Source organism: Pholcus phalangioides, unplaced genomic scaffold (genome assembly GCF_987345545.1).
Source record: "Pholcus phalangioides strain wild (caught in Gottingen) unplaced genomic scaffold, Ppha-v1.0 ptg000016l_1, whole genome shotgun sequence".
Lineage (NCBI taxonomy): Eukaryota > Metazoa > Arthropoda > Arachnida > Araneae > Pholcidae > Pholcus > Pholcus phalangioides.
Window position 1 is genome coordinate 7270123 of NW_028301609.1, and position 115342 is coordinate 7385464.

General features: G+C 42.0%; 3 protein-coding genes across 7 annotated transcripts; 2 read left to right on the forward strand and 1 right to left on the reverse strand.

The window, feature by feature from the left end:
- The first annotated feature begins 10609 nt into the window (after positions 1-10609).
- LOC149074966 (ras-related protein Rab-19-like) lies at positions 10610-20789 on the forward strand. The gene is made up of 4 exons (XM_089245923.1): positions 10610-10823; positions 14045-14207; positions 14370-14489; positions 20263-20789. The coding sequence occupies exons 1-4, from the start codon at positions 10629-10631 to the stop codon at positions 20403-20405; spliced, it is 621 nt and encodes a 206-aa protein (XP_089102049.1). The 5' UTR covers positions 10610-10628; the 3' UTR covers positions 20406-20789.
- A 10645-nt stretch (positions 20790-31434) lies between these two features.
- On the reverse strand, positions 31435-109127 carry LOC149074967 (adenylate cyclase type 2-like). Of its 4 annotated transcripts, XM_089245924.1 has the most exons (25): positions 108911-109127; positions 77776-77951; positions 73248-73391; positions 71018-71404; positions 70049-70204; positions 65018-65163; positions 63289-63400; positions 57949-58076; positions 56110-56268; positions 54127-54271; positions 53943-54023; positions 52678-52736; positions 50461-50544; positions 50192-50359; positions 47999-48095; positions 45906-46022; positions 44044-44151; positions 41764-41930; positions 41580-41658; positions 41297-41458; positions 40269-40418; positions 37599-37712; positions 36313-36436; positions 35085-35209; positions 31435-31996 (listed from the first exon to the last, which is right to left on the reverse strand). In XM_089245924.1, the coding sequence occupies exons 2-25, from the start codon at positions 77926-77928 to the stop codon at positions 31862-31864; spliced, it is 3300 nt and encodes a 1099-aa protein (XP_089102050.1). In that variant the 5' UTR covers positions 77929-77951; positions 108911-109127; the 3' UTR covers positions 31435-31861. The 4 variants fall into 4 exon arrangements, 3 of the variants coding, with proteins under 3 accessions (XP_089102050.1, XP_089102051.1, XP_089102052.1); XM_089245925.1 differs by lacking the exon at positions 40269-40418 and having other exon boundaries at positions 31734-31996; positions 108911-109045; XR_016194314.1 differs by lacking the exons at positions 31435-31996; positions 35085-35209; positions 36313-36436 and having other exon boundaries at positions 40269-40414; positions 108911-109045.
- Positions 60773-86461, forward strand: LOC149074968 (uncharacterized). Of its 2 annotated transcripts, none has more exons than XM_089245927.1 (2): positions 60773-60918; positions 85273-86461. In XM_089245927.1, exon 2 carries the CDS (start codon positions 85279-85281, stop codon positions 86302-86304), a length of 1026 nt encoding a protein of 341 aa, XP_089102053.1. In that variant the 5' UTR covers positions 60773-60918; positions 85273-85278; the 3' UTR covers positions 86305-86461. The 2 variants fall into 2 exon arrangements, with proteins under 2 accessions (XP_089102053.1, XP_089102055.1); XM_089245929.1 differs by lacking the exon at positions 60773-60918 and adding an exon at positions 79744-79863.
- Positions 109128-115342: the final 6215 nt, after the last annotated feature.

Sequence of the window (115342 nt, forward strand, 5' to 3'; positions counted from 1 at the left end):
TCTAAGCCATATAATGATAAATCGCATAAAGGCCATCGGCCCGCTGACCAAATATGGCCCTGGGGGTTATCTGATGCGGCCTGCCTTCCTCGAGCCTAATTTTGTAAAAATGAACTAAGCGGCACATATACAGATCGCTTAAATGTCCCGTGGTACAATTCCAGAGCATTTAAGCGACCCGTGGCACATTTTCAAATCACTTAAATGATCCAGAACACTTGAGCGATCCGTGACACATTTAGAAATAGATCCCTTGAGTGGCATGACGTAGTTTTAGAGCACTTAAGTGGCCCCCCAGTGCGGTTCTACATCACTCGAGCTATATCCGTGGCACATTCTAAGATTATTTACGTGCTCTGTGGCATATAATTACGGATCATTTGAGTGATTCGTGGCACAGTTCCAGAGCACTTAAGCGGCCCGGAAACATTTCCAGAGCACTTGAAGGATACGTGAAACATTTAAAGATCACTAAAGTGATTCTGTAGGGCGCTTATCAATAGGGGGGGGGGGGGTGTTGCTTCAAGTGCCCACAAACTATCGAAAGGTTTTTCTCGTTTTTGGCGCACCGAGTAAGATGCCATTAAAAAATATTTCATATTTTCATAAATCGTGGTTGATTACGTAAGCATTATCCAAACCCCCTTGTCATGAAAAGTTAGCAAATCGGAAACCCCCTTCCCCCCAATCGATGCTTACGTAATACTTGAATGGCCCCTTACAGTAGAATCCCGATGATCCGAACTAATTTGGATTATCGCGGTTCTTTATTTAATGGTTTTCTTTAAACATTTAATGACATTAAAGCATAGTTGCTAATGCTTCTGATTCTTCAAATTCTTGGTACCTTTGTAGAAAAAATCCCCAGTCTTTTTGCAATCTCAGTGACTGTTTTCTCGAGAAAAATACAAAAAAATCGCAAAATGTGTGTTGCCAAATATACTGAAACCGAGTAAGGTTTCCGATTATTGTAAGCATCTACAGAAAAAATCATCTCCGATGCCGGGAAATGAAGTGCTACCATCGAGCTTATATTACTGGCGGTAGTATGACGTCATCGGTCTTCGCCACTGGTGTCACCAACATCATTCGTCTGGAGATCACGTGCTCGTTGAAAAAATATCTCGGCACAATCTCCGTTATTTTCTAATAGCTTAAGTAAAAGTTTAAAACAATAAACGAGAAAGAAATAATTTCAGCATCGATGAGATAATACCAAAATTAATGAAAGTGATAATTCCAGAATTAATGAAAGATAATTTCAGCATTGATGAACGCATTTACTATAAGTATTACAGGAAAAAATAGAAAAATCCAAAACTCATCATTGAATCCAAATCCAATCATTGCTTGGGTATTTGTACATGATCGAACACGAGAATTCCATAATCAATGAGAGATAATTTCAACATTATACTGTGAAAGATAATTCCAGAACTAATGAAAGATCATTTCAGCATTGATGATATAGATAATTTCAATATTGATGAAAGCGATAATTCAAAAATTAATGGAAGATAATTCCAAAATTGATGAAAGAAAAAAATTCTAGAATGAAAGATAATTCCAAAATTAATGAGATTTGTAGAATCGACGAAAGAAATAATTTTTGCCAGCATTAATGAAAGAAACAAATCCAGTATTAATGAAATGATTAATTTAATTTTTTTTTTTCCCCCATCTTTGGGGCCATTCAAGTATTGCTTCAGCATCGATGGGGGGGTTTCCCGATTTGCTGACTTTTGATGACAGGAAGGGGGGGGGGGTGGAAGATGCTTACGTCATCAACCACCCTTTATTGAAAATATGAGATAGTTTTAATGGCATCTTACTCGGTGCGCCAAAAACGAGAAAAACCTTTCGATAGTTTGTGGTCACTTGAAGTAACATTTCCCCCTATTGACAAGTGCCCTACAGAGCCACTTTAGTGATCTCTGTTTCGTGGATCCAAGTGCTCTGGAACTGTGCCACGCATCATTCAAGTGATCCGTAATTGTCCCCCCCCCCTCCTCCTCCCATCAAGCAGCTTAGCATTTGTGGTGTTCCTGTGGGCCGCTCGTTCAGACCTGATTTGATGCAATCTGAGAATGATCTTAAATAATCTGAGAATGTGCCGCGGGTAACTTGAGTGATGTAGAACCGCACTGGGGGCCACTTAAGTGCTCTAAAACTACGTCGCTCAAGGGATCTCTAAATGTGTCACGGATCGCTTAAGTGTTGTAAAACTGCGTCGGGTCATTTAAGTGGATTTCTGAAAATTAAGTTATCTGAAAATGTTCCACGGACCGCTTAAATGCTCTGGAATTGTACCACGGGACACTTAATTAATGTTTACAAAATTAAGTTTGAGGAGGGCAGGCCGCATCAGGCCTGCCCTTTATCATTATATGGCTTAGAGGGCGGGTCGTAATGAACTTATTAAAGATAAATTTTTTGAGTTCATGGGAAAATCAAGGGACTTTTAACATGACAAATAATGTGAGATGAATATTCATAGTCATAAAAATCAGCATAATTTCAGTGAAGAATAGGAACTCGAGTAGGCTTTGTTAAAAAAATTCGGGAGGACCAAAATTGTATAACAAACGGGTCATGTTAACTCCTCGAAAAATCCCGTGGGGTCCCGACACCGGGACATATGGTCATCCTATGTGGCGATTGGGGAAATTTTAGGTCAAAAGGTGGGGAGGGGGGTTGCGCTTCAAAAACTTCGGGAGCAACTGTATACGGAATGGGCCACTATATATCATGACATAAGACTTCAGTTTATATTTAAAAGTTTTTTAATTCACAAATTTTCCCCCCTTTTTTGCATATTTCGAAGCTAAAGTTGAACAACCAGACTAATTTCCCCTCCCAAGTTATCGTTATCAATCTGCAAGACTATGTAGGAGGTCAGAAGGCTTCCTTGCTCACAAAAATTTCCGTACTCAGGTTTAAAATGCACTAATCGGGCCGTAATAACCACAATGACCCATGTACATGTTGAAGGCATGTGTGAGGTAAAAATAAGTCCTTTTCTTCAGTACGTTGTCAGTTTCTTCCTACTTGACTACAGTAACAGTTCCTCTGACAGAGGACTAACAAATGATCCTACGGAACTTCCATGAAAAAAGTATCGTAATACACATTTAAACCATACATACTCAACCCTTGGCCAGCGGGCCAAATGTGGCCCCATGGGCGGAGATATCATCAAAGGTGGAGTCGACTGATCTAATGAGTATATATGAATTGACATCATAATCGTGCCTCTCCCAGCAATAATGACCGTGCTTCCCGCCCAAACTTTCAAGTCTATCTCCACCTATGAAGTGGCCCTTGAAATCATCTGATGTGGCCCGTGACCTTAAACCTAATTTTATAAAAAATGAACTAAGCGGCACATTCCCAGATCACTTAAGCGACTCGTACCATATTAACAGGTCACTAAGTGGGACATTCCCTCATAACTTGAGTGACCCGCGACACATTTACCATCACTTAAATTCTCCGGACCTGAGCAAAAACTAACCATTAAAAAAAATTGATTGATTCATGTTTATTGGATGCCAAAATGCCCTTTTAAAAGAAAAATAATAATTAATTAATTACGTAATTTTTTTTATGTCGATATCTACCGCACAAGGCTGGAACTGGAGTGGGCAGGCAACTGCCCCGGGCGGCAAAATTTACAGGGTGGCAATTGTTTTTTTTAGGTGGGAACAAAGAACGGAGTTATGAAATTACCGAATTTTAAAGTTGTGGGGACAGAAAAATAATGTTTGCCCCCCCCCCTCAGGCGGAAAAAACCTTAGTTACGGCCCTGCCTCAAATCTTAACTTGGAAAAAAGAATCATTAAAATCGTAGAAATGAAGGCACACATGGGTACCTCTGGAGGAAAGAGGTTAAGTAACCTGCGGCTGTATTCCAGATCGCTTAATTAGCCTGCGACCAGTTTTGAAATCTACATGAAGTGGCCCGCATCAGACAGTTCCGTTTCTAACTCCCCAAAATTTCTTAATTTAAAAACGATTCTTTAGCTTGTGAGGGGGAATCACATGTATTAGAACAATTGAAAACAAAAATTGTCCCGTTTCCGTACTAGCTGTTCAACCAAGCAGGACATATGGTCATCGTGTTTACAGCTAGGATGTTGTTATCAATGAGTTATTGTTATCGGGAAGAAGTCCCTGTTCTGGTGTGATCGCATTAAGTGGCCTGCTCTGTAAATAAGTAAAACTGGTTTTCTCCGTGTGTGTTCTTCAACCTCTCTACACCTGCGGACCTAATAGCGAAAAACTGTAATTTACGGACCGACAAAAATAATTAAATAGAAGAAATAAGGGGCCATTCAAGTATTACGTCATCATCGATGGAGGGGGAGGGGGGTTCCGATTTGCTGACTTTTGATGACAAGGGGAGGGGGGGGGGTTTGGATGATACTTACGTCATCAACCACCCTTTATGAAAATATGAGATATTTTTAATGGCATCTTACTCGGTGCGCCAAAAACGAGAGAAACCTTTCGATAGTTTGTGGGCACTTGAGTGCCCCCCCCCTATTGATAAGTGCCTTACAAAACCACTTTAGTGATCTCTAAATGTTTCGCAGATCCAAGTGATCTGGAAATGTGCCACGCATCACTCAAGTGATCCGTAATTATATGCCGCGGATCACTTAAATAATCTTCTTCTTCTTACCAGGCAGGGACCTGTCTCTGTCCCGCTAGGGATATTAGCCATTTACTCGTCTGAGTTGATCCGTGCTGGAGAGTGCTGAAGGTGTCCGACCGGGAAGCCCTCGAGATACATTCGAAGGCCACCCGGTCCGGTACATCCAGCCCTCTTTCCTCTTTTTATCCATGACGAGGGCACTATCCAGTCCCCCCCCCTCCTCCCATCAAGCAGCTTAGCATTAGTGGTGTTCCTGTGGGCCGCTCGTTCAGACCTGATTTGATGCAATCTGAGAATGATCTTAAATAATCTGAGAATGTACCCGCGGGTAACTTCAGTGATGTAGAACTGCACTGGGGGCCACTTAAGTGCTCTAAAACTACGTCACTCAAGGGATCTCTAAATGTGTCATCGCTTAAGTGTTCTGGAATTGTAGGGGTTACAATTAGAACTGTTCCTGGTCACTTAAGTGATTTGAAAATTGCCACGGGCCGCTTAAATGTTCTGGAACTGTACCACGGGTCACTTAAGCGATCTGTAAAAATGTGCCGCTTAGTTCATTTTTACAAAATTAGGTTTGAGGAGAGCAGGCCGCATCAGATGACCCCCGGGGCCATATTTGGTCCGCGGGCCAAGGGTCTTTATGCGATTTATCATTGTATGGCTTAGAGGGTGGGTCGCGATGAATTTACTGTATTAAAGATAAGAGTTCATAGCCTTCAAATAACATTGAAATTAACAGAAATTGTGATTATAATAACAATATAAAGGTATTTTCTTCCGAAATTTCAATTAAAAATTTTTTTTTTAATTGATTAAAAAAATCAATTTTTGATCGTCGGGGGGCGCGAACCCCCCCCCCCTCTCCTTCCCATGCCTTCTCCCCCCCACCTGTATACGTCTCTGATCCCACCAATATGCGTTAGGTTTCAGAGGGGCAGAGCTGATGACGAAATTCTGCTGACAAGGGGGGGAGGGGGTGAAAATGGCTAAAATGTCAAATATTATTTGGCCGTAAAAGAGGGGTTGACCGCATCTGTTAGATGTCCGTCAAGAGGGGGTTTTACGTACAACAGTATTGCAAAGCCGTAGGGAGAAGGGTTGGTCCCCTCCACGACATATGGGAAAATGACTGAAAAAAAATGGAAAATATGGCCAAATCTCTATTGCTCTATCGCTTGGGTCCCCCCCCCCCTTCCCGCCCCGAAATACAAGTGGTTCACCCCCCCCCCCCACTCCGAACTAAATTTCTGGCTACGGTCCTGCAGTACTACATATTTTTTGTGTTATCGTATGTATACAGTCGAATCCCGTTATAACGAACGCCAAGAGATCGGAGGAATCACTTCGTTAAAACGAAATTTCGTTATAAAGGAATCCCAGGTTGCCTAGCATTGTTCCCATGTAAACTTATTTGGGGGATTATAGAAAAGTGTTCGTTAAAACGAGATTTCCGCTGTAACGGTATTCGTTAAAACGGGATTCGACCGTAATACTTCTTTTTTCCCTTGTAAAACCAATTCAAACTAGCCAATGCGAAACGCTCTCTTACAGTTAGGTATTGCCGTCTACTGTTCGAGTTGTGAACAAAAACACAAGTTTTCCCTATTTATTGGTTCCTTTTTGGTTCACAACTCGAACGACAGATGGCAACACCATGCGTTAGAAAAAAAATTATGAAATTACGTAAAGAAGTATCCAATGATTTTCATTTTCAAATCAGGAAAACGACAAGGGTTACCAATCTCATTCTTATGTCCTCATTTCGATGTCATTTTAAAGTATTTTTGAAATTTCTTTCTTTTGTCCTCATTTTTTCAGGATTGGGGGCCGTTCAATTATTACGTCAGCAAATTTTTAGCCATTTTCGCTCCCCCCCCCCCTCCGTCAGCAAAATTTCGTCATCCCTGCTCCTTACCTCCTAACACATATTTGTGTGGGATCCAGAGACGTACGAGCCCCCCCCCACCACCAGACGATCAAAAATTTGTTTCGTTGATGCAAAAAATATGTTTTTCTAAATTAGAAAATGTCGTAAGAAAATAACTTTATATCTGCTATTATAATCAGTTTTTGTTATTTTCAATGCTATTTGAAGGCTAAGAACTCAAAATTTCTTCTTAAGAAATTCGTTTCGACCCACCCTCTAAGCCATATATGGTAAACCCTTGTCCCGTCGACCAAGTGTGGCGCTGGAGGTTATCGGATGTGGCCTGCATCCTCAAACCTAATTTTGTAAAAATGAACTAAGCGGCACATTTTTACAGATAGCTTAGGTGACCCGTGGCATTTTAGCGGACCGTGGCAAATTCACAGATCCCTTAAGTGACCCGCGACACAGTTCCAGAACACTCAAGGGATCCCTGGCACATTTACGGCCGTATTCACCAACACAGTTTCAACTGCAATCGCAGGTTAAACGATCAGCGATCGACACGGATTGGTTAAAATCCTTAATTTAACCAATCCGTTTCGATCTTCAATCCTTTCACCTGCGATTGCAGTTGAAACTGTGTTGGTGAACACGGCCGTTAGAGAATCCTTGAGTGACAAGTGGCGCCCCCCAATAGCGCAGCGATGTAGAACGCCGTAGAGATGTCGATACCGTTCGACATCGTTCGACGTAGGAATGGCATACATTTGTCGGCGTAGTTCGACATGTAGAAATTCGGATTATTTTAAAAGACACTAATCATCATGCAAGATATTCTTTTTCGAAACGAAACGCTGTAAAAATGAGAGTAATTCTATTTTAGAGGAAAAAAAGAAGTTATTTTGGCATTTATTGAGTGAATATGCATTTCTACTATATCGTTCGATATCGGACACGCAAAAATTTCCGACCTCTTTTCTGACGTTCGGTATTCATTCGACGATCCGACGTCGGACCGGTATCGGTACGAGATCCCAACGATATTGTTGTGCTACAGTTGTAGATCTCTTAAGCGACCCCTTGTGCAGCTACCGCATCACTCAGGTTACCCGCGGTACATTCCCAGATTACTTTAATTGACCCGCGGCGAAATTATGGATCACTTGAGTGACGCGCGACACAGTTCCAGAGCAATTCAGCGTGGCACATTTAGAGATCCCTTGAGTAACACGTGGCACTGTTTTAGAGCACTTAAGCAGTCACCAGTGCGGTTCTACATCACTCAAGTTTCCCTTGGCACATTCCCAGATTACTTAAGTGATCTGCGACGTATTTACGGATCACTTGAGTGATGCGTGGCACAGTTCCATAAAAAGAAATACTTAAGCGGCCCAGACGCATTCCAGATCATTTGGATCAGCGAAACATTTAGAGATCACTAAAGTGGCTCTATAGAGGACTTATGAATAGGAGGAATGATAGTATAGGTGCCCACAAACTAGCGAAAGGTTTTTTTCGTTCTTGGCGCACCGAGTAAGATGCCATTAAGTATATATTTCATATTTTTAATACTTGAATGACCCCCTTCCAGAGAACAAAAATCTGTTTATCAATGCTTCCCACTCATATTTACCCTTCTTTAAGGGGAGAGAGAAACCCAGGGATGTCTCAACAGCATCATATATAGACCTCTGGGCAAGAAAATGTTTAGAGGCACCATCTACCGGCTGGAAAAACCAAACCCGCCAATTCTTATGTTTTTCCAAAATAATAGATAGCACCAGATTTTGTTATCGTAGAGCCTACCTTTGCAGCGAAGCCCCGGGCTGGGCTTCGTGGGTTACGACGGTCCTGGGGGCTACATGTTCTCGGTGCCGTATTAATGCATCCGCAGTAGCGCACTATATCGTTATATTAATAACTAGGATTAACCCCTCCACTTCTCTTCACAATATATCTTGTTTATTTCGTCCCACTTCATCAGCATGCTATGGAAAGGGACGTGTGAAAGCACCAGCATACTGAAGAAGCGAATTTTGCAATAACAAAGCAACCAAAAACAAATGAGATTCATCAAGTACCCCCAGAAAACTTCCCCATGGGGGTCCCCAGATTCAATTCGCTGAATTTTAGTGGGGGCCCCAGACTGGATATATCTCGGGCTACCGAAGTGTTGCAAATTTTACAATGTTAAACAACAAAAATCAATGAGATAAATCCAGGGGCCCCGAATTAGAACCTGTCAACATTTCCATGGGGCCCTGACCTGGAAGCTTGTCGGACACCCCCCCTGTGAGGGCCACGAAAATTTTTAATTTTTATCAATTTTACAACGAATGAAATCCAGGACCCCAATCCGGTAGTGGGGACAGGGCCACCAACCAATTACCCGGGACACCAATTCGCATACTTTTAGTGGGGCCCCAGACTGACTTTATCTCGGGCTTCCGCTATCGCAAATTTTTCAACGTTAAAGCACCAAGAAAACAATGAGATCCATATCAAGGGCCCCTGGAAATGAAAACTTTTAACTTCCCCATGAAGGTATACGTGCAATCCCCCCCGGGTACCCCGACCCTGTTTGTTGGGAGCCCTGGTGTTATGTGTATATTATACATATACATACCTCTCGGCATGACCCCACACAAGGGCAGGGCTGACAGGGGCCGGAACGATTCTTATCACTTTTTGATTTTTCACACTAAATTAACCACACGGGGGCCCCCTGAAAAAAAGCTGGTTTGTGGGCTTGCCATCTAAATTCCAGCCTAGGGGCCCTGCTGTAGGATGTGGGAGCCTCTCGGTACATGCACATAACATGGTCCCGATGGGTCAAATGGGTCCCGATATATGCTAGAGTTAAATGAATACTTGACCCAAAATCGTAACTGACTTCCGTAACATAAAATCGTCACTAATTTCGGTTGCTTAGAAACGGGCCCTTTTCGAGTTTGTGATTTTATATTATAGAGTGGATATAGTGTGCTATGGACCCACCCAGGTGCGGCCTGAGTTTAAAATTTTCCAGAGTAAACACGATAATTGATTGGTAGCATTGGCGTACGCAAAGGGGGGGGGGCAGTGCCGTCTTAAGGCATGGGCCCACCTGGGCACGGCCTGGGGGACCTTCAGCGAAGTAGGGGCCCTCACAAAAGAGATCTGGTTGAAATTTTCGAGAAGTTGTTTGGTAGGGCCTCAGAAAAATCAATTGGCCCGGGGACACATGATACCCTTAAGACGGCCCTGAAGGGGGGGGGGGAGTTAGAACCACGAACCCCCCCCCCCCTTACCTCCAAGCAGAGATTATAGTGTTATTTTACACGAAAAGACGCAAACATGAATGATTCCTTGAGAAATACCCTCCATTCCAAATTACCGCCCCCCCCCCATAAATACTCAGCATACATATTCAAAAGTCTTACCCTCTGTCATGGTGTGGTACTCTCATAAAGTGGTACCCTCTGTCATGGACACAGATAAATAAGTCGTTACCGGGAAGGTGAGGGGAGCTAAGACCGCCTTCATATATATTCGTATATAAAGGGGTTCTGGGGGAGCCTGAGCATGCGTCCTCGTTTTAGAGTTTCCGAATCGGGTAACCCCCAGGAATGACATCCAAAAAAAAAAAGTGGTATAAAAAACAAAAAACGAAGGGGAGAGGGGAATCACCCAAATTTCCGAAATGCACCGAGTATCCCTGTCAGCGTCGCTTCATGTTCGCAACAGATGACGCCACTATACAGTCAAAAAATTTTGTTAGGGTGTTATATGTTCTGTGACCATATGACCCGAATGGTTTTGGCAATTTTTTTTTTTTTTTTTTTGCTCAGTATTCGGCTAACTTATCGTTCAACAAAAATGCTCATTCTTTTCAAGTGTACTAAAAAATTTTTTTTGAAGTTTTATAATCGGGAATTCGTTATCTAACGCGAGTTGTTCATCAATAAAATGTCCCGTTTTTTAAAAAAATGGTCAAGGGTATTTAGAAATATCAGTCGAGCCTTTGCTGTTTCAGGGCCGTCTGGCTGTTTGCGTTTCAGTTCAGTCAGGCGACAGAGGGAAAAAGTAACGGTTCCGGCCGTCCAGATCTGTCCGGCAATGGCGAGGAGTGTAAACAACCAAGATCGTACCTCAAGTTATTGTTTCAAAGTAATTCTATTAGGCGACTACAATGTCGGGAAAACATCGATATTTCATCGTTTCAGAGACAATTCTTTCCGGGAACACGCTCAAGTCACTATCGGGACGGACAATCACAGCAAGTCAATCACCGTCGACAATAGCACGGTGACGGTAAGCATAAAAAAAAAAAAATCGCATTTTTGGCGATGTATTGGCGATTTATTTTCTTCGCTGACAAAGACGCCCGAAAGCATGGCGAGAAGTCACCAAGAGTGAAAAGGAGCCATGGTTTCGGACGTGTTTCTTGCCAAAAAGAAAAAAAAATCGCCAAATAGCGATAAAGTCACTATGGCTGTTAAAAAATAAAAAAATGACGAACAATAACAAAGTATTATGACGTAAATAAGGACTCGAGATTACAAATAAAACATCCCAGACCCAGTTACAGTATTGAAAATAATTAAACCCCCCCACTGGCGATTGTGATGACCTTTTCATCGCCAAACACGTTGGACAGCTGGACGAAAAGTCGCTAAGGCCGTCTTTTTTTGGTGCCCTGCTTCATACAAATACAAATACAACGCCACAACAGGCAAACTGCCCAACTACCTACTACTGCTACACCACACATGCACCCCCCCCCCCGCGGAACCCCCCAACGAATCGGTACATGCGGGAATGTGCGTGTACGTGTAGTGCAACCTGACGTAAAGTTTGTTTCTGTGTAATGCTTGTTATGTGTGGTGCTGTCATCTGCCCCAAGTTTTACAAACTATGAGTGAAGTGTTATGGTTGAATGATTTACCGTTGTAGGACTGTTGCTCTCTGTGGCGAGACTTTTTAACGGGGAGATCGGCTCGCATTTGCGCCTTGAAGTTGGGAACCACAGAAAACCAACTTCAGCCGACCACACCAACTTCAGCCGACCACACATTTTAAGCAACATATTTCCCCAGCATTGATGTGCCCAGTTTCTCCCCCGGAAAACTCTAACGGTGGGGGCATCCTGGCACAGGTAAGATTGGTGAAAAATAATGTTACTCACTCCCTCGTGACCCAAGGTTGCCCTACCAGTGGAGAATCTTAGATCAAAGTCCTTAGAAATAGCACGTCCTGGCAGTGGCGTAACTGGCCATTCCTGTGCAAAAATTTGCATTAAGGTCTCTTCTGGCCCTAGATTTGCCTATTCTGGACTCCCTTTCAAGTGGGTCCTGTGCAAGTTACAGAACTGCATCCTGGTGTTTCTTATCAACGCTAAAGACAACAAATGATAACGGGATGGGACAACAATGATAATTTATGAAGGGTCATGGACCTTAGATACCCTTCAGAAAGTCGCCAAATGTGGCATCTTGGAAACGTTTGTTTTCAAGTTTATTTTTCTGTGCCTGCCTGCCTGCTGCAACTGGATTATGCTGTCTTCGGCTAAAGATTCCATAAGCTGGGGTTGCACCAAATGTGACGATTACTTTTTGTCACCAATTGATTACCCTCATTACCTTATTGATTATTAAAATTTTTCATTGGGACCCGCCAATAATGTGTTTCAAGCGCTAACATGCTATATTATATATGTATATATATCTATGGTAGCATCATTTTCATTTTTGTTATCACCAGCATCTTAAGTCTCGTTATCCTGTTCATCATTATTGACATTTATTTAGGCCGAAACCCTGTTTGCCATCAGACATTCTTTGTTTGGGAATTTTTTAAGTTTTTTATGGATGAGAGCATTCTTATTCATTGTGACGAAAAAACACTTCAGTTATTGACAGAATTCAACCAAGAAATTAGGTTGGCATTGGGTTTGCCAAAATAAGAATTCAAATCCCAAATCTAATGGGTTGGAGTGAATCTCGTAGCCAATACTTTGGTTCTAGAATTCCTCCTCACAATATTCTAAGTTGCGGGAAAAAAATGCTGAATTTCTTTTTTGTCACGCATCTTGATTTTCAAGATACTGAAGATGTTGAGTAAGCAAAAAACATCTATTTTGTTAAGGATCAAAAACCTTGGCAAAATTAAAAATTGCAAAATTTGGCACAACCCTGTTTACGGAATCTTAGCCCTGTCTTCTTTGTCTACTAGAGCTTTAAACCTGCTCAGTCAATACTATTAATAATGGGAGGGGGGGAGCGTTGTAAAAAAAATTACATTTTCTTTCCGATTTCATCAAATGTGGTTCAGGTACATCAAGTTGATAATACTAATGGCTCGTGAAGCTGCGCCCTGCTATCATTTATTGATTCACTAAAAAATAATCACCATGCAATAAAGCAAAATGACACAAAGTTCAACAATGCAATAGTACAGAAAATGTTTCGTCCAATCACTAACATACCTGCATGCGAATATACGAATGAGACATAAGAGGAAACGAAATAAAAATGCTACAGCTATATCAGTAGATGTGATTTCGCTTTTACTTTGTCATGGATCCCTTTCCCTCGAATATAAATAATATAAAAATGTATAAGATATGCAGCTGCTTACTGGAATATAAATGTATTGACCCACCACAGCGGCTGTGGTATGTACTGTTAACGTTAACTGAGAAACCAGTGCTGTGTCTTAACACATGAGCCCCATTGAAGCAAGGCCTGGGAGGCAATATATCCAAGGGTAATATGGGAGTAACTTTCCTACTTGTGAGCTATAGGCTACTTCAGTGGTTCTCAACTGGTGCTCCGCAGTGACTCAAGGAAAATACAATAAATCAGTAAATTTTATAGATAAATAAGAAAAAGAGGTCTGTAGGGGGCCCGCCATAAAAATTATATACATAAAAAAGGGCTCCTCGAGTCAATCAGGGTTTCGCCACAGAAATTATGTACTGCAAATTTCTTATGCTCTGCGTGTCAAAAAAAGGTTGAAAACCGCTGGGCTACCTCATTCATGATTGATCTTGCGAGGCCGTAAAAGAAAAAAATTATTTCAAGGAGAGTTCTCTCTCTCTCTCTCCAATTTAAATTTGCGTGAGAAACTATCTTGACCATACTTGGTCTGATCAATACAAAGATCTTTCATACATAATTATCATCAATATCATGCCCCCCCCCCCCCACCGCATTAGGGCTGAGCCTCCACGCCAGAGTTTACTGCTTCTTCCATTTATAGTGCGAAAAAACTAAAATGAGATGAAATTCACCCCGGGACTCTGAGCTGAATCCCCTGTCAGTCCTTTCCTTGTAGGGAGACACGGTTAATATATTTTTAGAAATTTCTCAAAAAGACTGTCTTATTTAACTTGGCAGAGAACCTAAAATGGCTAATGTGTGACACAAACAACAAAATACACTGGAATTACAGCTTCTCATCCATTTCTGGAAAGCATTCTCATCTGTGTTCATAAATAAAGTTTGACAATGTCTGTTCAATGTTTTTTTCAGTTAGTCTTGTGGGATACTGTCGGCACAGAAAAATTCCGCACTCTGACGAGGAATTACTTCCGTAACTCTCACGCTTGCCTGTTGGTGTACAGTGTGGATGAACCAGATACTTTAGCGAGTCTAACCAATTGGGTTCAGGACGCTGATGACTTTGCTGATACTGGTGAGTTTGGATTTATGGGCGTTGATAAATCTATGATATTGTGGAGATATCTCTGGTGGATATACTTTTTGTTAATATTTTGTTGGTCATTTAGCCATAAATATCTCATGAAATGAACGCAAATACTAGATCCTAATTTTTTTTTAAATCTTATTCCTGCAGCCTTGAAAGTCTTGGTAGGAAACAAGAATGACAGGAAATGTATCGTTGATCAAGATAAAGTCTCAGCCTTTGCTCAGCATCATGATTGTGATATCGTTTTCAATGCTTCAGCTAAAACAGGTATGATATGTTTCTTCGCTTAGTAGTGTTTGATTTCTATAGTTCTCACTAGTGTTTGATTATTTACGTATCCTTCATTGTCAAGACTATATTGTTGCCCCTTAATATTACAACTTGATAACTCAAAAATTTGTGTTTTGTTAGGTGAGTACAAAAAATGACACATCTTATCATGCACTTTGATATGCTACAACTACTTCACCACACACCACCTTCAGCTATATCGCTGTACTGCAATTTACTGCCATTAATAAGTTGGGTTGGAAATGAAGGTGCCATCACTCAGTGGTCAAATCAAGCTTGTTGGAGAAAATACCTTGTTATCTGTTATTCTTTCTCTGGTTTGAACCTGGGACCAGACTGGGCAAAACTTGTACTGAGTTTCCATATTGTATCCAGTGGCGTCTTAACGCTTGGGTTTCCACCTGGCACGGCCCGGGTGGGGGGGGGGGGAGTTGACTACCAAAAGTGAGATCTGTTTGAAATTTTCTACAATTAGCCAGGTAGGGCCTCAGAAAAACCACTTGGCCCCGGGAACCATGATGCTCTTAAGATGGCCCTGATCGTATGTCACAATAATCTTTTTGCATCTAACACAGTGTGCCATTGTCAGCACATTAGTAAAAAATATTCACTGAGAACGAAAGCAAAAATTTGAGTTCTGAGCTTGAAACCCTCAAAAGAAAAATATCATTCAAAGTATGAAAGCTTGGATGCAGAGTAGAGATGAAGATGAAGTTCCGAAAGAAAATTAATTTGCCTCCACACAGGGAACAGAACCACCAACCTCTCGCAGTTTGGGTGAGTGTTCTACCATTAAGTTACAGAGAACTGATATTTTATTCCCTTAGAGCAGTGATGGGCAAACGTTTTTAGGGGCCTAAACTGCATCCCACCCGTGAAGTGGCTGAATGTGTCACATTCTGTGGTGGCCGCTGTGGTGGTCGAGTGGTTATAGTGACGGACTCACGATGCGAGGATCCGGGTTCGAACCCCACAGTGGTGGTCGGCTGAAGTTGGTTTTCTGTGGTTCCCAACTTCAAGGCGCAAATGCGAGCCGATCTCCCCGTTAAAAAGTCTCGCCACAGAGAGCAGCAGTCCTACAACGATAAATCATTCAATCATAACACTTCACTCATTGTTAGAAAAACTGGTGGCAGATGGCAGCACTACACATAACAAACATTACACAGAAACAAACTTTACGTCAGGTTGCACTACACGTACACGCACATTCCCGCATGTACTGGTTCGTTGGGGGGGTTCGTTTGGGGGTTTCGCGGGGGGGGGTGCATTTGTGGTGTAGCAGTAGTAGGTAGGGCCTCCAAAAAATGGCTCGGGGATCCATAAGTCAGCCACCTCGTTGGGCAATTTGCCTGTTGTGGCGTTGTATTTGTATTTGTATTTTCTGAAGACTTCATTGCAAATGAGAGACAATCCTATATCCTTTACAACTGCGAAAAAAAAAAGAAACCCGCCCCCTTAAATGGGTTTTTTTAAAACACTGAAATTGAACATTTCTGTGCTATTGTTTTAAAATCTGCAGCAGGCTGGATAGAGCTTCTGAGCAGACCCTAGTTTGCCCATCACTACCTTTGAGCATAGGCCTATATGAAGCTAACAGGCAACCTCCTAAGCTCATCTAATAGCTCTTTATAACAATAGTCCATAGAGAGAAATGTGATGTCGCTCTCTCTATATTCATACAAAATAAGAAAGATTATACCAAGTAGAGGAGATACCAAAGACTGGATACCAAGTAGAGATGAAGTTAGAAAAGGAAATCAACATGCTTCCCCGCAGGAAATCACACCACCAACCCCTTCCTTCGCTGTCCGAGTGAGTGCTGACATTAAGCTACAGAATATTGGCATTTTCTTCCTCTTAAAGCATATCTGACGCCAGTGTTGGCCAATATGCGTCTTGATGCGTGATTCACACATCAAAATTCAATTTTACTCCAAATTCTGATGAGGAGTGAAACTACTTCAAATTTTTTGGTTTTTTGTTTTAATTCAGTTATTTCTCACTGATAAAAAAATACCCCTCTGTTTACTACTCCTTAAAATTTTGAAAAGGAATGAAATTACTCTCCAAAGTTATATTTCTGGATAGTACTGTATGAAGCTAAACGGTATGATGTATGGTACGACTCATGAGCAGCCTCCTGACTCAGCTAATAGCTCTTGACTACAATGGTACCCCAGATGTATGACATATAAAGAGTAATGTCTCTCTCCAATATTCATACAAAGTACAAAAATGGGTACCAAACATAGATGAAGTTTGGAAAGAAAGAGAAGTGGAAGCATGCGAATTTTTTTTTTCTCTTTAGTTCATCTTTATCTCTAGTTTCTTACTTTGCATGAATAGTGGAGAGAGACATCATTTCTTTCTAAAAAAGCTCATTTCACTCACCCTAAAAAACTCTTGAGGGAATGCAGTTGGTAAAGTTCAAATACACAGACAGTGATCGTCATTGTGTTCTGAATTTTTTGGGTGAAATTAATTTTGTTCTTTGTGAAATACGCCATGATAATCAAGTTTTGAGAGGTGTGTGCATTGTCGAGCAGAGCCCCTTGCAAATAGGTTTTCGCAATACAGGGTCTGTATAATTAAAGTGCCACTTTGAAATGACCATAAAAGGAAAACTGGACAAAATGTTATCAAACTTGGTAATAGTTTGCAGGAGGTTATGGGATTCAATTTTTCCATGTTCAAAAACTCATCACCTGTGGGAAATGGTGCTGTATGTAATGTTGTTAAACGAAATAAAACATGAAGACATTGGTTTAAAATGGCCACCCCGGTTACCAGACCTCAACCCCAGTGACTTTTGGCTATGGAATTACCTCAAAGCCACTGTTTATGGTGATAACATAAGCAGGGGTGGGAACTCTGCGCCTATTGCGCCGCACTGCGCCAAAACTAATATCTTGCGCCATCCTGCTCCAATAGCGTATTTTCGCAGTTTTCTGCGCCAAATAGCGAATTTTGCTTCAGTATGTCCGGAATTTCGGAAAGGACGCCAAAAAAATTTTGTTCCTGCTAGCCACGAAACGTTTCTTTACGAGAGAGAAAAGCGTGTTTTATTCCACTATACTTAAACTATCGGCCCCTGATCGGGCTTAACCATCGCGAAACCCCGATATTGTCCGTGATCGTGGAACTGGAGATGGCTTGCAATGCCTTTCAGCTTTAAAGTGCAAATTCGAGTGTTTCCGTTTAAGAAAAAAAAGTCGTCACTGGAAGCAGCAGAAATTACTGTAGTCGATTGTCATTGTGTTAAATCCCGATGTTTCGTGAAAAAAAAATTTCATTCCGGGAGTAAAAAGCGCATATCCGCCAAATTACGAATGTTAGTTTAGAAACTTTGCCGAATAACGAGCGTTAAATCGCTAATTTTGCCGAATAACGAGCGTTAAATCGCTAATGTTGCCGAATAACGAGCGTTAAATCGTCAATATCGCCAAATAACGAGCGTTAAATCGTCAATCTCGCCAAATAGCGAGTGTCAGATCGCCAATCTCGCCAGATAATGAGTGCTGAATCGCCAAACATCGAGTTGATTGTTCCGAAATTCTCTCCCATTTTGCAACAATTTCTTTCCAAGTATAAAAAAATTAAAAACTTATAAAATTTTTTTAGCTCATTTGAAGTGCTGCTGTTCAAGGCAGCAAATAGTGCCCACAGTAAGCAAAAATCATCTTAAATAGACGGGTGCAAAAAATTTTATGATAGCCGCTCTTTCAAACAAGGTGTCAAAAGCCTTAAACACCAAAAACAAAAATCAAGCTGACGAAAAGATGTTTGATAACAAAAGACAATGCAGTTTTATTTTGAAAAGGGTTGAGGGTTAACGAAAATATTCTTGTTAATTTCACTGTTCCAATTTATAAATATCTGCTCCAAATCCCATATTTTGCTGCTCCAAATCCCGAATTTGCTGCTCCAAAACTGCTCCGAATCCTGAATTTTGCTGCTCCAAAGCTGCTCCGAAATGGACTTAGTCACTTCCCACCCCTGCATAAGCAATCTGGCAGAATTTAAAAATGTGATACACCGACATGTCTGTAACATTCCTCCTGATATACCAAGAACTACTGTTCGAATGCAGTAATGCGATTTAACTTGCTTTCAGAAAATGGTGGATGGCACATTGAACATGCTTTGTAACACATTTTAGAAATGATTAAAAACATTTTAAACTGATGTCTTCGTGTCTTATTTTGTTTAACAATATTGCATACAGCACCATTTCCCGCTAGTGGTGAGTTTTTGAACTCTTCTTTTTTTTTTTTCTTCAGAAAATTGAATCCCATGACCTCCTGTAAACTATCACCAAGTTTGATAACATTTTGTCGAGTAGTTTTCCTTTTACGGCCATTTCAAAGTGGAATTTTAATTATAAAAAATCCTGTATATTTGTATGGTGTTGTAAACCATGAACAAATCACTCTTGAGTCATTCAAACTGGACCATTGGGAGTCAGTTTTTCGCACAAACACAAAGGAATTCTTTCTCCTAGGTTGGACATCATTGTGATCAGCTTGTGTGTATCTGTATATGTTTTAGAACTGGTCCAGAGAAACATGATAGGCTTGTCAATAAATATGTGCCTTTATATTGGTACAGTCCATGCCGCTTAATGTGATCACATTGAATTTCATGGGTTTCCGTTAACAATAAGTGAATGATAACTATATGTGGGAAAAGGCCTGTTTGTGCAAATGGGTATTTGTAATCACGGGCAACCCTGTTTTTCTTCCCCACATAATTGATTGCGAAATATTCAGAAAAACTCATTCCATTCTTCTTTATTCTATTTCCTTTGAGCTGAAATCCTGCATTTTTGTTATTTAACCATCATAAGGTGTTAGAATGGAATTGTCTAATGTAATCATGAATTAACGAAATTTTTGAAATGTACATTTCATAAATATCTTGAGAAAATCACTCGGAAAAAGGAATTTGAATCTAGTCAACTGAAAAAAAAAAATTGACTGCTGCAAACTAAAACTGACAACTGCCTCTACTATAGGAATGCCATTGCAAAAGCAACTCCACACATACATGGATCACAGCAAATACTATGGACTGATTACAACATTAAGTACAGAAACATTTGTTAACAGGGTGGGAGGGGGAACACCTACCTTCCTACATAGTCTTGCAGCCTGATAACGATAACTTACAGGGAAAAGACAGTTTGGCTAATCCTTAGCCTCCGAATGCACAAAAAAAAACCTTTCGATAGAAAAGAAACGATAGCATAATCCAAATTCTTGATAATTATAAACAGTTTTTTCCCCATGATATGATATTGGCCCATTCCATTCTCTGCAAAAGTGATAACAATACCCAAATGATAACATTTGGGTAATTTCTGTTATTCTAATGAGCATTATCGACTGTATTATTATTGTTTTCAGAGGCTAATTTATAGTGTTGCTGCCTGAGGGCCATAGAAGTTTCTGCCCTTTTCCTATTCTAGTGTAATTCGTTTTAAACAACATAGTACCAAAATTGCTGCCCAAGGATATAACCTGCTTAGGCGCCCCCCCCCATAAATATGTTTCCTGTTGGCATGAAGAACCAACTAAAGAGATGTCCACAATTTTTAGTTTTAGTATACCAGTTTTTCACAATACCACCAAAAACTTTCAGAAAATAATTAAATTCATAAACTAAGGTACCACTATGCTTGTGTTCTTATTTCTTTAGTTTTTAGTGTGTATTTCATCCACTTTAACTGTGCTTTTTCTTTGAGTAGGCGATGGAATGGAAGAAATGTTTCGAATCATTGCCAAAAAGTTGATCTCGGAGGATGTCAAATCTCAATCTCAACACAACCAACATCTCTTCGAAGAGCTGCGAATTTTGGAAAGAACTGAAGTTAAAACCAATTGCTGTTGAAGCATTTTATTTTTTTTATTTTTTATTTTATTTTTTGCTAAGATACGTCGCTGTAGTAGAAAGCATCAGTTTTTAGTGATTTTATTTTATGTTTATGTATATTATATGGCTACTTAATTTTAGAGTTGTATCAGTTACGTTATGCTTCAAATGTGCATGGAGTCGAGAATTTATTTTACTACCTCTTGTTGCAAGAAACCAAGACATCTCCATCATGATTTTAGTAATGTACTTGTCATTTATTCATCGATCAACTGTAATATGGGGAGATATTTAAGTATGATTGATTGTTACTAAATTAATTTTCTTAGCCTTTAACATTAACATCGCAATCTACTGAGAGTGTCAGAAAAGCATAAAATGAATTGTGCAAACTAAAGTTTCAAAAGTGAAAAAAAAACAAACAGACAATGAAATCATAAGTTGTACAACCCTGTACAAATCAGCGAAAGACTCAAAATAAATGCTCAACGTGACGTCCAAGGGTGTCATTACATAGTTCACATCGGTGAATGAAAGATTGGCACACCCTCTTGTAGTCTCCTGGTACAAGTAATGTCAAATTTGTAGGAAAAGAATATCTGTGCATTGCTACCATAGATTCCATCACAAATATTTTTTGTTTTGATGGATGCAATCGCATCAATTTTTGTCTTAACAGTTTATGAATACTGTGTATGTTGGTGGTTTGATAAAGAATGAGACTGATTTTTTTACCACAAGATTAGATATTTAATTCCAAACCTTTACTATGATGGTCTTTCTCAAAGTATCCACCATTGATTGTATTCTTCGCGACATTGTGTGCTATTTTCATTTTGAGGGCATTCAAGCATTAGTGTGATACTAAGACAACAATACTCAGTACTATATCTTGCGTATATTATTTTATGTTTTCAATATTTAGAAAGTTCTATTGCGTATATATATATATATATATATATATATATGAATGTTTGATATATTATAATTTTAGATTTTTTTTATTGTATGTGTTTGTGATAGTTTTTTTTTTTTTTTTTTTTTTGCATTTTAATTTTTTTAATGTTTTCCTTCAATTTGTATATTTGTTGCAATGTAATTTGCAAGCATTATTTTTATATTAATCTCGGTCACAAATGTTATTGTTTGTTAGCGATTTCGCATTTTCGTTGTGTATCTGGTTTGATATCCTTTATATAATAGTGTGTTATATAACAGTGTTTTTTGTGAGTGTAATACATACTGCTCATTTTGAAATATTTGGGAACGAGAGTGAGAAATCAACTGAAAGATTGACTTCAAGCAACTCAAATTTTTTTCAGTGATAGATTCAGTTTTTTTAATATTCTAAAAATTTGATTCACCCAATAATTTGCTTGATCGAATCTCATGATCGAGATCTTCATTTTTGTTCTGTATGACAGGGTTTCTTAACCTATATATGAGTCATATACACAAACTTGGGTCGCACAGGCTTTTGAAATGAGTCATACGAATCCACTTACAGTCCGGTTAAAAATTTATTGTGTCACTAGTTTCATTCATTTTGAAAACAAAGCAGATTTACAGGACTGAAGTTGATCATGTTGTTAATTTCTCTGTCATGGCTTAGAAAGGTAAAAAATCCCTGCTATATGATGTCCCAGATTTATTGAATTTTTGTGATATCCTGGTGCTCATCTCATATTCTTAGTCTTCCTCAGAGTGTTGCTGAATAATACACAGTGTTTTCTTTCTTTCACACCAAGTTACATGGGCAATTTACTAACGAATGAGTTGTGCTGGAAGTGTGCTTGTATACCTAACAGTCTGAGTGTATATATAGCACTGTGAATGAATTTTAAGTGCAGCCATCTATTTCTCAAACTATGAGCGAAGTGTAATGATTAAATATCTGTACCATTATAGGTTTGTTGCTCTCTGCGGCAAGACTTTCTAACTTTATAACATATTACCTTGAGTTGCACGTTTAATTTTGTATCTCAATTTTATTTGTATCTTGAAAGTTTTTCATTTAAATTAAGATTTCTGCAATTAATCTTGCATCTAGTTAGCGGGCATGCATTTGGATCTGTGCCTGGTCTTCTGTTACAGCAATAGATCTTATTTATAAACTTTTTGTTCTTGATTAAATTAAATTCGGTAAGTAGAAATAGACTCACTCCTGCATGAAAGTAGGGGCCCCTAAGTAAGATGAGGGAGGGGCATGAGAAGAAAATAAAGTTTGAAAAAGTGGGGCACGGGCTAAAAAAGGGTTGAGGTTACTGGTTTATAGAACATCTTCAGAATAAAAGAAATGACAAATCTAGCGTTATCTATCGTTTTTGGCTTTGAAGCCTAATCACAGATCCTCCAACTTCATTCATTTCAATGCAGATTGTGATGTTTAAAGGTGTTCATATTTTTTCGATTATGGAACAGCTGTCGCATAGGTGAGTTTATGTTTAATGTTTTTCCTTTCTGTACGGAGTTATGTCAGCTGTTTTCATGTTAGTGAGATAGATGTCTTCGAAGATAACGTCTTTCATTAGATTTTTATACCGAATGAATCATCATTGTCGTCATTGTTTTTACAATTTGTCCTGCTGTCATCATAAAAGATGCTGGAAATTGTGTGTATTCGATCTTACATCGTAAAACAAAAAAAAAACAAGAAATTAAATGCGTTTTCTTTAAATAATTAGTTTTGTTATATATTTCAGACTTCCATGGCTGTTGTGCGACCGAATACAGTACCTGACCAAACAAATTCAAATAATGTATGCAGTTTGTTGGACTCCCTTTTAGCACTGCTACTACTTTTTAACCGTACATGCACCTTGTACACATTCCTCTGCGGAATTTCTAAAGATTCAATACATGTCAGCAGAGCCGCAACTAGATGTTTGGTCATCCGGGATAAGCGCGCATTTTGACGCCCCCTTGTAATGTTGAAGGAGAGGATTCAGAATGAAATTTGCGCCCCCACGGGTCTATCGCCCGGGGCACGCCTGCTCCCCCCCCCCCAGTTGTGGCCCTGCATGTTAGAACGTGTGTGAGTGCATGCGCAAGTACATACATGGCCTTAACGTATTTATCGATGGCTTAGAATGAAAACATTGTGTCAAATATTCCCAACTTTGCAGGATGAACAACAAATGACTTGTTATAGCCATTGAACAACTAACATGCGTAGTTCTTTTTTTTTTTTCTCTCTCTCTCTAGACAGCAAATTGGTGCCGATTATTTTCTCTTAACAGCTGTAATTGGTGAGAGATTCGGAACTTCCACTTCTTTTGAAATTCAAATATCTTAGTAAATATTGCACTTAGAAACGTGGAATGTTTCGTGTTGGTCTCGGGAGAGGTCGGGGCAATAACTTTCTTATTGGAAGCTAAAGGACATGACGGCCGTATAAAAATATACAATTTTTTATTTTATGACACTATTTTCACTCCTGAAACTGGTACAGAGTGATTACTGAACACATTTTGAGTATTTTTTTAAACTGGAACCATACCTCTCTACGATGAGATAAATGCCGAATTACGACATAGGACACCTTGTATAAAAAGGCGATCGCAAGGCCCGAACCTGTGACGAACAAGCCCTGGTTGAGGATGTGATTGCTGGCGATGCATTTCTCCGCCAGTCATTCCCAACCTACCTACATCCTTTTGACACTCTTTGGATTCCTTGGATTCCCGCCCTTCCTCCCAAACGTCGGATAATCGCAAGCAACTTACTGTGAGATCAATTCCTCATCCAGCTCTCAACATCCGAAAAGTTACTTGCGGTGTAGACGGTTTGGTTCGTTTTGGTCGAAACAAACCGACGGTCGATATAATTCGGGAAAAGGATATGTATTCTAATGTACCGCCCATCGCCACCTACAAAAATCGAATGTCATATCTACGAAGAAAAAGTAACACCCTTTTTGCCACAATAGGGGGGGGGGGGGGGGAGAAGAGAACTCGTGCCCCTGGCGATAGACTCGAGAGGGCGCAAATTTCATTCTGAAATCTTCAACATTACAAGGCGTCAAAATGCGCTCTTGCCCCGGGTGGCGAAGCATCTAGTTGCGGCCCTGACCAATACCTTCTAGAGCAGACTACCTTCTACTCTAGAAGGTATTGCCCTGACACCCTACTCCCAGTGCCTGCGCAATACAAGAGATAATTTCTCAACCACTGCCACATACTACATCCTGGTATTGCATCTACTCTAGATGACTCGTTTCAAAAAAAATCAAACCGATAAATGGTAAACCACATAAGACAATGCGTATTTCTGGAAATCCGCGTCGTTTCTGATTGGTTAAAAACACCAATTTCAACTTTTTGTAGTTTCCAGGTTTCGGACGATTAACGAAAAAATTTCTTGGGGTTTCCGATTCTCCGGGGTAATCGGTAGTGTCCGAATTTGGAAACACTCCGTGTGTCGCCACGAGCCGGCTATGAGAAGCAGAAAATTAGCAGGAAAGAAACCGGAAAGAATCTTTTTTGTTAACAGATTCCGTGCGTGTCGAACTAGTATTTGAACTGCAGTCGCCCCCCCCCCGTATTCGCGGGGGTTACGTTCCTGGGGTGACCGCGAATACGGAAATCCACCAATAACCGAAAAAAAAACGGTTTTTTTTCTATCTCGTTTTTTGAATATCATGAGAAGAGCAGGGTGACGCAGAAGGGAATGTAAAATAGGGTGCAGCGGGGTTGTTGGCGATGTTTTCTGAAAGAACATTGTGATTTCTGTTTGGGGCCATTCAAATATAACGTCAGCATCGATGGGGGGGGGGGCGTTTGGATAATGCTTACGTCATCAACCACCCTTTATGAAAATATGAAATTTTTTTCGATAGTTTGTGGGCACTTGAAGTAACACACCCCCCCCCCCTATTGATAAGTGCCCTACAGAACCACTCTAGTGATCTCTAAATGTTTCATGGATCCAATTGATCTGGAACTGTGTCACGCTTCACTCAAGTGATTCGTAATTATATTCCGTGGATCCAGAGCCGTCTTAAGAGCATCATGGGCCCCCGGGCCAAATGGTTTTTCTGAGGCCCTACCTGGTAAGTTCTAGAAAATTTCAACCGACCGGGCCAAATGGTTTTTCTGAGGCCCTACCTGGTAAATTCTAGAAAATTTCAACCGAATCTCATTTTTGTGAGGCCCCTCTTCTCTTGAGGTGCCCGGGTGGGCCCCATGCGTTAAGACGGCACTGTGTGGATCACTTGAATAATCTGAGAATGTGCCACAGATAGCTAGATTGATGTAGAACCGCACTGGGAGCTACTGAAGTGCTCTAAAACTATGCCGCATGTCACTCAAGTCATAGTAAGTGTATCTTACAACCAGGCGCTCGCTTTTCTTCTTGATTGATAAATGTTCTTCCAAAATAGGGCAGTTTCGTCACCTGCTGAGGTGCATAACCCTTGTGGGGAATCGGTCAAAGCCGACCACAGGAGGAATGTCGTCATGGAGACACAGGAGTTGGTTTTCGAACGCGCTGATGAATGGCCTCGCTTGTTGTTGAGAGAGGAAAGTTTCTTATATATTTATTTACTATGTAGTCCTGCCGTATACATTTTAAATAAAATATATTTTTATAAAAAGATGTCGTCACACTCTTCCTGCCATCCACCACCACCTATAAATGGTTACATCGGACGTGATTTAGTCGTGAGTCTCAAATATTTTTTATACTGCGCTACCGATATATGGCTATATTTCCGTAATCGAGTTTCCTGCCAACTTGGCAAAATTTTTTTCTCGCCAATGTGTGATACTTGTTTATATGTGGTAGCTGTGTTAGAACAACACCTTCTAGAGCAAGCACCTTCTGCTTTAGAAGGTATTGGTTAGAATAGCTCCATGTGACGTCACGAAAATGCAGCAAAAGTCGTCGATTTTACAATTAAATGAGAACTAATGAATTGAAATTGATTTATTATAAGTGTCAGATTAATAATAATAATTTATATTTATTAACAAATGTTATTATTAACAATTATAATCAATAATTTATGCTAATAATAAGAAATATACAAATTAATATAATAATACGTATACAAATTTATATAATAATAATTATTATTTTGATGTATATAACCTATGTTATATTTATAGTCAGTAATTATAGTAATTATAAGTTATTATAGTTATTAATTATAATTGTTATGGTAAAAAATAGTAATTATCAAATGATAATTATTTTTATGTATATAACCTATATATGTTATATTTTATTTATAGTCAGTAATTATAGTAAGTATAAGTTATTGTAGTTATTAATTATAATTGTTATAGTAAAAAATTAGTAATTAAATTAGTAATTATTAAATAATTCATTTATTAATTAGCTTATTTATTACATAAATGGAAATGGTTTATTATAATTAATATTTTATTAATTATTATAATAATTATAAAATTGTATTATTCAATGTGTTCGAATTTCACGGCAGACGATATTGAAGCCTTCATGGAGGTTTTTACAAAGCCATATACTTATGTTTTTGGTTTCGTGTGTTGCTCGTTATTTGCATTCGTGTTTCATGTTCGGAGCTGTTTAACGTTGATAATCATGCATCCCTTCCTTATCAATTTCAGCATCTTCACCATGATGAAGATGCTTTCATCGGAAGAAGACGCCATGAAATTCTTGACCGACGTTGGCTTGCTACCTCCACGATCGAAACCGATGAACTGTCCGGAATGTGGTCACAATATGAGAAGTCGTTCGGATGGTACTGAAAAAGCTGGTTGGAGATGTATATGCTCGAGCAGCAATGCTGTGGTACAGTTAACCCTTTGAAAAACACGTTTTCCCCATGGTACGAAGATACCGTTTCGTGACATCCTAGCTATAATGTTCGGTTTCGTCATGCAATGGCCAGTGACATTTCTTCACGATCACATAGACTGTTGGCGTCGGGACAGGAAAGAGAGTACCCTTTCAAGTGAAACTATTACTGGTTATTACAACTATTGTCGGGAAGTATGTGAAGTCATAGCATCTAACAATACCCGTCAACTCGGAGGACCTGGGAAAACAATATCAGTCGATGAAATGTTCGTGGTGAAAAGAAAATATCGGAAAGGACGGATAAGCGAGGCAATGACAGTAACTGTGTTTGGAATGTATTGCAGAGAAGATAAGGAAGGTCTCTTCTTCCGTGTAAATGGGAAGAGCAAAAGAGATCTGTGGCCGTACATCAAAAAATATTGTCACGAGTCAACCAGCATTATTTGCTCCGACTCTGCACGACAATATATGGGAGTAGAGAACCTTTTCTTAAATGCACAGCACAAACGGACGAATCGCCGAAAAGGCGAATTCGTTTCGAAAGACGATAAGACGAACACTATAAATGATTTGGAGAACCAAAACAAACTCCTGAAGAAGAGTCTGAAGCATTCACGCACTGATTTACCCAGGGTTGATGGCTGTCTTTTACTACAGACGAACTCGACTCTGCCATCTGTGGGTGAGAGGATTCAAATATTCCTTGAAGACGTCGTAAAAGTTTTGGAGCAGTTCCTTTGAGTTTGCGGTATATTGACACCCCTACCGCTGAAAGCGAATACATTGAAAAGTTCAAGCCAGTCGCAAAACGTGGAATATCGGATTGTCTTTCAGATGATGAAGACAACATACTAACTGACAATGGGAAGGACTGCTATTGGTGTTCTTTTTGACACTTTGTATATTATTATTTGTGAGTTGTTATTTTATGAATGTATTTCTTATACTGACCTCTTATTTATATGTACTTACATTATGAACGTATTATTCATGTATATTTATTTATCCGCATTTATTATATGGTTATGGTATTTATATATATTTATTTGTAACATCATAAAAAAATTATACCCCTTCCTGTAAATATTGTCAATAACGATAATCCAATGTAATAAATGCAGCGGCTTACCGCAATGGAATTAAGTAATAGTATGTATTATCATTAAGAACCAATGACCAAGAAAGGTGTAAACACATGTATTACTTTTAGCGTGACCTGTAGCCGGCGCTTCATACGGCGCGTGCCTGCCCCGTATCTTTCTATATAAAACTGGAACTTTTTTGGAGCATATCCCGCCGCAGTATATTACTACCCGCAGCCGGTTCTTTGGACTGTCGGTACTTTCCTTTCGTCGGGTTTCATCCTTACTGAATTACAGATCTCTTGGTGCTGTTGGAACAAAGTCAATATTTACCCAGGGCGACCCCCAGGGAGCTGTGCCCCAAGCCCGAAGGGCGGGGGAAAAACCATGAATGACCATCTTGCTTGAACCAATCAAGCAAGAAAATCGACCAACAAGTAACGCGGCGCGCTTCGCTTGCGCCGCGGATATATCCGCTTCCCGCTCGCTCCCTCGCCGCAGCAGGCTGCTGCGACCCGCCCTTCGGGCGTGGGGAGGTCGCGGGGCAAAGCTCCCTCGCTACGTTCGGTCGCCCTGGGTAAATATTGACTTTGTTCCAACAGCACCAAGAGATCTGTAATTCAATAAGGATAAAACCCGACGAAAGAAGAAAATAATCTTTAAAAATTCTTTACGGATCGGTGCGACCCTTTTCGTGGGCCATACGAAGTACAGCCTACAGGTGTCAGAGCATGCAATATTATTTGTACTTAAAGATACAGGTATAGATGCATTTATTAATGACCTTTATACTGTTTTTTTAGGATATTTATTTCAAAATTTTCTAGCTGCCTCTTGGTCGGCAGAGGCTTGTTCGACAGCGACTTTTACATTGCGTAATCCGAATCGTTTCTTAAACCTATGAAATCAACCTTTACTTGCATAAAATTATGATTAAATAGACGTTTCACCAGCCCTTTCCTTAAAGAAGAGTAAAATTTTTCGCCTTTTCCGTTGTAATATTACAGTCAATTGGAATACCTTTTTGTGCCGTTCTTGTATTCACAAAAATCAGCATTTTGTGTACGAGAAACACATAGATCCCGTAGTTGCTGCATAGTTTCGACTGCCACGGGTGCAGGCAGCTACAGATACGGCTGAACAAACATTTTAGATTCCTTTTTCTTGATATATTTCACCGTAGATTCGTTGATTCCGTAATGGCGGACCACAGCAGGCATTAACTTACTTTCGTCAAGCATAGTCAATATATATCCAATTTTTCTTGTAAACCTTTCACTTTTTTTTTGTCTTTCCGAAGAAAAAAACGCGAATACGGGGGTTGGGTGGGGGTGACTGTATATGCAGTCGAATACCGTTATAGCGAAAGTATTTTTTTTATAATGAACACTTTCCTAATCCCCCAGATAAGTTTACGTAGAAACAATGCAGTGCAAAAACCTTTAAATTCGTTATAACGAAGTGATTTCTCTGGTATCTTGGAGTTCGTTATAACGGGATTCGACTATATTCGACGGGATGTATATATATATATATTGTAAGCGATGTGGAAGATACTGATTTATTAACATAAATTTATATTTGCCAATTTTCTTTTGAAAACACAAATTTGGCACTTTGGTAAATTTGAAAACATTGGAAGAATCGTTCAACATCAGTTAGGAGAAAAATTTACGATAAGTTATTTTTATTGGTTAAAAAGAACTTGATCAAAATGTTATAGTTATAAAATAATATTATACTATATTTGTTTTTTTTCCAAAGGCGGTAAAAACCCATCAAAGGTAAATGTCCTACAGCATCCCACCCTACAGCATCCATCTTGTGATCTGAAAGGATTTTCAACCGATTGATTATTAATTATAATTATTATTGATTAACGAATAAAAAGAACTGATTATATATTAACTTTATTATTATTTATTCAACTAAACCTCTTCTCGAGGTGAGTTTACTAGGCCCAGAGAAGATGGGAGAAATAATAAATTCGAGCTCTTTATGTCGGGTGAGGGGGCAACCGCAGGCCCCCGACAAAGTAAAAATGAATTATCAAACTAAAATTACTAATTTACAAGGTTTTAAATCAGATTTGTGATCATTATCCGACCTATTCTCGTTCCCCAACAGCGGAAAACCACTTGCATTCATATCTCTCTCTCTCATTGTGACACATAATTTTACTATGTTACCACCATACCGTCTTTTGAAACACACAAATTGCTCACATGGGGCAACTTTTTCCGCAAAATATTGGCAAATTGCCTATTTTGAGAAATAAAAATTGGAACAAATGTTTCATTTGTGAAATTCAAACTACGAATAGATTTACAGAATAATTTACAGAAGAAACTGAGTTTTGATACATTGCATCTGGCTGGAGAACGCAACCAGATATAAACAATGAATATGTCTATGAAGGATGAAAGGGGAATACAATATGTCCACAGTGTGTAAAAGTTTATCGACTAAATTGCCCGTGTTTTGCCATATTATAAGTACGTATGGCGTGTACAAATGAGCAAACAGTCCCTCATTTTACTGGTGCAGCTGGCCGTTATGTTGGCCCTTGACTTAGGCGGAGAAAAGTCTGGGGGGTCATATATACATTAGATCAGTCGAGTCCACCTTGGACGCTGGGGGAAAGCAATGCTCCCCCCGTATCTCCACCCATGGCCCTTGACCAGAAAGAAGGTGGTCAACCCCCCCCCCCCGCTTTATGGTTACCCATTTTCCACATACTGTATTGGTAACCCTGAGAATCAAAACTGCTTTTTTTTTGGTTTTTTCCTTCCAGCCGGTTTAACGAGCAAAAAAAAAATGTAGTATAAAGTAACTGTGCAGCCGAAACCCTGCTTGCACTATGTGCAGCCTCCCGGCGCGAGTAAACCCCGCCCACGTTCGGAGTCGGAAGTACGCGCGCACTGTGTGTTCGCACCCTTTACACTATACACTGGGATTACACTATAAAAGTTTGATGAAAGTTCTTTAAAATACAACTTGAAAAATGCAGTCAGTACGCGCATCGATTGCGTTTAGCGAATATAACCAACAGACTTATTGGTTGCGTTTTTGAAGTTTTACAAAACTTTTATAGGTCAATCCTGGCTTTATCTAAATTTTCATCGGAAGCAGTAAATGAAAGAGATTCATATTTACCACATTCACGTGAACAACAGGGTCATGGAAAAATCTGAATTTATTGTTTGATACAACTTGTTATACAAATGATGCGAGAATCATGTGAACATCATGCACGTCATCGAAACCAATGACTTCAATGACTAGAGAATAGCAAAGGTCCATTCCGTTCGATATATTACGCACTTGCATCTATAAACTATAAAAATATGGTACAAGACACTATTGAGGCACTACTTTAAATCGTAGTAAAATATTCACACACAAATATTTAGATACGACCGCCGACTGGTTGGCTACAAGCTCAAAGCTATTCGGTGTCCTGGGATGCACCGCAAATTGCCAGTGTCCATCTCGTTTTGGACCGACAAAAAAAAAACTCCTTCATCCTCGTAGCTGAAGATTCGCTTCCAGAGGATCGTACAAATCAATACGACGATATTTATCACGACATATCACGTGATTAAACTACAACCTAGTCGCTTCTGATTGACTCACGAGATATGTCGTCATCCATCCTTTGCCCTTGATAAAGGTCCGCCCTCGACATTTCACGTCGAACTTGCTGCTTTCCTTCAATACGTCGGCCACAGCTTCGGTGACCTGGAGAAAGACAGATTCAATGCATATTAATTTGGCAACCACATGCTCCAGAGCTGTGTTCTTCAACCGATGGGTCCGCAGAAAATTTCGACCAATATATGTAGCCGCTATACCACTACGTTCAAAAAAGTTCCGATACTTATTTAATGAATACTGATAGAACCCGTTTAATTGGTGTTTCCTTCGAATTGACTACCCGATGCAATTATGCATTTTTTCCATTGTTCATACAAAGATGTGAATGTGGATTTGCGAGCTTTTTTTTTTTTGTCACATCCCTCCAGTACCTTCGTCGCTGCTCTTCTTCGGAACCTATAAGAATCGTTGCCCCTTAAGTAAATTCTTTATCCGAGGAAGAGTTACATGGGGCAACATCAGGGGCATAAGCTGGTTGTGAAAGTGTCGGAATGTTACGTTTTGGCAGATGAGCTAATTCCAGAAGGAACCTGTGATTCCCTAAACGCCTGCATGATTCGGTGAGACACCAGCGACCAGATCTTTATAAGGCCAAGTCGTGGGTGCTCCAGCATGACAATGCGCCAGCTCACAGGTCCCTCCTGGTCTCAGATCACCTGTAAAAACATCACATTTCAATAACTCTACAACCAACTATATTGTCCCAATCTTGCCCCATGCGACACTTTTTCCTCAAATAAATAATTTACTTGACCTCTTTACATTGAAGGTTTTGACAAGAAATTTGGATTATCTATATTTAACGAATCGGCGATAAATCTGGTAACCTTGTCATAACCAAACCACAGGTTAGAAAAAAGGAGGAAAGAAAAATAATATTAAAGGAAAAAGTATAATTAGATAATCCAGGTAACAGGAGTTCTTTTCACTCACACCCCTACGTGTTCTCTTACATGTACATAGTAGAACGATACATTATAAAGAAAGGAGGGTAAGGAAGAGCTACTTCCGTAGATAACAGAATTGCTGTAAGTCTTCGCAATGGTGAAGGGAGGGGGAAGGAAAACACAAAGAACTTGTTTGAATTTATTTCACTGGTGTTTGGACGTAATATTACGCACGTGATCGTAAAGAGCTTTAGGGCAACGATTCTCAAGTTCCAAGGAAGCACAGCCAATGCCGTCTTAACGCATGGGTTTGCCCGGGCATTGCCCGGAGGCCTCACAAAAATGAAATATAGTTGAAATTTTCGAGGAGCATACATGTTAGTTTACTTGGTAGGGCCTCAGAAAAATCACTTAGCCCGGGGACCTATGGTGCTGTTAAGACGGCCCCGAGTTCAGCGAAAAAGGCACTCTGGAGGGTGGGACAAAAAAAAACCGCAATCCTCATTTACATGATTGCATGAACAATGGCAAAAAATGCATAATTGCTCAGGGTAGTCACTTGGAAGGAAACACCAAATAAACAGGTTCTACCTGTATTCATTCTTCTGTAATAAAATAAGTTCCTGAACTTTCTGAATATAGTAGTAGAGTTTTAGATTCGATATATTATTCTCTTCTCTATACAGGGTGATTCAGAAAAGGTTTGGAAAAAAAAACTTTAAGAGGTCATAGTACACACCAATGGAAACAATTGTCATCAAAGAATCCATGGTCTAACATTAAATGCAAACGCTCTAGCGTGTTTCGAAACGGCCGATCCGCAAACGCTAAAACGGCATTCCTATTGACATTTATCGGAAGAAAATAAACACTCATGCATGTGCAAATGTAACCTGGGGAAGAATAAACCAATACGCAACTGCGAGTCACAGTGAATAAAAGGCGCGGATACCAGCCCTGTGAAGTTATTCCAGCGTGCAACCGTTCTAACACTTGCAACGTACGGGATAATATGGCGTACTTTAGTAATACTGAAAAACCAGACATGCATTTCATTTACGCAATGCTGCCTCTGTGATATTTCCGTTTGCAGCTCCGCCTCCCTGCTTTTTTCAGTATTGCTAAAGTCATTCTTTGATGACAATTGTTGTCCGCTAAATTAATTATTGGTGTGTACTATCACCTCTTTTTTTCCCATCCCTTCTGAATCACCCTGTATACTGCGTATTTATTTTCATCTTGGCCGTCAGCAGGCAGGTATGCGAATTAGTATTTTTCTCATTTATTTTTTGCCGGTCCGCAAATTATTTCTTCTATTTATTTATTTTTTTTCCTGTGTGTCCTCAAGTCATTTCTTCTATGTATTTACTTTTATGTCCGTCCGCTAAATTAATTTCCCGATTCATTTATTTTTACCGTTCTTCAAATCATATCTTTTATTTTTGTGAATCTTTAAATTATTTTCCTACATTTGTTTATTATTTTTTTTGCCAGTCCGCAAATTATTCCTCCCCTTTGATCATTTTTTTGCCTGTCCTCAAACAATTTCTCCCATTAATTTACTTTTCTGTCAGTCCGCAAATAAATTTTCCTCTCCATTTATTATTATTCTTTTTTTGGCGGCGCCGTTCCTCAAATTATCTCTATTATTGAACTATGTTTTGTCGGTGTTTAAATTATTTTTCCTGTTCATTCATTTTTTGCCGGTCCCACAAATTACATTTTTCCCCTTTATTTATTTTTTACTGGTCCGCAAATGATTTGTTCCTATTTGTTTGTTTTCACTGGTCCGTAAACTGTTCTCCCATTTATGCACCCTTTGTCGGCCCACAAATCCTTTTTCCTATTTACATTTATATTGTATTTATTTATCTTTCGCCAAACCGCAAATAGTTTTTCTATTTGTTTATTTTTTGCTGGTCCGCAAAATCATTCTTCCTACTTTTTTTTTTAATCTCTTTTGCCGGTCCGCAAATTATTTCTTTTATTTATCTTTTGCCAGAAATAGTTTTTTCTATTTATTTATTTTTTACCGGGGGGGGGGGAGGAGTCCACAAATTATTTCCTCTTTTCTGCCGGTCCGCAGGTGTGAAAGAGTTCGAGAACAATGCAATTTATGGAAGGGGAACTAGAAGGAGGCCGGTCGTCCACTGGAAGCTACTACGAACGAAAACAAGCCGCGTGTATGCGCAGGATTGCTATAGCGGTCTTGCGCATACTCACGACTTGTTCCCGCTCCTAGTAGACGACCGCCTACATTCGCAACCAAATCCAATTGAACGTACCTGGATTTGGCCAGTGATGCCCGTACTGTCCATTCTGCTCGCTATATTGACAGTGTCACCCCAGATGTCGTACTGAGGCTTAGATGCACCAACGACACCGGCCAAAACTGGTCCCGCAGCTATACCTGAATGAAAAGAAATCACAACACTGCTTATTTTAGAGATTCCATCTCCTACATGAATGAATGAACGCCAGGGTCTCTGCCACCGGACTTATCCCGTTGCCAAGATCTCTTCCAGCCCAGCTTCGTGGCAGAGTCTGGAACAAAGTGAGTGCACCTAACTGTCTGTGTGTGTAGCTAGTGTTGTGTCTGATATTTCAGTGCTGCCATCTATACTTCAAATTGTGAGTGAAGTGTAATGATTGAATATTTGTAACGTTGTAGGCCTGTTGCTCTCTGTGGCGAGACTTTTTAACGGGGAGATCGGCTCGCATTCGCGCCTTGAAGTTGGGAACCACAGACCCTCCTACAGCAGGGATGCACAACCTCCGGCTCGCGGGCCAAATGCGGCCCGCCAAGAGAGCTCCCATCCAGCTCGCAAAAGGTATTCCGGTAGTAAAGTGTCAATACACTTATCACGATAAATGCCCCTAGGCTGGCCATATTTCCTTCATAAAAATACCGGAAATCCGAATTCATACGGAATATCGCTAATTATCGCAAAAAAAAGACAAAAAAATTGTCAAAAACGAGTAAAATTGTCAGTTACAGCCAACAAAAATTGTTTAAAGCAATTGAAGTTGGCAATTACAGCCGAAAAAATCGTCTAAAGGCAAGTAAATTTGGCATCTATCGCTAAAATTGTTGAAAAATCGCCAATGGCGGGAAATAGGGAGCTACCGCAAATAGCAACGAGCAAAATGTAATTTACCAAAAAAAAAGTTTGACAAAGCTGTGAGATGAATATATTTATTTGACTATAATTAGAGTGATAATTATCATGACATAACTTATAAAGTCATGACAATAATCATGATTCCAAAACGTCAGTTTAGCTTTGTTGTTATGGCCAAAAGTTGGGATGGCCAAAATTCGCTATGAAGTTATGGACATGTCACGTAAAATATGGGTCATATGGTCACCTCATATGCACAAGTTTCTGGCGCACAGGCCGGAAAGGTTGTGCGCCCCTGTCCCACTGTAAAAGAAACCAAAAAAATTCTCAATTCCAATATCAAATCTCCATCGGTTTTTCATCGCCAATTTGGATGAATTGAATGACTTACCTATCCTGAGTTTGAAATGATGGCTGGAACTGCCATTGATCTCGTTGAGGGTCTCGGTCATGGCGACGGCGAACTTTGTGAGAACCATCACGTTCTGCACGAGGTCTTCCTTTGGTTCCGAGCTCTACATGCCATTAAAAAATGAATAATTAATTGAATCAAATATTGTTCAGTCTCACCTGTGAAATGGCCCACGCTTGGTTATTCCGAAATCATAATGTCATTTCAGAATCATTTGAAATTATTCTATAATCATATTATGGTGATTCCAGAACCATCATAAGTAATTCCACAATCATTGTAAGTGATTCCACAATCATTGTAAGTGATTCCACAATCATTGTAAGTGATTCCACAATCATTGTAAGTGATTCCAAAATCATAATCTTTAATTCCAGAATTATTTGAAGTTATTCTAACATCATCATTCGGGATTCCAGAATCAACATAAGTGATTCCAGAATCAACATAAGTGATTCCAGAATCATAATATGTTATTCCAGAATCATAATATGTTATTTCAGAATCATCATAAGTGATTCCGAAATCATAATGTGTGATTCCGAAATCATAATGTGTGATTCCGAAATCATAATGTGTGATTCCGAAATCATAATGTGTGATTCCAGAACCATATGTGCTTCCAGAATCATTATCTGATTCCAGCATCACTTGAAGTTATTTTAGAATCATTATAAGTGATTCCAAAATCATTATATGTGATTCCAGAATCATTTGAAGTTATTCTAATATCATCATTCGGGATTCCAGAATAAACATAAGTGATTCCAAAATCATCATAAATGATTCAAAAATCATAACATATGATTCCAGAATCATTTGAAGTTATTCTAGAATCATATTATGTGACTCAAGAATCATAATATGTGATTCCAGAATCATTTGAAGTTATTCTAGAATCATATCATGTGACTCAAGAATCATATCATGTGACTCAAGAATCATATTATGTGACTCAAGAATCGTATTATGTGACTCAAGAATCGTATTATGTGATTCAAGAATCATAAATATGTGATTCCAGAATCATGTGATTCAAGAATCATAAATATGCGATTCCAGAATCATGTGATTCAAGAATCATAAATATGTGATTCCAGAATCATGTGCTTCCAGAATCATTATCTGATTCCAGCATCACTTGAAGTTATTCCAGAATCATTATAAGTCATTCCAAAATCATTATATGTGATTCCAGAATCATATCAAAGTTATTCTAGAATCATATAATTTTGGGTTCTCCAGAATCAGTTTATATTTCATACCTCGCAGGACGTCCTGCTGGAATTCCTCCCAGGTTGCAGGCCGGACGCTGCCATGTAAGTGCTGCTGATGGTTTTGATCTTTTCCAGCTTGAGGAATTGTGGCTCGTACATCAGCTGTGTGAGAAATGTATGTCAGATTTGAGAAGTACATACTCTTGAAAACTTCTCTCTCACAGGGGTCTTAATCAAACAGATGATCTGCATAAGATGCTACGTATCCAGACCCCGACATAACATCAATCCGAGGACTGAACAAAAATGACTTCATGAAAAATGTGAAATTTATAACGGGTAAGCCAAATTTGCTATTTTATACTACTGTGATTTCTAAAAACACTGACGTTATACGCGTAGTGACGTCATATCGAGGAATGATTGTACTACATCTCATCAATCGTTATAACCTATTCGCTCCTCTCGTTTATAACGGTTTTAAATGGTTTTTAATGATTCTTTTTTCAAGTTAAGGCCTAAGGTAGGCATAGAAAGGTGTGCCGAACTCAAATGGTCCTAGTAAAGAGATATATTGACCCAAATTGATTAATTAATTAGTTGATTAGGTTTTTTTTTTCTTTTCAAAGGACATTTTGACATACAATAGACATACAGTCCGTCTCAAAAGTTTAGATAATGAACGTTTATTAAAATAACTAGTAAAATTTTTAGCTTTTAATGGGTTATACCTGAAGCATTTCTACATTTATGGGGGAAAAGAATTTCGAAGAGAAACAACGTTTAGAATATTTATAGTGTGCAAAATACTAAAAATGGCTGTCTCAAAAGTTCAGAGAAAAAATTCAGATTTACAGAAATTACATGGACATATACAGCTAATGGACTTTCCACTTTTTTCTCTCAAACACAACTATCTTCCGCGGATCAAATTTAATTCTGTAGGGTTTCAACATGGCCCCCCACATCCTATTGAAGTAGGGCCCTAGGCTGGGATCTTTTGCTCCCCCCCCCCTGACCAGACTTTCACGGGCTCCTTCATGGTGGATTTATAGCGTGAAAAAACAAAAAATAATGAAAATCATCCCGGGGCTCAATGCTGGAGCCTTGCCAGCCCACCCCTTGTGAGGGCCATGGGTTCCAACATCGAAACTGTACCTCGATAGAGCTCTTATCAAAGTCATCAGCACTCGAAAAATCACTGTATTTCATTTGCCAAACACGTTTATCGTGAGTATGCCTCGTACATTCCTAAGAGGACTCAAGTCAGGACCCATCGATGGCCAGTCCAAAACCGATACGCGATTAAAGAGATTCTTTTTTTTTTTGTGGCAGCAGATCTTTGAGTGGTCACGTTATGATGTTAAAATGTCAAGTTTGGTCCTCCCGAATCTTGTACAATCAGTAGCAAATTGTTCTCGAGGATCTATCTCCTTGAAAAAGCATCAGAGTTTTGACGACCGATTTCAAAAGTTAAGGAAACCTGATCATTAGAAGCAAATGCTGCGCCCACACCATTATCGAAGCTCCTCCTTACCGTCGGCTGAAAAACATCCGCCTGGAGCGTAGTCTCCCAAACTTTTTGTTCCATAGCCCCCTTCATCAGAAATTTTTTCCCTCTCATCGCCCCCCGAACTCAAGTAAACGCATAAGATCCTATGTTAAATCAATAGGTTCTACCGCCCCCCTTGGACCATTCCATCGCCCACCAGGGGGCGATATTACCCGCTTTGGGAAACACTGGTCTGGAACATGTGTGAGTTCCACTTTGTTTGCACCACTGAATATGATACCTACCAATATGATAGATAACCACTAAATACAATAAATAAATTATTTGCCTGCATAAAACATGTATAATTTCCATGCCCATTTCTCGGTCTTTCTTCTGCACCTCTCTTTAGCGGTTCCTTGTGACAGGCTATTTCCTAAGCACTCTTTTATGAACCAAATAGGTACAAGCTTTCGTGATCGGGTTTTTTTTTTTTGGTTTTTGTACTGCAGGATGGGCAAAAAGTCCGTAGAAACCTTTAAAATTCATAAGAACTGGAAAAATAACCGAAATAAAAAAACGGTTTGCAGGATTAGCATCGCTAGGTCACGGGAATTTTTTTGAGACACGAAAAAAAAAGAAAACCCAAAAAACAGCCAATAGGTGGCACTGACGTACACAAGTCAAAGAAAAGATACGCAAATAACGAACACAGAATGCCTCCAAATCGTTTATTACAGCATTATGTGGTCCACATGACCACCACCATCGCCCCTGTGGTGGTAACACATTGCAGGCGAGTCACAAATCCAGGAACGGCAGAGTGCATCAGGTTCACATACACGGTTTATAAAGATGAACTGGTTGTGGATTAGGAGCGCAAGTTCTTATAACCATCTCATATACATATTTCCACCAAAGTGCCACCAATCGGCTGTTTTTTTCCTGTCTTTCCCGTGACCTAGCGATTCTAACCCAGCAAACTGTTTTTTATTTCGGTTATTTTTCCGGTTTTTAATCATTTTTAAAGTTTCTACGGGCTTTTTGCCCACCCTGTATAGACATTAGATATATGTATTTGACAACTGTATTTTTTGTCATATTTTTTCAGCCACTTCTCGTTAGGCTCTTTGCCTGTTATGGCCTTCGTGATTGTATTCGCATAGTGCAATACGTAGTTTTTGCAGAGATTGGTTGTGAGTGAGTTGAGGGACTTCCTCACTCACCTTGTCGAATCCACAAATGATTTCGTGCAGGACCTGAAGACATTTCCTTCCCTCGTCGTTGAACATGGACTCGCTGTAGAACTCCATGTAGTTCGGTATCGAAGCGAACATCACCGCTACTGAGGTATACTCTTCGTGGTAAAGGTCTAACTAGAACAGAATCACGGCACAAAAAAACGAATTAATTTAAACAGACCACACACAATCGAGTTAATCAAAATCATTATATCAACGGAAAAATTCGTTTTTATTATCACTAATCAGTGTTTCCCAAAGTGGACAACATCGCACCCCCTGGGGACGATAGAAGGCATAGGATCCCACGGGTTGGGGGAGGCGATTGGAGAGGAAAAACAGTTAAATTTCTGAAGATGATTGACTAAAACGTTTGGGAAACTAATGTCGTCGGTTGTGTGTGGATGCGCATCATAGGCGGAGATAGACTTGAAAGTTTGGAGGGGGGGGGCATGATGATGATGATGTCAATTCATATTCCTTTGATCAGTTGGTTCCACGCTGGGGAAGGGAGCAACGCCTCTCCCCCGTATCTCCTCACCCATGATGTGCATAATTGTTTGATTTACATGTGCGCGTAATGCATGCTGTGGAAATGTTGATCGATACTCGTTGCTATAATTATGTTGTATCATCCCTCCCTCCATATGACTCTACTTTACCGCACAACAACTCCTGTCATACATCGCCATTCGGCAATTTCTGTCCAGTGGAGTTGGGTGGGAAGGCTCCATCTATCGGTAATCGCCCTCGGCAAAGAAATTGTTCTTGCCCGGATTCAGACACGTGGGCCTTTTGATGGTAACCTTCATAGTGGAAGACGAGAATCTTACCACTCCGCCACTCGGGCACTGGGTATGCTTCTGGGCCTTGTAGATGCCCTTCGCTATAGAAGAAAGTGGAGTTTTAGTCTATCGTTTTAGGGCTTCGTAAATGTAAGTTGCTTGGTGGGGGGGGGGGGAACACCACTTTTCTTTTGCAAGTATATATTGTTTGGAAAGCAGTTCACTCACATCCAAGTGCATTGACTCTTTGGTCAGGTAATATTTGGCCACGTGTTCAGGAAGGATGTTCCGCAGAAGCGTCTTGTTAACGAGGCCCATGAAGGACGCTTCCTCTTGCTCCAATTTCAGTTTCCTCTTCCATAAATAGTCCAGTCGACCGATGTATTCGACCTGGAAAAAATAGCGTAGAAGTGGCCTAATACATTTAAATCCGCACAAATGGCGGAGATCCTTTTCGGTAACTAAAATTCAACAACATGCAGCCGTTTAAGAAAGAAGAAACAATGATTACCTGCCTATCTAAGAGATGTAGGAGTAGCCACGTGATCCCAAGGCACCAGTAATGCTCTATTTCGCCCGATGGACCATCCCTTGATGGAAATTAATACGTTAAGATCACTTATATTCTTCCATTTACTACGACATACACATATTGGTAAGACATTGTAATTGTATTTTCCGCGTCTCCAACTCACCAGTTTTCTTCTTCCATCTGAGCGGTTCTGAAGAGCCCAGGATTGCTGCTCATGACGGAGCAATAGACGGCCACGACGCCGCAGCTGACCATCGTCTTCAGCAAGAAGTGGACCCTCAGGAAGACCGACACCGTTGTCATGGTGAGAACGGCGCACCACAGGAAGTACTAGGAGAACATACTTTTGAATGTTTTAGTCGCGGAGGGGAGCATGACATAATGCAGGAGCAGCAATTTACGTCTACTAACTACATTGAAACCTCGATTATCCGGGATAATGCTGGGGGAAATGGGAATACGGATAACCGAAAAACTACGCCGGGAGTGAAAGAAATATTTTAAAATAACAAAATTTGCAAAAAAAAGTAGGTACCCGTTTAAAATGACCACCCAGTGTATATGTTACTGCCAAAGCCCGAAGTGTGGCCATTTTGCGACTGGGCTGGCCACTTCGCGAATTGGCCAAGAGTTTTGGCCGAAGTCCGAATTGAAAAAATGACTCAGACTTTGACCGGTTATTTCGGATCCCTGGCCAAAGCCAGTCATGTGTTTTATTATCGGACTTTCGACATGGATCACCGGCCACTTCACGAACTGGCTGGTCAATGTCCGAATTTCGTACATTGGCCTGGTCAATATTTAATGAAATTGGGCAATTCGCGAAGTGGCCAGTTTCGTACTTTGGCAGTAACATACGTATCATATTACAGTATTCCGGATAATATCTCTCACAAGCTCTCGAATGGCAAAGCACGAATCAATTTTAAGAAGAAACACATATTTATTTTACGAAAAGGATATTTATATATATATGTTACTGCCAAAGCCCGAAATTGGCCAATTCGCGACGGGGCCGGCCTCGTCGTGAAGTTGCCGGTGATCCCTGGCCAAAGTCCGAAGCGAAAGACATGATTCGGGATCATCGTCAAGTTGTTGCGCATTTTTTCGTGATAACTAGGTCCACGAATGAATGAACGCTAGGGTCTCTGCCACCGGACTTATCCCGTTGCCGAGATCTCTTCCAGCCCAGCTTCGTGGCAGAGTCTGGAACAAAGTGAGTGTGTATACCTAACAGTCTGAATGTGTAGCTAGTGTTGTGTATGATATTTCAGTGCTGCCATCTATACTTCAAATTGTGAGTGAAGTGTAATGATTGAATATTTGTAACGTTGTAGGCCTGCTGCTCTCTGTGGCGAGACTTTTTAACGGGGAGATCGGCTCGCATTCGCGCCTTGAAGTTGGGAACCACAGAAAACCAACTTCAGCCGACCACCACTGTGGGGTTCGAACCCGGATCCTCGCATCGCGAGTCCGTCACTATAACCACTCGACCACCACAGCAGCAGTAACTAGGTCCACGCAGAGCTGTCTTAACGCATATGCCCACCCCGGAACGGTCCGGGGGCCTCAAGACAAGAGGGGCCTCAGAAAAATGAGAAGCAGTTGAATTTTTCGAGAATTTGCCAGAAAGGGCCTCAGTGAAACCACTTGGCCCGACGCTCTTAAGACGGCCCGGGGTCCACGTTAGTTATGGCTACCGCTATTACGATGCGGTAATCATTTTTTTTCCAAAATTTGGCAGAAAAACGGTTTACGTAACCATTTATGTAGTTTTTCTCTCGTCACATGGATCCAATCCAATAAAGCTGCTATACAGTATATAAAGACATGTATTGAACGTTGCCGATTGAAAAAAAAAATGCATTTGGCTCATATACCGGGCAGTCTTGTATCAACACATCGAGCTTTGGCCAGGGATGTCTGGCCAATTCACGATGTGGCAGGCCCCCGTCACGAATTGGCCGCACTTCGGGCTTCGGCAGTAAAACATATACACGTATTCACAAGCGGCGATTTGACGCCGCTTGTGACGCCGCTGTGACTCTCTGTCCACACGCTGTGTGGACAGAGAGCGGCTTCTCTCACATACAAGAGATCTCGTATTGCAAAAACTCAACAAACTGCTTACAGTTCTGTTTTGGCGGCGCTGTTATATAAGAAAAGAGAAAGGTTCTGAAAATGGGGAGGGGTGTTGCGTAAAAAAAGAAGAAATCTACGACATGTGCAATGTACATGTTTGGACATGTATATACAATACATGTTTGTTTTTATTACCAAAAGCTACCAATGAAAAAAACACCAACACGGATAGGGAAGAGCTTGAAAAAAGGAATTAAAATTTCCGTACATAGTTAATTTCCTGCCCGTTTAATCCCCGCCCGGATAATCGAGGTTCTACTGTAGTACCGAAGTAATCAAGTAACAATCTTTAGTCACTTACTGTAGGGTGTTGGCAAGCGATATGATCTTCCAGCGGGACTGTCGTCGAATTTTCGAAGCGCATGTGGTGTTGGTGCATTTGTCCAAAGGCGATGTTGCCGCAACTTTCCTGTAGGAGAGAATTTGGGGGTACAAGATTTATCGACTTTCTTTCAAACCGAGCACAACTCAGGTCTGTCGCCATCTATGGGCGATTTACCGCCTTGTGAGTTGTGCTGGAAGTATAAGTATGTACCTTAACAGTCTGAGTGCGTGTCTGGTGTCGTGTTTGATTTTTCAGTGCTGCCATCTATGTATATTTCGGAAGCGACGCGAGTGGAGTGTAATGATTGCATATTTGTACCGTTTGTAGGCCTGTTGCTCTCTCTGCGGCGAGACTTTTTAACGGGGAAATCGGCTCGCATTGACGCCTAGAAGTTGGGAACCACAGAGGAAACCAACTTCAGCCGACCGCCACTGTCGCACCAGTGGGGATTCGAACCCGGGACCTCGCGATGCGAGTCCGTTACTACGACCACCGCACCGACAGGGCGTCGAAAGTCTGGTTATTTTTTTATTTTTTTTTTTTTGGAGATGATGATTAAGGAAGAAAAATTCATCTCTGTCTCCACGGGACTCGAACGTTGGTCTCCCGTTTGCCGGACGAGTTCCATTAAGCCATGGAAACAATTGTTGGGGGGGGGGGGGCTAGAGCACTCGTCCGGCAAACGAGAGACCGGGGTTCGAGTCCCCTCATGGTAGCACAGAGATGAATTTTCGAAATCATTCAAAAAGTGAGTGTGAGTGAATGGCCGTATGAATGATCAATAGAGTGACTGAGTGTCCATATGAGTGACCAAGCGAATTACTGTGTGAGTGAGATAATGACTGTATGAGTGATCAAGTTAGTGCCCGTGTGAGTGGCCACACTCTCTTGGTCTCTCATACGGTCACATACTGTCATTCACTCATATGGTCACCCACCCATTCACTCATATGGTCACTCACCCACTCACTCATATGGTCACCCACCCATTCACTTGTTCACTTATACGATCAGTCACCCCTTCAATTGATCACTCATGCGGTCATGCATCCACTCATCTGGTCACTCGTGCGATCATATATCCACTGATCTGGTTACTCATGCGATCATATGCCCATTCATCTGGTCACTCATGCGATCATATACCCACTCATCTGGTCACTCACTTGGTCAGTCTTATGGTCTTTCGCTCATACGGTATTTCAGCCCCTTCAATTGTCCACTCATACGGTCACTCACTCGGTCACTCATATAGTCATTCATACCATCACTAACTTGATCACTCATATGCCCACTCATCTGGTCACTCACTTGGTCAGTCTTATGGTCTTTCGCTCATACGGTAACTCAGCCCCTTCAATTGTCCACTCATACGGTCACTCACTCGGTCACTCATATAGTCATTCATACCATCACTAACTTGATCACTCACACAGTCATTTACTTGGTCACTCATATGGTCACTCCCCACTCACGTGGTCAGTCTAATGGTTATTCACTCATTCTGTCACTCATGCGATCACTCACCCACTCACTTGGTCATTCTTACGGTCATTCATTGACTCATAACTGTCGCTTAGCCACTCCTTTGGGTCAGGGAAGGCGAAATTGTTAGGGACGAAATTTACGAAAGCAAAATTTCACAGGATGCGAAATTTCCGTATATAAACCCTATTTAGCACTTCCTTTTACTCACGTAATCGAGATCTCAACCAATGAGCTTAGCCCCCATGTTAAAATCGTGCGTATAAAATGGCAAGACGCAACCGGCAAGTCAAGTTATTTAACTGATAGAATCAATGAATATATATACAAATATAACAACAACCGTCAATTACCATTCCCATGACTGTGATGAGGCCGAGCAGAGTGCACGTCATCAGGAAGATGCCAATCCGGACGAAGACGTTGCCGGTCACCACGTGGAAAATGTTCGCCAGGTGAGGTTCGGCCAACTTTCAACGTTTGCAAAATAAATAGCAATAATAACGATCACCGTTATATAGTTAGTTATACAGGGTGTTCTGTTAATGGGCCGACAAACTCAGAGAGTTGTTAGTAGGGCATCAAGAGGGACAAAAAATGGTGTCGCAAACCACGTTGAGAGGGTGGAAATCGCGAAAAACGCACGCAGGTCGTCAACGCACGACTTCGCGCTGGAACGACAAAAAAAGTACAATAATAACTGCAAAAAAAAAGATTTACTTGTGATTAGTTATTACAAGAGTTATTCGACGTGGCCGCCGCTGACGTCATTGCGCAGTCTCTACAACGACGTAAAAACGATTCCAGGACGCGCTCGAAGGTACCAGGTACGCTTTTGGTGTCTGCCGCTGCGACGACAATCCGCGCTATGAGATCCTCCGTTGTGTCCTTTGACCTTTGAAGACCGGACACACCCCGCTTCCCGACATCGAAGCGTTCCCGAAGGATGGGTGTATCCGCAAAGTTTTATTATAAACAACAAAACATTGTCGCCTTGGACAATGTCAACAAAGATAAAATATATATAAAAACGATCGTCAATCTGAGATCATATAACAGAAAACTAAAATCGAAACAACAAACGCCGATAGGCAATCAAAATCATAAACCAGATTATACGATGATGGCTTAGTATGATGGAATTCTCATAAACGATCCAGTAATCGTCAGTTAATCGAATGATTGTCAGTAATCTAAATCCAATGATTGTCAGTAATCTAAATCCAATGATTGTCAGTAATCTAAATCCAATGATTGTCAATAATCTAAATCCAATGACTGTCAGTAATCTAAGTCCAATGATTGCCAATAATGAATATAAAATTTCGAATCGCAGTGGATCAGCTAATCACAGTCATCCATGTTTTTAGATTGTCCAGCTTCGGCATCACTTCGATTGTCGGCATCCGACTGCGTTGTGTCCACAGGCGTCACATAAACGAGTGGTTTAAGGTGATCCTATAGGAAAAAGTCACACGGATTGAGTGGTCCGGCGGACGGTGGAGGCCAAGCAACGGGTCCCGCGATCCGCCTTCTTGGGTATGTAACACATCATGCGTTATTTTCGCGATTTTCACCCTCTCAACGTGATTTGCGACACCATGTCCCACTGCGGTTTTTGTTGCTCTTGATGCCTGAGTTTGTCTGTCCATTAACAGCGAACACTCTGTATAATTGGTCAGAACACAATGAATGAAACGCACGTCATTTCGTCATAAGGTAAAAATCGAGAAACAAATTGTCACGATGCAAGGGTGTCTCATAAATTCGTACATAGGTTAAAAATTCATAAAATCGAAGGAATTGGTATATTTGAATGTGGTTTTCGTAAAAAAGTTATTCTCACGAAGGGAGAATTCTTTTTTTTTTTTGGCACATCAAAAAAATAGTTCAAGTTTTAGTCATCAGAGGGTGCTGCATGGAAACAAATCACATTTGTTTGTAAATTCCAGACCTGAACTTTTCTTCAATCTTTTCTCTACCCGAAACGTTCGTAAAGCTTCAGCCGGAAATTCGTGGCTGAAGTGAAACAGCTTCACCAATCAACGTCACAAACATAACTTTATGTGAGCACCAATAACCGGAAAATTCAGAAGCTAGCTGATGTTAATCGTACACCCTGCATTTTATAGGACTGTAATATGCATATTTCCAGTGATTTGCTTTCATGCAGCGCCCCCTGTCGACAAAAATATGAATTTTTTTTTCCCTATACTGAAAAAAAAAATTACACTGCGTGAGATTAACTTTTTTTGCAAACCTCATTAAAATATGCCAATTCTTCTTCGATTTTTATGAATTTCCAAACTATATGCGAATTTATGGGACACCCCTGAAAAGAAGAGCGGAAAGCTTCTTCCTCAGGGATGTCCACCGACCGTCTCTGGAAGAAGATTCGACAGAATTTTTACATGAGTTGATAGAGGCGAAATACGTAAATGCTTACTTTAAGCTTCACCCATATGAACGACACCCAGAAGCAGAGTAGGCTCAAGATACCCACGAGGAATGCTAACACGTGCGTCGCCACGAAATAAGAAGGCCTAAAAGAGAAAACGGAGCGGGGAAAAAAAAAATTCAACATGTGTAAAATGCATCCAGAGTGGAATTAATTAGAAGTGGCATAATGCCATGGGGGGGGGGGGCGTCTTTCCGAAACAGCGACGAATTAAAACGACAGAGGGCCATCCTGGAGTAGGCTGACGTTCAACACAATTCCTTGTACAGGGTGGATACCACCGACTGATATGGAAAAGTGTTTCAAGTTTTTGGTTTGACCAATATTTTTATAGAATTATAACGAATTATAAAAACACTGATGACGTCACTTTCGGATCCTGCCGAATTCACCGAACGTGCACCAAACGTATAACTTGGCGTTTTTAAGCTGATAGCAATGCTATAACCCTGAGAGTAATCACGAAAGCCAAAACTGTGCAAACCGGTTTTTTTTTCCTTTGCCTTTTCCTTCGAAAAATTTTACTTAGCAGTGAAGTAGAAAAAAGAAACACATTTTGGCGAAAAAGTAGTGATTTTGGGAAAACAATTTTTCCAATAGACCTCGTTTGGCCAACGCTTTACAAATCTGGAGATAATTTTGCTAATATATAGTGGGGTGAAGGGAGCGCTTAATAACAAGGTTAACATCACTCTACACGAAGAGGGGTGGGGAGTGCCAATCGTGAAAGAAAATAACTGTGTGAACGTGGCTTCTCTCGGGATTGAATATTTTAGTTCATTTTCAATTACCGCCAACCTGCTCTGCATGGGGAACTTTTTTTTCTTTAGTTGGGTGTTTGGCGCGTAACTGACCGTTAGAAAACTGACACGTCACAAAAATTCGAAACTTTATAATTCCCTTAGTATTCGTTCGATCCTGAAACGGAAAACACTTTTCTTTAGTTTTCACAAGGAATCACGTATGTAATTATTGGAAATTTATCACCTTTGTCTGTGATTATGCATAATACCCTAGTGTAGCGGTTCTCAACCTTTTTTGACTCGCGGAGCCCTATAATTTCTATGGCGGAGCCCTGTTTGACTCGAGGAGCCCTTTTTTGTACATAATTTTTATGGCAGAACTTTGTAGGCCTCTCTTATTTACTTATCTATCAAATTTACTGATTCATTTTATTTTCCCCGAGTCGCTGCGGAGCCGCTGCGAGTTGCGCACGGAGCCCCGGTTGAGAACCGCTGCCCTAGTGTAATTGGTGAGTTTGATAAATATGAAAAAAATTCCAAATAAGTCTGGTATGTTTGATGAATATGGTCGTACCCCGATATAATGGTCTAATACATGTACTGTATGTCATATAGTACGATCTGTCATGTTTTCAACGACGCGATGATTGGGTATTATTCATAATCACCGGTAAAAGTGATAAATTTGGGTAAATCTATCAAACTTACCAAAGACGTGGGTAAGTACGCATAATCACCGGTGAAAGTGATTAATTTATAAAATTTACCAAAATGCTTGGTATTTTATGTATAATAACCTCATTTACCCAGACGGAAGGATATACAGGGTGTCCCATAGATTCGTAAATGATTTAAAAAATTAATAAGAATTGAAGGAATTATCGGTATATTTGAATACGGTGTTTGCGAACAAATTATTCTTACGAGAGGGGTTTTTTTTTTGGAACAGATAAAAAAAAATTAGTTCAAATTTTTGTCGATAGAGGGACGCTGTACGAGAGCAAATTACTAGAAATATGTAAATCAGAGTCCTATTAAATGCAAGGTGCACGATTAACAGCTCATTCCTGAATTTTACTGTTACTGGCGCTTCCATAAGGTTTTCATTGTGTGACATTGGTGGATACTATTGGTGGTTGATTGCACTATAGTGAAGTTTCTTTACCTCAAACTACGAATCACCGGTTGAAGCTTTACGAATGTTTCGGTGACAGAAGAGACCGAAGAAGGGTTCAAAATTCACCGATTTTCTTTCTTGCAGTGCCCTCTATCCACAAAAATTTGAACTAATTTTTTTTCAGCAATCAAAAAAAAAAGACCCTCCTTCCTTCGTGAGGATAATTTCTTTGCAAACCGTGTTTGGTCTGGTCTGGTAATCACGTGAATATTTTAACATTGAAATATACTGTAGTTTTTACGAGACGACGGAGCTGCTTACCTTGGCTTAGAAATAGCGCCGACAGCCGTCAGTACAGAAGTTGTGAATAGCACCCCGATCAGAGAGTACCTGAAGAGTGGGTCCCGCTGAGTCAGGAACGGTTTCTCCAAACTCAAGTCTCGGAACGTCAACAGGAACGGCTGGATTCCCTCCGATCGCAGCCATTGACTTTAAAAAAAAAAAAACCACAAACAAACAGGGAGATCAGTCATTGGAATCGAAGGATACCCACGATAAAGTCACGGTAAAGACGTTCAAAAGTGACTTACTCCTTGTTGCTGAGGGCCATGCTGTCTATAGCAGATTCCATGAATTCGTTGACTTGAGTCAACATCAGCCGGAACTGGAGGAGACTAATAATAATAAATGTTTGATGAATTGATCAAATTTACCATTACAGCGGATAATATCAAGTATGTGTACATACAGGATGATTCAGAACTCATGGGAAAATCTTCAAGGAGTGATAGGTCCAGGGCCGTCTCAAGAGCATCCTGGGACCACTGGGCAAAGTGATTATTCTGGCCCCCGTCGAGGCATGTTTACTTTCAGAAATTTTAACCATATCTCAATCTCATTTCACGATGCCCCCTCTCTGCACTTAAGGCCAGCCCCCTCCCCCCACAAGGCCATGCCCGGGTGGATCCCATGCGTCAAGACGGCACTGGGTAGGACTCATTTATATAATATTGTCGCAGCAGTCTAGTAACTGCGCTGGCATTAAATGCGTATAACGCTGGTTTTACCACTTAATATTTAGTTTCTATTGTGGATTTGTTGAAGAAGGGATGGGCTGGGTTTTCATCGAGAAGTGTGCCAGATTGGAAAATCCTCGAGATATTCGCACCAGTGTCTGCTTGAAACGGGCTTCTTGTGACGTCCTCACACTCCTCACTTGCCCTGTATCCTGAATGCTGATATAAAGGAGTCCGTTCCGCACAGACGCTCGAGAAATTTTCGAGATGTTGCACCAGTTTCCGCGTGGAACGTTACGTCATCACACTCCTGATATGCCCCGTATCCTGCCTTTCGCGACAAAGGAGGCCTTGGCGGCGTTCTCACACTCCTGGCATGCCCTGGCGATCCGGCATGTCGCATACAAAAGAGCCCACTTCGCACAGACACTCGAAAAATCTCATATTGCATCGATGTGTGCGTGTGTGTGTTAAACTGGATTCTTATGGCGTCGTAAACACACTTCTGACATGCCCTGTATCTTGCGTGTCGCAAACAAAGAAGTCCGAGCCGCACAGACACTCGAAAAATCTGAGATATTGCGACGGACGGTGTCTGCGTGAAATTTGCTTCTCGTCCTCATGCTCGTCACATGCCCCCGTATCCTGCACGTCGCTGCATAATAGACACTCGAGAAATCTGAGGTTGCACCTACCGGTGTTTGCGTGAAGCGGGCTTTTTGTGTCGTTCCCCAACACTCCTTATTCGCCCTGTATCCTGAATGTCGCGACAATGGAGCCCGCTTCGCACAGACACGTGAAAAATCTTAGATATCTCACCAGTGACTGCGTGAAACGGGACTTTTTTTTGTGACGTCCTCACACTCCTGGGATGCCCTGTATCCCGCATGTCACTAACGATGGAGCCTGTCTCACACCGACACTGGCATGCAATAGCTTAATTTAATTATTTTTTTTCGATCTGGTGCATTTACTGGTGTCCTCCAACTTTCCTCTGTCTTTAATGACCTCCTGAGCATTCCCGTTCACTGCACCATACTTGAAATGCATGCCCGCCTTTCCACTCTTTCCGCAAGCCACGGTAAAAATGACGATAAGGGGGGGGGGGGGGTCATTAAAGTATTACGTCAGCATCGGGGGGGGAGAGAGGGGTTTCGGATTTGCTGACTTTTGATGACAAAGGGGGGGGGGGTTTGAAGGTTGCTTACGTCATCAACCACCCCTTTTTGAAGATATGAAATATTATAAGCTGCTGACGAAATTTTGCTGACGGGGGGGGGGGAGGGGGAGTCAAAAATGGCTGAAAATCTGCTTACCTAACACTAGAATGGCCCCTAAGTGGCAGAATCAATGACTTACGCTGTCAATGACAGCGCATCCTAGTGGCTGGTCACTGCTTGCGTTATGTTGACCATGCATTCATTATAGTACCAATATATAGATGCCCCTGGTTCTATGGACGGATCTGATGAATTTTGAAAGTAGTAATATTTTTCAACCATGTTTCATTTTTAAAGCTTTTCTCATCACAGCTCTCTATGACTCCCTTCACCACCTGTCGTGGATCACCTTTCTTCTGATTTTCTCCCGTGCTCCCCGCTAGAATATCCCAGTACCACAAGGGGGCCATATGGCCCCAGGTTGAGAACCATTGCATTATACGACGAAAATTACTTGTTTGTTAAGTGCCTTTTAATCACTTCCTCCAAGTCTGACCAACGAGTTCTGAATCACCCTGTACCAGGGAGTTCCAGCCCAACGATGTAACATGAAAATGTAAATTAGCAATACCTGAATCCAAGGACAGTCCGCCTTCTTGAAGTCAGCACTTCGGCAGCTACTGAATGGCGCTTTTGTTTTTCCATTGTAATGAATAAGGGAAAAAAATTAATGATATAAATAGAGTTTGTTCATGTTAAATATCAGATCAATATTACGATATGCAAATAAAAATATGAATGTAAAACCTTGACACGTATAAAGTTGATTGGCGACAGCTAACGTATTTATGTTGTCGAGTTGCGCTAGTTTCGTGTTGATGCTGCCATCTGCCTTACATGTTCTGAAGTAAAGATGGAAATGATTGAATTTTCATGTTGTAGGTCTGCCTGCTCTGTGCGGAGAGACTTTTTTTTTTTTTTTCAAAAGGGGTACCGGCTCGCATTCGCACCTCGAAGCTAGTCGGTAAGTGCTGCCACCTATCTAACAGCATGTCGGGGGATTGGGTTATAAACAAAACTGATACTACTCCGACTTATGTAGCGCCCGTTGTGGTGGACGTATTTCATCGAAACTTGGTATATACGTTATTTGGACCATGCGGGGGGGATATAACTGAGACAAAACAAAGCGCCACTTTTTGACGTGGTCAAAAATTGAACTTATTTTTAGTTGAATCTTTCTTTTCTGCCATATATATTCTATACAAGTTTCATCAAAATACCCCTATCAGAATGGGCGCTACATACGTCTGAGTAGTGCCTCGATTCATTTATAACCCCACCTTGTACTTTACCGTTCATGCACCTCGTACACATTCCTCTACATAATTTCTAACGAATTGGTAGATGCCGGAATGTGTGTTCTGGGTTGTATGTGTGCCCTTCTAACGTATTTATATTCTCCGAGTCGTGTTTGTTTCACGTTTTTGTTGGTGCAGCCATCTGTCTTCCGTATTTTGAAGTAAAGATGGGCAAATGCTTAAATTTTCGTGTTATGTTAGTATTGTGTTGTAGGTACTGGAATTACTGCAAAATCGACCATGAGCGATCATAAACCTCTTAGGGGCCGTTCAAGTATTACGTCATCATCGATGGGGGGGAGGGGGTTTCCGATTTGCTGACTTTTGATGGCAAGGGGGAGGGGGAGGTTTGGATAATGCTTACGTCATCAACCACCCTTTATGAAAATATGAGTTGAATTCAGAGGGGAAGAGCTGATGACGAAATTTTGCTGACAAGGGGGGGGGGGGTCAAAAATGGCTAAAAAATTGCTTACGTAATACTTGAACGGCCCCTAATGAACGCATATCGGAAATAAAATAAACATATATTTACACGTATCGTTCGTCCAGCCGACGGCCGGTGCATGCAGGAGGCCACTTTCTCGACGGAGAGATACATGGAATCCCTCTTCACCTGGAAATTGACACACAGTCAGTTAATTATACCATGGGGGAAGGGGGGGAGACTCATTATTAAATGGGTGGGTAGAAACATCACACTCATTGGCGAAACTCACCGGTAGTTTCCTGGCAGGTTTCACGAAGAACGTCTCCATGTTGCAGCATTTCTCGAGACATTCGTCCCGTATGTTCCCGTTGACAGGTTCGATGTTGTAGCTGCATTTCAACAAGTCCTTCGTGGCTCGACTCACGTGCACGCAGCTGTACATGCAAAGAAAGAGGGAGGGGGGAGGGAAGAGACATGAGATCACGTGATCACGGACATAAATAGCCATTGTCTTATGAGATACATTTTTCCCAAGTCCTTTTGAGAATGGTGTCCTTTCAACTAGTCCTTTTTATGAATTTTTAAGGACCGCAGAGATCAGACACTTTTCTAGGTGACTTCGACTTCGGAAACCGAAGCCTTGTCACAAATTCCCAACCGCAACCAAGTCACTAAAAAAAGTGATATCTGCCGCAGAAGGTTGGGTCAGAACTTTATTTTTCCCCCAAAAAAAATTACTTAGAGCAGTGTTTCTCAAACTGTGGTCCGTGACCATAGGTTGAGATCCCAGTGCTTCTTAACCAGGATGGCATAGGTGGTCCGCAGACTTACTTGTGATTGATATTAGTAAAATATCCACATGGTTTCAAATAACATTATATCTTCACACTTAGGTTCACCATGTATTCATTTAGGAGAATGCAGGAAATTGAGATCTTAAAAATACGGGATATTTAATATATACATTTTGCCAAAAGTTGCAATTTGTTGCTTTGAATGCAATTTGCCAATTACTGCTAAAATTGCTGAAGAGTGTGGAAATAAAGGGCTGCTACAAATCGAAGTTAGCAAAAATGTACAGTATTTCATGAAAAAATTTTCAGATGATCTGATGACCATATTTCATTGAGAAAAATACGGTAAACTGGGATCTTAAACACTGGGTATCGACAATATCGCCATCAAAAAGCATTACCTAAAAATAGACACAATCGCTGATCGTATAGTGAAGTTTATTTGTGTGTAAAGCTTGTTATGTTTAGTACTGCCATCTGCAATCAATTTTTTAAACTATGAGTTTTTTTTCTAACTCATAGTGAGGGAAGTGTAATGAATGAATAATTGTAACGTTGTAGGCATGTTGCTATCGGCGGGGAGATCAGCCCGCATTCGCGTCTCGAAGTCGGGAACCACAGAAAACCAACTCCAGCCGGCCACCACAGCGGCTGTACGAGTGGTCTGCCAAATTGTTTCAAACATTCTACTGGTCCTTGTTTTCAAAAAGGTTGAGAAATACTGACTAAGAGGATAAATCAAAAAATTACGTAGAGGGCACTGCTTTTTAAGCAGGAGGTGGGGTGCCAGAGGTTTTGCGGTGGAGAGGGTGATCCGATAAACTTATTGCTTTTGTACGTGCTGAATACTATTTTGTAAAGGGAGTCTGTGACTTTGATCTCTTTGGGAAAAGTGGGGAGCGGTCCCAAGTTTTCGGGGGTGTCACTAAAATTCTGTGGGGCATAAAAGGTTTAGAACAGTGATTCCCAACGTGGGCATTAACGCCCCCGGGGAGCGATGGAATATTCCAGGAGGCGTTAGAAGCTACAGGTTTAACATTGGATCCTATGGGATAGATTGCGTTGGGAGGGGGGGGGGGAGTTGAGAGAAAAAAATTTCTGAAGAAGGGGGCGATGTGGGACAAAAAGGTTGAGAAACTTATGGTTTAGATTCTAAACCATAAGTTTCCCAAACTTTTTTGTTCCATAGCCCCCTTCTTCAGAAATTTTTTTCTCCCATCGCCCCCTAATGCAATCTAACCCATAGGATCCCATGTTATACTCGTAGCTTCCATCGCCCCCAAGGAGGCGTTAACGCCCACGTTGGGAATCATTGGTTTAGAACGTCTGCCGCAGAGGATTAGATTCCTTGCACCTTTCCCCCCCCCCCCTCCCCAATCCGACATAAAGCAAAAATCTTATATCTATATTCAATGGATAAATACATCCACAAAGAAGACAAAAACTAATATTCATGTTCTTTGCTGACCGCTACTGACCCAGGTTGTCCGGATTGCTCCATGCGACTGGCAATGGTCACATCCCGAGACCAGATGTCGAACTGCCACTTGCGGAGTCCGAGAAGACCGCTCAGGACGTTGCCGCTGTGCACGCCTATCCTCATGTCGACGTTCACGTGACTTTCCTCTCTGAACGCTCTGCAACGCACAAAACAAATATAGCAAAAGTTTCACCAAGAACATCGTGTGTTGGTTTAGAGGTTTCATCAACGAAAATACACTGGCGTACAAAATTTAGAGAATTTTCAATTTTGGTCCATCATCTCCAGAACTTCGGACAAATTTTAATGAAATTCGGTGGCACGTAGGCATAATTCAAACAAACTAGATATGTTTACAGCTACGTCAAGGTTCCACGGGTTCGAATCCAGGCAAAGAACATCAGAAACAAGTTCTTTACCTACCGAGCCTGGGACGACCACCGATAGATGGCGCCCTCACTTCCCATCCAACTCCACTGGTTGGAAATTGCCGTATGGCGATATACCGGAGTTGGTGTGGTTATCAAGTAGTCATAAAGTGTTGCTTTTGCGAGCATCTTGCCCGAGTGGCAAGATGCTCGTTTTCCACTATGAAGGTTACTGTCGAAGTCCACGGATTCGAATCCGGAGAAGAATATCAGAAACAAGTTTTTACCTACCGAGCCCGAGGCGACCACCGATAGATGGAACCTTCATTTCCTATCCAACTCCACTGATTGGAAATCGCCGTATGGCGATATATGGCTGTAGTTGGTGTGCGGTAAAGTAGTTATTGTACTCATGCATTGAGACGGAAGGTCTAACTTAGAACCAATGAATGATGAACAAAGAAAAAAAAGACTTAATAGAAGGTATTGGTCCTCCTCGAACGTTGTCGTCCATTAAAATGAAATCAGCGCCAACTGCGCCCTTGAAAATGCGAAACATATGACTCCAAGATGTCATCCTTATGCCTCACAGCAGTCACAGATCCTCTGATGAAAACATAGAGCTCTGTGCACCCATCCGACATGATGCTTACCCAAAACCATCAAATCTCCGCAGCGATAGTGGTCTGTTTCCCCTAATGTTGGGGGAACAGGTAGGGAGTTCAAGGTGGTTTTTCAAGAGTGCAGTTGGCGCAGATTTCATTTAAATGGACGACAACAAGCGCGTCCAAGATCAAGGAGCCCACAAAGCTGATTATGGCCAATGCATTTCTGGAAAGTGAAGATATTTGTCGGATGGAATGGCCAGATAAATCTCGAGACCTAAACGCCATATAGAGCAGCGATTCTCAAACTTTTTCCTCCCGCGGTGCCCCTTCCACTAATCAACGCTTGCCCGTGGCGCCCCACAGCAGTTTCACAAAGAATATCTTCGATGTACATTTGTCAGGGCCACCGCTGAGAAAGATTCGAGGCGCACAGTTTGGGAACCTCTGCTATAGAGCATGCCTAAGAGGGTAATTGCAGCTGCCTACCCCCCCTTCGCAGAGCCACCCAGGAGCTGAACGCAGCGTTGCTGGAGGAGTGAGATAGACTGCCACTGGGAACTCTTAAACAGCCTGCTTTTACCGTATGTTTATGGCCTGGATAACAGTTTTTTTTTTGTTCCATATTGAAAGTCTGCGTTATATAAGACCATCCGGCGCTTATGCGCGTCACACATGCGTTCAAATGACTGTTGTATGCCTGTTTTGTTTGTATTATATCTGTATATGTACTTACCGAATTTCATTAAAATTTGTCCAAAAGATCTGGAGATGATGGACCAAAAGTGAAAATTCTTTTAATTTTGTACCCGAGTGTGCTTCCACATGAATTTAAAAGAGAAAAATTGTTTGAAATCCCCGTACCTTATGATATCGATCATGTCCAGTCCCATTTGTACGCAGTGGTCGGCATGAAGAGGGTCTCTGTCAGGGACACCAGAAACGCAGTAATAGCAGTCGCCGAGCAATTTTATCCTCAAGCAGCAGTTTCTCTGTAAAAAAAGAAAACAACATGCATATTATTGAAAAAGATATCGGTAGCGTAATTTGTTGACGACCCCTCAATTTTACAAAGCCACGAGAAAAAGAAGAAACAGATCATTCTATTGGTTGGAAACATTCCGGTAAAAGTCTGCCCCCGTCATGAAGCGCCACTACGAGTGATGCTGGAATCTTCTATTTCTCGAACGTTCGACGAGTCCATAAAAAAGTGAGACGATCGCAAGAGAAGAGAGAGTTTTTGGATTTTATGTTCAAGAAGAGAACTCTGATCTGGTTAGCGTATATCTCTGCTTGTAAATACATGTGAAAATTTGTGTTCTGTGAATAAATTTGTAACGTCCTGCAAAGTGTTTCCATCCTCTACTCATTTCAAGGACTTGTGAGAAATTATCCGAAACATTATCAACAGTGCCGTCTTAACGCATGGGCCCACCCGGGCACGGCCCGGGGGCCTCGAGAGTAAAGGGGCCTTACGAAAATGACATCTAGTTACATTTTTCTAGAATTTATCTGGTAGGACCTCAGAAAAACCACTTGGCCCAGGGGCCCCATGATGCTTTTAAGACGGCCCTGAATATCAATGGCTATTTTGTTAACCCTATATGTTCTTGGTTTCGGAACAGGTTTTCGAGACGGTTTTATAAATGGAGAGATGAGAGTGACGTGCCGTTCAAGTATTACGTCATCATCGATGGGGGGGGGGGGGTTCCGATTTGCTGACTTCTGATGAAAGGGGGGGGGGTTTGGATAATGCTTATGTTATCAACCACCCTTTATGAAAATACGAGTTAGGATTCAGAGGGGCAGAGCTGATGACGAAATTTGCTGACAAGGGAGGGGGGGGGGGGTTAAAAAAGGCTAAAAATTTGCTTACGTAATACTTGAACGGTCCCTGATGTATATATGTCGGGTGATTATAATTAGAGTTCTCTGATTATTTTTTCCTCAAAAAACTGTTTATCCGAACGCAACCAAATTTTTAGGATATTTTAATGACACCATGGAAAAGAGATTTATGAAATAAAAAAAAGTTCAACTTTCGACCACCAGGTAAAAAAAGTAGAGCTTTTTTATTCAATTTTCCTTTTTCCCATGGACCATATAGCGTAGCCTATATACCAAGTTTCAATGAAATACGTCCTCCAGATCGGACGCTACATAAGTCGGAGTAGTCAGTAAACCGACAGGTGCTGCATTAGTTCCCATCCTTTCTTTCTATACTCTCCAGTTGATCATTTTCCCCCCTTACATATAATGTATCTTTGTACTATATGCATGTAAGAGCAAAAGAGAACGCGTAGGGTGAGAGTGAAAAGAGGACTTTGAAAAAACTCCCTTGTCTATTTTACCTATTATACATTTCCGTTTTATATCCGCTCACAAGGTTTCGGTGGGAAATTCGGATGATGTGTATTTGGCGAATGGGCGCAAAATATGGTAACCTCGTCCTAACCTAACCGCACGTTAGAAAAAGGTAAAAGAGTTGAAGGAAAAAAACAAAACCAATGGGAGGAGTCTATTTGACTTTATTCCAAAGGCAATATTACGTCCTTGATAAAGACGCAATATTACGTCCTTGATAGTAAAGTGGATATATATACAGTAGAATCTGGACTAAGAAAACCCGTATAGGCCGGAGTTCTATAAATGCTCACTTCCCACACCCACCATAACATCAAAACACCATTTTGATACCGAAAACCGCTCCTCTTCATATTTTGTGACCTCTTGGTACAGGTCAGTACTTTATACATAATGTAAAATATTGTTACAAAAATTATGTAAATAGCTCTTATTTATCATTTATTATGTCATTTTTCTCCTGTTAATAGTCATTATCTCTTATGCAAAAATTAGCACATTCCTCTGTAAATATCGCCAATTTGGCAACAAACTTAGCGAAGTTTGGCGACAGTTTCAATGATTTGACGATGGTAGAGAAGTTGGCGAAAAGTCACGACGAAAAAAAGACTAGGCCGGATAATCGAAGATTCTTCTGCATTTTTTTTCCCCTTTCTTTTCCTAACGTTCTGGTTAGGTTAGAACGAGGTTACCAGTCTTATCGCCGATTCGTCAAATACACATAATCCAAATTTGTGGCGAAAAGCTTATACGTCAAGTAATTAACTTTGGTTTTATCTCAAAAAACTGGAGCCAATCTGAAAAAAAAACCAATGCCAGATTAGGCATCAGCTCCCCAAAATCCCCGAAATATCCTCGGGAACCAAATCAGTGTTGAGGGCGGTGTTTGTATCACGAGGAGGTGGCCATTATATCGTATCGATTGATCGTGATACGGATCACTCCCACTTTACGCGATTTCGACAAGTTGATTTTACAAAATCGCGACCTGTGAAATTCGGCCTAGAGTTTGATTACTAATGATTTTAAATCTAAAAATGAGCTTGCTTGTTAAACGCACACGACACTAGGTAAAATTACAAAATATGTTACATTTGAGGACGCAGGTGAGACGAATGTGGATGGAAAAGCTAAAAATCGAACTCTCCACGAACAAACATCTTCTGGTAACATAGAATAATGCCATGAGAATTGTGATCGGAGAAAATGGTCTTAGTGAGACTAGAATTGTTACGTCTGGCGATGAATAATTAGCATTACCCAACACGGAGTTCTTTGACTTTCCTACAACAATTTTCATAGAGGAAAGAGAGAACGACGCTCTCTCTCTCTCTCTCGCTCTGTGTGTGTGTGTGTGTTTCATTTAAAATAAGTTCTCACCTTGATCATCACCCCTTCACTATATAAGAGATCCACCCGCTCACAAGAAACTAATCAATTCATCACACGATTGAGGGCAGCAGCCGAAAAGTAAGAGTTTTTTCTTCGAATTTAAATTCATTCATCAAGAGTAAATTTGTGTGAAATTAGCTCATTTTGTAATTTTTAATAATTCAATTCACAAAGAAAAATATATTCAGTTGAGTTCAACCAGAGATCCGGAAATTTCGGCCTGCCGGAGTGAGTGGCCATATGAGTGACTAAGTGAGTATACAACTGACTGTATGAGTGAGTGGCCATATGAGTGACTAAGTGAGTATACAACTGACTGTATGAAAGAGTGACCAAGTCAGTGTGCAATTGACTGTATGAAAGAGTGACCAAGTCAGTGTGCAATTGACTGTATGAAAGAGTGACCAAGTCAGTGTGCAATTGACTGTATGAAAGAGTGACCAAGTCAGTGTGCAATTGACTGTATGAAAGAGTGACCGTGTGAATGGCCAAGTACGTAACCGAATAAGTGTCGGAGTAAATGTCAAACTCACTTGATCACTTATAGTCACTCACACGGTTAGGGTGAAATGCTCAACTTATTTTATCACTCCTACGGTCAGGGCAGGGGGAAATGTTAGGTGCAAAGTTTCTGTAAGCTGCTCAACCAATGGCCCGCGGAGCCGGCTCATGTGGCATGAAACCTGATTTTGTGAAAATGCACAGTTCCACTTTTAACAAAATCGTGACATATTTCACACATCACCTGAGCGACCTGCGGTGCATGTACACTTGCTCACATGTGAGTGATCACGTTGAGTGATCCGTTGCACACTGTACATTCGCTGAAGTCAGCAGTTCTCAACCGGTGCTCCGCGGAGCCCTTGGGGATCTGTGTGCATTTCCTAGGGGCTCCGCGGCCACTCGAGGATAATAAAATAAAAAAATCAATAATTTTGATAAACAAACAAAAAACAGGCCTAAAGGGTACAGCCATATAAATAATGTACTAAAAAGGGCTTCGCCAAAGAAATTATACACTGAAAAGGGCTCCGCTAGTCAGAAAAGGTTGAGAACCGCTGGCTTAAGTGATGTAAAATTCCACATCCTTTAAGTGACCCACGACAATTTTAGGGCAGTGCTACCTATATGCAATTGCACAGGGCACCAAATAATAGGGGTTGCCGAAACAAGTTTGGAAAATTACACATACCTGGGAAATAATCTTCAAAAAAATTTTTTTTATTAATTACTGCGCAAAATATATGATAAATTCACGAGCGGAACTCATCATTAACTTAGCGATCCCTGTTCGATTCAGGGCCCTGGGCTCAAACCCTGTTGCCCCATTTGTTAAGAATAAAACTGGTTCCACTGATTTCGAAAACTAAACATTTTGTTAATCAGAAATATTTAACAAACATTTTTCAAATTGCAAATAGATCAATGGATCGTAATGTTGATTTTTTTGGTCGTAGCTGAAAAAAGGTTAAGAACCCCTGTGTTATTATGCTGAGACGATTCGGGCCCATTGGGAAATACTTTTATGATTGATGTCAGGCACCCTAGGGAGCCACGACACATCATATGGGAATCACCAATAAGCTAAAAAGGAGGGCTACAAATTTTATCTTGCACAGGGCGTTACTTCATCTGAGACTGGCCCTGCTAGTGACATATTCACAGATCACTGAAGTGACGTGTGGTACAGTTTGCAAAGTTTTCATTTCTCCCCCATGAAATACATTTTAACAGGCTTGCTGTGACTTTTTTTTTTATTCTCACTAAGGGTTATTTATACTAAACAGTGTTAGTGGTATATAATTTTATCGAGACATTTGGCACATGTTTGGCGAGAATCGGCGATGTTTCGTATTAATTATCCCAACGCCCGTTTTTTTAAAATCCAATATGGTCACCCTCAGTGCCGTAACTAAGCAGGTACAACGGGCCCACTTGGAAGGAGGGTCCGGAATGGACTTGGTCATGGCCCCACATCCTGGAGTAGGGCCCCTAGGCTGGGATCTTTTGCGGGCCCCCCGACCAGACTTTCACGAACCCCTTTATGGTGGGTTTATAGCGAGAAAAAACAAAAAAATAATGAAAATCATCCCGGGCCCCAGGGCTGGAACCTTGCCAGCCCACCCCTTGTTGGGGCCATGGGCTTGGTCGCAAGAAGGGGCCTAAATGCAAATTCTAGTTACGGCACTGATCACCCCTAAAGACAGAAATTACTGGTCACCCTAAGACAGACACACCCTTTTGCAGAAATGAAAACTTCACGCAAAGTGTTTGATCGCCTCTGATAATATTTTTCGCCAGAAAAGGTCTGGAAAACATCAACCTCGGTTACAACGACAACATTTCGTGGAATCTGCGATATCGTTATAACCGAGTTTGAGCGTATATTCAAGAAATTCAAATCGAGTAGATAGACAACACGTTCAGAGTTTAAGAACTGGACCTTACCTCGGCCGAGTCATCGAATCTACCGAAGAGCTCGTTCAGCGTTTCCACGAGCTCGCTGACATTCAGCGATGCTGTGAGGGCCACGGAGTTCACTATATCCGCGTACAAGATGCTGCATGGAAGAGAGAAAAAAAATGAAATAAAATAAATGCCGCGTTCGCATCTAATCCAGTGTTTCCTCAACCTTTTCCAGCCCATGGCCCCCTTTGGACCATATCTTTCTTCTCGTTCCCCCCCCCCCCCAGTCTTATCTTGCCCCCCCCCCCAACCCTCATCCAGGAACGAAACCTTTTCTACTTATTGAATCGAGTTCAACAAACATTTTATAAATACGATCGATCTCTAAAATCCTGGGCTAGGCACGTTTCCAGAATCCGGGGCAGGACATCGTGTCGCCCAATATTCGAATTATATGGGGAAAAATATGTGTGTAAAATACGGAATGTGATCCAACGTACTTACACTATATATATATCAACCCTCCAGATCCCATGTGTCGGGAGGGGCGATGGACAGCCTAGATCCGTGACTACCCTGGGCTAGAGTGCTGTGAGCTTCTTTCATGTTGGGTTCTCTATGCATGGCCGCCTCGACATCGCGGGTACCCGGGCAGAGTGATGTTCTGGGGCCTCATAATAAATATGCAAGCTGTAGCAACAGCTTGCATATTTGCACACTCATCGCGTGTGACTACGAGGACCCGGGTCATGTCCACATGGCCAAGGCCGTCTAATGGGCATCATGAACCCCCGGGAAAAATGATTTTTCTGAGGTTCCCCCCCCCCCCCACAAAATGCCTCTGCGCGGCAATTTGCATGATTAATCTCGAAAAGAGGTCCGGACAACTAGATCTCAATATCATGCGGTTCCCCCCTTATGCACTCGAGGCCCCCGAGCCCATGCGTTTAAGACGGCACTGAACATGAGCTCTTGGTTCTATGAACAGCTCCGAATTCAGAAAGTAGTCACATTTTTTGCCTACCATATTTCAATTCAAAGCTTTATTTCTCCACAGATCTCTATGGGGAGGGGGCCATTCACCACCTGTCGTGGCTCTCCCTTTCATCGGATTTTCACTCGTGGCCCTCCTTAGAATATCCCAAGCAGGCGCGGATCTAGAAAAAAGTGGTGGGAAGGGCAAATTGTTTGAGTTTTGGTCATCCCGTATTTTACGGGACAAAAATATCCCCCCCATATTATTTGTTTCTTGTGGAGGGCGGTCATTCCCATAGTTACACCCCTCCCTCTCTACCCACGCCTGAGTGAAGGCAGACATCTTCAGATCCGAATGGAGTGAAAGTAGACATCTTCAGCAATCTTGAGATTCGAATGGAGTGAAAGTAAATATTTTCAGCTGTGAATGGAGTGGAAGCATGCACATTCAGCTGCGGACGAACCGAGACGGATATCTTCAGCTGCGAATGGAGCGGAGCCAGGGCAATGTGTTGGAGAAGCGACTTATTGTTTAGGTGCATTGGATCGTCCCATATTTTACGGGTCAGACAAATTTTCTCCATACTATTCGGGGGCTCTTGACGACACTACACTAAAGATATTCCTGGCGTGGCATTGCTCTTGGGAGGAGCAATGCCTTCCTCCGGATCCGCGCTTCATCCCAAGACCACAAAAAGCTGCCCATATTGCTCCAGGTTGAGAAACACTGATCCATTCTATGGTTATACTGCATATCCGTGACATGATTCGTCTTAAGCTCTCTCTCAATACTTACCTGACGTTGCGATGTTTCTCAACGAAGAGCTCAGTGAAAGGCCTCTGCGGAACAGGGGCCTGATCGAGCCTGCGTATGACTTCTCTTATCCCCTCTCGAACCTGGACTGAGATGTGCTTCGGCAAGACGCTGAGTAGCAAGCGTTCCTGGAAGAGAAAAATAAAACGACGGACACAACGAACACTTTCATAAGGTCGGCATTTTACTATGAAAGTTTATTTATAAATACTTGAAAAAATGCAACCAATAAGAGCATCGGTTACATTTAACGGGGAGATCGTATAAAAAGTCTCGCCACAGAGAGCAACAAGCCTACAAACGGTACAAATATTCAATCATTATACTTCACTCTTGAAATATAGATGGCAGCACAATATTAGATAGGTAATAACTGTTGGTTACACACACACACATACACTTACACTTCCGGCACAACTCACTGGGTAGTAAATAGCAGATAGAGATAGACTTGTGTTGTGCTCGGTTTAAAAGAAAGAAAGAAAGAATGTAACTATAGTTTGTTTCAGGTTAACTTTGCAGTGGAGAGAAAGGTAGAGAGTGTATTCCTTCGCCGCAAAATATAGTTCCCATGCATCGGAGGTTTCTGATGATCATTTATATAGAATATTTCAAATTTTTTTAAGATTTTGAAAAAGATACTGAAAAAATACCGTTTTGAACCAATGTATATTCGTTTAAAATTTTTAAATTAGAAAAATATTGGTTACCATTATCAAAAATCCATGGCGAGCTCAAGAACATTTTGGCGCGATTTCCAAGAAATTTTCCCCGCCACTATTACTATCGTGCTTTTTCTTTTTTGATTGCTCAGTTATATCTATTCTATAATATAAAATCACAAACAAACTCGAAAAGGGCCTGTTGCTAAGCAACCGAGTGACGGAAGTCTGTTACGGAAGTGGGTTCGATTCATATATCGATATTCACATTCATATATCGATATGATATCATATATCGATATTGGGTCGATATTCACATATCGGGACCCATTTGACCCATCGGGACCATGTTATGTGCATGTACCAAGAGGCTCCTACATCCTACAGCAGAGCCCTTAGGCTGGAATTTAGATTTCGAGCCCCCAAACCAGCTTTTCAGGGGCCCCTCTGTGATTAATTTATAGTGTGAAAAATCAAAAAGTGATAAGAATCGTTGTGGCCCCTGTCAGCCCTTCCTTTGTGGAGGGGGGGGGGGAGGTCCATGCCGAGAGGTATATATATGTATAATATACACACACAACAGCAGTGCTCCCAACACAGGGTCGGGGTACCGTTGGTAAAACGAATACAAATGAAAATTTTTCATGGCACTCGCTCCGGGGGATGACCGACAAGCTTCCAAGTCGGGGGCCCCATGTTTACAGGTTTCATTTTGGGGGCCCTGGATGAATCTCATTCTTTTCTGTTGTAGAATTTGCAACAGCGGAAGCCAGAGATAAAGCCAGTCTGGGGCCCCACCAAAAGTATGCGAATTGGTGTCCCGGGTAATTTTTTGGGGGCCCTGGATTTTATTCGTTTGTAAAACGAATACAAATGAAAATTTTTCATGGCACTCGCACCGGGGGATGACCGACAAGCTTCCAAGTCGGGGCCCATGTTTACAGGTTTCATTTTGGGGGCCCTGGATGAATCTCATTCTTTTCTGTTGTAGAATTTGCAACAGCGGAAGCCCGAGATAAAGCCAGTCTGGGGCCCCACAAAAAGTATGCGAATTGGTGTCCCGGGTAATTTTTTGGGGGCCCTGGATTTTATTCGTTCGTAAAACGAATACAAATGAAAATTTTTCATGGCACTCGCACCGGGGGATGACCGACAAGCTTCCAAGTCGGGGGCCCCATGTTTACAGGTTTCATTTTGGGGCCCTGGATTTTATTCGTTGGTAAAACGAATACAAATGAAAATTTTTCATGGCACTCGCACCGGGGGATGACCGACAAGCTTCCAAGTCGGGGGGCCCCATGTTTACAGGTTTGATTTTGGGGGCCCTGGATGAATCTCATTCTTTTCTGTTGTAGAATTTGCCACAGCCGAAACCCGAGATATAGCCAGTCTGGGGCCCCACTAAAAATCTGCGTATTGTGTCCCCGCTACTGGATGTGGGGCCCTGGATTTTATTCGTTGTAAAATTGATAAAAATGAAAAATTCTCACAGGGGGGTGTCCGACAAGCTTGCAGGTCAGGGCTTCATGGAAATGTTGGCAGGTTGTAATTCGGTGCCCCTGAATGTATCTCATTGATTTTTGTGGTTTAACATTGTAAAATTTGCAACACATCGGTAGCCCAAGATATATCCAGTGTGGGGCCCCACTGAAATTCAGCGAATTGAATCTGGGGACCCCCATGGGGAAGTTTTCTGGGGATACTTGATGAATCTCATTTGTTTTTTGTTGCTTTATTATTATTTTCATTAAAATTCGCTTCTTCAGTAGGCTGGTGCTTTCACACGTCCCTTTCCCCTTTTCCATAGCACGCTGATGAAGTGGGACGAAATAAACAAGATATGTCCGGGAGAGAAGTGGGGGGGGGGGGGTTGGCCGCCAAAGGCGGCAGGGGGGCAGAGCCCCCCTAGTATATATATATATATTATATCGTCATTTTGTTGAATTTTTTCCGATACAATTTTTCATTCAGTTTTGCATGTAGTTATAGGCCTACACACCCAGACAAATATTCAAACGGGTTTTTTTTTCTCGCGAAAATAACCTCCAACGAATTCAGATATTCACTCATAGATTACAGGAAGTGTCCCTCTTTCACGACAGCGCCCATACCGTTGTGAGAGGCTCTCTTTATGGGGGTAGGTTACGGTTCCAGACACCCCCTCCCTCCCTTTTTTTTATATCTATTTCTTGCCGTGTTCGTAGGATATGGGTGGTTTCTGAATTCCAATAGCCGATAGCGGAGGGTGTTGACATAAGTAATGTCTCTTTTCACCCACACCAACTTCCTCCCCCACAGCAGAGGCTGTTCCTCCAGATGACCCTTCAGTGTCTCTCCAGATAAATATAAATAAGCAAGAGAGAGAGGGCCACAATGGTTTAGACTTGTAGTGTATTTTTTCCTTCCGTGACAGTTGTATCTTGCTTTTCACCAGAGATAGACACGCTAAAACGTTCTCCGTTCTTTTTGGCAATAATGCATAAAGCACGTTATTGAAAAAGAAGAGGAATTTTGGATTGCAGGTGGCCTGATGGAACACATGTTGGAGCAACAACAATTAATAAGTAATAGAGAATCAGATAGTTCTACAACGTCAAGTGAGGATTCCATAGAATGGGAATCCGTGAAAAATGACTAAAACTGTAGTGATAATAAGTGGCATCGACGTATATGCGTTCGGGTGGATGAGCGACGGAAATTTCGGCAAGAAAAGTGAGTAAAAGAATTCTAAATTTTGCCTTATCATTTTTATTGTTATTATTTGGGGCTATTCCCAAATTCAAACGTGAAAACCGGGTTAATAGGAGTTACTAAGATACTTTTCAATAAAAAAAAAATGATTTCAAAAACCGCAACTTTGATTTCTGAAAGTATCGACAATGATTTTTTTTTTCCATTAGCTAATTTTTTGTTACTAACTGACTGCAAATTTTTTCTACAAGCATTACGTTACACGTAAAAAATATTTTTTTCTGCGAGAATCAGCCATACCTTACCGAGGCCGCGCATCGATACATAGGTTAAGAGGCTTTCGTTGCCATAACAACGAGTGATGCGGTTCCCTCGTAGCTTCCTCTTCACTGCAAAGTTAACCTGAAACGGACTATAATAGTTTTATATTGGTAGCCTTTTCAAGTTTTATAAAAGGCCTTTTATCAAACATTTATAGCGTAATCCTATCCTAGCGTAAGAGATTTTTTCACTTGGAACCAGAGGTGTATTTATAGCGCAGGGTGATAAGTTTGGGAAGGCGAGGCAAATTTGAGTATTTAAGAAAATTTGTAGAGGGGGGGAGGGGGGCGACACAAAATTTGAATAGCCCACAAGCAGAAAATTCATAAATCCGTTTCTGCCTATGGAACGAGGGACTAAGTCAGTGACTGACCAAACGAGTGACCTGAGGGAGTCTGCAAGCATGTTTGTGACGAAAACACTGGGTAGGTCACCTATGTAGGAGTGGCCACAAGATAGTCCCAGTGAAATCGCAAGCACGTGCGTGACCAAAACAGTGTGCAAGTGCCCTAGACCGGTTTACCGTTGAGAGGTTATGGTTTCCCCCCCCCCTCCCCGTATAACGACTAGATGACTAGAATAGAACGACTAGAATAACGACTAGATGATAGAATCTTTCTTAAGCGATGGATATTAGACTCCATTAAACCTGCAGTTGGGCCCGTATGCCTTTCCGAAGAATAAGTACTAGTCGTCTATTGAGGCACCATTGTCGACTATTGGACACTCTTGACGCCAAAGAGTGTCCAGTTTTTCCCCAACCACTGAGTCAGGGCCGTAGCTAGACATTCCTGTGCCCTGTGGAAGAATTTGAATTTAGGCCCCTTCTGGTCTATTTTTGAGCTCATTTAGGTCATTCTGGGCCCCCTCCTCTAAGTGGGCCCACCTGTTGCACTTGCCTAGTTACGGCCCTGCTGTGAGTGCTTTGAACACAGGACTGCGAGTACTTTATAAGGGGTCCACGCGGTATCATTTTCATTCACTAACATTGCATGAATGACACATTTAGTGCTGTGAAAGGGTGCTCCTAATTAACCTTCGCTGCAGAGGGTCCGCAATGCATTGAATTTCACTAGAAGAAGGTGGTCTACGTCATCAATAAAGTTGGGAAACGCCACGATAAGTGACGCGGCCTACCCCCATCCCAAGGACAGAACTGACAGGACTCTAGCCATGGGGCCTGGGAAGATTTTAAACATTTTGTTTTTTCCACACTATAAATTAACTTTAGAGGAGGGAGCGCGGCCTGTCAAGGATCCCAACCTAGGGGCCCAGCTGCCAGATGTGGAGCTATGGGGGGGGGGTGAATACACAATAAAGTCGAGTATTATACTCTTACCTCCTGCTCTTTCTCGTACTGCAGATAAAACTTGTTCTCGAAGCGCTGCCGCCTGTCCAGGAAAGCCTTCCGATTCCTGAATTCCATCAGGAACCGTATGTACAGTCCCAAAAGCCCGACGCTGAAGTTGCACAAGATGTCGCTCATCACCTGAGACTAAAAAAAAAAATGAAAGCGTTCAGTACATACAGGGTGTCCTACAAGTCCTTTCATCTCATCAACCGTCCGTAGTAAAGGTGCGCTCCAAGTTAAAAAAAATTGCTCAAAAGGCGTTCATAAATTACCCATTACCAGTTTAAAGAGTTAAAATACAATGTATCGCAAAATTAAAAAAAAATCTAAATTTTTATACGGTCCCCTTGTCTTTCTAACTACCAATTAGAAGGTTGTTGCCTTGTATCTCCTGAGGCGAACAGAAGAAAAATTCCATGTTTCTAAGTGTAGTTTTTCACTGAGGTATTTGAATTCAAAAATCGGAGAAAAGTGATAAAAGAACAGCAAAATCTAACGCGGACACACACTACGCTGCTTTCCTTCACTTATGCTGTCCTTTTCCCAACTTTTCCAACATTTTTGAATTCGAATATTTCAGCGAATAGCTGAATACTGAATAGCTGAATTTCCACTTAGCAACTTGGAATTTTTTTTTTTTTGTTGGCCTCAGGAGAGAGAGAAATGTGGCAACAACTTTCTAATTGGAAGTTAGAGGGGAAAGGGGGAAACATGTAAATATTTAGATTTTTTATTTTGTGAGACACTGTATTTTCACTCTCAAAACTTGCACAGGGTAGCTTTTGAACACCTTTTGAGTGTTTTTAAATTGGAATCGTACCTCTACGGAGACCGCCGTTCATGAGTTAAAGGGACTTACGGAACACCCTGTATAACAAGCAATATTGAGCACATGAATTCACTGACTTTCGAAGATGCATCAATGGAACTGATTGGCATTGCACGTTACGCACTCACCCAAAGAATGGATCCAGATTTGTGATGGTCTAGGATGGAGAGCGCCAATTCGAGGCCGACGGCGACCGCCGTCGCGAGTGCGACCTGAGACCACCTCGGATAAGATAGAAATGCCGACACGACGAGCAGGACGTATGGCGAGAACCTACACCCGACGATTGAGGCGGTTGTTGTTGTTGTTGGCCCATCGGGTGAAGGTCCGCAGGCCATCTTGACGATGCGGCTCCCGCTATCTTCGGTGACTGTGACGATGGCAGCGGCGATTGAAGCGACCAGCCTGGCCCGAGGGCTGTGGAACCACGTCTCTCTGTAAGCCATGATGTACATGACCAGGCTCCAGGATGCGGCTGCGCTCTTTATGGACATGTCGACGTCCCAACGGGGAGCCTGGAAGATACAGAAAAAAAAAACCACTAAAATATTACTCGGTCACGTATTTGTGCTTAAAGTGTGTGCGCGCGTAGGGGTTCCTAGGGGGCGGCGAGCTGTAGATATTCATTTCTGTGCCTATTTATGCCTTTAAGTGATTCTTTTATAAATGAAAAAATCGTATTCTAAACCATAGTTTCCCAACCTTTTTGTCCCATTGCCCCCTTCTTCAGAAATTTTTTCTCCCATCGCCCCCCCAACGCAATCTAACCCATAGGATCCTATGTTATACCCGTAGCTTCTACCGCCCCCCCCCCTGGAACATTCCATCGCCCCCAGGGGGCGTTAACGCCCACGTTGGGAATCACTGGTCTAAACCATAGTCTCCCAAGCTTTTTGTTCCATCGCCCCTTTCATCAGCAATTTGTTTCCTCTCATCGCCCCCAACTCAAGTGAAACCATAGGATCCTATGTTAAGTCCGTAGCTTCTATCGCCCCCCCCCCGGACCATTCCATCTCTCACCAGGGGGCGATATTGCCCACTTTGGGAAACACTGGTCTAAACTATTCTGGGAAGCCGCGGGTGACAAAAGTTTGTAAAACTACTGGTTTTACTCCTTAAGCGGCACAGCAGAAATCTAAACACTCGTGTTATGGGTCACTCTTTTCTGGTAATTCTCATGCTTGAACAGGTTCTAGGTTCCTCTCTAGGTTCCCCACTGACGTTTCTTTCTTTCTAACCGAGCACAAATCAGGTCTATCTGATCTAATGTATACGTTATATGAATTGACATCATCGTGCCCCTCAGCAATAATGACCATGCCCCCCCCCAGACTTCCAAGTCTATCTCCGCCTATGTTGTGTCTGATTTTTCAGTTCTGCCATCTATATTTAGAAGTGAAGTGTAATGATTATTTATGCCGTTTTGCTTGTTGCTCCCTGTGGCGAGACTTTTTAACGGGGAGATAGGCTCGCATTCGCGGCTAGAAGTTGGGAACTACAGAAAACGACCTTCCTCAAACCACCACTGTGCCACTCTTGGGATTCGAACCCAGGACCTCGCGATGTGAGTCCGTCACTATACTCACTGACCTGGTCTCTCGCTCTCTAGGTCACTGTTTTGGTCACTCACGTGCCTGAATATTCTCTTAATCAGTGCCGTCTTAACGCATGGGCACCTCAAGAGGAAGAGAACACAAAAATTCGAACCGGTTGAAATTTTCGAGAATTTGCCAGTTAGGGCCTCGGAAAAATCACTTAGCCCGGGGGTCCACGATTCTCTTAAAACGGCCCTGTCCTTAATCACTCAACTGCTTTGGTACACTGTTTTGGTCACTCGGGTGCTTAAATACTGTTTAGGTGACTTTTTTGGTCATTTCCTGTCCTAGTCTCTTACTTTGTAGGTTACACCAGCACCTCCTAGAGATAGAAAGGTCTCCACAGTCTGCTTGTGACGTCAGTAAGTAGTCCATTTTCCCTCAGAATAATTAGGGAAAAAATTCCCTGCTCGTGCCAGTATTGTTGTGAGGAAAAGAAATGGTCATGCTCAGAATTGGCGATTTCTACGACTCACATTCGATCACTACGCGGTATTTGTGAGCCAATCGGGAAGATTCTACGCCAAAATAAGAAGAAACGGAATGGGATGCTGTGGTTCAAAATGTGTCAAACTTTCTAGGTAGTCTGAATGACGTTTATGGCAAACACTGCAGAGGCCTTCTATCTCTAGGAGGTGCTGGCTGTTTACACTTTAGTTCAACTAATCGTACCTCAAATTTGCCGCCATGGTCTATAGCCCGCTAAACCCCCCTTCTGGTTATACTTTATTGGTATTTCGATCGAGCAAAGGTTAATACAGACCTGTGACGTGAAACAGCTACGAATGAGGACGGAGGACACTCCACATATGAAGTTGATCAACAAGGCGGCCATGAACAGCGTGTGCTGCAGTCTGCACTGGTATTTGTCGAATAGCGGCTCGGCATTTTTTATACAGAATTGATCCTGAAAGTTTTCATTAAATAAAGAATCGGAAAAAGAACATTAATTATGTATATATAAAGTATTGCCTGACGACAGAAAGATAGCTTTATGACCTCTCGTGAGCTTCATCACGAAAAGGGGCAGGGTTCATTCTTCAGTAAGGAGTATGGCTTCAGTAGGGCCCCCGCATTCGGGCCGTCATTGGAGGTTGTGCGCTCCTGGTCTATTCAGTTTGCACCTAAAAATTTAGTAACCAAACGTACTTTATTCGAGTCCACAAAGAGTCAAAGCGTTTTACCCTTGGCATTACAGATCCACCTCTCGTTTTTTTTTTGTGTGGTATCACCAGAGATTATCAGAGCCACTAATCCGTCATTAATCCGGTTTTTTTTTGTGCCCATTCCTCTTCCTTACAAGGTCGTCACGCACAATTTGCTGTCTGGCTCCTCATGCACTGCTTGCTTACGACCACTCGTTTTTTTTTTTTTAACATATTATTATAACTTCGATTTAGTTATCATGTGTTCACATACGGTCAAGAGATAGAAACGCATATCATCACACACACATAAACACGTGAGGCCTGATCAAACATCACCACGATCATGAAACGCCTCCGCTGGCTGTTCAAACAATCATTCCGAAGAAGAAGAAGAAGCCAACGGGAAAATGTGCAATAACAAAAAAAAAAAAAAAGAAGGAACACATGAGACTGAACTTGTTTCCGATGTTCTTGAAATTCTTAGAGACCATTGGAGGAAGAGAGAAAAAAAAAATACATCACTGGGATGGAGACGTATTTCTTGGATTTATCCTTCCGTAATGTTACGACATCTTCAGATATACGTATTTCAAAGCCTTGTAAACACAGAAATGTCGCTGGAGTTCAGCAGAAAAAACACAAAGAAATTATTTGAGAAAATCCATTTAATTCATTTTGGCATTTATATTATCATTTTTTTTATATTAATTACGCATCTGCTGTTGTTAAAGCAGCTCTAGATGTAATTGCGGTAGAGAAGACTTTCATCTCTCAATGTCATTCAGAAAATATGTGTATGGCAAAGCAACTGCGACTATCCCTTTTGGATAAAGGAAAAACAAAGATTAAACTTGGAAAAAGAGTCCGGCAGGTTGATACTATCTCAACAAAGCTCTTTTCCGCTGTTTTAGTAGTATTCTGAAAACTGGATTGAGATGAGAATAGAATTAAAACAAATGGAGAATTTTCTCAACCATATTGCGTTTTGCCGACGACATTGTAATCCGGGCGAACTAGAAGAAATGATACAAGAACTGGCGAGGGCAAGTATTCAGGTGAGTTTGAAAATGAATCTGCAAAAGACTAAAGTTGTGTCCAACCCCTTTGCGTTGAAGAGGACAATCTTGCTCAACAACACAGAGATAGAAGAAGTGGAAAGCTAAGTATATACCCGGGACAAGAAATTACCATGGGAAACGGAATCATTAACGAAATAAACAGAAGGATCGGGCTCGGATGGAGTACTTTTGGCAAAAACTGTAGTTCTGAGAAGCCACATGCCCCTGTGCCTGAAAAGAAGAGAGTTTAATCTGTGTGTGAGCTACCAGCACGGACTTAAAAAGCTGAAACATGGGCACTCACAAGCAAGACGATACAAAGGCTACCAGACAACGCGAAGGAGCATTAAACGGCCTAGAATTCGTCCCCAAACAAGATGGATCGACGAGATCTGAAAAAAGGTTGGGGGTCAAGTGGATGGAAAAAGCATCAGACTTGAGTAAAGTGGAAAAATTTATAGACCTTCATCCAGCAGTGGATTGAAAATGGTTGATGATGATGATTATTATTATTACTACTTACAAAATGGCAAAGTTTGAAAAAAAAAATTTTTTTGGCCCGTTCAATGTTTTGACGCAATATTACGTCAAGAAGTAGTTGTATGTAAGAAATACACAACACCATTCTTCGCTGTCATTGTTACTCCGAATAGGCATGTGCGAATTTGAGAAAAATTATGTATGAAAATTTACAGTAAAACTCAGTTCCAACAGCATCAAAGAATCCGCGAAATTTTGTCGTTATAACCGAAATCGGCGTTTTAAAAAAACCTTTCTTAAACGAAAGTAAAATCAGATGCAATCTATGCACGAAGTTCAAATAATGGGCATGAAGTCTATTTCTTTATGCCAGGGGGAGGCCCAACCTCCGGCCAGCGAGCCAAATGAAGCCCGGAAAGGGATTCCATCCCGACTCCTAAATGTGTTCTGGTAGAAAATATCAATATAGACAACACTATAACTAAGCTTAACATATTTCGTTAATAAAAATACAGTACGTAAAATCGGGATCCATACGTGATTTCGTGAAAGAAATTTTCTCAGGTGAGAAAAGTTCTCAATTAAAGCCAAAAAAATTTATCAAATGCAAGTAAAACTGCCAATTAAAGAAAAAGAAAAAATAGTCGAAGACAAGTGAAGTTGTCAATTAAAGCCATAAAATTGTCAATCACAAGGAAAGTTGTTAATTGCAGCAAAAAAAATTTGTCATAGATAAGTACAGTTGCCAATTGAAGTCAAAAAATTTATCAAAGGTAAGTGAAATTGCCAATTACAGCCCGAGGCTGATTTTCCTTCCGATGTTCTTGAAATTCTTTAGAGACTATAGGAGAAGAAAAAAAAAAGCATCACCCCTGATAGAGACGTATTCATGAGCGGAGATACGGGGGGCGTGGGAGGCATTGCCCCCCAGCAATAATGACCTTGCCCCCTCCCCAGACTTCCAAGTCAATCTCCGCCTATGGACGTATTTCTCTTGGATTTACCCTTCGTAATATTACGACATCTTAGGACATACGTATTTCCAAGCCTTGCAAACGGAAATGTCACCGAAATTTACCAGGAAAACACAAAGATATTATTTGAGATGATTGGTAGTTAAGCTCGGTTATAACAACATCAAAGATTCCACAATATTTTGTGGTTATAACCAAGGTTGACGCTTTTGTTTTGACGTAAATACAATCGGAGGCTATCAAATACTGTGCGTGAAGTTTTTATTTCTTTACGACAGTGGGGTTGCACAATTTCTCTCCGGCCCGGCCAAAAGTGGACCCAGATGGGAGCGATTGCCCCTCCCAAGAGGCGAATAATATGGGGGTGGGGTGAATTTGTCGCTCCTGTGTAAAATACGGGATGATCCAATGCACCTAAGTTGTATACACAAAAATTCGCTTCTCCGACACATCACCTTGGGCTACCACGATAACTAGGCTTACCATAGTCTCTTCATAAAGATAAGGATAAATTAGAATCCATACGCGAGTTACGTGATATCGTCAATTATCGTGAAAAAGTTGTCTTGGGCAATTCAAGTTGCCAATTACAGCCAAAAATTTGACGAGTAGAGTTGTCAATTGAAGTCAAAAAAAAATTTCAAAGGCAAGTAAAATTGTCAATTACAGTCCGAGACAGACCTTTTTTCCGAAGTTCTTGAGGCATCAGTAAATTCGTAGAGACATAAGAATAAAAACAAAAGCATCACCTGAAAGAAGATTGTTAGCCTCTTTAGTCTAGTGGTCTAGGGCGTTCACCCGGAAAGTGAAAGGACGTGGGTACGATTCCCCGCAGGGGCAGTTGAATTTCCTCTCTTTCCAAAATATATCTTCGCATCAGCCAGCTGTTCTTCTTTGGAGAGATGTTCCAAATCTTCTTTGGAGAGATGTTTGGTCGGAATGGTTGGGCACTTCATTGCGCTGATATGGCAATTGATGGCATTAGGTAGATCGTTTATATAAATCAAAAATAATAATGGCAAGAGGACCGAACCCTGGTGTTTGCCGGACTTAACTTGGAGAAATGAGGAGTTGTGGCCCTTGAAGGAGACAAACTGACTGCGGCTAGTAAGGAAAGCTTCTACCCATTTAAGCAGTTGGACACATAGGCCAAGGTTTTGGAGTTTAAGTAGAAGGTTAACATCCATATTTGTTGTAGGCATCTTTTCTCAGCCACCTCATTGGGCATTTTGCCTGTTGTGGCATTGTTTTTGTATTTTGTATTAGAGACGTATTAATCCTTCCATAATATTACGGTACCTTAAGATAAGCCTTGTAAAAATAAATGTCACCGAAATTTAACAGGAAAAACGCAGAAACGATTTAAATAAAATCTTTTAATTTGTTGTATCAGAAACGAAATACGCAAATTTTTTTTAACCCGTTCAATGTTTTTGACGTGATATTTTGACGTCAAAAGTTGAATAGAAGCAGAATGTCGCATTGTCATGACGAGTGCACGTGTCGATTTGAGATAAGAAAGTTATTCTGCGAATCTTTTGTGCGAATCTTTGCAGGGGGGGAAACAGTAAATGCATTTCATTGAAAGAAGGAGCGAGCAAAAAAATGAACGGTGGAAGAATTAAACTCACTTTCAAGTGTTTCCAAGACCAAAAATCTTGCCTGGAAGTGTTTTCTTCGATGCGTTGATGGCAAGCCAAAAAAGACGAACTCGAGATCAAGATGGAGGCCTCTCCCCCGCCTTCTAGACTCTTCCTGGCTACCAAGTCTAGACCTGCGGCCATCCTCTACTACGTCATCAGTATCGCTGAAAAGTTCGAAATAAGAATGAAGTTATTGAACTTCGTCGAAAAAAATGTAGACGACGTGTCATACAATTATAAAATATTGTCTGTATAAAGTGTCTAAATTGCATCACTAAGGCAAGATTTGAATCCAATGGGCGTTCTCATTTTACAATGTGGGCACTTCAATGTATTTGCTGGTGAAGCAACTGATTGTGCTCGATGATTTCGTCAATTCCCCGTGCTCACACTGTAAGTCTACGACTCGTTCAAATTATCCCGTACAAATTACATTCAATCATTTATATTATGCTGATCTGAGTTTGAGCGCGTATATAAGGTGCACTTTTTTTATGAAGGACATGAATGGTCCTGCTATAGTTCTGAACCTGAGTTTACCCAACTCTTCTATGTCGCACACTTCCATGTCGGACGGTATTCACCGACATGGTTTAAACTATAGTCACAATTTTTTGATAAGAGATCCCCACGGATTGGTTAAATTCAGGTTTTTAATCAATCATGTGTTGATCTCATATCCAAAAATTGTGACTGCAGTTTAAACCATGTCGGTGAATACCGTCCTTAGCGGTTAAGAGGTTTTGTGGGACCCTTCATTAACGTCCAAAGTATTTGTTTTTGTGTTCATTTTTAATTCTACTTTGAAAAATGGCGTGCGCACAGTGGCGTATTTACAGGGTGGTGCTTAGTGGGCTATAGCCCAGAGCAATAAGTTCGAAGGGGCGGGAAATTTTTAGGAATGAGTGACTAAGAAAATTAGTACTGAACTACCATTTTATAACCATGGATCCGCCTCTGCTCAAAATGCGAAAACTAGGTCAGTGCGTGACCTAGAGAGTGCGCAAGCATGTGAGTAAACAAAAGAGCATGTAAGCACGTGTTTGAGCAAAAGATTGACCTAAAGCTTGCAAGCATGTGAGCAAACAAAAGAGCATGTAAGCACGTGTTTGAGCAAAAGATTGACCTAAAGCTTGCAAGCATGTGAGCAAACAAAAGAGCATGTAAGCACGTGTTTGAGCAAAAGATTGACCTAAAGCTTGCAAGCATGTGAGTAAACAAAAGAGCATGTAAGCACGTGTTTGAGCAAAAGATTGACCTAAAGCTTGCAAGCATGTGAATGACCAAAACAGTGTACAAGCATGTGAATGGCCAAAAGAGCTTGCAAGCATGAGAGTGGCCAAAAGAGTATGCAAGCATGAGAGTGGCCAAAAGAGTACGCAAGCATGAGAGTTCTATGCCCCACATCCAATCATTATGCGGTATTTGTGAGCCAATCAAGAAGATTCTACGCCAAAATAAGAAGAAACGAAATAGGATGCTTGCTATGTTTGGGGCCGTTCAAGTATTACGTTAACAAATTTGTAGCCATTTTTGAGCCCCTCCGCTCCCCCCTCCCCCCGTGTCAGCAAAATTTCGTCATTAGCTCTGCCCCTCTGAATCCTGACTCATATTTTCATAAAGGGTGGTTGATGACGCAAGCATTATCCAAACCCACCTCTCGTCAAAAGTCAGCAACATCGAAACCCCCTTCCCCCCCCCCCATCGATGATGACGTAATACTTGAACGGCCCCTTTCCAAATGTGGCAAACTCTAGAAGGTGCTGCTTATGGCCCTTCCTGTAAATACGCCACTGGTCGGGGGCGAAATTTCCGTAAACCTTAGGCAGAACTTTTCTCATAAGTATTTAACAAATTGGCCGCTAGGACTGAGTAGCAGCACCATAGGGAAAGGGAGAAAAAAAAAATTGGTTTCCAAACGATGGATGACGTCACTGTCACCGGCTTAGCCGTTACAAAGGGAGAAAAATAATTTTATTCCGCGATAATTTCCGAAGCCATCCTCCGGCGCAGTTTTCGGTTTTTCATGCGAATTAGCTGTGATCGATATCTCATCGTAAATTATTTCGTTCTCGGGTAAGTTTAATAATCGAAATAATTAGCTGTTGAATGAATATAATGTTCATGTTTATTTTTCATGCCTTCCATTATGTCGAATGCAACTTTGTTTTTGCCGTCCGTGAATAATGAAGCGTAGGGCATTTCGTTTTAACGTTGAACATGAATCGCATGGATGTTTCGATTTCCCCCATGTCCATATTTCAACATGAATACTGTCATCATGTGAAATTTTGTACACACCCAGTCATGTTCTAATGAGTAAGTTTCCATGATAAACGTATAGTTATTTAACAACGACGTCGGAAGTGGTTTCGAACCCGTGGGTGCTCGTCTTGGTTTTCATTTATAGGAAATTTTGATTCTCGAATCGATTCTATGGGGTGCTCAAACCCGTTATATGAACTTCCGTGGGTGCTCGAGCCCCATCCCCTCCCCCCCCCCCTTCTAGAATTCGAAAATGGGATGCCTACAGCCAGGTTTTCCTTGCTCCACATGAAACCGAGTAGGTCGGTTTCGCGTCGGCAGAAACGTGTAACTTTATCACGCTACGCGTTTGTGGTTTCCTAACGTAGCGCATTTTCTGTTCTGTCGTCTGCGTAATTAATAAGGGGGGGGCAGAAAGAAGAAGGAAGAAAACACGGCCGCCCGACCAGGGCCGCAACTAGGACGGAGCAGGCGTTTCTCGTGACCCCGGGCGCTGGACCAGAGAAGGGCTCAAATTTCATTCTGAAACCTGTCCTTGAATATTCCAAGGGAGGCGTCAAAATGAACGCTTGCCCCCCGGGTGACCAAGCATTCAGTTGCGGCCCGGCGCATTTGATTCCTCCAGAAGCAGTCGGCCAATCACGCCCGACGTGAAGAGCGCTGGCGTGTAGGGGGAAAACGGTCGAGCAATCGGTTTTCCGTATAGGTGAGTGTGTCGCGCTGGGCGACTCGCGTTGCACGCGGCGCAGAAAACCCAGGGCTTAAACGTTCGTTTGGCATGGGTGTTATGGGTTCGATGCCGGATCTGATGTAAGCATGAAGGAGTTGGGTTCGAGGCTCCCATAATTTACTTGGGGGGGGCCACCCCAATGTAGAGCTGTCTCGAAGTGTGGGCCCACACTCTGGTGGTCTATACTGACATTTACTGAAGTACATGTATGGTAAATTAGTAGCCAGGTACCGGGGGGGGGGGGGCTAACTATATCTTTGCCCAGCCCCCCCCCCCCACTGTTAACATGACCCAAATTTGGACTTCATTTATTCATGAAGTAACCATCTAAACGTCTGTTATCCCAATCATGCCCCCCCCCAAGGGGGCTCTAGCCTGGGACCCCCGAGACGATCCTTATTTTTTCGTCTTTTTATACTAAAATTTCATTATATATAGAGGGCCGGGATCCCAAAATGTCGCGCTCGATACGTTTCGTCCCCGGTACATGGTTGAATGAATAATGGTCAGATGAGTGACTTTGAGTGAATGCCCATCTGAATGATCAGATGAGTGACCATATAAGTTGGTGAGTAACCTTATGCGTAAACAAGTCAGTAATCGTAAAGAGTGACTATGATTGAGTGAGTGATCACATGACTGGTTAAGTGAATGACCGTATGAGTGACCAAGTATGGAATATATGGCCACACCACTCTTTGATTCATACGGCCACTCACACGGTCAGGGCAGGCCAAATTTCCTTGAACCAGAGGGGACCCCCGTGGAAGATCCCGGGGCCCGAGTGACGCCGTTGTAAGGCTAAGCGCAAATTGAGTCGCGAGTGGGCGAGACCCGAATGCGATGACGTCAACTCGCCCCTACACTCGTAATACCCTCCTCCTGCACCCACGCATACGCCTTTCATGGATTAAAGGATTTAAAGGCAATATATCCCACCAAGGATTTAAAGGCAACAAGGAGGCCGACACCCTAGCTAAAAGCGCCACGACAGCCACTTCTGCCATCACTCTCCCGCTGCCAGCTTCGCACGCGAAGTCACATTTTGCTACGCTGGTCCTCCGCAGGTGGCAACTCATATGGAATGCGGAGGACACTTCCACCAACGTTAACTTCATTGTCCCAACGGTCTCACGTGGTCGGGAGGTGTGGTCAAGGACGAAAATCATCTTTTACACGGAACATGGTCCCTTCCCGACGTACTTGAAGAGGTTTAAGGCCTCGAATAACCACTTCTGCGCCTGCGGGGGAATCGGCGATCTCCATCACTACGTAACGGAATCGTACCACTCCTTCTTCTTGGGAGACTGGAGCGTGCACCAATATGCATGGAAACGACGCATGATGCGCAGCCCCTTCAACTACAACAAAATTGCTGCACTAATTAACTTCTTGGAAGCTTTTTCGCACCTTCTACGTCAAGATACCATGTCTGACACCCCCCCCCCCCCCCCGTCTAGCGACTCTGACAGCGGAAATACGGATGATCTTGACCCGCCAGTTACCAGATCAAGCTCCGCCGGTCAACATTTTATGCTGATGTAATCCGAAACCCCTCAACGAGATGCGATACGACCAACTCAACCACTCACCACACCCAGGGCTTGTGTAAGCTCCCTGATGTCGACGCCGTAACTATAGGATCACGTCCTGTACATTTTGTATATTTGTAAACTGTTCTTTCTTGCACTTTTTTTTCATCATTTCGGAAATCTGCACAGCACGGGCACTCTGCTTCGCTCAATCTTTTTTTTGTTTCTGTAACCGTCGTAGAGGGACGGCGCGGTTTCCCCCCCCCCTTGGTAAAACTTGGCTCTCCAGCTTCCTGGATGGGAACCATCACTCTCTGGCGCAGACGGCCCGAGTGGGAGCCTAGGTCTGGACACCAAGCTCCCTCGAAAGCGGACGCGCTGCTCTGTCACCTTTCCTTTTCTCACATATATCTATCCAAGACTCGTGATGGGACAGTATTGTCTTCCACGGTTGTGTCCATTCTGTATGGCTCTTGCAGTCAGATTTTCTTTTACTCAATAAACGGTCTCCGGCGCGTCTCCAATACGTTAGAGGTTCTCACGAATATTAACGTGGAGGCGCGTCTGGTCTTTCCGTCAAGGGGATGCGCATATTGGGACGTGTTTCAAGTGCACGAGCGTTTTCAAAAGGAAACGATTTCGGGCCTGCAACCTTGGCATTTGGGAGGTTCCCGGGGATTGGATATTATATATTGGTCATTAAAGTTTACATTAATGAAGACATAACATTAATTAAAATAAAAAGTATGGGAAATGCGCTGAAAAATATATTAAAATACCGTATATATAAAAACGTGAACACAAAGAAATAAAAAAATCAGCGTTGATGACGATTCGAAATTAATGAATAATTAAAAACTATTGAAAATTCAGATTTTTCTGATAATTATTCCTTAAAATAACAAATAAATGAATGTACATAAATTAATGAAAACTATTTACATAAATTAATCGAAATTGAAAATAACGTAAATTTAGGAGGGATAAAAATTTTAATGAAAATTAGGGTTTATGAAAATTAATGAAAATGTAGAATTTAAGAAAATTCAGAATTTGGAATGAATCACCCGATTAATAAAATTAAAGATTATTATATAATTAACAGAAATTGGAATGAATGAATATTCTGAACTTAATGGAATTTAACTGATGGAATTTTTCCGAAATTAATCCCATAATGAATGAAGATTTGGAACTTGTGAAAAGTTAAAACAAATGAAAGGATCGATCACAATATTAAAAATTAATAAATAATTCCAAAACTGCTGGAAATTCATATTTAATGGAAAACAACTACATTAACGAAACACCAGAATTAGTGAAATTAATAATTAAATTTCAGATTTGATGAAAAATTATTCCTCTATCGATCGATAAAATATCATAATTAATGAATATTCGGAATTAAAGTCGAATTCGGAAATTTAATGGGAAATATTTCGTAGGCTATTAAAAAAAATAAAAGTGGATTTTTTTCTCAAAAAACTAATAAAAATTATGGATGCATAAAAATTAATTAAAATTCAGAATCAATGACAATTTATAAAATTTGGAAACAATCACAAAATTTGTGAAAATTCGGTGTATCGATGAAAATCCTGAAATTGATGAATTCCGAAATTAATGAATCCCATACTGAATTCCTAAATTAATGAATCCAATAATGAATTCCGAAATTAATGAATCCCATACTGAATTCCGAAATTAATGAATACCATACCGAATTCCTAAATTAATGAATACCATACTGAATTCCGAAATTAATGAATACCATACCGAATTCCTAAATTAATGAATACCATACTGAATTCCGAAATTAATGAATCCCATACTGAATTCCTAAATTAATGAATACCATACTGAATTCCTAAATTAATGAATCCAATAATGAATTCCGAAATTAATGAATCCCATACTGAATTCCTAAATTAATGAATCCAATAATGAATTCCAAAATTAAAAAAAACTTCATAATGAAAGAAAATTTAGACCTAATGAAAAGTCAAAACCTTGGAAAGAACAATAATATTTAATACAAAACTCGGAAAGAAAGAAAATAATTCAGGAATTAAATTAAAGAAATAATTGATAACACCGTGGTTATGTAAATAACGTTAATATTAAACATTTTTCATAAGAGAATGCGAACTCTTATCAAAATGGCGGTTTAATTTTTAAAATACCCCCACACCGAATACGAAGAATCGTGCGCGCGGGGCACGAAAATCTGCGGCTCGACAGCAGCGCCAACGAGTGCGCGCGTACACGCGCTTAGCGTAGTGTCGGCTCATGCATCAATTTGCGCTGTCCTTCTGATTTCCGTTGGCCGCAAAACAGTGTGCTGCCCTGCTTCGTGTCGCGAACGCTGCGCGTGCTTCAGTTTGCGCTTTTTCGCAGATTGCTCGTCTACCACCATGAAGGTTTCCGTCAGATCTGCGGGTTCAGATAACAAGTTCTTATTCGACACACCTAAGGAGCCCTCGCCGATAGAGGGTGCTTTCATTTCCGACCCATCTGCATCGGTAGTAAATTGCTGTGTGGCGGCAGAGTACAGTGTTTGATAAAGTAGTAGTAGCCTTCCTTTGGGGGGGGGTTCTGGTGCAGGACGCCCTGCGTGTTCACTAATATGGTTGTCACTTAACTTGCAGCCCTGAAGTCATACAGGAAATCACTCACTGATACGGTTGCTCACTCACCCAATCACTCATACGGTCGTCATTCATGCTATCACTCATGCTATTATTCACTCACCCATTAACTCGGCCAGGCCACTCATGCTTGTACTCACCCGCTAACATACTCACATACAAAGTTACTAAATTCACTCACTCACTCACTTTTTCGCTCGCTCATTCGGTCATTCCCTCCCTGGGGACGGACTGTTGTCGGTGAATTTTCCGTGAATCGACTTGTTCAAATGGTCTAAATCATTCAACATTTATTTCTCTCCGTCCGCAGGTTGGGATGGAAGCCCGTGCGTGGGAGTTGGAAGAAGGAGAAATCGAGGAGATAGAAGTCGAAGACGACTCGCTGCCGGCAATGACCCTGCGCAACAAATCCCCTGCGCCGGCGACCGAGGAGGAGATCGACCAGAAGCCGCTGTTGGTGCCGCCGCCGTATCCAGCAGTTGGGACGCTGGACGACGGCGAATCGAGGGACGCCGACGGCCTGCTGCTGAAGTACGGCAGTTCGGCCCCGAACATAGTGAAGTTCTGCGCGGCGGACGGCACCGGTCGCCCGCTGGCCCTGTTCAAATCGTCGACCCTGATGGACATCGGGAGTGGTGGCGGCGGCGTAGGCAACCTCGACCTGGTGGAGATGCTGTCGCAGCAGCAGCAGCTCACCGACGGCGAGAGGTGGGAGCGAGAGTTCAAAGAGTACAGGAGGGAGCAGGAAGCGCGGAAATTGCGCGAGAACACGAAGAGGACCATCAAGTCGTTCATATCGCCCGCGAGCAGAGTAAAGCGCGAGTGCCTCACCTCGCCGTCCTCGAAGAAGACCAAGCTGGAGGACGTGGACGGCAGCAGTTCCCGCCCGGCTTTTCCCGTGGTCAGTGACGTTTCATCGCCCCACGGCTTTCCGTCTTCCGAGTGGCAGGAGCAGGAGTGTCGTCCCGCCGCCGTCGTCGCGAAGCCGGCAACCGTCGAGCCGCCGAGCCTCGAGGAGCTGAAGGAGCTCGCGGACACCCTGGTGGGGATCGCCCGCAAGGAGAGGGGTCTAGACCCCGACAGACGCGGCGCCACGGCGGTCGACCGCGCGTCGTCCAAGTGTCCCTCTACCCCGATCGTCCCGGCATTGGAAGCCAAGGCGCCCCAGGACGAGGTCAACATTCTCCGGGACAGGTTGTTGATGTCCCTGTGGAGAGACACGAGGACTGAGTTCCACTCACACAATGCCAGCTTTGAACACAACCAGCGCGACGACAAGCTCGTTGAAGCAGCCGCTGGAAGTTCTTCGTCGGATGACGACGACGTCGTGTTGATCGAATGAATGTCGTTCGGAAACAAGATCGTAATCTTGAATGATGTAAAATCCCTGCTGTGAAATGATATCTTTGTGTGATTGGCAATCATTCCTTGCTACCGATGAATGTTATTTTCGTCCTCATTATAATCGTGTTAGCGTTGAATAAATACATGGATCATCTGAATTCACGTGCATTTTTCCTTTGGAAATCTTCGCTGTACATTTCGGTACCAACCATTGGTATACAGGAAAACTGAACATCGTGTATTAATTAGGAAGTAGAGAGGACATCTTTCTCTACACATCAGTTGCACAAAATGTCCAGGCTGACCACATTTCCTTTATAAAAATATGGGAAAATCGGCATCCACACATACGAGAGATTGGATACGCCAATTTGTAGCAAACAAAAACTGTCAAATACAGCCAGAACAATGACAAGCAGAATAGTGTCTGAAGTTTGCCGCTGTGCGGTCGTAGGGGGCATCGTGCGGGATTCAATCTCACTCGCATCGTGAGCACCCAGGTTCGAACTCCATTGGCGGACAATGGTAAGGGGCCATTCAAGTATTACATAAGCAGATTTTCAGCCATTTTTGACACCCCCCCCCCCCCATCAGCAAAATTTCGTCAACAGCTTAGAATATTTCATATCTTCAAAAAGGGGTGGTTGATGACGTAAGCAAACCCCCCCCCCCTTGTCAGCAAATCCGAAACCCTCCCCCGATACTGACGTTATACTTGAATGACCCCTAATCGGTTGAAGTTGGGTTTTCTGCTTTTTACCAACTTCGAGGCGTGAATGCGAACCGGTCTCCTATTTGACAAAGTCTGCCCGCAGAGAGGCAGGCAGACCTGCGACACGGCGCTAACATTTCATGAAAATTCAAGCACATTTACCATCTTCACTTCAAAATGTGGAAGGCAGATGGCAGCACGAACACGAAACAAGCTCAATTCTGACAACCTAAATATGTTACGGGTCCCACTTACACTAATAACACATTTCAGGCGTGTGCCGATTCGTTAGAAATTCCGTAGAGGAAGTGTGTACGAGATGCATTCTTACGGTAAAGTAGTAATGCAATGGCATGCACAATGGGGTATGTTGGGGTTTAAACGTCTTTTTTTTGAGCCGAGATTAGAGATTTTTTTTTAAGAGGAAAAATTACCCCCCCCCCCCCTTTCAGAGAAAATCCTGCGTACGCTAATGAGTCAGTATCTGAAGTCTGGACGATGTTGCGAAATATCCATAGTGTGTGAAGTCTGCAAAATATCCAGTGTGTGAACTCTGGACAAAATGCCAGTGTGTGTGAATTCTAGGCAAAATTGCCAGTGTGAATTGTACGCAAAATTGCCAGTGTGTGTGAATTCCAGGTAAAATTGCCAGTGTGTGAATTCTAGGCAAAATTGCCAGTGTTTGAAGTATGAGCAATGTTGCAAAATAGTCACAGTGTGTGAAGTCAGTAATATGCGGCCAGATCATTTCGCACGTTCCCCAGACTTAATTAAGACTTTAACCGTAACACATCCACCATTTCGAATGTTATGGCACTATATAATAAACGGAAATACCCATTGTACTGTTAACCTTAACTCTAACCACGGGGAGAGCAAAAAAAAAAACCACATTGAATATCACTGACCTTCCTCTATCAAAACATTCGTCCTGCTCCAGTGCTACCATATTTATATTATACAGTGGTGTGTGTGTGTATGCATAGCGAATGAATCGGGGTCGTTCGGCCACCCGCATGGCGAGCCCGCAATCCACTAATTGGGTAAAAACAAAAAAGAAGCCGTTCACATCAACCAAGTCATTGTTTTCTGTTCGCGTTGCCGAGCAGTTTTAACCGGTTTATGGAACACGGAGAGAGCAAAATAACAAGCAACTGCGTGCGGGGCACCAGGGGCGAGATACATCCACATTAATTAAATCGATCAATTAGAAAACATATATGTATTCATTGCCCACAGATGACGTCGAATCACTTCGGAACTCATCACAGATATCCGAAGGTAAATGCAGCCCTTCGGCAAAGAAACGGAACCCCCGTGCAGATGGGTTTGAGGAAATTTCACGACAACAATACACCGCATCGGCCAACAATTCATCGACAACAGTTCGGCACCAGTCAGTGAGCGAAGTATGATAGTGATTGAGTCAGTGAATTACACAGTTATTAGTGAGTGAGCGGCCTAAAGATGCAGTAAGTGACCTAGTTGGTGAGTGTCGTGGTGAGCAAGCCAGTAGTAGACTGAGTGAGCAACCTAGTGAGTTGATGATAGAATGAGTGACCCAGTGAGTGAATGACAAAGTGAGCGATTAAGTGAATGAACTAGAGGGTAAATGAGTGACCGGCTTACTGAGAGAGCGATCGAGAGACAATTTTGAGTAACATAGTGAACAAGTAGCCTGAGTGACCTAGTGAGTGAGTGATATAATGAGAAAGCAAACTAGAGAGTGAGTGATAGATAGAAACTACCTAGTGATTAGCAGAGTGAGCGAGCTGGCTGTGGTGACAGCCAGCTTCGCACATTCATCCACTCATGTTGAACTGATGTCGGTGAGAATTTTCCGAACACTTCGTACAGATGGGTTTTCGGAAAATTCATTGCCAACGAGTGGCATATTTACGGAGATGAGGCGGCTTAGAGGGGCCACTGAGAAATGAGTGCATCAAGAAAATTGGTATGATGGGAGAAGGGTGGCAATCTGCCCAGAGAGCGAGGATCTAGTACAGTGAGTGACAAAGAGGTTTCGTAGAGGAATATGGGCGAGGTGCATGTCTGACAAAGCCGGTGACCTAGAGCCCAAAAGAGTGACCTAGGGCGTGTACAAGGATTGAATGACCAAATGGAGAAGGAACCATGTCAATGAAGGACCGAAAGAGTGGCCTACAGTGTGTGCAAGCATGTGAGTGCCTATGACCCCCACGTGCTTGCCGAAAAATGCCTCCCAAATAAGTCAGAACCTACAGTAGTTAGTGAGTGAGTGACATAGTGAAAGCGACCTAGAGATAGAGTAAGTGACCTAAGAAGTGAGTGCCAGTGATAAGCTGAGTGATCTTGTGAGTGAGAGTAAGTGACGGAATGAGTGAGAGTAAGGACGGAATGAGTGATCTAGTGAGTGAGAGTAAGGACGGAATGAGTGATCTAGTGAGTGAGAGTAAGGACGGAATGAGTGATCTAATGAGTTGATGCTTGACCAGCTGATAGTGTGTGTGTGTGACAGAGTGAGCGACATATTCTGAGTGACAGAGTAAACGGCTTTGGTGATTGAGTGTGCAACAGAGTGAACAACTTAGTAAGTTGATGATAAAATGAGTGAGTAAGTGAGTGACACACACACAGGGAATAAATGAGTGACCTAGAGATCAATCGCTTATTCATTCTCTCTCTCGTTCACTCATTTCTTCATTCACTTGCTCTCTCGATCACTCATTCACTCACGTCGAACTGTTGTCGGTGAATTTTCCGAACACTGTACAGATGAACCGTCGGAGATGCACCGATTGATGACGGTATCAGGACCCATGCCAACTATGGTAAAATCGCTCGTTTGATGATCGCGTAAAAACGGTGATTCTTCTCCCACCAAAAGATGGTGTGCCGGGGCACCAATGCCTTAAGGTAGTGGTTCTCGAAATTTTTCCCCCACTCACGGCTTCTTTGGGACCTTGTCATCGTTTATACGCCGCTTCTCGGTCCAGTCTAGAACATACATGCTCAACCCATAGCCTGCGGGACAAATGTGGCCCTCAGAGTCATTTGATGCGCCCCGCGACTTCAAACTTATTTTGTAAAAATGAACCAAGTGGCAATTACTGGATCACTTGAGTGCTCTGTGAATGTGCCGCGCGTTACTTAAGTGACCTGGTTCCAGATCACTTAAGTGGCCCGCGGCACATTGCCAGATTACTTAAGTGATCCACTGCATAGTAATTACGGATCACTTGAGTGATGCGTGGCAGAGTAACTCATCAGTAGTTACAGAGCACTTAGGCGGCCCACGACACATTTCTATTGCACATAGCCTAAGTGGCCCGCTACACATTTCCAGAACAGTTGAGCAGCCCGGACACATTCTCAGATCCCTTGACGGATCCGCGGAACATTTAGAGATCACTAAAGTGTCTCTGTAGGGGGACTTATCAATCGGGAAAATGTTGGTTCGGGTGCCCACAAACTGGCGGAAGGTTTTTCCCGTTTTTTAGTGCATTCAGTAAAGATGACATTAAGAATATGTCATATTTTTATAAAGGTTGGTTGATGACGTAAGCATATCCCAAACCCCCCCCACCCCCAGTCATCAAAAGTCAGCAAACCCGAAACCTCCTCCCCCGCTATGGATGCTAAATAATAATGCGTAATACTTTGAATGAACAAAAGAGTGATCTAGGAAATGTGCAAATATGAGAACTACCGAAACAATGTGCAAGCATGTGAGTGACCAAAACACAGTGCAAGCAGGTCAATGAATAAAACAGCATATGAGCATGTGAATGAGCGAAGCATTAGTTAGCAAGTTGTGACTGATCAAAGCAGTGTGCAAGCATGTGAATGATTGATCTAGAATGTTTGTGATCATGAGAGTGAACAAAACAGACCGGAATTACACTATAAAAGTTTGATAAAAGATCTTTTACAAAACCTGAAAAAAACAACCAATAATTCTGCTGGTTACATGCGCTCGAATGTAACCGATACGCTTATTAGTTGCGTTTTTCAAGTTTTATAAAAAAAATTTCATCAAACTTTTATAGTGTAACACTGGCCTTAGGCCGGGATTACACTATAAAAGTTTTGTAAAAGTTCTTTTATAAAACGTGAAAAATACAACCAATGAGCTGATCGGCTACATTGGAGCAAGTGCAACCGATCAGTTTATTGGATGTATTCTTCAAGTTTTATAAAAGCACTTTTGCGAAACTTTTATAGTGTTATCCCAGCCTAAGACCGAGATTACAATATAAAAGTTTGATAAAAGTCCTTTTAGTAAAACTTGAAAAATTATACCAATAAGATCATCGGTTGCATTTTCTAGAATGTGACCAATAATCTTATTGGTGGCATTTTCCAAGTTTTATAAAAGTACTTTTATCAAACTTTAAAAACATTTAAACTTTTTTTAAACGTTTATAGAGTGTAATACCGGCCTTAGAGACATTGGTGTATTTGCAGGAGTGGGTTTCAACGCAAGGCGGTGAATTCGAGGAATCGGTGGTAAAAAAAAATTGGACTAGAATTGGAGAAAGTGCAGCAAAATTAGCCTAGCCCATAGGCGGCAAATTCGTAAGTCCACCTTTGGTCCCTATTTCTATGGTAGGTCTGCTCGATTCTGAAAGTAGTCACATTCTTCTCCCTTCCACACATATTTTCCCCTTCACACGAAAGGTTTCTGAACAGATCACTGTGGCCCCCATCTCACAACTTGTCGCAACTCACCTTTCATCTGATTTTCACCCGTGCCGCACTAGAATGAATACCCTAGGACCGCAGGTTGGGAACCACTGTTCTACATCGCGCGTCGATTCGTGTCTCGATCCTTTCCGTGCCAACGGCCCGTTATTTTTCGCGACACCTAATCAACGTGCTGTCAATCGCTACTTGAAAGTGCGTGTTATTTATGACCGTGGTTGTTTTCCCCGAATTGTTTATTCAGACATCCACTGATCACGGGGGTGCGAATTCATCACGCAAAGGTGGCGAATACGTGAGTGTATTCTTCAACACACATCCAGGGCCGCAACTGGGAAAATAAGAACGCCATTTTTTGTCAGCCGGGGCAAATATCCTTTCAGGTCATTCCTTAGTTGCAACCCTGGACATTGGGCATCGCTCGATTCTCTCAGACATGTGCAGATATATTATATGGTGTTGCCGTCAGTGGGCTACAGACACGACAGCTGACTGCCCAGAGAGAGCATCTTGGGACGGTTTGCACTCTTTCCCAAAGGAATGGACTTTCAGTCTCTCAGTGGATTACATAAATTTTAGTCACCCAACGATCTGATCACTTGCTCTCTAGGTGACTCTTTTGATCATTCACATACTTCCAAACTCTAGGTCACTCACGGATCTGATTACTGGCTCTTAAGATGACTCTTCTGGGCATTCACATACTTGCAAACACAACGGCATTGTAAACTTTTGGCCATTCACATACTTGCAAATTCTAGGTCACTATTTTGGTCATCCACCGATCTGATCATTCGCTCTACCTAGTGATTCTTTTGGTCATTCACGCTTGCACACGGTTTTGGACACTCACACGCTTGCGCACTGTTTTGGCTAGTCACGTGCTGGCAAACTCTCTCGGTTACTATTTTAATCACTCTCTGTCACTTGCTGTCCACGCAGAGGTGAATTTATTGAGGGTTATATACAAAATCACCGCCCTTGTCCCATTCTGCTAATTTTCTTGTCACTCACTCACTCCTCATATTTGCCGTCCCTCTGAACCCACCACCCTAGGCTATAGCCCGCTAGGCCCCCCCCCCCCCCCGTAAATACAGCATTGGTGGAAATCAAATGAAAGGGGAGCCACGAGAAGTGGTGAAGGGGGTCGCATAGAGCTGTGAAGAAATAAAGCTTCCGAGTGAAATATGTTGGGAAAAATACGACTTCTCTCTCTCTTTCACAATCCAGTAGAGCTATCCATAGAACCAGAGCCATCTTAACCCAAGAACCCATGTAAGCCCATGAGGCCCAGGGCCTCATATTGGGGCCTACGCGATCAGAGATCTGGTACCATGATTTTTTTTAACGTACGTAAATAAGCTGTTACTTTCAGCTAAATATGGGCCCCAGAACATCGGTTTGCCCGGAGATCAATCATGTTGAGACAGCCGTGCATAAAATCGCCCACAAAAGAAATAAGCCCACTAAGTTTTTTTTTTCTAGTTCAGGATGGGTGCAGGCCCATAGAAATGTTTTGGGAGGGCGATTTACAGTAACGTTCGTTAGATTGCCCAGTATCTTACAAGACTTATTTTTCCCCAAATAATTCGGCTCCACTGTGGTTATGGCCAAAGCCTCCTAGAAGTAGTATCTAGGAGGCTTTGTTATGGCTCACAAATGGTTATCTCCACCCCCTCTCTGGGTCCGTGATCAACACAGGGACCTAGAGATCGATCGAACTCATAAAGGTTTTGTTCATTATAAATTTAGTCTACTAAATTCAGTTCATAAGGGTGAGAGTTCCTGGGTAAGACGAAGGAGACCACGAGATGAAAAAATGGTCCAAACGGGGGCATGGGCTGAAAAAGGTTGAGAACCACTGCTTTAGATCACTCTTTTGGTCACTTATTGGAAAGTGGTTCCTTGCTCTCTAGGAACCACTGGCCCTTATGGTTTTAAACACTTTATGGTTTTACCACCATCTGTGGGCTATATACGAATATTTTGTCACTTTTTCCCCTTAATATTTTACCAATTTTCGTTGCTACTCATTTCTCAAACTTTCCGCCCTTTGAGGGGGGGGGAATGTGTGGCAAGTGCGGTCTCATCGGGCCCCGCGGTAGAGGAGTCTGAGCTTGACAACTGATTCGATGCTGGAATTTTCATAAATTCTGAATTATTTCTTCCAGCGATTCTAGGATTTTTTCCCTCAATTAGTTCAAAATTTTCATCAATTTTGGAATTTTTTCCTTCAGTTCCGGGATTTTTTTTCTATCATAAATTTTGGAATTTTTTCTTTTTCTCATTGATTCTGGATTTTCATAAATTCATTTTCATCAATTCTGGGATTTTTTCTTTTTCTCATTGATTCTGGATTTTCATAAATTCTGGGAGTGTTTCTCTCTCTCATTGATTTCGTCATCGTTCCATCAATTCTGGGATGTCTTGTGTCATTAATTCTGAATTTTCATCAACTTTAAGGATTTCTTTTCTCTCACTGATTCTGGATTTTCAACACAATTCGGGATTTTTTTTTTTCCTTTCATTAATTCTGAATTCCCATTGGCGAGTAGATATTTTTCAGTATTCATTCCTGTCTATTCTTTGATAATGCGCGAATGTTTAAACATGCCTGAGAAATCTCCTTCCTCCCCCCCCCCCTCAAAATATATCAAATCGGGGCTAAGGAGCACCGAAATCGTTTTCGCAATGGGTCCCAAATGTTACAAGGGCGGCCCTGAGCTATAACCCGCTAGAATCCCCCACCCGGTAATTACGCCTTTTGTGATTCAGTTAGAATCGTGCAGGTTGTACATTTTGGCGTCGATATTTTTTATACGTAGGGGATATTTACGATGATTATGTGAGAGGGCACACAGGCAGCAGCAGCATCTGGCTCGGTGATGATGGCGATCAAGGCAGTAGATAAACCTACGCTTGTCAGGTGTGTTGATTCAATGACTCTCCGCCGAGAGAGAGACCTTGCTTATTATTATGTATCGGAAGGAAGCGTTTGTGCAGCGTTTCGTCCGCAGAATTACGTCCCCGAATATTACATATACTAATACTGAATATTTGTTTCATCTTGAAGATGTTTTCTCTCTCTCTCTTGGAGCAGCATCTAATGTTGTTTCAAGGTTATAGTCGGCCACTTAAATATGTTTTTTTTTTTTTTGCTACCCGTAGAACCGCGTCCGGAAAATTCACTGGCAACAACCAACACCATCTATACCGGAAGGCCTCCGCTCGAAGCTCGTGACGTCACTGAAGGTGGTCATCTCTCACCTATAGCTATTGGAAAAAGCAGATCGACGCATGCGACAGCTTTATCCTTTTTTTTTTTTTTTTTTTTTTTTTTGTAGTAGACCTATATCCAATGGCTGTAGGTGAGATGGCCTTCTTCAGTTACGTCACGAGCCTTCTGCTGTAGAGGGTATTGCAGCAACTCACCGGCATCAGTTCGACACGAGTGAATGAATGATCGAGTGAGCAAGTGAACGAGGGAGTGAGTGAATGAGCGATTGAGTGTGTGTGAATGAACGAGTGAATAAATGATCGCGTGAGCGAGTGAATGAATTAATGAATGAAACCGGCCTGTCACTTGAGCTAGCTCACTCACTAACTCACAAAGTCACTCAGTGCATCACTAAATATGTCGTTCTATCACTCATTCACGGGGTCGCTACCTCTGCCACCTTCTCACTCACTAAATCGCACTTAGTAGGTTGCTCATTACTCCCTGCTAGGTCACTCACTTAATGTCACTCACTGTGTCACTCGATCACTCTCTCAGTAGGCCGGTCACTTGATCTCTAGGGTGCTCATTTACTCCCTGGGTCACTCACTCACTTATAGGTCGTTCACTTCCCAGATATGCCATTCATGTCTCAAGGGGTTGTATAGTTATTAAAATGAAAAATCAACTTTTTATAGAGCCAATGTGTGCCCGAGAACCCAATTGGAAAGTTGTTGCATTGATGATGCCAACAAAAAAAAATTTCGTGTTTCCAAGTGCAATATTCACTGAGATATTAGAATTTGAAAAGTTGGGGGTGGGGTGAGGAATGACTTTAAATACAGGTAAACCGTTTAACCCGCATTTAACACTGCTTTTTCTCAAATTTCCTCCGTTTTTTGGCAGTGTTTTTGTCACTTACACGCTTGGTCACACACGTTTCGGCCACTCACATACTTGCACGCTCTCTAGGTCAGCGGTTCTCAACCTTTTCTGACTAGCGGAGCCCTTTTCAGCGTATAAATTTCTATGGCGGAGCCCTGTTTAACTCGAGGAGCCCCTTTTTTAGTATATTATTTATATGGCGGTATCCTTTAGGCCACTTTTTTTTTTATTATCAAACTAGCTGATACCCGGCGACGTTGCCCGCCCCGTAAAAAATGTATATATGTATAGCTTATTAATTATTTCTTAATCAAAAAAATTTCTGCATCAAATAAGAAAAAATTACTTTTATATTTAAATATTTTAATTAAAATCTTCAGGCAATCGCTTGTGGACACACAATATTTTTTCTTTTTCCATCTGGTGTGTAGATGTACAAATTTTTGCTATTACCAACACGCGAACAGGTGACGAAAAGGTGTCCGTGTGAAATACAGGGCTCAAGTAGGTTGATACCTGCCACTGCTAACAACTGGCCTTGCACTTTGTTGATTGTCATGGCAAAAGCTAAACGAATCGGGAACTGTAATCGCTTGAAAGTGAATGGCATTTCTTCGGTGATAATTGGGATACGTGGAACGAAGACGTCTTCTCTCCTTTGGCACATCCAGTTAGAATCGTTGCTTTAATGATGTAATTGTGCAATTTCTTCACGCAGAGTCTGTTGCCATAGCAGAGTATCGGTGTCTCCAAATTTTCTTAAAAGCATTACAGGTGCTCCGACTTTGAGGGTCAAATTGTGTGGTGGCACACCCGGAATATCCAAAGGAGTTCAGAAATTCTGCAGGATACAGAACTGTCTGCGCTGTGTCTGTGACAGTGTCAGCCGATTTGTAAGATGTGGAGTCTCCCGGAATAACTTTTAGGATTTTTCCGTTGATCTTGTTCACACTCATTTTTCGGTGCCAGAATCGCACTCTCACAAAGCCACTCATGGTTTCGGTGATTTTGTTGAATGTTTGGGAAGACTTTGTCTGCAAGTTCTTGAACTGAGTTTATATATATAATAACTGGCAAAATCCATTTGGGAACGTTATCAGTCCAGTGCTTGGGTCTACGGGAATTCTTCCATTGCCAAGTTTTATCAACTGATGTGAAAATGATAGCAGTGCTGAGTCATTTTGCAGTTGAACTCGCATGTTGGTGGATAATGATAATTTTTTAGCTTCGTGCCAGAGTGTTGATGTCCTAACAAACTCGAGGCGACCACCGATAGACAGCACCTTCACTTCCAACCCATCTCACTAATGGCAGTAAATTGCAATGTAGCGATATGGCCAGAGATGGTGTTTGGTGAGGTAGAGTGCTGATGATTTGAGGCAAGCATTGAGTTCATCAGCTGGCGTTGAACATTTTTATTCCCTGTTTTATCGTCGTAGTTGTTGTTCTCTGTTGTTAGTGACGTCAGATGTCCAGCTTCTGCAGCGAATATTATTCAAACTCCTTTTAAGCACTTTTTAAATTGAAACTATACCTCAACGATGGGTGGTTGATGAGATAAAGGCCACATTAGCACTTACAGGACACCCTGCATACATGCAAGCAAAAATATCTGGCGCTTCCAGGGTTTTCTTCAATTACTGGGAGTATTGGAAAAGAGCCAAACCATTATAAAGGAATAAACTGTAATGATGGCAGCGTTAAAGATGTGACAAACCATTGTAAAGACATATACACGTCTGAAATGCATTGTTGGGAACCACGGTAACCAAAGTAAACGTTCCGAAAGTAATTGTTGAGGGCCCCAAAACCATTGTTGCCCGGCAGTTTTTCGCCCATTTCGGGCATTTGCCCAGCTCTGACGAACTTTTAAAGTAGCCTACGGTTCAATCCCGGACCTGTTTGGTATATATGCAAAATCTGGTGACGATCGGTCTAAAACTGTAGATTTGTATAAAGAGCATACATACATACATACATACTTTCACATTTATATATAAGACTAGCTGATACCCGGCGACGTTGCCCGCCCCGTAAAAAATTTATATATGTATAGCTTATTAATTACTTCTTAATCAAAAAAAATTCTGCATCAAGTAAGAGAAAATTACTTTTATATTTAAATATTTTAATTAAAATCTTCAGGCAATCGCTTGTGGGTACACAATATTTTTTCTTTTTCCATCTGGTGTGTAGATGTACAAATTTTTGCTATTGCCAACACGCGAACAGGTGACGAAAAGGTGTGAAAAACAGGGCTCAAGTAAGTTGATACCTGCCACTGCTAACAACTGGCCTTGCACTTTGTTGATTGTCATGGCAAAAGCTAAACGAATCGGGAACTGTAATCGCTTGAAAGTGAATGGCATTTCTTCGGTGATAATTGGGATACGTGGAATGAAGACTTCTTTTTCTTTGTAACATCCAGTTAGAATCGTTGCTTCAATGATGTAATTGTGCAATTTCTTCACGCAGAGTCTGCTGCCATTGCAGAGTCTCGGTGTCTCCAAATTTCTTAAGAGCATTATAGATGCTCCGAATATGAGGGTCAAATTGTGTGATGGCACACCCAGAATATCCAAAGAGTTAAGAAATTCTGCAGGATACAGAACTGTCTGCGCTGTGTCTGTGACAGTGTCAATCGATTTGTAAGATGTGGAGTCTCCCGGAATAATTTTTAGGATTTTTCCGTTGATCTTGTTCACACTCATTTTTCGGTGCCAGAATCGCACTCTCACAAAGCCACTCATGGTTTCGGTGATTCTGTTGAATGTTTGGGAACACTTTGTCTGCAAGTTCTTGAACTGAGTTTATATATATAATAACTGGCAAAATCCATTTGGGAACGTTATCAGTCCAGTCAGTCCAGTGGGTCTACGGGAATTCTTCCATTGCCAAGTTTGATCAACTGATGTGAAAATGATAGCAGTGCTGAGTCATTTTGCAGTTGAACTCGCATGTTGGTGGATAATGATAATTTTTTAGCTTCGTGCCAGAGTGTTGATGTCCTAACAAACTCGAGGCGACCACCGATAGACAGAACCTTCACTTCCAACCCATCTCACTAATGGCAGTAAATTGCAATGTAGCGATATGGCCAGAGTTGGTGTTTGGTGAAGTAGAGTGCTGATGATTTGAGGCAAGCATTGAGTTCATCAGCTGGCGTAGAACATTTTTATTCCCTGTTTTATCGTCGTAGTTGTTGTTCTCTGTTGTTAGTGACGTCAGATGTCCAGCTTCTGCAGCGAATATTATTCAAACTCCTTTTAAGCATTTTTTAAATTGAAACTATACCTCAACGATGGGTGGTTGGTGAGATAAAGGCCACATTAGCACTTACAGGACACCCTGTATACATGCAAGCAAAAATATCTGGCGCTTCCAGGGTTTTCTTCAATTACTGGGAGTATTGGAAAAGAGCCAAACCATTATAAAGGAATAAACTGTAATGATGGCAGCGTTAAAGATGTGACAAACCATTGCAAAGACATATACACGTCTGAAACGCATTGTTGGGAACCACGGTAACCAAAGTAAACGTTCCGAAAGTAATTGTTGAGGCCCCAAAACCATTGTTGCCCGGCAGTTTTTCGCCCATTTCGGGCATTTGCCCAGCTCTGACGAACTTTTAAAGTAGCCTACGGTTCAATCCCGGACCTGTTTGGTATATATGCAAAATCTGGCGGCGATCGGTCTAAAACTGTAGATTTGTATAAAGAGCATACATACATACATACATACATACATACATACATACATACATACTTTCACATTTATATATAAGATTTACTGATTTATTTTATTATCCTCGAGTGGCCGCGGAGCACCGATTGAGAACCTCCGCTCTCGGTCATTCACTGGCCTGGTACTTCGCTCTGTTGTAGGTGACTTGATTGGTCATTCACATGCTTGCTCACTCCCTAAGTCACTCTAATGCTCACTCACGTGCTTGCGAATTCTCTAGGTCACTCTTGTTCACTCGCGTGCTTGCAAACTGTCTAGGTCACTCACTGACATAGTCCCTTGCCGTCTGGGCAGAGACGGATTTATTGAGGTTTATACAGATTTCGGCGCCCTTCACCCATTTTACTAATTTTCCTGGATACTCATTCCTCAAATCTGCCGCCTCTCTGAACTTGCCACCCTGGACTATATCCCGCTAAGTCCCCCGCCCTGTGAATACGCTATTAGACTAAATTGTGGTCCAAATTGACGGTGGTCCAAAATCTCCCCAGCAAGACTCAACCCAATTCGGTAAAGGGCTTACATCCCTCAAGGGACAAGTCCGGGTTTTATCTGGTCTTCAGGTGAACCAAATTGAAACTTCCCAAAGAGCCCGCGGGCTACCGATTCATGTAATTTAGTGACATCTTAATTGTAGGAACCAGCTGAACCCCCCCCCCACCCCCCGAGTTAAACAAGGACAAAAAATAATTGAAGACTTATTTGTTCGGAAATTATTTCTTTTATTAATTATTATTAATTCTTAAATATTATTTTTACGAATTATGAAAAAGTTTTTGACTTAATTAATTAATTCGGAGATTAATTTTAATTTCAAAATTATATCAAATTATACTTTGAATATTTATTTCGATTATTCTGAAAAAAATTGTTTTCCTTCTCAACACACCTTGAAATCAGTTCTTTCAATAAGTATGTAATTATTCTTTCATTGATAGAGAAATAATTTCTATCAGTAATTTTTCTCTCTCGTTGTCAATTTAAATACGTCTGATTAAAAATTATGATTTATTTTTTTCACTAATTCTGAGAAATTATTTCTTTCATTAATTCTGAGAAATTATTTCTCTCATTAATTCTGAATTTTCATCAATTTTTTTCCAGAAATATTTCTTTCATTGATTCTGGGAAAAAAATCTTTCTTCAATGTTTTCGACCATTTTCTGAAAATGATCGACGGGCCACGACAAAAAAGGTACGATTTGGCCCTCGGGCTATGTGTTGAAGACCCCTGTGTTCATAGGCACCGGAACCTAGGGGCTTCTTCTTCTTACCAGGCAGGGACCTGGCTCTGTCCCGCTAGGGATATTAGCCATTTACTCGGCTGAGTTGGAGAGTGCTGAGGGTGTCCGACCGGGAAGCCCTCGAGATACATTCGAAGGCCACCCGGTCCGGCACATCCAGCCCTCTTTCCTCTTTTATCCATGATGAGGGTACTATCCAGCCCCCCCCCTTCCCATCAAGCAGCATTAGTGGGGCCGCTGTGGTGGTCGAGTGGTCATAGTGACGGACTCGCATTGCGGGGACCCGGGTTCGAGCCCCACCGTCGCCACAGTGGTGGGCTGAAGTTGGTTTTCTGTGGTTCCCAACTTCGAGGCGCAAATGCGAGCCGATCTCCCCGTTAAAAAGTCTCGCCACAGAGAGCAACAGGCCTACAAACAGTACAAATATTCAGTCACTACACATCACTCACTTCACTTCTGAGACATAGATGGCAGCACTGGAAAATCATACACAACACTAGATACGCACTCAGACTATTAGGTACACACACTTACAATTCCGGTACAACTCACTAGGTAGTAAATTGCCTATGGCGATAGACCTGAGTTGTGCTCGGTTTAAAAAAAAAAAAAAGCATTAGTGGTGTCCCTGTGGGCCGCTCGTTCCGACCTGATTTGATGCAATTCTGCCATCTGGCTCCTTACCAAGCTGTGGCTCCCATGTTGCACATGCGCACCACCCAGCGAAGCCCTGCCTCTCCAGAATTTCTTCATCAAATATCATATTCAACAATTATTTACAAAAATCGGAACCTAGGGGCTGAGGCCATTTGAGCCCCCCCCACCCCTATAAATGTAAAGGGGTTGAGCCCCATAATTTCTGAAAAAACGATGTAATGCACCTTCCTCCTCCTGCGTACGCGCTTGAGTCCCGTATATACGGGACGACCATCAATTTTCAGTCCCCTCTAATGTTTTCTTCACGTCGCGCGCCTCTGCCTGTGTTAGGGTTTTTAAAATCCAAGGTATCCCGGGATTGCCGCTGTAAGGGTTGAAAAAAAAAAAAGATTTACATTTGATTATGGCGGAAAATATCATCTCTTTTGTCCAAAACAATATGTTTGAAAGAGAGAAATTCTGAACTGTTTAGTTTTTAGATGAAAAATTTTTCAATTACCGCATTAGCCAGCACATGCCGGAAAATAAGAGTTACAGGTCAAAACAATTATTAAATATCTAGAGTCTAAGAATCGATTGAAGTTGCTGACTAGAACTTGGTTCGTTTCTCAGGTCCGATCTGTGTTTCATGAACTTCATTCAGATATATATTAGGTCGTGCTTCAAGGTTATGTTTTTCTAATGTAATTTCTATAGCGACGTAAAACTGAAAGTGGGACAGAAGAGTGAAAGTATGTGTGTGTGTGTGAGGGAAAGGATGTCATTATAAAAAGTGAAACGCTTTCTTTCCCCCCCCCCCCCCCACAAACAAAACCCATTCCGTAGAATAACAGATTGTGTGATGAAGTTGCGAGAAGCAGATGTGGTGGTAATGGGGAGTTGTCAGTATGTATATCGGCCGTGTTAGAAAATGAAAGGGGGCGGGGTTTGGATGGTTTGTGTCGGTCAAAAATAGTTCATTACCTTTCCCTACACCCCCCCCCCCCCTCTCTGGCCACACGAGAGTACATTTCACACGCGAATGCAAGTTTTGTGACGTCACAGTACCAGCTCCTAATTGACTGCGCTATCATAACGCCGTACATCCACTGCGCTTCACTCTTTCGCCTTCTTACTCTTCACTCCTGTACTACACTTCAGTCCCGATAAAGAGAAACCCCGATTATCGCCAGAAATTTTTTATGAACAAATCTGCCACACATGGGATTTACTATGGTATTATTACGCCATTTATTTGAATTTAAAATTTCTGAATTCAATTTTAAATAATTAAAATTAAATTCAATTGAGGTGAATCTAGCCACGTGTCAAATTTTGACACGTGGCTAGATTCACCTAGACTTGATTTTTTCTTACGCGATCTTGATTTCAAATTGATTCTCGTAGCTTTACTATAGTTACTAAATTAGAAAGTGGTGTTAAAAATACCACAGTTTTGACTGTGATGTTTAAAACACCACTAAACAAAACTGTAGTGTTTAGTCAGAACACCATATCTCCAAAAAATAGCTTTTTGATCTAAAAGTAAGTCTCGCTAATTACAACTAATTAGAAGTGAGATAAATGCCCAAATACATGCATACGGCTGAACAACATGCTGATGTATGATATTTCCATTTGTATTTGTGTGCATGCTTTATTTTTGATTTTTAAATGACAATGAGAAAATGCTTATATCTCAAAAATGCGAGTTTGGAGTTATCATGTTCTGACCAAACGCCACTTGATGAGCTAAATTCACATATTGTGTTTAGCCTTAGGCCAAACACATAGTGAGGCGACCACGAAGTATGGTAGTGCATAATAGCGACTGGCGACTGGCGAAATCAATTGCATTGTTTTGTTCTACACCTTACATACTCGAGAGGAAGAAAAAGAAGCACTCAACGAAATATACGGGAATCGAACAAAACGATGTTTGTTTCCACATTGAGGTGGGGATTTTCGCTATTTGCTGATTAGTCCGTTTCTCCTCTCTTTTGCGGAGACATCATTATCACACACATTTCAGAACTCCCTCCGGCAATTTTATTAATCCTTTTTCCTCTTTTGCTATGCACGGACGTCTTTTCTACCCCCTTCCCCCCCCCCCATACATTTTTTTTCTTCCTAGTCGCGATTCTTGGAACTCGTATCTCTTCGCTCGCTGTAACCGCAGCCTTATACACTCCCGTACCTCTTGGTCGCCGCACTATGTGCTCTGCCTAAGCGGAGTCATCGCAATTCCCCGCCGCTCGTTCGCTCAAGATCGTTTGCAGTGGGTGATGTTCTTTTACTTTCTGTGCAATGGGATCAATCTCGTGAGCACGGACAACTGCGCGCGACTGGTTTAACGCTGCAAAATGGACGATCGGCATAATGATAATACCCAGTAAGTAAAAAGGCTGCTTTGGAGAATCATTTTGCAGGCCTCGTGAGTTAAAAATAAATGGTAAAAGATGATGGCATTAAAACTACGACGAAAAATCTGGCCTAAAAAACTGGTGAAAAATAATGATGTTATTTCCTGCGGTACCCAACTTCAAGGAGCAAATGCGGGCCGATCTCCCCAGGGCCTGTTCTGGACATTTTTCAAGTGCAAGCGAATGATATGTTAGTGATAAAAATTCACCCCCCCCCCTTCCTCTTCAGCTGGTGAAATAAAAAATCGGCCCCTTTCAGTTGGTGCCTTTCGCATAGTTAAAGATCCGACCCTGGACCCCCGTCAAAAGTCTCGCCACAGAGAGCAACAGGCCCACACGTCGATACAATTATTCCATCATCACACTTCAGTTATAGTTAGAAAAATTGATGCAGATGACCGCGCTAGAGAGCAAGCATTACACAGAAACAAACTTCACGTTAGATTAGCAACACGCACATTCCAACATGTACCAATTCATTACAAGTTCCGCAGAGGAATATGAACGAGATGCATGGAGTGGTTTAGTAGTAGTAGTAGTAGCCCCAACGAGATTGGAAAAAATATATATTCTTCTAAAAAAATAGGTGACAATTTCTAAAAGATTTAGTGATTTCCACTGCGTGCAATTATAATGCTGTTCGGGAAAATTTTTAAAAACCACTTATATATAAAGGGTTAAATAATTACAGTAAAACCCCCTTTTAGCAGACACTCCTCCCCCCAGATGCGGTCATCCCCTTCTTTTATGGACAAATTATAATATCCCCTTGTATATAATGAAGGTATGTATTTCAAACCCCCGATTAACGGTCACCCCTCTTTTCAGGACGATTTTTTTTTTGTTTGTCCCACCGGTGTCCGCAAAAGAGAGGTTTTACTGTATTATTGTAACAACACGGAGCTTTTTTTAGGGGAGGGATAATCGCCGCTGTGGTGGTCGAGTGGTTATAGTCACGGACTCGCGATGCGAGGATACGGGTTCGAACCCCACAGTGGTGGTCGGCTGAAACTGGTTTTCTGTGGTTCCCAACTTCAAAGCGAGAATGCGAGCCGATCTCCCCGTTAAAAAGTCTCGCCACAGAGAGCAACAGGCCTACAACGTTACAAATATTCAATCATTACACTTCACTCACAATTTGAAGTATAGATGGCAGCACTGAAATATCATACACAACGCTAGCTACACACTCAGGCTGTTAGGTGCACTCACTTTGTTCCAGACTCTGCCACGAAGCCGGGCTGGAAGAGATCTCGGCAACGGGATAAGTCCGGTGACAGAGACCCTGGCGTGCGTTCATTCATTCAGGGGAGGGATAATCCAGTATCAATTTGATGGTTCAGAAAATATTCGGATGATCAGGGAAATCTTTCGGACAATAATTTGGGACATTCTGATAACATTTCTCTTTTGAAAATTCTTAAATTACTTCTTTCATTAATTTTGAAATTATTTCTTTCATTAATTTAGATTTTTTTTTTTTTTTCAATCAGGTGTATTTTTCTGCCATTATGTAGGCCTTTTTAGGTGCCGACTTTCTTCCATCCTAATCCATACATTTAAAATAACGTGTCCTGATTCATTGATTCATCATCGCCGAGCCGAAACTGCCGAAGCCTATGACCAAACATGAAATTCGGTCTCAGTGGTTTTATCTCGTTAAACAGACTCACTAAGAAGGGTTCTTCTTTTTCCAAAATTCGACCCCTAAATGGGGGTTCAAAGGTTATACAGAGAAATCATGCCGAGCCAAAACTGACTGGAGCTATCTATACTTATGAGATATACTGAGAAATTGAATTTTCTGGATGTTATGCCGAAACTAATATTTGGAAAGAAAATTGATTTGTCTCCTCTGGTAAGGAGTCATTCAAGTATTACGTCAGCATCGAGGGGGGAGGGAGGGGTTTCGGATTTGCTGACTTTTGATGACAAGGGAGGGAGGGGGGGTGTGAAGGTTGCTTACGTCATCAACCACCCTTTTTTAAAGATATGAAATATTCTAAGCTGCTGACGAAATTTAGCTGACAGGGGGTGTTCAGTGTTTTGCTGACTTTTGCTGACAAGGGGGTCAAAAATGGCTGAAAATCTGCTTACGTAATACTTGAATGGCCCCTAATCGAACCCGGGTCTCCCCTGCATCCCTGCATACCGGGCAAAGTGAGCTAACCAATACACCAGAGACACACATTTCAATTGCTTATAAGTAGGCTGACCATATTTCCTCGAGAGAAATACGGGAAATTGGGATTCCAAATACGGGACATCGCCAATTATTGCCAAACAGCTAGTACTATATACAAAATCAGGGGTTCCCAAAAACTGTTTGGGCCTTGGGGTACCCCATCTTATTTAGACGGCCCTGGAAACGTATCAAATGCACAGTGTTACTGGTGGACCTGAAAAAAGCGCCTCACACGGGCGAAAAAAGCTCTGAGGGCCGCATGTGACTCACGGGTCATCCGTTGAAGACACCTGCTCTATTTGGAAAGCCACTTTCCATTAGTATAGCGAAGGCATTATAGTTAGCGCTCTCGAAGCAATAAAAAAAAAAGATGTGTGCAAACATTCGCATAAATTCCATTTCCTACTTGGGTCTGTCTTGAAGTGTTCCGAGGTCCCGTGGCTGAGCGGGCCACCGATGAAAATGCTTCATAAAAATACGCAAGTATGGGGGGGGGGGGAAATGCGTTAGTGTAGTGACTGTAGACTTTCAGGGCCAGCGTCTAATGAAAAACAGCACCTCACCGAACCCGTTGCCAGTTACTGGTAACTCTCACCTCTGAGGATGAGCATCACAGCTGCGGATGAAAGCCAGAAATTAATAAATTAAAAGAGGGCCGCGACTAAACAGCCCGGTTCGCTGAGATGGATTTGTGGGCTACGCAAATTTTTCGCCGCCCTTTTCTCATTCTAGTCTGATTTTCTTGACCACTCATTTCTCAAATTTACTGCCATACGCTGAGCCACCCGCCCCCCATCACTATAAATAAGCCTTTGTCTCTCTAAGTCACTCTTTTAATCATTCCCATGCCTGAACACTTTCTTGATTTCTTGATAACTTTTTTGGTCGCCCTCCCTCCCCGCTTGAATAGTTTTTGTCATTTTTTCAGGGTCCTTTTTTTACCTCGGGCCCTGAGCCGGGGTTCAGTTGGCCCACCCGTCGAGATGCCACTAATAATGGCCTAGAGATTGAGGAGTGTGATCAAAAGAGTGGCATAGAGAGTTTGCAAGCATGTGAGTGGCCGAAACAGTCTGCGATCATGTGAGTGACCAAGAGATATACTTAGAGAATGAGGGACTGGATCAGAGTAATTGACCAAAAAAGTGTTCAAGCATGTGAGGGACCAAAAGAGTGGCCTAGAGAGTTACTATTTTGATCCTTCACATGCTTGCAAACCTTCTATGTCACTCTTTTGGTCACTCACTGACCTGTTCCTTTATTCTTTTACGTGCTTGCAAACTCTCTCTAGGTCACTTTTTTGATAGCTGACATGCTTGCAGACTTAAAGAGTTTGCAGTCATGTGAGTGACCAAAAGAGTTATTTATTTATAGAGTGAGGGACTACGTCAGTGCGTGACCAAAACAAAGGCCAAGAAAGTGTTCAAGGATGTGAGTGTCCAAAACAGTGTACGAGTATGTGAGTGACCAAAAGAGTGGCCTGAAAAGCAAGATGCTGGGTCAATGAGTGACTGAAAGAGTGGCAAACAGTTACTTCTTTGGTCCCTCACATGCTTGCAAACGCTCTAGATCACTTTTCGGTTACTGACATGCTTGCAGGTCTAAAGATTTTGCAAGCGCCCTAGTGTCCAAAACAATGCGCAAGCATGTGAGTGACCTAGAAAGTTTGCAATCACATGAGTAACCGAAAGAGTGACCTAAAAAGTTTGCAATCGCATGAGTGACCGAAAGAGTGACCTAGAAAGTTTGCAATCACATGATGAGTGACCTAGAGAGCAAGTAACCAGTTCAGTCAGAGACCAAAATAATGAACAAGAGAGTGAGGGGAGCAGGCCAGAGAGTGTTCAAAAGAGAGAAACTCTATATAGAGTTTACAAGCATGTGAGGGACCAAAAAGAGTTACTTACAGAATGAGGGACTGGCTCAATGAGTGACCAAAACAACGACCAAGAAAGTGTTCAAGGATGTGAGTGCCCAAAGAGTGATCTAGAAAGCAAGGGATTGGGTCAGTGAGTAATCAAAAAATCGGTCAAAAAATATGGACGGTGATACGAGGGGGGGGGGACATGAGGGAGCATTGCCCCCCCCCCCCCAGCGTCAAAGGCGAAATCGACTGATCTAATGTATGTGAGAATATATATGAATTGACGTCATTCTTTCTCCCTCCCCCCCACAGACTTTCAAATTTCTCTGCCTATGCCAAAAAATTTTTCAAGGATGTGAGTGTCCAATAATGGTCTAGAAAGCAAGGGGCCAGGCTAAGAGAAATGACTAAAACAACGACCAAGAAAGTGTTCAAGGATGTGGGTATCCAAAACAGAGTTTGAAACATGTGGGTGACAAAAAGAATGACCTAGAGAACAAGGGACTGAGTCGGTGAGTGACCAAAGTTGATGAGTTCGCAAGCTTGTGGGGGGGGGGGGGACCAAAAAATTAATTCTCTATGCCGCTCTTTCGGTCACTCACTGACTTGGTCCTTCGTTCTCTTACACACTTGCAAACTCTCTGGGTCACTTTCATGGTCGAAGACATGCTTGCAGACTTAAAGAGTTTGCAAGCATGTGAGTGACCGGAGAATGAGGGACCAAGTCAGTGAGTTACAAATACAGTGACCAAGAAGGTGAGCAAGCATTCGAGTGAACAAAAGAGTGACCTGGAGGCACAGGCGTATTTAAGGGGGGGGGGGTAAGTGGGCTACAGCCCCAAGGAGGCAAATTTGGGGAAATGAGTGGTCAAGAATAAGAATTGGAGAAGAGCGGCAAAAAAATTTTGCGCGGCCCGCATAAATCACGAATCCCGCTCCCTGTTCAGTTCAGTTAATTAATTAATTAGAAATCAAGAAGTCATTGTGCAAAACAAAAAAATAATTTCAGCTCACCTTCAGCTCTTCAGGAAGCAGACGAGAATTATCAAAAAAAAAAAAGGTATATTTTTTATATAAAATCAAAACAAAAACCTACGAAAGCACTAATCAAAAGCCTCCGAATCGTACGTATTTGTCCGAGTCTTTTTGTCCGTGTTCATTTATTTGCGACCGAGGAGTAGTCACTCTCTGTCTCTTTTGTTTTTATATTATCGTATGATTCCGCGCTTATTGGAGGCGGGGCATAACGGTAGTTGGTACAGCAATGCCTCCTGCCGGCGTGATTAGGAACCAGTCCTGTCTTCTCCCTCGACGTTGTGACGTCACCCAGAGGCCTTGGAAAATCTCGGGACTGGCGCTTCGAATGCAAATATCGTAGCTGGTGGGGGAAACAAAATAAAGTAGAAAAAATATATATTTCCTTACATTATTATTATTATTATTATCAATTAGCTTGGGATTAGCTTTCTCTTTTCACGTAGATGCGTGTGATTTTTCTTTCATTTATTTTCTCTGTGTGTTTTTTCTTCGGAGAGTTCCGCGATTGCAACGTTGATTGGAAACGCGTACTTGAATTTTCCCCTTGGCTTATACAAGGACGAACTATAAAGACATGCTCAGAAGCGTATTTACAGGGGGAGGGGGGGGTGCTTAGTTGCGCCTTACACCAAAGCGCCAAGTTTAGACGGGCGGCAAATTTTCGGAAGGGTGGCGAAATTCGTATAGCCATTGGTAGGGTTACCATATTCGAAAGCTGAGAAAGCAGGACGACTCCTTCATGTGCACCCTTCTAATAGCGTCCCTTTCCCCAATTCACCCAACTGGTGGCGCCACTATACTGACTGAAGAAGGGGGGGAATGCATCAACGACACCCCTGTACCAGCCCTAAGACCATGCTTGGTAATCAGTAAAACCCAACCTATCCCACCTCCATCCGTAAATCAGACGCTGCAGTCCTGCCCAGAAAGAAACTTGGCAGGGCGAAACGGAAAATAAATCCCGAGTAGAGTGACAATGAGGTGTCTGATTCGGGGGGGGGTGTCTCTTAAGGGGCTGTTCAAGTATTACGTCATCATCGATTGGGGGGGCGTTCCGATTTGCTGACTTTTGATGACAAGGGGGAGGGGGGAGGTTTGGGTAATGCTTACGTAATCAACCACCCCTTATGAAAATATGAGTTAGGATTCAGAGGGGCAGAGCTGATGACGAAATTTCGCTGACAAGTGGGGGGGGGGGTCAAAAATGGCTAAAAATTTGCTTACGTAATACTTGAACGGCCCCTAATGTCCGTCGTGGGGTTTATGCTAAAGATGAAGATGGATAGCCTTCCCTGCCATGTTGAAATGTGGTGCGTATAGTGAACCTTCCGTGAAGTTTGTTTCTGTGCAAAGCTTATTATGTGTAGTGCTGCCATCTACAATCAATTTTTTAACTCAGTTTTTTCTCAACTCATAGTGAGTGAAGTGCAATGAATGAATAATCATAACGTTGTGTAGGCAGGGCCACAACTAGATGCTTGGTCACCCGGGGCAAGTGCACATTTTGGCGCCCTCTTGTAATGTCGAAGGAGAGGTTTGAGAATAAAATTTGCTCCCCCTCTGGTTCAGCGCCCGGGGGCCTGCCCCCCCCCCTAGTAGCGGCCCTGGTTGTAGGCCTCTTGCTGTCTGTGGCGAGACTTTTAAATCGGCTTCGCATTTGCAACTCAAAGTTGGGAACCACAGGAAACCAACTTCACAGCCGACCGAATGATATGGCGATGACTACACTTACTACAGGAGCGGGTCTCAGCACTGCAAAACGGCAGCGAAAACCTTAAATCGCACCCTACAGCAGTAGGACAAAACTAAACTGTCTCACAACGGTCAAAGGAGGGGGGGGGGGGAAGAGTCCTTAAGGATTTCGGACCAGGCGGAAAGGGAGGGGTAGGATGAATAGGTATGAACAGCTTAGGGGCCATTCAAGTATTACGTAAGCAGATTTTCAGCGAATTTTGATCCCCTTCCCCTGTCAGCAAAACACTGACCCCCTTCCCCCCTTCAGCAAAATTTCATCAGCAGCTTAGAATATTTCATATCTTCAAAAAGGGGTGGTTGATGACGTAAGCAACCTTCAACCCCCCCCCCCCCTTTGTCATAAAAAGTTAGCAAATCCGAAACCCCCCCCCCCTCGATGCTGACGTAATACTTGAAGGACCCCTTACATGCCTTCATAATTTTTTTTGCGGTATCCCATACTTTTGTGAAAGAGGGGGGGGGGTTGGTTTTCTAACCTCCCCACCCCCCAAGCCGAGATTATAGTGTTATTTTGCAGGAAAAAACGTAACCCCCCCCCCCCGAGAAAATTCTGCGCACGCCCGTGTGTGCGTGTATTGATACTTTTCTAACGGAACAACTTTCGTTGGTCGGCCGCCATTTGGCCTTCCTTTCAAACCAAGCACAACGCAGGTCTGTCGCCGTGGGCAAATTGATTCCGAGTGAGTTGTGCCAGAAGCAAAGCGGCTCAAGATTTTTAATACAGTTTTGGCCGGAAGTGTGAGTGCGCGTACATATATATAGTGTTGTGTCTGATTTCTCAGCTCTGCCATCTATGGTTCAGAAATGAAGTGAGTGATGAAAAGTAATAATTGAATATTTGTACCGTTGTAGGCCTGTTGCTCTCTGGCTCTCTGTGGTGATAGTTTTTAACGTGTGAGGGGGGGGGAAAGAAAATGGCTCCTTAAAGTTGGGAACCACAGTAAACCAACTTCCGCAGACCACCACAGTGACGATGTCCGTCACTATGACCACTCCACCACCGTAGCCGGTCAATTTGTCGCAATCAACTTGTCGCGCTCAACTCGTCGCGCATCAATTTGTCGCAGTGCCAATTCGTCGCGGTACAAATTCGTCGCAGAGCCAATTCGTCGCGATACAAATTCGTCGCGATACAAATTCGTCGCGGTACAAATTCGTCGCGATACAAATTCGTCGCGGTACAAATTCGTCGCAGAGCCAATTCGTCGCGGTACAAATTCGTCGCAGAGCCAATTCGTCGCGGTACAAATTCGTCGCAGTGACAATTTGTCGTGTAACCAATTCGTCGGGACGTCAATTTATCGCAGAGTCAACTCGTCACGCGATCTGTATGTAGGTTTTTTTGTCTCATACGTGAAAAAATAAACATGAAGAAAAGTTTTTTTCCATCAAGAAATGCACACAGTTTACTAAATTTTTTTTTTTGTCATTTCGAAAAAAATCATCGAAATTACATCGAAATTAAAATTACAATTGATATTAATGTTTTATTATTTAATTATTGTAAATGTTAAAAAAATCATTTTTTCTATGATAAAATTTTAAAATTCTGTAAAAAAATGTCGGTGTTTATGATATTCCCCAAATTACAGTACAGCGGAGGCTGTCTTTAAGTGTAAACTTGTATCTGTCCCATGTGGAATCGAGACTCCCACCAACATTAACCACTACAGTATCTCCACAAGAACCTGAAATAATTAATAATTTAATTTAATTAATATTTCATTTTCACCGGATAAGCCACACTTGTCGCTTTCTCTCGAGATTTGCATTACTCGTAGCGAGGGGAGTTGGGGCGCACACCGAGATGATAAATTGCGATCACATACATTTTCAAAATTTAATTTGCACCGGATAAGTTGCTCAAGTTAAAAACTCAAAAAATCCAACCAATAAAGTTCATAGGTTACATTCGAGCAAATGCAACCGATAATCTTATTGGTTGAATTTTTCAAGTTTTATAAAAGGACTTTTAGAACACTTTCATAGTGTAATGCTAGCCTTAGATATATTGTCGGTAAAAAATTCCTCAAAGATGTATTCCCTACATGGCAGATACATATTCAATAGTGAATTAGGGCCATTCAAGTATTACGTGAGCAGATTTTCAGCCATTTTTGACCCCCTCCCCCTTGTCAGCAAAAATCAGCAAAACACTGACCCCCATCCCCTCCCCCGTCAGCAAAATTTCACCAGAAGCTTAGAATATTTCATATCTTCAAAAAGGGGTGGTTGATGACGTAAGCGACCTTCAACCCCCCCCCCCCCCCCCGCCATCAAAAGTCAACAAATCCGAAACTCCCTCCCCGATCCTGACGTAATACTTGAATGACCCCTTAGGCAAATTGTGCTTTGGGATGGGCATTGATCCTAATTTATCATCTTGGTGTGTTCCCGCAACACCCCTCGCTGCGAGAAATGGAGATCCCGCCAGAAAGCGGGAGTGCGGCTTATACGGTGAAAATTTAATTTTGAAAATTTATTTTATCGTAATTTATCATCTTGGTGTGTTCGCCCAACGCCACTCGCTGTGAGAAATGGAGATCCCGCCAGAAAGCGGGAGTGCGGCTTATACGGTGAAAATTTAATTTTGAAAATTTATTTTATCGTAATTTATCATCTTGGTGTGTTCGCCCAACGCCCCTCGCTGCGAGAAATGGAGATCCCGCCAGAAAGCGGGAGTGCGGCTTATACGGTGAAAATTTAATTTTGAAAATTTATTTTATCGTAATTTATCATCTTGGTGTGTTCGCCCAACGCCCCTCGCTGCGAGAAATGGAGATCCCGCCAGAAAGCGGGAGTGCGGCTTATACGGTGAAAATTTAATTTTGAAAATTTATTTTATCGTAATTTATCATCTTGGTGTGTTCGCCCAACGCCCCTCGCTGCGAGAAATGGAGATCCCGCCAGAAAGCGGGAGTGCGGCTTATACGGTGAAAATTTAATTTTGAAAATTTATTTGATCGGCGTACTGACTCTGCGACAAATTTGTACCGCGACGAACTGATTCTGCGACAAATTCGTACCGCGACGAACTGATTCTGCGACAAATTTGTACCGCGACGAACTGACTCTGCGACAAATTTGTACCGCGACGAAATGAGTCTGCGACAAATTTTCACCGCGACGAACTGACTCTGCGACAAATTTGTACCGCGACGAACTGACTCTGCGACAAATTTGTACCGCGACGAAATGAGTCTGCGACAAATTTTCACCGCGACGAACTGACTCTGCGACAAATTTGTACCGCGACGAACTGACTCTGCGACAAATTTGTACCGCGACGAGTTTGTAGCACGACGAATTGACGCTGCGACAAATTGATTGCGACGAATTGTCGTGCGACAAGTTGATCGCGACGAATTGACCTAGACCCCTCCACCACCACAGCTGTGTCTCGACATTTGGCCTTTTTTTTTCGTTTCTATCGCCAAGGGCAATTTACTACCTATTGAGTTGTGACGTAAGTGTGTGTGCACCAAACAGTCTGATTGTGTATCTAATGTTGTGTATGGTTTTCAGTGCTGCCATCTATGGTTTCAGAAGTGAAGTATAATGTCTGAATACTTGTACTGTTTGTAGGACTGTTGCTCTCTGTGGTGAGGCTTTTAAAGGGGAGATCCTGCGGACCGGAGCTTATGCGCCTCCTCTTCCATTCATGCCACATCCATGTCCCGTTGGGCCTTGTTTGGCCCTTGTAGTCATGCGGTGTGGCCCGCGACGAACAAACTAGAAACTCAAGCCGTCCACGAAAGATCACTTCTGTGGCTCCCGGTGCATTCCCAGATTTAAGCCACCAACGGCACGTATCCAGGACACTTAAGCGACCTCCCCCCCCCCCCCCCCCCAAGCACATTTCCAGATTGCTTGAGTGACCCGCGATACACCTCCAGTTCACTTAAGAGGTTCGGGGTACATTTGCAGATTACTTGAGTGGCTGGTGACACATTTCCAGGTTACTCGAGTAGCCAGATCAATGAGCTAGTCACAGAATACTTACGGATCGTTCAAGCGGCCCGCGGCATATTCGCAGTTCACTCAAGTGGCTCCGACAATTTTTTGGCGATAATTCGTGATGCCTCTTATTGATCCCAATTTCCTGTACTTTTTATGAAGGAAATAATGTCGGCCTAGGTATTTATCGTGGCGTGTGTTGATACTTTTCTCTACCAGAACACCTTGGCGGGCCAAATGCTCGGGACGAAGGTTGTGCAACCCGGCCCCCAGCGTATTTATGTTGTCAGAGTTGTGCTTGTTAGTGTTTATGCTGGTGCTACCATCTGTTTTCCACGTCGGAATACTGCAGCTCTTGTTGCCGTGATTCATCAATGAAGTTCTCAAATTCCTGGATAGATGCAGCTCTTGCTGCCATCTATCCAGAAATTTTAGACCTTCATTAACTCAAAAATAGGACTCGTGCTGGCGTCTATTATTCAGAAAGCAAACGATAAATTATCAATTTGCACTATTCCTAAACCCATAGATGGCAGCAAATTTCGTGATCCAGAGTATTTATTTTACCTCTGGTCAAAGCCGTCCAAACTTTCTTATGTCAACAAATATAGCGGCCCGTCCGCGTATTCAATTCGCGGTCAGGCCTCATGTAAGGGTTTCTGATAATAAGGGCTCGGATTTTCATGTCCCTAAATA

Bases quoted from the DNA above. Each gene is read 5' to 3' on its own strand.
- LOC149074966 (XM_089245923.1), top strand. From the start codon at position 10,629: ATGGCGAGGAGTGTAAACAACCAAGATCGTACCTCAAGTTATTGTTTC. The intron at 10,824-14,044 runs GTAAGCATAAAA...TGTTTTTTTCAG, and splicing joins TCGACAATAGCACGGTGACG to TTAGTCTTGTGGGATACTGT. The intron at 14,490-20,262 runs GTATGATATGTT...TTCTTTGAGTAG, and splicing joins CAATGCTTCAGCTAAAACAG to GCGATGGAATGGAAGAAATG.
- LOC149074968 (XM_089245927.1), top strand. From the start codon at position 85,279: ATGGAAGCCCGTGCGTGGGAGTTGGAAGAAGGAGAAATCGAGGAGATA.
- LOC149074967 (XM_089245924.1), bottom strand. From the start codon at position 77,928: ATGGCCGCAGGTCTAGACTTGGTAGCCAGGAAGAGTCTAGAAGGCGGG. The intron at 70,205-71,017 runs GTGAGTGCGTAA...TTTTTTTTTTAG, and splicing joins AATCTGGATCCATTCTTTGG to TCTCAGGTGATGAGCGACAT. The intron at 46,023-47,998 runs GTAAGCATTTAC...AAACGTTGAAAG, and splicing joins TCATATGGGTGAAGCTTAAA to TTGGCCGAACCTCACCTGGC.